The 144179-nt window shown below is 43.9% G+C and overlaps 4 protein-coding genes and 1 long non-coding RNA gene across 11 annotated transcripts; 2 read left to right on the top strand and 3 right to left on the bottom strand.

Moving 5' to 3' along the window:
* Positions 1–55013: 55013 nt before the first annotated feature.
* Positions 55014–91942, bottom strand: LOC123729661 (uncharacterized). Its single transcript, XR_006761317.1, has 3 exons — positions 91645–91942; positions 57741–57843; positions 55014–56286 (listed from the first exon to the last, which is right to left on the bottom strand). It is a non-coding gene; the product is annotated as an uncharacterized lncRNA (long non-coding RNA).
* On the top strand, positions 90901–101125 carry LOC106583326 (tribbles homolog 2). Of its 2 annotated transcripts, none has more exons than XM_014167385.2 (4): positions 90901–91161; positions 92875–93171; positions 97464–97756; positions 98478–101125. In XM_014167385.2, the coding sequence occupies exons 2-4, from the start codon at positions 92875–92877 to the stop codon at positions 98941–98943; spliced, it is 1056 nt and encodes a 351-aa protein (XP_014022860.1). In that variant the 5' UTR covers positions 90901–91161; the 3' UTR covers positions 98944–101125. The 2 variants fall into 2 exon arrangements, with proteins under 2 accessions (XP_014022860.1, XP_014022859.1); XM_014167384.2 differs by having other exon boundaries at positions 90901–91692.
* Positions 101126–101497: 372 nt separating this feature from the next.
* On the bottom strand, positions 101498–107265 carry maf1a (MAF1 homolog, negative regulator of RNA polymerase III a). Of its 5 annotated transcripts, none has more exons than XM_014167386.2 (7): positions 107108–107265; positions 105969–106097; positions 105459–105627; positions 104935–105056; positions 104528–104647; positions 103629–103718; positions 101498–103460 (listed from the first exon to the last, which is right to left on the bottom strand). In XM_014167386.2, exons 1-7 carry the CDS (start codon positions 107248–107250, stop codon positions 103433–103435), a joined length of 801 nt encoding a protein of 266 aa, XP_014022861.1. In that variant the 5' UTR covers positions 107251–107265; the 3' UTR covers positions 101498–103432. The 5 variants fall into 5 exon arrangements, with proteins under 5 accessions (XP_014022861.1, XP_014022862.1, XP_014022863.1 ...); XM_014167387.2 differs by having other exon boundaries at positions 101498–103457; XM_014167388.2 differs by having other exon boundaries at positions 106304–107205.
* Positions 107266–109927: 2662 nt separating this feature from the next.
* Positions 109928–126793, top strand: LOC106583309 (ranBP-type and C3HC4-type zinc finger-containing protein 1). Its single transcript, XM_014167356.2, is given in 15 exon segments — positions 109928–109940; positions 110130–110274; positions 110532–110626; positions 110739–110807; positions 110810–110929; positions 118543–118649; positions 120832–120884; positions 120886–120997; positions 122427–122458; positions 122460–122541; positions 122857–123006; positions 123258–123409; positions 123411–123438; positions 123555–123653; positions 126758–126793. Coding segments are annotated over 15 exon segments (1293 nt in total).
* Positions 126794–133682: 6889 nt separating this feature from the next.
* Positions 133683–142362, bottom strand: LOC106583329 (TBC1 domain family member 20). 2 transcript variants are annotated; one of them, XM_014167393.2, is made up of 8 exons: positions 142107–142362; positions 141194–141426; positions 140986–141066; positions 137142–137328; positions 136691–136792; positions 136428–136569; positions 135771–135955; positions 133683–135264 (listed from the first exon to the last, which is right to left on the bottom strand). In XM_014167393.2, the coding sequence occupies exons 2-8, from the start codon at positions 141387–141389 to the stop codon at positions 134997–134999; spliced, it is 1161 nt and encodes a 386-aa protein (XP_014022868.1). In that variant the 5' UTR covers positions 141390–141426; positions 142107–142362; the 3' UTR covers positions 133683–134996. The 2 variants fall into 2 exon arrangements, with proteins under 2 accessions (XP_014022868.1, XP_014022867.1); XM_014167392.2 differs by having other exon boundaries at positions 141194–141379; positions 142107–142354.
* Between the last annotated feature and the right edge of the window lie 1817 nt (positions 142363–144179).

The raw sequence follows: 144179 nt of genomic DNA, 5'->3' as shown, positions 1-144179 counted from the left end.
TTTGCCAATCCCTCACAGACCCTGGTCCCACATAGATGTTGACTTCAACACAGACCTTCCTGAATCCTTTGGTAACACCACCATACTTGTCATAAGAGACTGTTTTTTTTCAAAAAATGTCTGGTTCCTCTTCCTCATCTACCTAACGCCATGGAATTGGCTGAGTGCATATTCCAGCAGGTGTTCCGTCTGTATGGGATTCCGGAGGACATCGTCTCTGACCTCAGGCCCCAGTTTGTCTCACGGGTATGGCGAGCGTTCTGTGACCGACTGGGTGTCGCCCTCAGCCTCTCCTCCGGGTACCATCCCCAGACCAACAGGCAGACGGAATGCCTGAACCAAGAAATAGGGAAGTACCTCCACCAACAATGTTCTGCCTCTCCACACGACTGGAGTCAGTATATGGCCTGGGCCGAATACGCTCAGAACTCACTCATGCATTCATCCCTCCGCCTTACTCCGTTTCAGTGTGTACTTGGTTACCAACCCCCCCATGTTTCCCTGGGAGGCAGAGCCTGGTACTGTCCTAGCTGTTGACGACTTGTTTCGGCGTAGTAAGTGGGTATGGGAGATGGCACACGGCATCTGCAGGAAGCCTCTTATACCCAGAAACGCTTTGCCGACAAACGCCGCCGACCTACGCCGCTCTTTCACCCGGACAGCGTGTGTGGCTCTCTACCAGAGAGCTCTCTACCCCTGCAAAAAGTTCTGTCCTCGCTTCATTGGTCCCTTCAAGATAATCCATCGCGTCAACCCTATCATGTACCGCCTCCAGTTACCCCATTAGTATAAAATCTCCTCGTCCTTCCATGTGTCTCTGTTAAAACCGGTCACCTACAGGCCTCTCCATCCTCCAGTCTCAACCCGCAGTGCCCCCCCACCGTTGGACGTCGGAGGGGAACCTGCCTACGCCATTCAGGCCATCCTTGATTCCAAACGCCTGAGAAGTCGCATCCACTATCTAGTGGACTGGGAAGGTTATGTGCATGAAGACCGGTCCTGGGTCCTCGACCATCCTCAACCCAGAGATGATTCAGACATTCCACCGTAACCGTAATATTGATTGGGTGGTCTAGTCTAATTTGACTGTACGAAGACAGATTAGACTAGATTTTACCAAGTCTTGTTGCCAGTTGTGTTATTATAAAATACATACATTATACAGTGTGATAATGTATTAATCCTGATACTCTGCTCTCCTGACCTTCTTGTAAGATTTTAGGTCAAATCATGCTATAGCTTCAATATGGCATGTTTGCCTATGAGCATAGAGACAAACACACAACCTATAGCAGAGACTTAGGGAGGCTTAAACCCTGCACATCATGATATTATGATTCGCCTCACGGATGGCAGACCGAGTCCACATCAATCAGAGAAATGCCACCCCGATAAGTTCGCCACCAAAAAGCGCTGCTGCAAATGGCCCCGGCAGAATTTCAATGGGGTTCCGCTCCGATTTCAGTAAATAACAATCTGAAGATATGCAGTAAGGCCTCCAAAGTGTGAATAAATAAGCATAAGAACATAAGCCTCTTATACTTGAGTCCAGGTCATAGTTTATAATGTACATTAGTCTGAGGGATTAAGGAGCTACAATATGTCGGTCTAGTTTAAGTCGGTGTGGCCATTACCACCACGATGACAGAGACTTTCTATAAGACTTTCTATATATTTTTTCAGTGTTTAACCCCTGGGACATGGCTGGGAAGGGAATTAATGTGAAGGTACAAACTGAGTGACTTCCATTTTACATCTGACTGAATGGAATACAATGTCCTGGTTTTTGTCTATAAATGCTCAAAGGTGTTGCATTCGTTATTAAAAATGAATGAAGTCAAGACAACCTGTGCCAAGTATATCGGCAGCGCTCGACAATAAATTGAGGCATGGTATAGTGCCACTGACAATAGCATGGTATACAGTAGTTCCAATAGCATGGTATATTTCCACTGACATACAGAAACGTTACATGAACCACATTTAGAATGGAAAGAGACAATTATTTTGTATTCATGACTTATCTGGTTCACATCAAATGTCTGTAAACGTCAGCTAATTTGTTGTGACATAACACACATCTTATTCTACTATACACAGTCTCTTATTACCACAGTGCTGAAGATACAGAGAGACAGTCTCTTATTACCACGCTTTAATACTGCTGTAATAAGAGACTGTGTCTCTCTGTATCTTTAGCACTGCTGTAATAAGTCTCTAAATTACTGCAGTCATACTGAAAGACCAACTGATATTTATAACTTTATTTTTTATTTTACCTTTAGTTAAGTCACCAGTGAGACCAGGGTCTCTTTCACAACTCATACTGCGAAAGAAATGCATGTGATTCCATACGAATGCATGTATTCCAAATACATTTATAAGTAAATGTATGTCATGCATTAAAATGCATTAAAAAATAAATTATTTGGATAGAAACAATTATATTTCACATATTCACATTTTTTTCAGTGTGGGAAGGGAACCCTGCAGAAACAATTTCATAAGACAAAATCTAAAACGCAATACAATATAAACAAGTAAAATATAGCACAACAAATATTAAAGAAAAACAATTACATTCATCAATAAGGTCCCCAATCAATATTTTAAATAAAAATATATACACTGCTCCAAAAAATAAAGGGAACACTTAAACAACACAATGTAACTCCAAGTCAATCACACTTCTGTGAAATCAAACTGTCCACTTAGGAAGCAACACTGATTGACAATAAATTTCACATGCTGTTGTGCAAATGGAATAGACAACAGGTGGAAATGATAGGCAATTAGCAAGACACCCCCAATTAAGGAGTGGTTCTGCAGGTGGTGACCACAGACCACTTCTCAGTTCCTATGCTTCCTGGCTGATGTTTTGGTCACTTTTGAATACTGGCGGTGCTTTCACTCTAGTGGTAGCATGAGACGGAGTCTACAACCCACACAAGTGGCTCAGGTAGTGCAGATCATCCAGGATGGCACATCAATGCGAGCTGTGGCCAGAAGGTTTGCTGTGTCTGTCAGCGTAGTGTCCAGAGCATGGAGGCACTACCAGGAGACAGGCCAGTACATCAGGAGACGTGGAGGAGGCCGTAGGAGGGCAACAACCCAGCAGCAGGACCGCTACCTCCGCCTTTGTGCAAGGAGGAGCAGGAGAAGCACTGCCAGAGCCCTGCAAAATGACCTCCAGCAGGCCACAAATGTGCATGTGTCTGCTCAAACGGTCAGAAACAGACTCCATGAGGGTGGTATGAGGGCCCGACGTCCACAGGTGAGGGTTGTGCTTACAGCCCAACACCGTGCAGGACGTTTGGCATTTGCCAGAGAACACCAAGATTGGCAAATTCGCCACTGGCGCCCTGTGCTCTTCACAGATGAAAGCAGGTTCACACTGAGCATGTGACAGACGTGACAGAGTCTGGAGACGCCGTGGAGAACGTTCTGCTGCCTGCAACATCCTCCAGCATGACCGGTTTGGCGGTGGGTCAGTCATGGTGTGGGGTGGCATTTCTTTGGGGGTGCCACACAGCCCTCCATGTGCTCGCCAGAGGTAGCCTGACTGCCATTTGGTACCGAGATGAGATCCTCAGACCACTTGTGAGACCATATGCTGGTGCGGTTGGCCCTGGGTTCCTCCTAATGCAAGACGATGCTAGACCTCATGTGGCTGGAGTGTGTCAGCAGTTCCTGCAAGAGGAAGGCATTGATGCTATGGACTGGCCCGCCTGTTCCCCAGACCTGAATCCAATTGAGCACATCTGGGGCATCATGTCTCGCTCCATCCACCAACGCCACATTGCACCACAGACTGTCCAGGAGTTGGCGGATGCTTTAGTCCAGGTCTGGGAGGAGATCCCTCAGGAGACTATCCGCCACCTCATCAGGAGCATGTCCAGGCGTTGTAGGAAGGTCATACAGGCATGTGGAGGCCACGCACACTACTGAGCCTCATTTTGACTTGTTTTAAGGACATTACATCAAAGTTGGATCAGCCTGTAGTGTGGTTTTCCACTTTAATTTTGAGTGTGACTCCAAATCCAGACCTCCATGGGTTGATAAATTGGATTTCCATTGATTATTTTTGTGTGATTTTGTTGTCAGCACATTCAACTATGTAAAGAAAAAAGTATTTAATAAGATTATTTCTTTCATTCAGATCTAGGATGTGTTGTTTAAGTGTTCCCTTTATTTTTTTGAGCAGTATATATTAGCATATACGTAATCCTTCAAACCTGATTCAGCTCATAGCACTACTCAACCTATAGGAAAACAGAGGTGGTTATGCATGGCATGAGCTGATTGGACTTGATTTACCCATATTGCAACACCACAACATTGATACTTTGTAATTAAACTTCCAACACCATTTTTGCAGAGCAAGCAAAATGGAATTGAAGATGGGATCATTCCAGTTCATGTTTTCTGAACTAATTTCATGCACAATTTCCTCTGTGGTAGATAGGAGCCGGTGTGTGTGAGGTTGCTAAAGCTGTCCTACACATGTAGAAAGTTAAAGGCATACTGTACAGGGGTGAGGGGAGTACGCTATGGAGTAACATCATCGGCTCTTGACATGCAAATCCACAACTGATGGATAAATGTGATGAATATCAATTATCTATAACGTGATCATGTTAACTGAATATGGTGATAAAATAAAATACAGTTATGACAGTCACCCTAGCCATTTTCATCCAATAAAATAAAGAACATGCATAATCTTACATATTGCTCCTTCATACTTCCTACGTAATGGTACATGAACCATAGGAAATATTTGACAGTGTTATTTTGTATTTGTGGAGACCAAACTGACAATTATTTTACTATTTCAGAATGGTAAGAATAAACCAGTTTTAGAGTGGCACAACAAACCCCCTCTCCTGGTTCCAACCTTCACTGCCAGACATTGTAATGTAAACACGTGCTCCTGCATTGGTTTTCTGTCCTAAACTCAGTAAAGCATAGAGACAGGCCACGACGGACATGTTCATGAACACCCATGTGGTGGTTATACAGGGTTTTTGTTTGTGTGTTGTATATTTGTTAGTGTCAGGCAGCTGTCCGTCATGCTAAATGCTGGGGAGGATAAAAGACAGACAGACAGACAGACAGACAGACAGACAGACAGACAGACAGACAGACAGACAGACAGACAGACAGACAGACAGACAGACAGACAGACAGACAGACAGACAGACAGACAGACAGACAGACAGAGGCTCAAACACACTCACACACACACACACCTCGCTGCTCCACTGATGAGACAGTCTGGGCCAAACACTCCACACACAGCAGCTGAACCCACACAGCAGGGAGCCCACCGATACAAACACACATATACACACACACTTTCAACACCATAGATCCCCCCCAATCTATCCCTTAGCTCATCACTAAGCTCAGGGCAAGAATCCAAGATGGCGTAGCAGTCAGATGTCTTTGTCTTGTCGTGTCCCATGTATCTTTTTATATATTTTTTCTTCGCATATATATTTAAAAAATATATATTTTTTTCTTAACCTCAACTTCAACACACTCTCCTGCAATCCGACTCACCCAATGTGGTATGGATCTGCTATTTTCTTTACTTTAGAATCTGGAACCCCCAACAGAAGCTAGCCAGCTAACGAGCTAGTAGTCAGCTAGCCACTGCTAGTGGTCATCAGCTAACCTTTAGCCCGGACAACTCTTGCCAGTCTGCACAGCGCGATTCAAACCAGAGCATAACGGACGTATTTTTCTCCATATCTCCGGATTCCTACCACAAGCTCTGAACCTTTTCACCTGGATAGCAGCTAGCTAGCTAGCTGCTATCCGAGTGGCCACTCCTGGCTAAAGTCTCTGTACCGAAGCAAGCACCAATTAGCCTATACCTATTTTGCCAATTGGACTGGACCCCTTTTACTGCCGATACGGAGCCCCGCCGATCCATCACAACTGGACTACCGACGTAATCTGCCCGAGGGGTTTTTCAACTGGCTCCTCCTTCGCAACGTCCCCTGAATGCCCGCCTGCTAGCCGCAGCCCGCTAGCTGTCTAGAGCATATCGGACTGTTAGCTGAAGAGGCCCATCGGTCAATTTCTTTGGCCACTATACTTATTTTGCAAATTGGCCTGAACCCTTTTACTACACGAGCCCTGCTGATCCATCAAGACTGGCCTGCCGACATAACCGCACGAGGGGGCTACAATAGACTTCTTCCGTCGCGACGTCCCTCTAAGGCTCTTCTGCTAGCCTGCTAGCCCCAGCCCGTTAGCTGTCTGAATCGCCGTGTTTCCAGCCCGCCTAGCTACTCACTGGACCCCTATGATCACTCGGCTACGCATGCCTCTCCCTAATGTCAATATGCCTTGTCCATTGCTGTTTTGGTTAGTGATTATTGCCTTATTTCACTGTAGAGCCTCTAGCCCTGCTCAATCAACCTTGACTAGCCCTTTAGTTCCACCTCCCACACATGTGGTGACCTCACCTGGATTAAATTATGTTTCTAGAGACAATATCTCTCTCATCGACACTCAATGCATAGGTTCACCTCCACTGTACTTACATTCTACCATACCTTTGTCAGTACATTATGCCTTGAATCTATTCTACCGTGCTCGGGAAACCTGCTCCTTTTACTCTCTGTTCCGAACGTACTAGGCGACCAGTTCTTATAGCCTTTAGCCGTACCCTTATCCTACTCCTCCTCTGTGCCTCTGGTGATGTAGAGGTTAATCCAGGCCCTGCAGTGCCTAGCTCCACTCCCATTCCCCAGGCACTCTCATTTGTTGACTTCTGTAACCGTAAAAGCCTTGGTTTCATGCATGTTAACATTAGAAGCGTCCTTCCTAAGTTTGTTTTATTCACTGCTTTACCACACTCTGCCAATCCGGATGTCCGAGCCATGTCTGAATCCTGGCTTAGGAAGACAACTAAAAACCCTGAAGTGTCCATCCCTAACTATAACATTTTCCGACAAGATAGAACTGCCAAAGGGGGCGGAGTTGCAATCTATTGCAGAGATAGCCTGCAGAGTTCTGTCTTACTATCCAGGTCTGTGCCCAAACAATTTGAGATTCAACTTTTAAAAATCCACCTTTCCAGAAACAAGTCTCTCACCGTTGCCGCTTGCTATAGACCACATTCTGCACCCAGCTGTGCCCTGGACACCATATGTAAATTGATTGCCGCCCATCTATCTTCAGAGCTTGTGCTGTTAGGTGACCTAAACTGAGATATGCTTAACACCCCGGCCATCCTACAATCTAAGCTTGATGCCCTCAAACTCACACAAATTATCAATGAACCTACCAGATACAACCCCAAATCCGTAAACACGGGCACCCTCACAGATATCATCCTGACCAACTTGCCCTCTAAATACACCTCTGCTGCCTTCAACCAGGATCTCAGCGATCACTGCCTTATTGCCTGCATCCATAATGGGTCTGCAGTCAAACGACCACCCCTCATCACTGTCAAACGCTCCCTAAAACACTTCAGCCAGCAGGCCTTTCTAATCGACCTCGCATGGGTATCCTGGAAGGATATTGACCTCATTCCGTCAGTAGAGGATGCCTGGTTATTCTTTAAAAGTGCTTTCCTCACCATCTTAAATAAGCATGCCCCATTCAAAGACCTGACTCCAGACCTGACTGCCGTTGACCAGCAAAAAAACATCCTGTGGGGTACTGCATTAGCATCGAATAGCCCCCGCGAAATGCAACTTTTCAGGCAAGTTAGGAATCAATATACACAGGCAGTTAGGAAAGCAAAGGCTAGCTTTTTCAAACAGAAATTTGCATCCTGGAGCACATCCTCCCAACTGCCCACTGCACTGAGGCTAGGAAACACTGTCAACACCGATAAATCCACGATAATTGAGAATTTCAACAAGCATTTTTCTACGACTGGCCATGCTTTCCACCTGGCTACCCCTACCCCGGTCAACAGCTCTGTACCCCACACAGCAACTTGCCCAAGCCTCCCCCATTTCTCCACACCCAAATACAGATAGCTGATGTTCTGAAAGAGCTGCAAAATCTGGACCCCTACAAATCAGCTGGGCTAGACAATCTGGACCCTCTCTTTCTAAAATTATCCGCCGAAATTCTTGCAACCCCTGTTACTAACCTGTTCAACCTCTTTCGTATCGTCTGAGATCCCCAAAGATTGGAAAGCTGCCGCGGTCATCCCCCTCTTCAAAGGGGGAGACACTCTAGACCCACACTGCTACAGACCTATATCTATCCTACCCTGCCTTTCTAAGGTCTTTGAAAGCCAAGTTAACAAACAGATCACCGACCATTTCGAATCCCACCATACCTTCTCCGCTATGCAATCTGGTTTCCGAGCTGGTCATGGGTGCACCTCAGCCATGCTCAAGGTCCTAAACGAAATCATAACCGCCATCGATAAGAGACAATAGTGTGCAGCTGTATTCATTGACCTGGCCAAGGCTTTCGACTCTGTCAATCACAACATTCTTATCGGCAGACTCAACAGCCTTGGTTTCTCAAATGACTGCCTCGCCTGGTTCACCAACTACTTCTCAGACAGAGTTCAGTGTGTCAAATCGGAGGGCCTGTTGTCCAGACCTCTGGCAGTCTCTATGGGGGGGGCACAGGGTTCAATTCTCAGGCCGACTCTCTTCTCTGTATACATCAATGATGTGATTCTCTGATCCACCTCTACGCAGACGACACCATTCTGTATATCAAATCAAATCAAATCAAATGTATTTATATAGCCCTTCGTACATCAGCTGATATCTCAAAGTGCTGTACAGAAACCCAGCCTAAAACCCCAAACAGCAAGCAATGCATGTGAAAGAAGCACGGTGGCTAGGAAAAATTCCCTAGGAAAAACTCCCTAGAAAGGCCAAAAACCTAGGAAGAAACCTAGAGAGGAACCAGGCTATGAGGGGTGGCCAGTCCTCTTCTGGCTGTGCAGGGTGGATATTATAACAGAACATGGTCAAGATGTTAAAATGTTCATAAATGACCAGCATGGTCAAATAATAATAATCATAGTAGTTGTCGAGGGTGCAACAAGCACGTCCGGTGAACAGGTCAGGGTTCCATAGCCGCAGGCAGAACAGTTGAAACTGGAGCAGCAGCACGGCCAGGTGGACTGGGGACAGCAAGGAGTCATCATGCCAGGTAGTCCTGAGGCATGGTTCTAGGGCTCAGGTCCTCCGAGAGAAAGACAGAAAGAGAGAAAGAATGTATACTGAAGTTATGAGAAAGAATGTATACTTCTGGCCCTTCTTTGGACACTGTGTTAACTAACTTCCAGACGAGCTTCAATGCCATACAACTCTCTTTCCGTGGCCTCCAACTACTCTAAATGCAAGTAAAACTAAATGCATGCTCTTCAACCGATCGCTGCCCACACCTGCCCGCCCGTCCAGCATCACTACTCTGGACGGTTCTGACTTAGAATATGTGGACAACTACAAATACCTAGGTGTCTGGTTAGTCTATAAACTCTCCTTCCAGACTCACATTAAGAAATGTATGTGGATATATTGAAGCAACATCTCAAGACATCAGTCAGGAATTTTTTTTTGTTTTGGCTTATATCTTTTGATTTTCCCATGATGTCAAGCAAAGAGGCACTGAGTTTGAAGGTAGGCCTTGAAATACATCCACAGGTACACCTCCAATTGACTCAAATGATGTCAATTAGCCTATCAGAAGCTTCTAAAGCCATTACATATTTTTCTGGAATTTTCCAAGCTGTTGAAAGGCACAGTCAACTTAGTGTATGTAAACTTCTGACTCACTGGAATTGTGATACATTGAATTATAAGTGAAATAATCTGTCTGTAAACAATTGCTGGAAATATTACCTGTGTCATGCACAGAGTACATGTCCTAACCGACTTGCCAAAACTATAGTTTGTTAACAAGAAATTTGTGGACTGGTTGAAAAACAAGTTTTAATGAATCCAACCTAAGTGTATGTAAACTTCCAACTTCAACTGTAGCTACCTTTAATCAATTGGTTGATTTTTAAAAATGTAACCTTGATTTAACTAGGCAAATCAGTGAAGAACAAATTGTATATAACTCAGCAAAAAAAGAAACGTCCCTTTTTCAGGACCCTTTTCTTTCAAAGATAATTCGTAAAAATTCAAATAACTTCACAGATCTTCATTGTAAAGGGTTTAAACACTATTTCAAATGTTTGTTCAATGAACCATAAACAATTAATGAACATGCACCTGTGGAACGGTCATTAAGTCACTAACAGCTTTCAGACGGTAGGCAATTAAGGTCACAGTTATGAAAACTTAGGACACTGAAGAGGCCTTTCTACTGACTCTGAAAAAAACCAAAAGAAAGATGCCCAAGGTCCCTGCCCATCTGCGTGAACGTGCCTTAGGCATGCTGCAAGGAGGCATGAGGACTGCAGATGTGGCCAGGGCAATAAATTGCAATGTCTGTACTGTGAGACTCCTAAGACAGCGCTACAGGGAGACAGGACGGACAGCTGATCATCCTCGCAGTGGCAGACCACGTGTTACAATACCTGCACAGGATCGGTACATCCAAACATCACACCTGCGGGACAGGTACAGGATGGCAAGAACAACTGCCCGAGTTACACTAGGAACGCACAATCCCTCCATCAGTGCTCAGACTGTTCGCAATAGGCTGAGAGAGGCTGGACTGAGGGCTTGTAGGCCTGTTGTAAGGCAGGTCATCACCAGACATCATCGGCAACAACGTCGCCTATGGGCACAAACCAACCATTGCTGGACCAGACAGGACTGGCAAAAAGTGCTCTTCTCTGACGAGTCGCGGTGTTGTCTCACCAGGAGTGATGGTCGGATTCGCGTTTATCGTCGAAGGAATGAGCGTTACACCGAGGCCTGTACTCTGGAGCGGGATCGATTTGGAGGTGGAGGGTCCGTCATGGTCTGTGGTGGTATGTCACAGCATCATCAGACTGAGCTTGTGGTCATTGCAGGCAATCTCAACGCTGTGCGTTACAGGGAAGACATCCTCCTCCCTCATGTGGTACCCTTCCTGCAGGCTCATCCTGACATGACCCTCCAGTATGACAATGCCACCAGCCATGCTGCTCATTCTGTGCGTGATTTCCTGCAAGACAGGAATGTCAGTGTTCTGCCATGGCCAGTGAAGAGCCCGGATCTCAATCCCATTGAGCACGTCTGGGACCTGTTGGATCGCAGGGTGAGGGCTAGGGTCATTCCCCCCAGAAATGTCTGGGAACTTGCAGGTGCCTTGGTGGAAGAGTGGGGTAACATCTCACAGCAAGAACTGGCAAATCTGGTGCCGTCCATGAGGAGGAGATGCACTGCCGTACTTAATGCAGCTGGTGGCCACACCAGATACTGACTGTTACTTTGTTCAGGGACAGATTATTCCATTTCTGTTAGTCACATGTCTGTTGAACTTGTTCAATTTATGTCTCAGTTGTTGAATCTTGTTATGTTCATATAAATATTTACACATGTTAAGTTTGCTGAAAATAAATGCAGTTGACAGTGAGAGGACGTTTCTTTTTTTGCAAAGTTTATTTATATATATATATATTGTGGCAAAGAAGGGGGTCGAGTGATAAATGGCAGATATGTGAGGGCAGAACTAATAAACGGGCTCTGCCCGATCACTAAAATGGCCACTCCGATCAGAACTACAGATCACAAAATGTCCGACTGCCAAAACTACAATTCCCAGAAGCAAGGGGAACCCTCAGAAGGTGGAGCCGACCCACAGATAAAGGGTCAAGAAAAACCAGGAAGAGAGAGAGAGGGCGGGAAGGATCTATGAACCATAGAGAAAGAGACAATCTACATTGGCTGGATTTACCGTGTACGAGCTGGACTGTTTTGGATTTACCTGTTGGCGTTTAGACCTGGACCTACCGAGAACCAGATTTGTGTACCGAACCCTGCTATCCTTGACCTTACCTGCGGCCTGCGTGGACCAGGACAGAGAAAAAAACACACAGGTACTGTCAGGTTCGAAAGAACTTTAATTCTGGGCTGACTTTGGTGACAGTTTCCCACTTAATTTGTGACAAACGCTCCTAGCATTGAAGAGGTTTGCCACAAATATATATATATATATATATATATATATATATATATATATATATATATATATATATGCTCGTTGTCATATTGCTTGTTCTCATATTTCAGATAATTTTTTTTACTTTTTGGATTATGACTATTGTTTAGTATTGCTAGGTATTACTGCACTGTTGGAGCAACCGTCACAAGGTTTAACTGTGAACTTCTCTAACATCATAGTATCTCTCCACACAATCAGTTCTTCATTCTATTCTACAGAGTCGTTCAACACCACAGCACTGTACAGATCTGTCCTCCACCGTTGCACATCCCTCTGTGCCAGCAGCAGTGAAGGTGAGAACGTTTTAAAGGGCACTACAGTCCCAGGTCATACCAAATGGAGCTGGCCCACAGGGGGCTGGCGAACGTGCCCCACACACATCCTACAAGACAAGCCGCGCAATTAAGGCAGACGGGAGCGGGTGCCAAACTGTTCCCCTTGAAATACCCCTCCACTCCATCATGCAGGGTCTTTGGTATGTTACTCCCCAGAGTCAGGCCTGCTACTGTGTGATGGCAGGTAATGAACTACAACAAGATCCCCCTTCAGAAAGCGGCCCTAACCCTGTCACGTGAGTGGCCATCTTGATCCATGAACTTGTTATGGAGGCCCCCGGGGGCAAAGAGCTAAAATGGCTGCCTCAAGTTACATTGAGGGGAGTCGCTGAGTCTGAGTGGGTTTTATGGCACGTTACTACATTTCCGCAGTAACACAGCAGCATTGGCCCACATTTAACAATAGATCTACTGTTATCAATGTTCTTTTTAATGTTGTTTGACAGTAAAAAATAATTGTAAAAACATTGAGAAATAGGATTTGGGGCCTAAATGAGGATGACAAACATATGTAGACAATTTAGAGCCCAAATCGACGCCAACATTAAGTCATTGCATTCATGCTGCATGACAGTGCTGGATTCGGAGCAGATAAATTCAGATTTGCCAATTAATTTTAATTTGTCCTGTTTAATCCTCTTTTTTGAACAGAAAGGCTCTACAATAATACATCCTGGAGGAAGATCCCGCAGAGAAAATAAATGGGGCACATTATCCTCCTCTTCTCCTCCTCCCAGCCAGTCACGTAACTACTGGCTGAATTGAAGTGTGAATGACACTTAAGGCGGGGAGGAGAAAATATTGGAAGGAAGGGGAAGTTGGATCAATTAATGTGGTGGCGGTGATGAATTTGGGTTGTGGTGGTGATCTACTTAATGTGGGCCTCAAATCTGTAAAGTAATTTTCTTTTCACAGTCACACCTGAGTGTGTCAGGAACAAAACCAGCTCGCTGTAGCTGGATAAATATGCACTCACTCATCCCCTCACTCTCTCTCGCCCCTGTAACCGTTATCGCTGGGACTCATTGTGTGTTTGCGTGTGTGCGTGCGTGCGTACGAGAGATAGAGAGAGAAAGGGGGAACATAATAAGGGAGAGAGGAAATATCAGAGTTTGGGAGCGTAAAATGAACCAGTCACCCATGTTTCAAGTTTTTCATGTCAAATGCACAAGTACAATGAAATGCCTTTCTTGCTAAATCAAAAACCCACAATACAATAATCAATAACAATGTAAAACTAGAAAAAACCCACAAGAAATAAGAAATATGAACACAATAAGTAAGTAAGCATACTGTATACAGGGTCAGTTCCAATACCATATTTACAATGTGCAGGGATATTGGAGTGATGGAGGTAGATATGTATAGGGGTAAGGTGACTAGGCATCAGGATATACAATAAACAGGGTAGCAGCAGCTTGTATGTGAGAGGTTGTGCGTGTGTAGAGTTAGTATAAATGTATGTGCAATATATGTGTGCGTGAGCAGATGGAGTGAGTGTGTGAGTGAGTGTGTAGGGCCCTGTGAGTGTGCATAGAGAAAAATACAAATAAAAGGTCAATAAAGATACAAGATTAACTCAGATAGTCCATGTAGCTATTTTGTTAGCTATTTATGTCGTATTGCTTGGGGATTTAAGCTGTTCAAGAGCCTGTTGGTGCCAGACTTGATGCACTAGTACCGCTTGCCATGCAAACTATCTTCATCTGTGGTTAAAAATATTGAAAAAATGCTTCTCTGACATCAGTGTAGGATTGATGGAAAAAAATGTGATTTTCAAAACCTGCAATGAGTCTTTAGGCCAAGGGAGAGTATATTCTTCATAGTGTTCGAAAATCACTGTTTTTAATATAGCTAGCTAACGCTAAGTGTACTTTGAGTGGATGCTTGAAGGGGAAAACGTAGTCGGCCAGCGAATTTATACAGTTTAAAAGTTTTGTGGTTTTTAAGCAATTTCCGGACTATATAACTAATTTGACATAATTTTAGGAAATTTCATTTCAGTACGTCGCCCAAAAACCAGGAGTCATTTCATATATAGTGTTTACTTGATAGCTACCTACACAAATAGCTAGCTAGAACAAAGTGTTATTAAGATAAAATAATAATCAATTGGCTACCCAGACTATTTGCATTGCCCCCCACACCTCTTTTACACTGCTGCTACTCTGGTATTATCTATGCATAGTCACTTTAATAACTCTACCTACATGTACATATTACCTCAATTACCTCGACTAACCACGTGCCTCCGCACAGTGACTCTGTATACCCCCTTTTATATAGCCTCGCTATTGTTATTTTACTGCTGGTATTTTTTTCAATTTTTAACTGCATTGTTGGTTAGGGCTTATAAGTAAGCATTTCACTGTTAGGTCAACACCTGTTGTAATTGGCACATGTGACAAATACAATTTGATTTGATTTCACCAATGGATTTAGAGTGAATAAAAAGAGAGGGAGAGGAGGAATTTGAGGGACGTGTGTAGAGGGAGAGGCTGTCACATTCATACATCCCCTCTCATCCCTCTGCCAATGGCAACATCATCCGCTAAAGGTAAGAACAGATACTTAAAACCAATTGGAGAGGAAGAGACCATGTCTCAGAGATATTCAAACAAATCATCAAGTCATCACATTACAGTACAGTAATCTGTCAACTCCAAACGTATTTACCAGTTTTATATTTCTAATGATTTGTGATTTGATTAAACATTGCCATAATTGTAAAGCTTTACAAATGATTAATGAACAAAATATTCACAGTTGACTATAAACCTTCATAAACCCTTTCTTTATAGAAGGTACCTCAAAGTGTGATATACTCATTATGACTGGTGTGTATGGAGAACATATTCACTCTAAAACCCTGAGTAGGTTTGTAATCACAGCATAAAGCAGATCCAAGCACAGAAGGGAGATGGGAGGAAGAAAATGAGAGGAGAAAATGAGAGGAAGCTTGAAAACAGGGGTTTGACTCTATCTTATCAGACTCTTGGACTGGCTTCATCACAGCCTGGAACTGATAGCAGCTAGATGGTGATTAAAGACAGGAAGTAATATTATACATGGCATGGCACACTGAATCTCAGGGGCTATGTCAGAAATGGAACCATATTCCCTATATAGTGTACTTTGACCATGGGCCCAAAAGTCGTGCACTATGTAGGGAATAGGTGGCCATCTGGGATGCATGGAGAGTATTCTTGTAATGTGTATACTAGGAGTCGGGAAGCAAGAACAGGGAGTGAATAATTTCATAAATAAACCAACATGGAACAAAAACAAGAAACACGAAAAGCATACAAACATAAACAGAGTCAATAACACCTAGGGAAAGAACCAAAGGGAGTGACATATATAGAGAAGGTATTCAGGCAGGTGATTGAGTCCAGGTGAGTCTGATGAGGAGCTGATGCATGTAACGATAGTGGCAGGTGTGCGTAATAATGAGCAGCCTGACGACCTCAAGTGCCGGAGAGGGAGTATACATGTAAGTACCCCCTCCCTGATGCGCTGCACCAGCCACAGGACGCCGACCAGAGGGACGATCCCGAGGACCAGGAACGAGCCGGGAGCCCAACGAGCCGGCCGAGGCGCGGGAGCCCGACGAGCTAGCTGAGGCATCCTTGGTAGACTCGGCAATGGACACTTGACGGGGCAACCGGGTCTTGTAAACCTGATGAGCCAGCTGAGGCATCCCAGACGTTATCTACACTCACACAAAAAAATTCACTACCTGATGCTCTTCTTTGGTGAGCCGTTATTCTGTAACGTGTACGCTGGGAAGCAAGTACGGGGAGTGAATAATTTAATAAATAAACAAACATGGAACAAAACAAGAAACATGAAAAGCGTACAGACATGAAACAACGGAACAGAAACAATAACGCCTTGGGAAAGAACCAAAGGGAGTGACATATATAAGGAAGGTAATCAGGCAGGTGATTGAGTCCAGGTGAGTCTGATGAGACACTGATACGTGTAACGATGGTGACAGGTGTGCATAATAATGAGCAGCCTGACGACCTCGAGCTGCTCATAAATACGTGACAATTCTAAGACACTTTAACGCTACAGTAAGCTGAATACAATCTCATTTTGGAAATAAAGGCTGTTGAAAATGTTTATAGGTTGGCAAAAAAATCTGATGTAAATAGGAATATGAGCATACAATATACCCTACTGATAGGTATCTCCAGAATGATAGCGTCATAATAATGTTAGCATTACTTCATTTGAATGACTCAATAACACTTTTTTTTTTGGTAGAAACTATGCATAAAATGATATTAAATATATAATGACAACGAAAAGCTAAATCTAACCAATAAATTGATAATCAGAGCTGTATATACAATGGCTCTGTAACTAAAACTTGAAAACAAATCTTGTTGAATAAACGCCTAAACCCAATTCCCCATCGTGGGTGTGATATTTCATCATACCATAACAATATTTGTGTGGGTGAACCCTCATAAGTATTTACACGGGTCGGTCAAAGGTTAATGTGAAATGGGTTGACTAATTAACTTCCAGCTTGACTCCCATCATCTTCTCCCTTTGTTCAAGCTTTAGGAGATCTTCCAATCGCTATGACTATACCTCTCAGTTCAGTGCCATGGCAATTTCCTCCCCACACCTCCAGTGAGCCCCCTAATAGGTTCTCTTATGTGAAACAGATTGCTCAGTTCTGGTAACGTTGGCACTGCATCTGCTGCCATAATGGACATGGATCTGGAGTGCTTCCTTTTTGATGGTTTTATAATTGCCGGACGGGGCCCAATGAGATGTATGACACCTTCACAGAGTCTTAGAGGCATTGTTTAAGGTCACATTGACGAATGGCTATGTCACCTACTGCTGGCACAGAAATGGCTTTGGCGTCCCGTGGTGTGTATAAATGACGTTCTCTGCTATGTGTGTTTGTCCTATGTGTAGGTGAGGCTAATCCGTCATCTGCTGTGTTGGATAGGCTTTATCTGCTGCTATTGGAATACTGAAACAATGTACTGAATCTACTGATGAATGAGCCAGAACAAAGCACCCTGAAGGTGGGAATATTGCATTTTCGGTTTGGACTCCTGTATGGCTAGCTGCTGATCTAATCCTGGAGTATTTGTATTCAAATAACAGATTATAGCAACAGATATGAATAGATGGATGTACAAACTAACAAACAAATAGAGACCTAGAAGAGGACATGATGTTGCTCATTACATCTGTAGTGGGAGACAGTAGAGGAGGATGTTAACCCTAAGACTGGGTTTTAACCAATACATGTATAATCATCAGAATTATACACCCACATAATTCACTTGTACAGCACTGGGCAATTCATTGAATGAGTTCTCTTTATCTAGACTCTTGGAATCCCACAACAAAAACACTTATCTACCAAACCATAACTATGAGTTTAACTCAGTACTTGCTATTGCTAATTCAGTCATAGCAACAGATGGTTTAATAGAATTAGCAGCCAGACTGTGTGTACAGTCATGGCCAAAAGTTTTGAGAATGACACAAATATACATTTTCACAAAGTTTGCTACTTCAGTGTCTTTAGATATTTTTGTCAGATGTTACTATTGAATACTGAAGTATAATTACAAGCATTTCATAAGTGTCAAAGGCTTTTATTGACAATTACAAAGAGTCAATATTTTTTGTGTTGACCCTTCTTTTTCAAGAACTCTGCAATCTGCCCTGGCATGCTGTCAATTAACTTCTGGGCCACATCCTGACTGATGGCAGCCCATTCTTGCATAATCAATGCTTGGAGTTTGTCAGAATTTGTTGGTTTTTGTTTGTCCACCCGCCTCTTGAGGATTGACCACAAGTTCTCAATGGGATTAAGGTCTGGGGAGTTTCCTGGCCATGGACCCAAAATATCGATGTTTTGTTCCCCGAGCCACTTAGTTTTATCCCTTTTGCCTTATGGCAAGGTGCTCCATCATGCTGGAAAAGGCATTGTTCGTCACAAAACTGTTCCTGGATGGTTGGGAGAAGTTGCTCTCGGAGGATGTGTTGGTACCATTCTTTATTCATGGCTGTGTTCTTAGGCAAAATTGTGAGTGAGCCCACTCCCTTGGCTGAGAAGCAACCCCACACATGAATGGTCTCAGGATGCTTTACTGTTAGCATGACACAGGACTGATGGTAGCACTCACCTTGTCTTCTCCGGACAAGCTTTTTTCCGGATGCCCCAAACAATCGGAAAGGGGAATCATCAGAGAAAATGACTTTACCGCAGTCCTCAGCAGTCCAATCCCTGTACCTTTTGCAGAATATCAGTCTGTCCCTGATGTTTTTCCTGTAGAGAAGTGGCTTCTTTGCTGCCCTTCTTGAAACCAGGCCACCCTCCAAAAGTCTTTGCCTCACTGTGCGTGCAGATGCACTCACACCTGCCTGCTGCCATTCCTGAGGAAGCTCTGTACTGGTGGTGCCCCGATCCCGCAACTGAATCAACTTTAGGAGACGGTCCTGGTGCTTGCTGGACTTTCTTGGGCGCCCTGAAGCCTTCTTCACAACAATTGAACCGCTCTCCTTGAAGTTTTTGATGATCCGATAAATGGTTAATTTAGGTGCAATCTTACTGGCAGCAATATCTTTGCCTGTGAAGCCCTTTTTGTGCAAAGCAATGATGACGGCACGTGTTTCCTTGCAGGTAACCATGATTGACAGAGGAAGAACAATGATTCCAAGCACCACCCTCCTTTTGAAGCTTCCAGTCTTTTATGCGAACTCAATCAGCATGGTAGAGTGATCTCCAGCCTTGTCCTCGTCAACACTCACACCTGTGTTAACGAGAGAATCACTGACATGATGTCAGCTGGTCCTTTTGTGGCAGGGCTGAAATGCAGTGGAAATGTTTTCTGGGGGATTCAGTTCATTTGCATGGCAAAGAGGGACTTTGCAATCAATTGCAATTCATCTGATCACATTCTGGAGTATATGCAAATTGCCATCATACAAACTGAGGCAGCAGACTTTGTGAAAATTAATATTTGTGTCATTCTCAAAACTTTTGGCCACGACTGTAGACTGAGAAGTAGCCTATAGCTTTAACACTGCGGTTGTGTCCCAAATGGAAACCTATTCCCTATATAGTGGGGTCATTCCACGAAAATAGTGCCTTTTGAGTCCCTTTGATATTTTAAGTCTAAATTGTGCACAAGGATGGAATTTTAAAAGCTTGTTATATTAAATGAAGTGCCCTTTAATATAGACCACATGGAGAATTCAATAAATACTTTTTTATATACAGTGCATTCGGGATATAGACCCCTTGACTTTTTCCGCCTTTGTTTGCGTCACAGCCTTATTCTAAAATGGATTAAATTGTTTTTTCCCCTCATCAATCTACACACAATTTCCCGTAATGACAAAACAAAAACAGGTTTTTAGAAATGTTTGCAAATTGATTCAAAATAAATACTGAAATATCACATTTGCATAAGTATTCAGACCCTTTACTCAGTACTTTGTTGAAGCACCTTTGGCAGCGATTAGAGCCTCAAGTCTTCTTGGGTATAACACTACAAGCTTGGCACACCTGTAGTTAGGGAGTTTCTCCCATTTTTCTCTGCAGATCCTCTCAAGCTCTGTCAGGTTGGATGGGGAGTGTCGCTCCACAGCTATTTTCAGGTCCGGGCTCTGGCTGGGCCACTCAAGGACATTCAGAGACTTGTCCTGAATCCACTCCTGCATTGTTTTGGCTGTGTGCTTAGGGTCGTTGTCCTGTTGGAAGGTGAACTTTTGCCCCAGTCTGAGGTCCTGAGCACTCTGGAGCAGGTTTTCATTAAGGATCTCTCTGTACTTTGCTCCGTTTACGGCAACAGTGAGAGACTTATTTCTGGAAAGGTGAATTTTTTTAAGTAGAAGCTCGATCTAGAGAGAGGCATAAAGAAATCACAGGTGTTTATCAGGAGAGCTAAGACAACAACTGGTAAATGGTGATGAATGGGCAGAGCGGGTCAGATAGGTACATACAGGACCTGAGTTCGAGGCTGGGGCCGACAGGTAAACAAAATTAGGGGCCGTGTTATTGAAACAGTCCAGGGGGCATCAGCTGTGTAGCCGAGTGATCATAGGGTCAAAAGAGCAGCAATAGGTGAGTCAGGGTGCTGTTTGGTAGTCACTACTACGCTAGGCGAGCAGGGGACACAGCGTTCAGAAAAGCTAGCGGGAACTGTTTGGCCATAATGACCATCGTTATGTTTTGAGGAAAAAGGGGGAGGATTGCAAGCCGAAGAACGCCATCCCAACCGTGAATCACGGGGGTGGCAGCATCATGTTGTGGGGGTGCTTTGCTGCAGGAGGGACTGGTGCACTTCACAAAATAGATGGCATCATGAGGTAGGAAAATTATGTGGATATATTGAAGCAACATCTCAAGACATCAGTCAGGAAGTTAAAGCTTGGTCGCAAATGGGTCTTCCAAATGGACAATGACCCCAAGCATACTTCCAAAGTTGTGGCAAAATGGCTTAAGGACAACAAAGTCAAGGTATTGGAGTGGCCATCACAAAGTCCTGACCTCAGTCCTATAGAAAATGTGTGGGCAGAACTGAAAAAGAATGTGTGAGCAAGGAGGCCTACAAACCTGACTCAGTTACACCAGCTCTGTCAGGAGGAATGGGACAAAATTCACCCAACTTATTGTGGGAAGCTTGTGCAAGACTACCCAAAACATTTTACCCAAGTTAAACAATTTAAAGGCAATGCTACCAAATACTAATTGAGTGTATGTAAAGAAAGTGATGAATGAAATAAAAGCTGAAATAAATCATTCTCTCTACTATTATTATGACATTTCACATTCTTAAAATAAAGTGGTGATCCTAACTGACCTAAGACAGGGAATTTTTACTCGGATTAAATGTCAAGGAATTGTGAAAAACTGAGTTTAAATGTATTTGGCTGTGTATGTAAACTTCCGACTTCAACTATATGTTGGGACCTTGTGATTTCATTATTGTAGATACTATGTGTAGGCTGCGTAGACTCGCTATGTGTAACTAAGGGAATGACATCAACGATACACAATTTGAGCCAGCCATACACAACAAGGCATACATTGAAGAAACACAGAAAATCAACGATCAATTCGATTACATAACTGTACCAGCTTACTGCTCAAGTAGGCAAATTTGTCCAAATAAGGTTCCCTGATTGTGAGCAATTAGCTAGCTCACGTGCAAATGGGTGCTAATTAACGCTAGGCTAACATCGGAGCGGTAGTTGGTCATATAAAAATATACCATTGCACTGGTATAATGTGAATATTACAAAGTACATTATGCATAATGACAGTCTCACTTACTTCCATGGTTTATATTTTTATCCATGTCGGTTAGGTTTGATTAAGATTCGCTTTCGTTGATACCTTCGACGTTTACCTCAACTTGGGTGAAGGAAGAGGCGGAGACGGGAAGGGTTAAACGCGTTTGACTCCGCCCACATTGAGCCCAGCCCCGATGTTTGACTACACCCACAATGAGCCCGGCCCCGAACTGCACACTGCAGTCAGGGGCTTCTCGTGGTGGTAAATCGACAGCTATGAAAAATATACAGTGCCTTCAGAAAGTATTCATACCCCTTGACTTGTTCCACATTTTTTTGTGTTAGTTTGAATAAATATATGTATTTTCTCACCCATATACACACACAATACCCCATAATTACAAAGTGAAAACATGTTTTTATACATTTTAGCAAATTTATTGAAAATAAATGCAGATATATTTCATTCATATAAGTAGTCACACCCCTGAGTCAATACCTTTGGTGCTGATTACAGCTTTGAGTCGACTTGGGTATGTCTGTGTTAGCTTTGCTCTTCTGGATTTGTGGATTTTTTCCCATTCTTCCTTGAAGATTTTCTCAAGCTCTGTTAAGTTAAATCTTTCCAAAGATTTTCAATGGGATTTAAGTCTGGGCTTTGGCTGGGTCACTCAAGGACATTCACATTACTGTTCTGAAGCCATTCCAGCATGCTTTGGTTGTATACTTGGTATCATTGTCCTGTCTGAACGTAAATCTTCGCCCCCCAGTCTAAGGTCATTTGCACTCTGAAGCAGGTTTTGATCAAGGATTTGCCTGTATTTGCTTCCATTCATTGTTTCCTCTATTCTTATAAGTCTCCCAGTCCCTTCCGCTGAATAGCATCCCAATAGCATGATGCTGCCACCACCATGCTTAACGGTAAGGATAGTGTTAGACAGGTGATGGGATGTGCTTGCTTTTCTCCAGACATAGTGCTTTGCATTCAGGCCAAATAGTAATATTTTTGTCTCATCAGACCACAGAATGTTTTGCCTTATGCTCTCAGAGTCTTTCACATGCCTTTTTACAAACTCAAGGCATGCTGTCAAGTGCCTTTTTCTCAGGAATGGCTTCCATCTGGCCACTATCCCATAATGCCCAGGTTGGTGAAGTGCTGTAGAGGCTGTTGTCCTTCTGGAAGGTTCTCCCATCTCTGCCAAGAAACTCTGTAGTTCTATCAGAGTGGGGTTCTTGGTCACATCCCTGACCAAGGTCCTTCTTGCCCGGTTTCTCAGTTTGATCGGATAGCCAGCTCTAGGTAGAGTCTGAGTAGTTCCATATTTTTTCAATTTCCCAATGATGGAGACCACTGTGCTCTTGAAAATGTTCAACACTCTAGAAATTGTTTTATACCCTTTCTAAGATTTATGCCTCATCACAATTCTATCTCTGAGTTCCTTGAAATTCATGGTATAGTTTCTGCTCTGACATGCACTGTTGTCATGTCCTGGCCAGTATAAGGGTTAATGGTTATTGTAGTTTGGTCAGGACGTGGCAGAGGGTATTTGTTTTATGTGGTTCGGGGTGGTGTGTTTGTTGAAGGGCGTTTGATTTATTATTTCCGGGTTTTGGTTTATGTTCTATGTTTAGGTATTTCTATGTTTAGTCGAGTGAGTGTATTTCTATGTTAGGTTAATGGGGGGGTTGGGACTCTCAATTGGAGGCAGGTGCTTCCTCGTTGCCTCTGATTGAGAGTCCTATATATGGGTAATTGTTTGGTGTAGGTTTTGTGAGAGATTGTTTCTTGTCTAGCGTGTGTGAGCCTGAGAAGACTGTTTCGTTGATCGTGAGTTCGTTTTGTTATTTTGGTGTTTGTTTTGAGTTAATAAAAGTTCAAGATGAGCAACCACATACCTGCTGCATTTTGGTCCTCCTTTCCCAACGACAACCGTGACAGAATCTCCCACCACAAACGGACCAAGCAGCAGAGGAAGGAGCAACAGGTGGATTATAAGGAGCAGAGGGAATTTGAGTTGGACTATGGTGAGAGATGGACTTGGGAGGAGATCTTGGGGGGAAAAGGCTCCTAGACTTGGGAGGAGATCCAAGCAGGAAAGGATCGCCTTCCATGGGGACAGGTGGTAAGAGAGAGGGAGGAAAGGCGAAAGGCTGGTAAGGACCGGGAACGTTACCGAGGAACACGACTGGCGTTGAAGCACGAGAGGCACCCCCAATACATTTTTTTGGGGGGGCTCACGGGTAGTTTGGCTAGGCCAGGGAAGAGCCAGAAGCCAGCTACCCGTGATTATATGGAGGAGTGTATGGAGTGGAGGGCGCCGTGTTTTGCGGAAGAGCGCACAATCTTGCCCATATGCACGCACAGTCCGGTGCGAGTTATTCCAGCCCCTCGCAGGTGCCGTGCTAGAGTGGGCATCCAGCCTGGTAGGAGGATGCCTGCGCAGCGCATCTGGTCGCCAGTACGCCTCCTAGGACCAGGCTGCCCAACTCCCGCTCTATGCACGACAACCATCAGGCCCCTGCACAGCCCAGTCCGCCCTGAACGAGCACCCCGCTCGTGCAGGGCTACTAGTTCCATCCAGCCAGGACGGGTTGTGCAGGAGGTAAGATCAAGACCGCCTGTGTGCCTCCATAGCCCGGTGTTTCCAGTTCCTGTCTCTCGTGCGGACCCGGAAGTGCGTCAGCCCAGTCCGACTCGTCCTGTTCCCGCTCCCCGCACAAGCCTGGAGGTGCGTGTTCCCAGTCTGGCACGTCCAGTACCAGCACCACGCACCAGGCTTCCAGTGCGTCAGCCCAGTCCGACTCGTCCTGTTCCCGCACTAGCCTAGAGGTGCGTGTTCCCAGTCTGGCACGTCCAGTACCAGCACCACGCAGCAGGCTTCAAGTGCGTCAGCTCAGTCCGACTCGTTCTGTTCCCGCTCCCTGCACTAGCCTGGAGGTGCGTGTTCACAGGCTGATAACCCCAGTACCAGCACCACGCATCAGGCTTTCAGTGTGTCGGTCCAGTCAGGAGTTGCCAGAGCTGCCCGTCAGTCAGGAGTCGCCAGAGCTGCCCGTCAGTCAGGAGTCGCCAGAGCTGCCCGTCAGTCAGGAGTCGCCAGAGCTGCCCGTCAGTCAGGAGTCGCCAGAGCTGCCCGTCAGTCAGGAGTCGCCAGAGCTGCCCGTCAGTCAGGAGCCGCCAGAGCTGCCGGTCAGTCAGGAGCCGCCAGAGCTGCCCGTCAGTCAGGAGCCGCCAGAGCTGCCCGTCAGTCAGGAGCCGCCAGAGCTGCCCGTCAGTCTGAAGCCGCCAGAGCTGCCCGTCTGCCCGGAGCCGCCAGAGCTGCCCGTCTGCCCGAAGATGCCAGAGCGGCCCGACTGCCCGGAGATGCCAGAGCGGCCCGACTGCCCGGAGATGCCAGAGCGGCCCGACTGCCCGGACATGCCAGAGCGGCCCGACTGCCCGGAGATACCAGAGCGGCCCGACTGCCCGGAGAAGCCAGAGCGGCCCGACTGCCCGGAGATGCCAGAGCGGCCAGACTGCCCGGATCAGCCAGAGCGGCCCGACTGTCCTGATCAGCCAGAGCGGCCCGACTGCCAGGATCAGCCAGAGCGGCCCATCAGCCAGGATCAGCCAGAGTGGCCCATCTGCCAGGATCAGCCAGAGTGGCCCATCTGCCCAGAGTCTGCCCGATGACCAAAAACCAAGGGAGTCTAGCAGCAACCATGAACTGAGTAAGCCTGACAATTCAGAACTTAAAATGATTAACTGTTTAATTAATGAGTCTGCCTACAGGGTGGAGAGGAAGAGGTCTGCCCATGATCCGGAGCAGGGGGAGTCTGCCTACGGTCCGAGGCTGATCGGGTCGGTCGGCACTCTGGAGGACAATAGGCCGGAGCCTGAACCACCACCTGCATAGGTGGGTTGGGGAGGGGGGGTGTAGCACAAGTGCTGTCGGTGACGGCAGCCACCCTCCCTTCCCTCCCTTTAGTTTAGGGGGATTTTTTGTTGTGGTTTGGGGTTTTCGTTATTCTTGAGGTACTTCCGGGGTTAGCACCTTTAGGGGGGGGGGGGGGTACTGTCACGTCCTGGCCAGTATAAGGGTTAATGGTTATTGTAGTTTGGTCAGGACGTGGCAGAGGGTATTTGTTTTATGTGGTTCGGGGTGGTGTGTTTGTTGAAGGGCGTTTGATTTATTATTTCCGGGTTTTGGTTTATGTTCTATGTTTAGGTATTTCTATGTTTAGTCGAGTGAGTGTATTTCTATGTTAGGTTAATGGGGGGGTTGGGACTCTCAATTGGAGGCAGGTGCTTCCTTGTTGCCTCTGATTGAGAGTCCTATATATGGGTAATTGTTTGGTGTAGGTTTTGTGAGAGATTGTTTCTTGTGTAGCGTGTGTGAGCCTGAGAAGACTGTTTCGTTGATCGTGAGTTCGTTTTGTTATTTTGGTGTTTGTTTTGAGTTAATAAAAGTTCAAGATGAGCAACCACATACCTGCTGCATTTTGGTCCTCCTTTCCCAACGACAACCGTGACAGAATCTCCCACCACAAACGGACCAAGCAGCAGAGGAAGGAGCAACAGGTGGATTATAAGGAGCAGAGGGAATTTGAGTTGGACTATGGTGAGAGATGGACTTGGGAGGAGATCTTGGGGGGAAAAGGCTCCTACACTTGGGAGGAGATCCAAGCAGGAAAGGATCGCCTTCCATGGGGACAGGTAGTAAGAGAGAGGGAGGAAAGGCAAAAGGCTGGTAAGGACCGGGAACGTTACCGAGGAACACGACTGGCGTTGAAGCACGAGAGGCACCCCCAATACATTTTTTGGGGGGGGCTCACGGGTAGTTTGGCTAGGCCAGGGAAGAGCCAGAAGCCAGCTACCCGTGATTATATGGAGGAGTGTATGGAGTGGAGGGCGCCGTGTTTTGCGGAAGAGCGCACAATCTCGCCCATACGCACGCACAGTCCGGTGCGAGTTATTCCAGCCCCTCGCAGGTGCCGTGCTAGAGTGGGCATCCAGCCTGGTAGGAGGATGCCTGCGCAGCGCATCTGGTCGCCAGTACGCCTCCTAGGACCAGGCTGCCCAACTCCCGCTCTATGCACGACAACCATCAGGCCCCTGCACAGCCCAGTCCGCCCTGAACGAGCACCCCGCTCGTGCAGGGCTATTAGTTCCATCCAGCCAGGACGGGTTGTGCAGGAGGTAAGATCAAGACCGCCTGTGTGCGTGTTCCCAGTCTGGCACGTCCAGTACCAGCCCCACGCAGCAGGCTTCAAGTGCGTCAGCTCAGTCCGACTCGTCCTGTTCCCGCTCCCTGCACTAGCCTGGAGGTGCGTGTTCCCAGGCTGATAACCCCAGTACCAGCACCACGCATCAGGCTTTCAGTGTGTCGGTCCAGTCAGGAGTTGCCAGAGCTGCCTGTCAGTCAGGAGTCGCCAGAGCTGCCCGTCAGTCAGGAGTCGCCAGAGCTGCCCGTCAGTCAGGAGTCGCCAGAGCTGCCCGATAGTAAGGAGTCGCCAGAGCTGCCCGTCAGTCAGGAGTCGCCAGAGCTGCCCGTCAGTCAGGAGCCGCCAGAGCTGCCCGTCAGTCAGGAGCCGCCAGAGCTGCCCGTCAGCCCGGAGCCGCCAGAGCTGCCCGTCTGCCCGGAGATGCCAGAGCGGCCCGACTGCCCGGAGATGCCAGAGCGGCCCGATTGCCCGGAGATGCCAGAGCGGCCCGACTGCCCGGACATGCCAGAGCGGCCCGACTGCCCGGAGATGCCAGAGCGGCCCGACTGCCCGGAGATGCCAGAGCGGCCCGACTGCCCGGAGATGCCAGAGCGGCCAGACTGCCCGGATCAGCCAGAGCGGCCCGACTGTCCGGATCAGCCAGAGCGGCCCGACTGCCAGGATCAGCCAGAGCGGCCCATCAGCCAGGATCAGCCAGAGTGGCCCATCGGCCAGGATCAGCCAGAGTGGCCCATCTGCCCAGAGTCTGCCAATGACCAAAAACCAAGGGAGTCTAGCAGCAACCATGAACTGAGTAAGCCTGACAATTCAGAACTTAAAATGATTAACTGTTTAATTAATGAGTCTGCCTACAGGGTGGAGAGGAAGAGGTCTGCCCATGATCCGGAGCAGGGGGAGTCTGCCTACGGTCCGAGGCTGATCGGGTCGGTCGGCACTCTGGAGGACAATAGGCCGGAGCCTGAACCACCACCTGCATAGGTGGGTTGGGGAGGGGGGGTGTAGCACAAGTGCTGTCGGTGACGGCAGCCACCCTCCCTTCCCTCCCTTTAGTTTAGGGGGATTTTTTGTTGTGGTTTGGGGTTTTCGGTATTCTTGAGGTACTTCCGGGGTTAGCACCTTTAGTGGGGGGGGGTACTGTCACGTCCTGGCCAGTATAAGAGTTAATGGTTATTGTAGTTTGGTCAGGACGTGGCAGAGGGTATTTGTTTTATGTGGTTCGGGGTGGTGTGTTTGTTGAAGGGCGTTTGATTTATTATTTCCGGGTTTTGGTTTATGTTCTATGTTTAGGTATTTCTATGTTTAGTCAAGTGAGTGTATTTCTATGTTAGGTTAATGGGGGGGTTGGGACTCTCAATTGGAGGCAGGTGCGTCCTCGTTGCCTCTGATTGAGAGTCCTATATATGGGTAATTGTTTGGTGTAGGTTTTGTGAGAGATTGTTTCTTGTCTAGCGTGTGTGAGCCTGAGAAGACTGTTTCGTTGATCGTGAGTTCGTTTTGTTATTTTGGTGTTCGTTTTGAGTTAATAAAAGTTCAAGATGAGCAACCACATACCTGCTGCATTTTGGTCCTCCTTTCCCAACGACAACCATGACAGAATCTCCCACCACAAACGGACCAAGCAGCAGAGGAAGGAGCAACAGGTGGATTATAAGGAGCAGAGGGAATTTGCCAACGACAACCATGACAACTGTCAACTATATAGACAGGTGTGCTTCTTTCTAAATCATGTCCAAACAATTAAATAGTCCACAAGTTGTAGTGACATCTCAAGGATGATCAAAGGAATTATATGCACCAGAGCTCAATTTGTAGTGTCATAGGAAAGGTGTGTGAATACTTATGTAAATTAGATATTTCATTTCAATACATAAGTGAACATTTATAAAAACATGTTTCACTTTGTCCTTATGGGATATTCTGTGTAGATGGGTGAGAAACAAAATCAATTGAATCCACACTCTTAGAAAAATGGGTTCCAAAAGGGTTCTTCGGCTGTCCCCATAGGAGAACCCTTTTTGGTTCCACCTTTAACCCTTTTCCACGTAGAACCCTACATGGGTTCTACCTGGAACCAAAAAGGGTTCTTCAAAGGGTTCTCCTATGGGGACAGGCGAAGAACCCTTTTTTTCTAAGAGTACACTTTGAATTCAGGCTGTAACACAACAAAATGTGGAATAAGTCAAGGGGTATGAATACTTTCTCAAGGCACAGTAGATGAAAACTCTCTTGGTAAATACTATGGTCTGCAGCTTATTATGTGGTATTTTATCTCAGGCGAGCAAAACCTTGAGTTTTTTAAATCAAATGAAATCAAACATTTTTTTTAACAAGTTACACTTCTCAAAAGGCACTGAATTGGTGGAAAGACCCAGTGCACTACTTTTGACCAGAGCCCTATGGGCCCTGTGTCACGTCCTGACCAACAGAGGGCGTAATTGTGTTAGTTTGGTCAGGATGTGGCAGGGTTTTTGTATGTGTGTCTATGTTCTGTCTAGGTTGGGTTGTTCTATGTATGGTTAATTGGGGTGGACTCCCAATTGAAGGCAGGTGTGTTGTGTTGCCTTTGATTGGGAGTCCTATATTAGTAGGGTGTTTTTGTCTGTGTGTTTGTGGGTAATTGTTTGTGAGCACTGCGTTTATTGAGCCTGCTACACTGTCCAGTCGTGAGTACTGTTTATTGTTTTGTTTTTCCTGTGGATGCTTTTCGTTTTTTCCATTAAAAGAATGAGTATCCACATACCCGCTGCATTTTTGTCTTCCCTTCAACACGGCGCCTTTTGTGACACCCTGGTCCAAAGTAGTGCACTATAAAGGGATTACGGTGCCATTTGGGACACAGACTGAATCTTGAGACTGAACAGCCCAGTGAACTCCCTGCAGAATGGGGACAGGGTGACTCACCACTGACTGTATACACTAAGAAATAAACGCTGCACTGGGCCTTAGTCAGTTGGCATAGTGATGGCTTCTGTCAGTTGGCATAGTGATGGCTTCTTACAGATGGTACACTCCATATAGCCTGGGTGCTATTATGTATCTGCCAAACCTTTTTTTGAAACGTTGTAATTTATTATTTCGACATTGGTTTAGGGTTCATTTGAACCAAGGTTCGACATTGGTTTAAGGTTTATTTGATGGCCAGCATACAGTACAATGTTGCTCCACAGTTGCCTATGGGCTAAAAATGAAGGTTACAATTAGGCTTACTTCTAATTCTAATTAATAGCTTACACCAGTAACCACCACTAAAACACTGAATTATAATAATAGCTTGCACCAGCAACCACTACAAAACAAATGTCTCTGAATTAATATATGTATGGCTTCCTAAGTAATGATTGCAGCCGTGGTTATGATAGGACTAATCCTGTGTGCAGTGTCGCTTTCTTCCTATGGTCGGTCCTGACCTGAAGCTGACAGCAGCGAGACGTCTGCTCTCCTCTGGGTCTTATCTTATGTCACCAGTGATCAGACGCACTCTACCGTTTCGCTTTCGTTTTCACCCCCCTCTCTCTCTCTACTGCCCCCCCAACTCTCTCTCATCCCTCTCTCTCTCTCTCTCTCTCTCTCTCTCTCTCTGTGTCTCAGGGCTACGATCACAGCCTGATTCTCTTTGATTAGGCATTGACCTCATCCCCCCCGAATGTGTAGTCTGACAGAAGTAATTGGTCAAGGTCACTAGGGGTTGCCATAACAACCAGACAAGTGAGCAGCGAGGCTTCCAGGCAAGGCTTCATGTTCCTGCCTGCGTGGCCTCACCAGGCTTAGGCTGCAATCTGTGTGCATGACTGGCTGAGGATGGGTGGGTGGGGGGCGAGGAGGAGGAGGTAGTCTGGGAAGATGTGGAGGCAGGGATGGGGACATGTTAAATTTATGGAGATGGTTGGTGAGGAAAATTGGAAATGTTTGTACACGGAATAGCCTATTACAGTCATTTCTCTTTAAACAGAGAATGATACGATATAAGAGTACTTTAAAGGGTTAAATCTATATGGTTTGTGGTATTTGTGATTTCAGTGACATTGATAATAATGATTTGTCTTTGAATTATTATACATCCAAGTTTACATTCGAGGAAAACCATTCTCCAGTTTCTGCCTGCTATAGCCGCCCCTGATCCAGATACTGAAGGCCTTGGCATCCTACAGTACAAGATCACGTCCCTGACTTACACTTGCCTTCCATAACTGACTAGGTATCCCCTTTTCCCTTTCCCATAGTGTTTCCACTCTGGTGCCCATCTGTCTGTGGTGCTCCATATTTACCCCCCATCAGGACACCATGTCTCATTGAAGCCTCTCCACTGTACATAACAAATATCTAACAACAGATACTACTACTCGCTGCTCTTGCTGTTGTTACTACACAGGATGTGTCCCAAATGGCGCCCTATTCCCTATATAGTGCTCTACATTTGACCAGAGCTCTACTAACAAGCTGAACAAGAGGATCCCAGAGAAACCATGTCAACTGCGAGTCACCACAATGTTGCATGTTAGCTATCTTTATTCATTCTCCTTCCTCCTGTCTTTGTTATTACTTTATTTTATTATTTTATGATGTGAATTTGTTACTTGTATTGAAAAGCGCTATACAAATTATTATTATTATTGTCTAGACTTTTAATAGCAAAAAAGGACGACTTATAATGGCATACCTCCTAGCATAGCTCCTGGCCTAAAACTTCTACTCCTTCTCTCTGTAACTCACTCAGCTCAGTGTTGTTATGAAGGACTGTTTGAGCTTCTTGAGAGTGCGTGCACGCGTACCCTACTGATCAAAAGTGTTTTTCTTTATTTTTACTATTTTCTACATTGTAGAATAATAGTGAATACATCAAAACTATGAAATAACACATATGGAATCATGTAGTAAGCAAAAAAGTGTTAAACAAATAAAAATATGTTTTATATTTGAGATTCTTAAAAAAGCCACCCTTTGCCGTGACGCTTTGCACACTCTTGGCATTCTCTCAACCAGCTTCACCTGGAATGCTTTTACAACAGTCTTGAAGGAGTTCCCACACATGCTGAGAACTTGTTGGCTGCTTTTCCTTCAATCTGCAGTCCGACTCATCCCAAACCATCTCAATTTGGTTGAGATCGGGGGATTGTGGAGGCCAGGTCATCTGATGCAGCACTCCATCACTCTCCTTCTTGGTCAAATAGCCCTTACACAACCTGGAGGTGTGTTGGGTTATTGTCCTGTTGAAAAACAAATGATAGTCCCACTAAGTGCAAACCAGATGAGATGACGTATCGCTGCAGAATGCTGTGGTAGCTATGCTGGTTAAGTGTACCTTGAATTCTAAATAAATCAGAGTGTCACAAGCAAAGCACCCCCATACCATAACACCTCCTCCTCCATGCTTTACAGTGGGAAATACACATGCGGAGGTCATCCGTTCAACCACACCACATCTCACAAAGACACAGCATTTGGAACCAAAAATCTCCAATTTGGACTCCAGACCAAAGGACAAATTTCCACTGGTCTAATGTCCATTGCTCGTGTTTTTTGGCCAAAGCAAGTCTCTTTTTCTTATTGGTGTCCTTTAGTGGTGGTTTCTTTGCAGCAATTCACACAGTCTCCTCTGAACAGATGATGTTGAGATGTGTCTGTTACTTGAACTCTGCGAAGCATTTACTTGGGCTGCAATTTCTGAGGCTGGTAACTCTAATGAACTTATCCTCTGCCACAGAGGTAACTCTGGGTCTTCCTTTCCTGTGGCGGTCCTCGTGAGAGCCAGTTTCATCATAGCGCTTAATGGTTTTTGCAACTGCACCTGAAGAAACTTTCAAAGATCTTGAAATGTTCCTGATTGACTGACATTCATGTCTTAAAATAATGATGGACTGTCGATTCTCTCTGCTTATTTGAGCTGTTCTTGCCATAATATGGACTTGGTCTTTTACCAAATAGGGCTAACTTCTGTATACCCCCGGTGGGTCATAATATCAGAGGTGATGACAGACATGGAAATAGAATTGTTGCAGTTCTATATTCCATGTTCGGTTTGGTTTGTGTGGCTGATCCAACACCAGTACTGCACTGAGCGGTGTGGTGGTACATGTAAGCTAGTGTAATAAAGGAAATAGGCCTTCTAGCTATAAATTATAGAGGTACATTTTTATCTGTTGGAGTTGCTCCTCCACCAACCTCAAACTACAATGTTATCTTTAGCCTGCATCAGAAATCAAAGAACCATGTCAAAACATCAGTGTTGTTAGTTGTAAGTTGCTCTGTTATTAAATCATTTCTAATGGGGTTGTAGCCTACAAAAAAACATTCTTGAGACCAAGATCAATAAAAATAACTCTAATTTGTATGATTCTGGAATCTGGTGAACCTTTTTGTGGCGTGGGGGCTCATTTCAAGGCATTTGCTCCCAGAGAGCCTACAGGAGATGAGATGTGGAAGAGTCTGTTTGATTCCTCTGACACATTTTTGATACCCTGGTGGAAATCCCCATTTGGTTGAAGCTTTAATGAGCCAGGGAGCTGAAAAGCTTTCTTTGGATCTCCATGTGAAAAACATTATACATTATTTAAAGGTATTACTTCACGTCTGAAGCACTCTCCTAAATGAGTACTGCTTGGGGTGCTGGTGAGAGCCTGGGACTGAACAAAATATGCTATTAAAAATTGTGTGTGTGTGTGTGTGTGTGTGTGTATGTGTATGTGTATGTGTGTGTGTGTGTGTGTGTGTGTGTGTGTGTGTGTGTGTGTGTGTGTGTGTGTGTGTGTGTGTGTGTGTGTGTGTGTGTGTGTGTGTGTGTGTGTGTGTGTGTGTGTGTGTGTGTGTGTGTATGTCTGCTGCCAGGCTTCCAACTCAAACACATCACTAACACAGGACAGACGTTAATTGTACAAAGACCATTATCGTGGTACTGACATTATACTAGAACATTTGCGTACACACATTATTATACAGAACATAAGTAGGCATCATAAACAGTCAAAATGTGTAACGCACCACAATAACAATACGTGATGTGAATAAGAAGAGATCAGTCTAATCTGGATTGTATCTCTAAGGGTGTTTGAAGAGAGCTTGTTCGACCTCGTCCTAAAATCACCTTATTAGACCACGACTAGCTTAACATGGAGAGAGTGTGGTACTGATTTAACTTCATGTAGAGCTTTAGAAATTCAGGTTGGTATTGCAAAGGAAATATACTGCTCAAAAAAATAAAGGGAACACTTAAACAACACATCCTAGATCTGAATGAAAGAAATAATCTTATTAAATACTTTTTTCTTTACATAGTTGAATGTGCTGACAACAAAATCACACAAAAATAATCAATGGAAATCCAATTTATCAACCCATGGAGGTCTGGATTTGGAGTCACACTCAGAATTAAAGTGGAAAACCACACTACAGGCTGATCCAACTTTGATGTAATGTCCTTAAAACAAGTCAAAATTAGGCTCAGTAGTGTGTGTGTGGCCTCCATGTGCCTGTATGACCTCCCTACAACGCCTGGGCATGCTCCTGATGAGGTGGCAGATGGTCTCCTGAGGGATCTCCTCCCAGACCTGGACTAAAGCATCCGCCAACTCCTGGACAGTCTGTGGTGCAACGTGGCGTTGGTGGATGGAGCGAGACTTGTTGTCCCAGATGTGCTCAATTGGATTCAGGTCTGGGGAACGGGCGGGCCAGTCCATAGCATCAATGCCTTCCTCTTGCAGGAACTGCTGACACACTCCAGCCACATGAGGTCTAGCATTGTCTTGCATTAGGAGGAACCCAGGGCCAACCGCACCAGCATATGGTCTCACAAGGGGTCTGAGGATCTCATCTCGGTACCTAATGGCAGTCAGGCTACCTCTGGCGAGCACATGGAGGGCTGTGCGGCACCCCAAAGAAATGTCACCCCACACCATGACTGACCCACCGCCAAACCGGTCTTGCTGGAGGATGTTGCAGGCAGCAGAACATTCTCCACGGCGTCTCCAGACTCTGTCACGTCTGTCACGTGCTCAGTGTGAACTTGCTTTCATCTGTGAAGAGCACAGGGCGCCAGTGGCGAATTTGCCAATCTTGGTGTTCTCTGGCAAATGCCAAACGTCCTGCACGTCGGGCCCTCATACCACCCTCATGGAGTCTGTTTCTGACCGTTTGAGCAGACACATTGTCACGTCCTGGCCAGTATAAGGGTTCATTGTTATTGTAGTTTGGTCAGGACGTGGCAGAGGGTATTTGTTTTATGTGGTTCAGGGTGGTGTTTTTGTAGTAAGGGCATTTGATTTAGTATTCCGGGGTTTTTTGGACAATGTTTGAGATTCATGTATTCTATGTTTAGTCTAGGTAGTCTGTTTCTATGTTGAGTTAATTGGGGTGGACTTCCAATTGAAGGCAGCTGTGTGGTGTTGCCTTTGATTGGAAGTCCTATATTAGTTGGGTGTGTTTGTCTGTGTGTTTGTGGGAGATTGTTCGGAGTTTAGCCTTGTGCCTTGCCAGACTGTTTGTTGATCGTTCGTTCTCTTTTTTTTGTTATTTTGGTGTTCATTTTGGAATTTATTAAAAGTCAAGATGAGCATACATATACCTGCGGCATTTTGGTCCTCCTTAACCAACGACAACCGTGACAGAATCTCCCACCAAACCAGGACCAAGCAGCAGAGGAAAAGGGATTTCGAGTTGGACTGGTGGGAGAGATGGACCTGGGAGGAAGTTCTGGACGGGGCTGGACCTTGGCACCAGGCTGGGGAGTACCGTCGCCCACGGGAGGAAATTGAGGCAGCCAAGGCAGAGAGGCGGAGGTACGAGGCCTTGGACGCGCTGAGGGAGAAGCACGAGAGGCACCCCCAATAATTTTTTTGGGGGGGGCACATGGGTAGTTTGGCTAGGCCTAGGAAGAGCCGGAAGCCAGCTACCCGTGGTTATATGGAGGAGCGTATGAGGTGGAGGGCGCCATGTTTCGCATGGTAGGAGGATGCCTGCGCAGCGCATCTGGTCGCCGGTACGCCTCCGAGGACCAAGCTACCCAACTCCCGCTCTACGCACAGCTACCATCAGGCCCCTGCACAGCCCAGTCCGCCCTGTACAAGCACCCCGCTCGTACAGGGCTACTAGTTCCATCCAGCCAGGACGGGTTGTGCAGGAGGTAAGATCAAGACCGCCTGTGCGCCTCCATAGCCCTGGGTTTCCAGTTCCTGTCTCTCGTGCGGACCCGGAAGTGCGTCAGCCCAGTCCAACTCGTCCTGTTCCCGCTCCCCGCACTAGCCTGGAGGTGCGTGTTCCCAGTCTGGTACGTCCAGTACCAGCACCACGCACCAGGCTTCAAGTGCGTCATCCCAGTCCGACGTTGCTAGAGCTGCCCGTCAGTCAAGAGTCGCCAGAACTGCCCGTCAGTCAAGAGTCGCCAGAACTGCCCGTCAGTCAAGAGTCGCCAGAACTGCCCGTCAGTCAAGAGTCGCCAGAACTGCCCGTCAGTCAAGAGTCGCCGGAACTGCCCGTCAGTCAAGAGTCGCCAGAACTGCCCGTCAGTCAAGAGTCGCCAGAACTGCCCGTCAGTCAAGAGTCGCCAGAACTGCCCGTCAGTCAGGAGTCGCCAGAACTGCCCGTCAGTCAGGAGTCGCCAGAGCCGCCCGTCAGTCAGGAGTCGCCAGAGCTGCCCGTCAGTGAGGAGTCGCCAGAGCCGCCCGTCAGTGAGGAGTCGCCAGAGCCGCCCGTCAGTGAGGAGTCGCCAGAGCCGCCCTTCAGTGAGGAGTCGCCAGAGCCGCCCGTCAGTGAGGAGTCGCCAGAGCCACCCACTAGTCAGGAGCTGCCAGAGTGGCCAGACTGCCCGGAGATGCCAGAGTGGCCAGACTGCCCGGAGATGCCAGAGTGGCCAGACTGCCCGGCGATGCCAGAGTGGCCAGACTGCCCGGCGATGCCAGAGTGGCCAGACTGCCCGGCGATGCCAGAGTGGCCAGACTGCCCGGCGATGCCAGAGTGGCCAGACTGCCCGGCGATGCCAGAGTGGCCAGACTGCCTTCCGGGTCTGCCAGAGTGGCCCGACTGTCTTCCGGGTCTGCCAGAGTGACCCGACTGTCTTCCGGGTCTGCCAGAGTGGCCCGACTGTCTTCCGGGTCTGCCAGAGTGGCCCGACTGTCTTCCGGGTCTGCCAGAGTGGCCCGACTGTCCTCCGGGTCTGCCAGAGTGGCCCGACTGTCCTCCGGGTCTGCCAGAGTGGCCCGACTGTCTTCCGGATCTGCCAGAGTGGCCCGACTGTCCTCCGGCCCAGCCCGAGTGGCCCTTCTACCCGGAGCTGCCGGGGTGGGTCGTCTGCCCGGAACTGCCAGAACCAGAGCCACCTCCAGATATAGGTGGGTTGGGGAGGGGGGGTGTAGCACAGTGCCGTCGTTGACGGCAGCCACCCTCCCTTCCCTCCCTTTAGTTAGGGGGATTTTGTGTTGTTGTTTGGGGTTTTTGTTATTTTTGAGGTGCTTCCGAGGTTAGCACCTTTGGGGGGGGGGGGGGTACTGTCACGTCCTGGCCAGTATAAGGGTTAATTGTTATTGTAGTTTGGTCAGGACGTGGCAGAGGGTATTTGTTTTATGTGGTTCAGGGTGGTGTTTTTGTAGTAACGGCATTTGATTTAGTATTCCGGGGTTTTTTGGGCACTGTTTGAGATTCATGTATTCTATGTTTAGTCTAGGTAGTCTGTTTCTATGTTGAGTTAATTGGGGTGGACTTCCAATTGAAGGCTGCTGTGTCGTGTTGCCTTTGATTGGAAGTCCTATATTAGTTGGGTGTGTTTATCTGTGTGTTTGTGGGAGATTGTTCTGAGTTTAGCCTTGTGCCTTGCCAGACTCGTTCTCTTTTTTTGTTATTTTGGTGTTCATTTTGGAATTTATTAAAAGTCAAGATGAGCATACATATACCTGCGGCATTTTGGTCCTCCTTAACCAACGACAACCGTGACACACATGCACATTTGTGCATTTTGCAGGGCTCTGACAGTGCTTCTCCTGCTCCTCCTTGCACAAAGGCGGAGGTAGCGGTCCTGCTGCTGGGTTGTTGCCCTCCTACGGCCTCCTCCATGTCTCCTGATGTACTGGCCTGTCTCCTGGTAGCGCCTCCATGCTCTGGACACTACGCTGACAGACACAGCAAACCTTCTTGCCACAGCTCGCATTGATGTGTCATCCTGGATGAGCAGCACTACCTGAGCCACTTGTGTGGGTTGTAGACTCCGTCTCATGCTACCACTAGAGTGAAAGCACCGCCAGCATTCAAAAGTGACCAAAACATCAGCCAGGAAGCATAGGAACTGAGAAGTGGTCTGTGGTCCCCACCTGCCGAACCACTCCTTTATTGGGGGTGTCTTGCTAATTGCCTATAATTTCCACCTGTTGTCTATTCCATTTGCACAACAGCATGTGAAATGTATTGTCAATCAGTGTTGCTTCTTAAGTGGACAGTTTGATTTCACAGAAGTGTGATTGACTTGGAGTTACATTGTGTTGTTTAAGTGTTCCCTTTATTTTTTTGAGCAGTGTATATTCTCAGGTAAAATAAACCTTAAAAAAATAGATTTAAAAAAAACACATCTATAACACAACTGAATGAACTGATTATGCAAACATATGTTGAACAACACCACTGAGTGATCTCAGACCTTGGATGCGTCCCAAATGGCAGCCTATTCCCTTTAAAGTGCACTAGTTGTGACCAGGATCCTCTGGAATAGGGTGCCATTTGGCAGGCTGATGTTGACTCAACTCAGTGTTGCAGTTGCTCAATGAGATCTCCTGTAAGTGTGAGTGGGGATGACATCACTATGATGAATAGTGAGAAGGCCTTCCTGACAGACATGCTGGAAGGAAATCTGACACTGCAGCAGGAAGCTAGCAGCTTCTATTGACAAGAATCATTATCCCACTCCATGAGAGAGAGAAAGCCTTGGGTTATGTGTCAATACAAGCCTTTTTAACACCACAGGAAGTAAGGTGAGAAACCCCACCTAGTACAGTATGCGTGCACATAGACAGGTTTTCTCATCAGACATTAAAAAAAAGCTTTTGGTGGGAAAATATCTGAATGTGAAAAGAAATTCTTCACAGGCACACGTCTTACTATAAGATCATGGAAAAAAAATCTATCATCACGGATGTGCCATACAACCAAACTTAAAATGATGATGATTGGTCTTAAATGCTACCGTCTACTATATGTGCCAAGTTAGCTCCCTAAAATGCCTCTACTGTTTGTTTACATAATTGTTATAAATGGTCTGTGGATAAGGTACAGGATAGTGATACTCAACCAGGGGGTTGTGACCCCTAGGGGGCCTCAGTGAGCATAATAATTAACTTTCTGTAGTTGCATTATTTCACCACGGCATGGTAGCATAGGTCAGTTTATGGATCAGGATGCAGTAACTCTAGTCTAGTGACAGTGCTGATGGAGATACAGTCCTGATTCAGTCGTGACCCTTTCCTCACCACCAGTGCTACTGCTGCCAGACCTTTTCTAGTTTCCACAGATAAATCAACCGGCAGAATCTCAAACACTCTCCTAATCTACGCTGCCTTAATCTACTGCTGAGCTCTCCCTATGCCCAATCCCAGTAAATAAAAAAGGCACATTCTTGTTATTATCCTTTTCTATCCTAAAAATAACACATTACTGTATAACACAGAACTGCAGGAAATTAGCTTTAAAACTACAACATTTTATCTTAGCCTCATGGCAAAATGTGTAGAAAAATCAATTAATCAATTATAAAGCCCTTTTTAGATCAGCCGATGTCACAAAGTGCTATACAGAAACCCAGCCTAAAACCCCAAACAGCAAGCAATGCAGGTGTAGAAGCACGGTGACTAGGAAAAACTCCCTAGAAAGGCAGGAACCTAGGAAGAAACCTAGAGACGATACTAGCTCTAGTATTATAAAACTGCACACTTTTCTCTCTCTGTACCATGGCAAAATGTGTTGAAATGCAATTCTGTAATGAGTCGGTGACAGATGAGATGAGTGTAGACTAGAAGAGGCCGAGCAAGCGGGCGGTTGCATTAGCATGGTTAGCAGGAAAAGGGAAATAAAGTGATTAATTGTCAGGTCAGTATTGAGCTGAACTGTGAAAACCAATTCCCCGGACAGACTTCCCATGTGAATGCTAAGCCCATATCCCCTCATCTCCTCCCACCTCCTTCCCCCTTTCCTCCTCTTACCCTCTCACATCCGCACTTCCTGGTCTGTAGAGCCCCTCTCATGAAAATAAATCATGCTAGTGATTCGAGGAAATCCATTGGATAAAGATGGATATCTAAGATGAGCCTCTGTCATGATCAGGGGAATTTGAATGGGGGTTGAATTTAAGTTGAGTTGCCAGCCTTGATTTACAGGAAGTGGATACATTTTAGGAAGCAATGCATTTGATTTGTGGGCTTCATCATGTCATGCTTATTGAAACTGAGGCGGCAGATGCCGCCACAATTTGATATATTTAAAAATATATATATAGCCTTCAACGTATACACAGAAGCTATGCAAAGATATTGAATAAGGCCATCAGTGCCCAATATAAAAAGTAAATGTTTTTAAGATAATAATATAGCCCACAATGTATACACAGAATTAATTAAAAGATATTGAATTAGGCCACCAGTGCCCACTCAGAAAAAGTGGGTGCATGATGCCATTGACTGATTCAATTGCTGCCAGTCAGTCATCTGGTGTGAATTGTATGAATACAGTACTTTCATCAAGGGAAAGTCACGGAGCGACTAGCGATGATACACCAAATGTTTGCACTGTAGCAGATGGTCATGGGTTGAGTGGGTGGAAGCCAAAAACAATCTTGGTAATGCATTTGCAATGATGTACAAATATTTTCCCAGACATAAAGTGTACCTTATTGCCTGGGAGTGGTCATGAGCACACCGGTCATGTGAGATATGCCTTGGGCGTAGGCGCTATGCATTTAAATGAGCACACTTGGGGACAAACACTGGAAATTAGCGCAAGATAAAGTGTGACAACGGTGCAATGAATCTGTTTAATGTTAATTCAATGTGCGCAGAAATCTGCTCTAAAGCAGTATCCACATCCATCGGATGTACTGTAGTGATCATAATATAATAGCCATATCTAGTAAAACCAAAGTTCCAAAGGCTCGGTCTAATATAGTGTATAAGAGATCATACAAGAGGTTTTATAATGATTCCTATGTTGAAGATGTAAGTAATATTTGCTGGTCTGTGGTGTGTAATGAGGAGCACCCAGACGCTGCACTTCACGCAATTTTTAAATGGCTTATTCCAGTTAGTAATAAGCATGCACCCATTAAGAAAATTACTGTAAAAATGGTTAGATCCCCGTGGATTGATGAGGAATTAAAAAATTGTATGATTGAGAGGGATGAGGAAAAGGGAATGGCAAATAAGTCTGGCTGCACAGCCAATTGGCAAGCATACTGTAAATTGAGAAATCATGTGACTAAACTAAGCAAAAAAGAAGAAGAAACTGTACTATGAAACAAAGATAAATTATATAAAGGATTATATTAAAAAGCTCCGGAGCACCTTAAATGAAATTTAGGACAAAAAGGCGAACTCAGCTCCATCATTCATTGAATCAGATGGCTCATTCATCAAAAAACTCACTGACATTGCCAACTTTTGAAATTATATTTTCATTGGCAAGATTAGCAAATTTATGCACGACATGCCAACAACAAATTCTAAACCTACACATCCTTTATATCCATGCATAACTGACCAAATTATGAAAGACAAGCATTGTAATTTTGAATTCCGTAAAGTGAGTGTGGAAGAGCTGACAAAATTATTGTAGTCTAATGTCTATCAACAATGACAAGCCACCTGTGTCTTACAACTTGGATGGAAAATTACTGAGGATGATAGCAGACTATATTGACACTCCTATTTGCCATCTCTTCAATCTAAGCCTACAGGAAAGTGTGTCCCATCAGGCCTGGAGGGAAGCAAAAGTCATTCCACTACCCAAGAATAGCAAAGCACCCTATACTGGATCAAACGGCCAACCAATCAGCCTGTTACCAACCCTTAGTAAACTTTTGGAAAGAATCTTGTTTGACCAGATACAATGTTATTTCACAGTAAACAAATTAACAACAGACTTTCAGCACACTTATGGGGAAGGGCAATCAACAACACTTACACATATTACTGATGATTGGCTGAGAGAAATTGGTAATAAGAAGATTATGGGAGCTGATTTGTTAGACTTCAGTGCAGCTTTTGACATTAACGATCATAATCTGCTGCTGGAAAAACATATGTGTTATGACTTCACATCCCCTGCTATATTGTGGATCGAGCGTTACCTGTCTAACAGAACACAGAGGGTGTTTTCTTTCTGTAAGTCTCTCCAACATAATCCAGGTCGAGTCAGGCATTCCCCAGGGGAGCTTTCTAGGCCCCTTACTTTTTTCAATCTTTACTAATGACCTGCCACTGGGACTGAGTAAACCCTGTGTGTCTATGTGTGCTGATGACTAAACGCTATACAAGTCAGCTACCACAGCAAGTGAAATCACTGCAACATTTAGCTGGAGTCTGTTTTAGAAAGGATGGCAAAAAATATGCTAGTCATATAATATTTCTAAAACTAAAATCATTGTATTTTGGACAAATCATTCACTAAACCCTAAAACTCAACTAAATCTTGTAATCAATCATGTGGAAATTGAGCAAGATGAGGAGACTAAACTGCTTGGTGTAATTCTGGATTGTAAACTGTCAAGGTCAAAACATATTGATAAAACTGTAGCTAAGATGGGGAGAGGTCTGCCGTAATAAAGCGCTGCTCTGCTTTCTTGACATCGTTATCAACAAAACAAGTCCTACAGGCCCTAGATTTATCGCACCTGCTGCCCAGTCATATGGTCAAGTGCTGCAAAGAGGGACATAGGCAAATTACGGTTGGCCCAGAACAGAGCAGCACGGCTGGCCCATAAATGTAAACGGAGAGATAACGTCAACAACATACATGTCAATCTCTCCTGGCTCAAAGTAGAGGAGAGATTGACTGCATCACTACTTGTCTTTGTGAGAGGCATTGACATGCTGAAAACACCAAGCTGTCTGTTTAAACGACTATCTGTAACGGCCGTCGTATGTAGTAGACCAAGGCGCAGCGGGTTGAGTGCTCATTTTAACTTTTATTGAACACTTAAATAACAAAACAAGAAAACAAACGGACGCACAGTATTGCAGGCTAAACACAGCAGTGCAAAAACAACTTCCCACAAAACCCATTACAAAAACACCCCTCTATATAGGACCTTCAATCAGAGGCAACAAAGAACAGCTGCCTCCAATTGAAGGTCAAACCAATAACCCTAAACATAGAACTAGAAAGACTAGACCAGAACATAGAAATATACTAACACAGAACATAACCAAAAACCCTGGAACACTCTAAACAAACACCCCTCTACATAAACACACAGCCCAACAAACCCCGAAACATTCTAAACAAATACCCCCTGCCACGTCCTGACCAAACTATAATAACAAATAACCCCTTTACTGGTCAGGACATGACACTATCACAGAGTTCAGACACCCATGCATACCCCACAAGACATGCCACCAGAGGATTGTTCACGGTCCCCAAGTTCAGAACAGACTTTGGGAATCGCACAGTACTACATAGAGCCATAACTAAATGGAACTCTATTCCACATCAATTAACTCATGAAAGCAGTAAAATCAGATTCAAAAACCCGATAAAACTACACCTTATGGAACAGCATGGACTGTGAAGAGACACACACACCGGCACACACACAAGCACACACACATGCTAATACACACACTCTACACACACGTTCATTGTTATATTGTTGTATAATGGATTCTCTATTGTATGTGTTGTGGTACAGTAGTGTGCAATATTGTGTTGTGTGATGTAGTTTTATTTGTATATAATTGCCTTAATCTTATTTGGACCCCAGAAAGAATAGCTGCTGCCTTGGTAGCAGCTTAATTACTTCTGTCCCTACTCAAATAAACAATTAAATTAATAAAAGGATATACAAAACTCACACACCCACATGTGAATAAACATTACAGTATGGATGCACTACATCACTAAATCCATAGACACACATTTACCAGAATGCATACTCTGCAACACAGAATATGTGGTCTTTCACACACACTAACCCCTACACTCTCATCCCTATTATTTCACGCTGGCTCAGAGGACTTTGAGAAAGGCAGGAAAGGAGGGAATGAGTGGGCCAGAGGGGAAGAAGCGAGGGAAGGAAGCAGGGAGTCATTTGCACTGTCTGCAGGCTCCAAGACTGCACATCCTGTGTGTCGCTGCCTCTCACTCTCTTTTCACATGACCCAGGAGGGAGGATGTTGAGCAACGGGCACAGGCCTAAGCGGCCGGTCAGACAGATAGGAGTCAGGTTGCATCTCGATTCTCCATCTTTTTCCTGAAGTGTGCACTTCCACACTTTCTCGCATGAATTTAACGACGGTACAAGTGTACAGCCTAAGAATAGAATTCAGTCAAGTATGACAGAAATGAAAATAAGACCAGGAAGTACACTTGGTAAGCCAACCATTCCAATCTTCCATTTCCATTCACTGAGAGTTCCATCTGGCTTCTAGTGCAGTTCTACCTTCAGAATCTGGAGATGTAAGGCTCTGGGTGTAGTGGGTGCGAAGTCAGGCGCAGGAAGCAGAGAGTACAGGGTAGTGCTTTAATGTTACACAACGGCGAACACAAGCCACCCCACGGAGATACAGGGCTCACACAAAAACAAAGTGCCCCAAACACTGGGGACTGAAACAGTCCGAGGAAACCTACGTTCAAGCACCTCAAACACGAGTGTGCACAGAAGCAAAATACACAAAACAATCCCGCACACAGAGCAGGCGGGCCTACTGGCTAAAATAACCCAGATAATCAGCCCAACACAAAACAGGTGCAAACAATAAACAGAAAGGGGGAAAAGGGAATCAGTGGCAGCTAGTAGGCCGGTGACGACGACCGCCGAGCACCACCCGAGCAGAAAGGGGAGCTACCTTCGGTAGGAGTCATGACAGGAGACCTATGATATCACTCTAATTCTTCTCCATCTAGCTCTAGGTCTGCTAGTGTGTCAGCCTGTGACTGTGCAGGTTATCCAGGCATTCTGGCCTCTGAGAGACAATGGTCCATTAACAGCAGACCTGGCCCTCCTCCAGGCCCCGGTCATCCCATCCGGCCTTTCTCTCTCTGGGCAATAGGAGGAGGAGGAGGAGGACCTGGAACAACCCTAAAGCCTCTTTAATGAGAGGAATCAGACACTGCTCTGCACAACACTGACCAACTACTGTAGTATCATACAGCAGCAGGATGAGGCCTCAGAGGATGCAGGACATGCAGCCGAGCCATAAAGTGCATAGTGGTGTTTAGTGTAATCACTTGTTTTACTATAAAAAGGTGGGAGGGGTTGGATAATACGACAAATAAAAAATTGGCTCCAAACAGTCCATTCTCTCTGACAGGGAATATGGTTTGAATTCCCTGCCTACCAGGTCTGGCATGATGCCATAACATGATGACGTTACTGTGTTTCTGTGTGTGTGTGTGTGTGTGTGTGTGTGTGTGTGTGTGTGTGTGTGTGTGTGTGTGTGTGCGTGCGTGCGTTTTTCTGTGAGTGTGCATGCAGCTGGAGAAGCACAATGCTAGTGCATGGCCCACACTGAGGTGTCATTTACAAACAATGACATCATCCTTTGAGAATCTCTCTACTCCCAGTCTAACTAACGTAACCCAGGCTTCTGTTGTGCTTAGATGTGGAGATATTAATATGTAGTCCTTCAAATAAAAAGCAGCAGGTCTACTTGGCCTGGGGGATATGAAACCCAGTCTAGTGTGTCTGGAAACATAGCCAGCGCTGAGAGAGTGTGTATTGCTTTAACATCATTCTGATGCCTGAAACTACTCTACGGTGGTTCCTTATTGTTGAGCTGTTGATCATGTGTAATTTCTATGTACAGTCAACACTGGATAAGTGCATGTTTGTTCATTACTCTGGATACGCATGCTCCGGTTTACACTGGAAATAGTCCCAAGCCTTGGCATTTATCAGTAATGAGAAGTTGAGTTAATTTGTATGGAAGAGAACAAAATGTACCAGTTGTCTTTCAACATCAGAACATCAGAACCTAGCTGACATCTAGCTAGGTTCTATGCTAGTACCAGAATAAGGACAGAAACCCAAACCGGTTCAAACTTGCTAGAGGCTATGTTATCCCACTGGGCACACAGTGGTTGAATCAACATTGTTTCCAAGTAATTTCAATGAAATTACGTCAAACCAACATCAAATAGATGTTGAATTGATGTCGGTGTCCAGTGGGAAGTGTCTTGTCCGAGCACACTACACTACCACAGGGCTGGAACAGGGAAATGTGACACTATGTTTTTCAGACAGGCTCTTTTTTTTCTGGCTTTTTCAGGCTCTCTCTTTGTATGACCCTAACTATCGGGGATAAGACCCAAATGGAAGGAATATATCTTAGGCGAGCGCTAACCAATAGCATGTGACAAAGATGCTTTTATGACAATGAAGAAGCCTCATTGTGTGTCATTGGGAGGATGTTGGAGGCTCTGTGGTGTGGCCTACAGGGAATGGGATTGTCCTCATGTTACAAAGCAGAAGGATAGAGACCCCCCCCCCCCACACACCCCCCACTCCACCCACCCCCCACCCTCTCATCATGGACTATTCTCCTTTTTCTGAATGAAGGGGGAAATGAAACAACCAATGTCAATAACACCAAAACATTACCTCAAGCCCACATAGCATAGTAGGCCTCTCAGAGCATCTCTGTTGTTGTTTGTTGTTATGTGAGCTCAGGGATTGATAGTTACGGGATCACAGACCTAGCTAGAATAACATGTTGACCCCAGCTCATCCGGGAAGTCTTTGACATGCTCTGCTCTGGGAACGGCTTCACTTGGAAGTCAGATGTGTCAGGAGGTGAGAGGTCAACACGCCATAAAGTGACACACACACTCTCTCACTAGAATGTGTGTAATAACATGCGCACACACACAATAACACACACAAACACTGCTGGGACACAGCTCTCTCCTCCTTGGGAAACACAAAGTCCCAGGCCAAGAATGTGTAAACACTGGCTTCCTCAGTACAGACGGGAGTAAAAATGTACGTCCATCCACATGTCACACTGTAGGGTTCAGTGAGAAGTCCCACAGATGGCTATGAAATTAGAGGTATCAAACACTGTCTCTCAATCTGTAAGGCTGAGTCCCAAATGGCACCCTATTTCCTATACAGTGCATTACATTTGACCAGGGCCCATAGCGTCAAAAGTAGTGGAAGGGTGCCATTTGGGACACAGTCTATAAGGCTTTACACTGAGTATCACACTTATAATTGACTTAGTAACACAGTCTCTGGATCTGTATGAACACACAGGCCGTCAAACTGAGCACCACTCTCATTCTACATGAGTAGGCCTATAGGGTGTCATGCCAATTCACGCTGCATGGCTATGGGGTATCACATTCAACAATGTCTCTCTCCCTCTCCGCTCTGACTGGAAATCAGTGAGACCACTCTCAACTGAGCATTCAGGAAGAGCTGAAAGGGTAACTGGATACATAGCATGACTGCAGGCCTCAGAAATCCTTTCCCATGAATGGGCTGAGAGATGAATTGTATTCAGAATCACATCTCTATTGTAGTAACACATGTTTTATAAATAGGTAGCTATACATTCATGTACAGTAATTAATATGAATAAATCAACTAGAGGTTTTAATAAAAAATATAGTCTCTTACCTTTGATTGTATATAAACGGTTTCACTCTGTGAAGAAAAGGATGGCACCACTTGGGTCTAAATGAATCTGAGTATTTGCTACATGCATGGAGAGTTCTAGAAATAGAAAACAACCAAAAACCTCAGTTTAATGTGTCTCAAGTGCATCCACAGCTTCTCCAATAGGAACAGAAAGAAAGAGAGCAGATAGAATATGCACACACACACACACACACACACGATTTCTCTGCAACAGAGATAATTCCTCTGCAACATTGTTAGAAGCAACACTATTGTGGGTGAACAATATTATCTAGTAAACTTGTGACTGGAGTTGTGACTGGAACTTAACGTTGAGGACATGGCTGTGTAAAATTCAACACAACCACGGGCCTCTACTGCCAGCTTTACACCGTAGTTATGACTACAGCCAGGTCCCCCCACAGTATGACTCACACGTATCCTGTAAAATATGCACACACACACACACGCAAGCAAACACACACACACACACACACACACACATACGTGCACACGCACACACACATGCATGCATACACGCACACACACACACACACACACACACACATGCACAACCATCTTAAGAATCAGCCACAGAAGAGCACAACCACTCGAACAAAGGCTTGGAGTCAAAACAAGAGCAACAAAAGTTACATGATGTTGTTGACATTGAAATCTGGATGCAGATAGCAATTATAGTATATGATGACTTTATGCAAAGAGAAGATTGAAATGTTTCTTAAAGTACACCAATATCATGTATTCTCTCTACGTATTAATGAAACCGTTTTTTGTTAAAGGTCAGCAAAATACATGGAAATGTCCTGAAGAGGGACAAAAGCTGGGTAATCTGTTCACCCAATATGACATTGTGTTTCTGGGAAAGAGTAGCTAATGCTTTCTGATCCGCCCTCAGCCGTTCGTACGCCCCCTTTCCCAGCCTGTCACTTTTTCCAGCAAGAGGAACTTGCAAAGCCATTTCCCTTCCACAATTAGCTCTGTCAGAGTGTGTGTTTGTGTATTGTGTACATTTGTGTGTGTGTGTGTGTGTAGGGGAATACCGATGTTATCAGACACTCTCTTTACAGAAAGAGCAGAGAAACCCAGATTTGCCTCTCAGCATTTCCTTTTCATGGAAACCACAAAGTCACCAACGAGGCACTTCCCTTTCGCTTGGGGTGACATTTTTGGAGGGTTGTTGTTTAGTTTATTTTTCTTCCTGTGAGTTTTACTGTATGGTTGACACCCAATCAAACCTGTCCAACTTCAGAGTTTACATACAGTTGAAGTCGGAAGTTTACATACACTTAGGTTGGAGTCATTAAAACTCATTTTTCAACCACTCCACAATTTCTTGTTAATTAACAAACTATAGTTTTGGCAAGTCGGTTAGGACATCTACTTTGCGCATGACACAAGTAATTTTTCCAACAATTGTTTACAGACAGATTATTTCACTCATAATTCACTGTATCACGATTCCAGTGGGTCAGAAGTTTACATACACTAAGTTGACTGTGCCTTTAAACAGCTTGGAAAATTCCAGAAAAGGATTTCATGGCTTTAGAAGCTTCTGATAGGCTAATTGACATAATTTGAGTCAATTGGAGATGTACCTGTGTATGTATTTCAAGGCCTACCTTCAAACTCAGTGCCTCTTTGCTTGACATCATGGGAAAATCAAAAGAAATCAGCCAAGACCTCAGAAAAAAATGTAGACCTCCACAAGTCTGGTTCATCCTTGGGAGCAATTTCCAAACGCCTGAAGGTACCACGTTCATTAATACAAACAATAGTACGCAAGTATAAACACCATGGGACCACACAGCCGTCATTCCGCTCAGGAAGGAGACACGTTCCGTCTCCTAGAGATGAATATATTTTGGTGCAAAAAGTGAAAATCAACCCCAGAACAGCAGCAAAGGACCTTGTGAAAATGCTGGAGGAAACAGGTACAAAAGTATCTATATCCACAGTAAAACGAGTCCTATATCGACATAACCTGAAAGGCCACTCAGCAAGGAAGAAGCCACTGCTCCAAAACCGCCATAAAAAAGCCAGACTACAGTTTGCAACTGCACATGGGGACAAAGATTGTGCTTTTTGGAGAAATGGCCTCTGGTCTGATGAAACAAAAATAGAACTGTTTGGCCATAATGACCATCGTTATGTTTGGAGGAAAAAGGGGGAAGCTTGCAAGCTGAAGAACACCATCCCAACCATGAAGCACGCGGGTGGCAGCATCATGTTGTGGGGGTGCTTTGCTGCAAGAGGGACTGGTGCACTTCACAAAATAGATGGCATCATGAGGTAGGAAAATTATGTGGATATATTGAAGCAACATCTCAAGACATCAGTCAGGAAGTTAAAGCTTGCTCGCAAATGGGTCTTCCAAATGAACAATGACCCCAAGCATACTTCCAAAGTTGTGGCAAAATGGCTTAAGGATAACAAAGTCAAGCTATTGGAGTGGCCATCACAAAGTCCTGACCTCAGTCCTATAGAAAATGTGTGGGCAGAACTGAAAAAGAATGTGTGAGCAAGGAGGCCTACAAACCTGACTCAGTTACACCAGCTCTGTCAGCAGGAATGGGACAAAATTCACCCAACTTATTGTGGGAAGCTTGTGCAAGGCTACCTGAAACATTTGACCGGAGTTAAACAATTTAAAGGCAATGCTACCAAATACTAATTGAGTGTATGTAAACTTCTGACCCACAGGGAATGTGATGAAAGAAATAAAAGCTGAAATAAATCATAATCTCTACTATTATTCTGACATTTCACATTCTTAAAATAAAGTGGTGATCCTAACTGGCCTAAGACAGGGAATCTTTACTAGGATTAAATGTCAGGAATTGAAAAAAAACGGAGTTTAAATGTATTTGGCTAAGGTGTATGTAAACTTCTGACTTCAACTGTATATGTCGCAAGTAAAAGCCTTGGGTAGTGAGTTGATACAATTCCAAGTCTGGAAGGTTAAAATCACCCTCAGACTTAAGAAGATGTAAAACTTTCCTTTTTACTATATGAATTGTATTTGCCCATATAAAGTATGTTATGACAGAGTATAATTTTATGTCTTCGGTGAGGTAATAGGTATTACCAAAAATAAATACAAAAACTTTGGCAGCCATGCCATACTAAAGAAGTTTATTCTACCTGTAAGATTAATGGGAAGATTATTCCATTTAATTAGATCTGCTTTCATATTTTTCAGTAATGGAATAAAGTAATCCTTATATATTTGGTGTTTGTTTTCACTTATTAAGCATCCTAAGTATTTCATATTCTTTGTGGTTCACTTAAAGGATTGCTGTAGATGGTTTTTGTTTTTCTTTATCCTTATTGCCTTTAATTTGTTTTTTCCACTTTAATTTACATATTCTGCAGATATTTTTAGCTAAAGTGGGAATGAGTTTTCAATAATGGTCAGGTACATATATCAGAAGATCATCAAATAAGTTTAGTTTCTATTCATTTTTAACAATACTGATACCTGTTACATTTGGGTCCTGTCTAATTCTCTCTACAAGCGGTTCAATTGCCAGTGCAAACAGGAAGGAGGAGAGGGGACATCCCAGTCTTATGCCCCTTTCTAAAGTAATTTAATCAAATAATGTATTATTTGTGTATATTTTTGCTTTAGGACATTGATACACTGCTCAAAAAAATAAAGGGAACACTAAAATAACACATCCTAGATCTGAATGAAAGAAATAATCTTATTAAATACTTTTTTCTTTACATAGTTGAATGTGCTGACAACAAAATCACACAATAATAATCAATGGAAATCCAATTTATCAACCAATGGAGGTCTGGATTTGGAGTCACACTCAAAATGAAAGTGAAAAACCACACTACAGGCTGATCCAACTTTGATGTAATGTCCTTAAAACAAGTCAACATGAGGCTCAGTAGTGTGTGTGGCCTCCACGTGCCTGTATGACCTCCCTACAACGCCTGGGCATGCTCCTGATGAGGTGGCGGATGGTCTCCTGAGGGATCTCCTCCCAGACCTGGACTAAAGCATCCGCCAACTCCTGGACAGTCTCTGGTGCAACGTGGCGTTGGTGGATGGAGCGAGACATGATGTCCCAGATGTGCTCAATTGGATTCAGGTCTGGGGAACGGGCGGGCCAGTCCATAGCATCAATGCCTTCCTCTTGCAGGAACTGCTGACACACTCCAGCCACATGAGCTCTAGCATTGTCTTGCATTAGGAGGAACCCAGGGCCAACCGCACCAGCATATGGTCTCACAAGGGGTCTGAGGATCTCATCTCGGTACCTAATGGCAGTCAGGCTACCTCTGGCGAGCACATGGAGGGCTGTGCGGCCCCCCAAAGAAATGCCACCCCACACCATGACTGACCCACCGCCAAACCGGTCATGCTGGAGGATGTTGCAGGCAGCAGAACGTTCTCCACGGCGTCTCCAGACTCTGTCACGTCTGTCACGTGCTCAGTGTGAACTTGCTTTCATCTGTGAAGAGCACAGGGCGCCAGTGGCGAATTTGCCAATCTTGGTGTTCTCTGGCAAATGCCAAACGTCCTGCACGGTGTTGGGCTGTAAGCACAACCCCCACCTGTGGACGTCGGGCCCTCATACCACCCTCATGGAGTCTGTTTCTGACCGTTTGAGCAGACACATGCACATTTGTGGCCTGCTGGAGGTCATTTTGCAGGGCTCTGGCAGTGCTTCTCCTGCTCCTCCTTGCACAAAGGCGGAGGTAGCGGTCCTGCTGCTGGGTTGTTGCCCTCCTACGGCCTCCTCCACGTCTCCTGATGTACTGGCCTGTCTCCTGGTAGCGCCTCCATGCTCTGGACACTACGCTGACAGACACAGCAAACCTTCTTGCCACAGCTCGCATTGATGTGCCATCCTGGATGAGCTGCACTACCTGAGCACTATCTGACCTATTTATTGTCAATCAGTGTTGCTTTCTAAGTGGACAGTTTGATTTCACTGAAGTGTGATTGACTTGGAGTTAGATTGTGTTGTTTAAGTGTTCCCTTTATTTTTTTGAGCAGTATATAACATTTTTATTAAATGTATTATTTCAGCTGGAGAGTTCCAAAGTTTTGAATAGAAAAGGCCATGCAAGACGGTCGAAAGCCTTTTCAGCATTAACTGCCATTATTGATAAACCTAGATCTTGTTTTTTTTACAAATTGTATAATACTGAGTGGTTTATAATCAACAGGGGACTCTCCAGATTTTCCTGGTTTTAATATAACTGAAATAACTGTTTGATACATGGAACTAGGAAGTACTGAATTGAGTGACATGTGTGTTGTCATTTGTGTTAATAGGATTTCATTGTCTGTCATGTCAACAACCACAGGTTAACAATGACAGGACATCCCCACAGATGGATGCAGAACTACTGTATTCATTTATGTAGCATATATTAATATATTACACGTAGTTAATAAAAAGCTTATACATTTTAGCCATCTTGACACAATGAAAAAAGCATCACATTTCCAGTCAGTCCTCTTCCTCTTCAGCACCTGGCACTCTGAAAAGGCATATGATCCAACAGGCACACTCGCATCCTGCAACTCTCATGCAATCTCTGAATAGAGCTACATATTCCATTGCTGTGGAATCCTGTGGTGCTGCTTGGAACACGCAAGCAGACTGAGCTATTTGTGCGGAGAGGTGATGCCTAATGTCAACCAGATGCATCAAACTCATTCATTGTCAATGGAGCAGTCCGCAACGCTATGTTGGGGGTGCCACAGTAGGCTACAGTGCGTTCTGTGTACCGCATGCGTTCCAATATTTTCATCTCGTGTGTTGCTTAAAACCTGTTAGGGACAGACGTTCCGCTAGCGGAACGCCTCACCAATATCCAATGGTATAGCGTGGCGCGAATTACAAATACCTCAAAAATGCAAAAACTTCAATTTTTCAAACATATGACTATTTTACACCATTTTAAAGACAAGACTCTCCTTTATCTAACCACATTGTCCGATTTCAAAAAGGCTTTACAACGAAAGCAAAACATTAGATTATGTCAGGAGAGTACCCAGCCAAAAATAATCACACACCCATTTTTCAAGCTAGCATATATGTCACAAAAACCAAAACCACAGCTAAATGCAGCACTAACCTTTGATGATCTTCATCAGATGACACTCCTAGGACATTATGTTATACAATACATGCATGTTTTGTTCAATCAAGTTCATATTTATATCAAAAAACAGTTTTTTACATTAGCATGTTTTGTTCAGAACTAGCATACCCACCGAAAACTTCCGGTGAATTTACTCAATTACTCACGATAAACGTTCACAAAAAACATAACAATTATTTTAAGAATTATAGATACAGAACTCCTTTATGCAATCGCGGTGTCCGATTTTAAAATAGCTTTTCGGTGAAAGCACATTTTGCAATATTCTGAATAGATAGCCCGGCCATCACAGGCTAGCTATTTTGACACCCACCAAGTTTGGCACTCACCAAACTCAGATTTACTATAAGAAAAATTGGATTACCTTTGCTGTTCTTCGTCAGAATGCACTCCCAGGACTTCTACTTCAACACCCAATGTTGTTTTGGTTCCAAATAATCCATAGTTATATCCAAATAGCTGCGTTTTGTTCTTGCGTTCAAGACACTATCCGAAGGGTGACGCGCCGGCGCATATCGTGACAAAAAAAATTCAAAATATTCCATTACAGTACTTCGAAGCATGTCAAACGCTGTTTAAAATCAATTTTTATACGATTTTTCTCGTAAAATAGCGATAATATTCCAATATTCCAACCGTTCAAACACTGAAAGTAGAAAATGGAGTCGTCTCATGCACGCGCGCACCAGTGTCATTGTTCTCAGAAGGAGCACTCTCCAAAAGCCCTACTGTTTTTAGCCCAGGGACTGCAGTTATCATTCCACGTTCTAGCGCCTTCTGCTGCATTTTTTCTGGCGCCTTCTGCAGGATCTCTACTGTAATGTGACATTTTCTAAGGCTCCCATAGGCTCTCCTATGGGAGCCTTAGAAAATGTCACATTACAGCAGAGATCCTGTATTTTCGATAAAGAGGCTACAGAAGGCCAAGAAATGGTCAGACAGGGCACTTCCCATATAGAATCTTCTCAGGTTTTGGCCTGCCATATGAGTTCTGTTATACTCACAGACACCATTCAAACAGTTTTAGAAACTTTAGGGTGTTTTCTATCCAAATCTAGTAATTATATGCATATTCTAGTTTCTGGGCAGGAGTAATAACCAGATTAAATCGGGTACGTTTTTTATCCGGCCGTGAAAATACTGCCCCCTATCCATAACAGGTTAACCGCGCGGTGGGACAAATGGAAGTACACACACAGACTCCAACTAGCTAGCGTTTAGCTAGTTGAAAAGCGAAGCACATGTGCGTCATGTACGGAAAATACGGGCTAGACATCCGGCAAAACAAAACGCATATGCATCTGCTGGACATCGGGCATAAGTGTTGGTCATCGTTTCACACTGATTGCAACTCGCTAAAGCATGATAGCATTCAGTCTCGCTCGGCTCCATCTGTTGCAATGGGAAACACTGTTATTGCCTGGCATTACATTTGATGGTGTACACTGTAAAGTATGTAGACAGCCCTGTCTGGGCTGTTGTGTCATACCCAGGATCTTATACACACACACAAGCATTAACCGTGGCAAGGTCGTAAAACAGACTCTCACACGGAGGTAAGGCGAAAGAGAAATCCTGAGTGAAAAAAACTCAGCGCCAGTACGGGGATCAGTATTACTAGAGGTGCCTGGTGTGTAGTAGTAGTAGTAGTCTGAACAATGTGGCTGGTTTCTCTCTCTCACGTCTCTTTTCATCACTTTCTCTGCCTTCCATTCTCTTTCTCAGTGAGTATTTTTCCCTCACTTTCTGTGCCTACCCTTCTCTCTCCCTCAACCTGTTGCTTGTCTACTTCTCATTGTTTTTACTTTCTCTCTCTTGGCTCTCTGATTTCTGTCGGTCAATCATGCTTCTCACCAATTTCTCAGCCTCTACTCTCTCTTACTTTTTCATTGTTTTATTATGTCCCTAGCTGCTTCTCAGTCACACACTGTCTGCTTCACTGGCTGTCAATCTCTTGCTTTCTCTTTCACTGCTTATTTTTACTCTTCCTCCCTATACCTTCTATCTTCACCTTTGTCTCTGCCTCTTATTTTGTATTCTCTCTCTCTCTCACTCTCTCTCTCTCTCTCTGTCTTCCCCTGACCCTCCCTCTGTCTCTCTGTCTACCTTTCTCCCTCTCTCGGTCTACCTCTCTCCCCTATGTGAGCTTGTCTGCCACTGTACAGCAGGCATTGGGTCTTGCGCAACCTCCCCTGTGCTGTGCTGCCTGTCTGTGTAGCCAGTGGGGCTGGAGCAGTATTTGCATGGCATTACCTCAGTCCCACTCCTCTGATACGTATCACATTCCTAGAAGAGGATTGACTTTCAGCCACACCGACAGACTCACTCGCTTGCACCTGAAAGTGAAGGGGGGCAGCTTACGCAATGGCCCGGGGGATTGCTCAACCTCTCCCTCACCGCCAACAGGAACTGTGTCGACACATCGGGAGAGAAAACAAAAGCCAGAGCAAATAAGTCACTATAGTAACTATCAACACATGCAACCAGCAATTCAATATTTAAATGGGGCCCTCCTCCCTCTCTTCCCAAAACTAATAATTGAGAGTTTGCTGCACTAGCAGACTAGCCCGAGGCATGTTACTGTAGTTAATAATATACAGGTTTCACTGTCTGTGCTGGCTTGTGGTGCATCTGTATGGACAATCTGAGTGTGTCTGGTGTGATAAATACTCATCATCACCATCATCCTCTTACAACCATCCTGATCTCACAGACATTTCAGGAAAGTCATACTGAGTTACAAGAACGCATCACGACAGTGGTCTGTGTGGGCCCCTTGAGGACACCCAAACCCATCTGATCCTACTCTGTTGTTACTTGTCTGGAAGTGTTCTACACAAGGAGGCTTGAACAAAGAAGAAGACCATCCAGGAGATAAAGTGAATACCACGTCAGTGACATTAACACAATTACACCCTGCCTATTTGTTCAAACCCAGAAGTTCAGTGAAACTATGTTGTGAGGTAATAGCAGGTTGCTGAGTTTTTCCTCATAACAGGATGTTTCCTCATAATAGGGATGTTCCACAGAATTGACTTCTACCTCTGATTGCTAAAACTTCGATTTAATTCATCAGGAAAAATAAAGGCTCAAATTATCACAGGCTTCAACTCATGACAGAACCATCACCTTTCAGAATCCTACTTCTCCACAGTTCGCTAAACACTCTACTGTCGTTTTCATTAAGTGTATGTGATTATGTTGGAGTTACATCATGCGGCGCTTTACTAACTCTCCCCAGTGGGAGTTCCCAACAAGAAAATTAAGAGACTTTTATTTAACTGTCAAAAGCGAACAAGGCCTGCAATTTGAATCAAACAGAGTGCCGATGGTAGAGGAAGATTATTTTTGACCCTGGTGTATGACCCTCTATTGAATTGACATACTGCATTACTGAGTGTTTCATCAGAGTTCCATTCCCAAGCCTGCGTGTACTGAAATGGCTGCCACTAACATAGTAGTCATCTGGACAAGGGGAGTTAATTATTGTATAAGGAATGAGGGTGATATAAGCCTGAAGTAATACGAAGAATGGGGTTGGGGGACGAGAGGAGGCGGTGTGCAAAAAGTGGACATGTATTTTTCCCTTTGTGAGACTTTATAAGTAAATTCTTGTATATGGGAACTACAGTAACAGTACAGCTCTATTTTATCAACTGTAACCTCTGAAGTATATCATAACCTATTCATATCAGTGCATTCATTAGTATCTAGTGGATATGAAATCCCTTCCATCAATCAGTCTTTAATTCTCAACTGGGAATTAATACTGTACAACCAAGCTGACTAGTCTTTATTAAAGTTGTACACTGGATGAACTCCTTCAGTTCCAGGACATTTCTCATGTATCTGTCCATACCCACCCAGCTATGCGGACAAAGTGTTTTCTTCCTTTTCCTTCCTGGTTTGCGACCCGGCTGCATGGGAAACAGGGAGTCCGATGCTGTGGCAACCGAGGGGAAGGAGCTAGGAGGAAGGAAGAGACGAGGAAATGAATCAAAGCTCAGATAAAGCACAGATAGTTCTATGGATTTCCTGCTCCTAGCAGGATGAAGCTACCAGCACTGAGATGAGATGACTGATAGTTATTTTCTAATGAACGGCATTAATGGTGGGGCTTGCGAATACTTCCGACTTCTCGTTATTCAGCCCCCATTGATTTTGGTACAATGTTTGACCCAGTTAGCATAAGAACACGGCATAAGCCATGGCAAAATGTGTAGAATCCCAGAAAATTTGCTTTAAACCTGATTTTTTTTCTCTCAGACCCATGACAAAATGTGTAGAATTGTAGGTTACTAGCTATTATCTGTACAGTCCCTCAGTCGAGCTGTGAATTTTAAACAAAGAAGGGCACCTATACATAGATGAAAATAAGAAAAAAAAGCAGACATTGAATATCCCTTTGTGCATGATGAAGTTGTTAGTTACATTTTGGATGTTCTATCAATACACCCAGCCACTACAAGTTCCAGTAACCTAAAACACAAGGCCAAATCTACACTGGAGTTGCTTACCGAAAAGACAGTGAATGTTTCATTTCCCATCCTTTGTGGGCTCTGCCTGTCAAGCAGCAGAAGTGCGCATTTGCCGATATACTATTAGCTGACCATGTTTACTTTGCACGCTTCAGAGGGGTTTAGTTAAATGCAGAAGGCATATTTCAGTTGAAGGCATTCAGTTGTACAACTGACTAGGTATCCCCCCTTTTCCTTTCCCTTACTGGTAGAAACTTTGTACAGTTGGCTAAACACAGTGGTAAATTGACCTAATGTACTTTTTTCTCCAACCAAACTAGGCCTACCTAGCAAAGTTAGCTAACATTATTCATTTTTCAACATTGCTTTTAAGAGTGTTTAATCACGGCTACATTGATTAATGGATCACATCAAATTCGCTAGCTAGCTAATAACAGATCACGTCAATATGGCTAGTTAACAAGCTATCTTTCAGGGGATGAACTAGATGGCTATATTTGTTTGCCATCTACAGTGGTGATGACAGTAGTCCGACTGACAACTTTGCCAATGTCAAGCTCTTTCCAAAAGCCTAATCTCTGATGAAGCAAGCTAAAGGACACGTTGTTTGCTTAGCTAGCTGGCTACATGCCAAATGGATAGGCTACCCTCACCTATATGAAAATACATGATCAATTGATGTTTACTGATCATGAAAAGCATGCAGTTATTTGCTGTATAACTCTGATAGAGCTGATAGAGCTAAATATATGTAGTTCTGACTATGTGTTTAAGAGGTGATGATATTAAAACCAAATACACTGAACAAAAATATAAAAGGCAACATGTTAAGTGTTGGTCCCATGTTTCATGAGCTGAAATAAAAGCTCCATGCACAAATTTGTTTACATCCCTGTTAGTGAACATTTCTCCTTCACCAAGATAATCCTTCCACCTGACAGGTGTGGCATATCAAGAAGAACCTGATTAAACAGCATGATCATAACACAGGTGCACCTTGTGCTGGGGACAATAAAAGGGCACTCTAAAATGTGCAGTTTTGTCTCACAACACAATGCCACAGATGTCTCAAGTTTTGGGGGAACGTGCAATTGGCATGCTGACTGCAGGAATGTCCACCAGAGTTGTTGCCAGAGAATGCAATGTTCATTTCTCTACCATAAGCCACCTCCAACATAATTTTAGAGAATTTGGCAGTACATCCAACCGGCCTCAAAACCGCAGACCCTGTGTTTGGCGCTGTGTGGGCGAGCTGTTTGTTGTGAACAGTGTGAACAGAATGCCCCATGGTGGTGGTGGGGTTATGGTATGGGCGGGCATAAGCTACGGACAACGAACACAATTGCATTTTATCGATGGCAATTTGAATGCATAGAGATATTGAAAATATTCTGAGGCCCATTGTTGTGCCATTCATCCGCCGCCATCACCTCATGTTTCAGCATGATAATGCACGGCCCCATGTCGCAAGGATCTGTACACAATTCCTGGAAGCTGAAAATGTCCCGGTTCTTCCATGGCCTGCATACTTACCAGACATGTCACACATTGAACATGTTTGGGATGCTTTGGATCGTGTTCAGGTTCCCGCCAATATCCAGCAACTTCTCACAGCCATTGAAGAGGTGTGGGAAAACATTCCACAGGCCACAATCAACAGCCTGATTAACCCTATGCGAAGGAGATGTGTCGCAATGCATGAGGCAAATGGTGGTCACACCAGATACTGTCTGGTTTTCTGACCACACCCTACCTTTTTTTAAAAGGTATCTGTGACCAACAGATGCATATCTGTATTCCCAGTCAGGTTAAATTTACAGATTAGAGCTTAATTTATTTATTTCAATTGACTGTAACTCACTAAAATCTTTGAAATTGTTGCATGTTGCATTTATGTTTTTGTTCAGTATAGTCATAACTTTTATTTAACAATTTCTTGAAAATGGCACGTAGTTGTCAATGGTTTTAGCGGAGCTGGGTCTCCTTGTCAAGCACTCTGCACCGTATTGTGGAATTTTATTGATAAGGAAACCGGAAATAGGAAACACTGTCTCCACCGATAAATCCACAATAATTGAGAATTTCAATAAGCATTTTTCTACGGCTGGCCATGCTTTCCACCTGGCTACCCCTACCCCGGTCAACTGCCCTACACCCCCCACAGCAACTCGCCCAAGCCTCCCCCATTTCTCCTTCACCCAAGTCCAGATAGCTGATGTTCTGAAAGAGCTGCAAAATGTGGGCCCCTACAAATCAGCCGGGCTAGACAATCTGGACCCTCTCTTTCTAAAATGATCTGTCGAAATTTTTGCAACCCCTATTACTAGCCTGTTCAATCTCTCTTTCATATCATCTGAGATCCCCAAAGATTGGAAAGCTGCTGCGGTCATCCCCCTCTTCAAACGGGGAGACACTCTAGACCCACACTGCTACAGACCTATATCTATCCTACCCTGCCTTTCTAAGGTCTTCGAAAGCCAAGTTAACAAACAAATCACTGACCATTTCGAATCCCACCGTACCTTCTCCGCTATGCAATCTGGCAGAGTTTAGAGTGACAAAAATGTGCCTGTCTGTAAAGAGAAGGGCGGTGGATACATTGATCCTGCTGCTTTGATTGGATAGGTGTCTCCGTTCACTCGCTTCACCAGGTCACTTCTCCTTGTATGTTTTGGTCTGATCATTTAGATTGCTGCTGCCTCCTGGAGCCTGCTACTGTGATACATCAATAGGCGAGGACATTTTCTAGCAAGCTATCAATGTCCATAATATCTAACAAGTGAAGCGAGAGTAGGGAAAAAAGAAGAAACGAGTGACAGCAAACTTGTCTGCCTGCTGCAAATTTTGAGGGCAGGACACACAGATACAGTCACACACACACGCACACGCCTCTGCGTGCTGCTCCTAATCTGCTGCTTTTTTGGTCTATAAACCTGCAGGGAGTTCTTTGCCAACATCTACTTAGGCATAATAATACATGAGTATCAACTGTCAATTTACGGATACGATTATGAGTATAGCCAGGTTGTCACACCCCCGAACAACATCACTTTAGATTAATCTGATATGTAGGCTAAATGGGGAAAACTTCGTTCAGGGTTGTTTTTTTGCATGTGATAACTTCTTTGTTTTCACATGCAACAACTGTAGTTTAGACATTTTAATTTGAATAAGAGTTGTGTAGCCTATTCAGTTCAGTCAGCATCAGTGATTAATATTTTCTTGCAACTTTCTGAAATGGCACAGGAATGCCCGTTTGTGTGTGGTGTGGTGTGGTGTGGTGTGGTGTGTGCGTGCGTGCGTGCGTGCGTGTTCTTAAACTTTGTGTAGCAGTTAGCAATGATGCTTATGATAACCTTCCTCTGGTAGAGATGGAAAGGCTTTCCCAAAAACCTTCTCAAGCCTATGCTTACCTGAAAGAATGATATCATGATTATTTGCATCAATCCAATGGCCATTTGTTTGCAAACAATCACATGAGCACAACAGAAACATCGCTCTCTTGCATTAAAGGGTAACCTACACCTAAAAATCTAAATGTATTTTATTTTTCCCAGACCTAAAAAAAAAGGTCTCTTGATGTGGTTTAAGCATTCTTGTAGACTTAGAACATCCAATTTGGTTTTTTATTTATTTAAAAGGTGTGATTTTGAGAGCAATTTTTTACTTACAAACTGAAACCTGGAAAAACTAAACAGAGAAAACTGAATCAGGTGTGTATGTATGCTATGCTCAGTTAACTTATGTGTCCCCCCCCCCCCCCCGGGGGGCAGAGGTGCTCAGAAGGAAGGGGTAACGCCTTTCCGGCCAGTGGGTCCCTCTTCCCACTGATCCCCCTCCAGCCCAGAGAGGACTACATGAACATCCCGCTGTCATCCAAATATGTTGTAATATGTATTTTATTTAATGCCTCATTGTCTTCTGTGCTCTATTATGACAGTTGGCATATGCTGTGGTATTTTGGTAGGAGAGTGTATAAAGGTGTAGTGGTCCGAGTGTAGCTATTTCTGATTAAATGTGTGATCTAACTGCCCCACAATCCAAAGTAATAAGGTTGATATAGTAGTATATCAAAGTAATTAGAACAGTTATTTTACTTGACTATATGTAACTGCTTTGCTTTAAATAGTAAAATAAAACTTTTTAAACTTTTTACACTACCACAAAACGAATTTTAAAGACCAAAAGAAAGCCCCACTATGTTACTTCATGTAAAGTTACCATCTAAGTTAGTTATTATACAACATTTGAATGACCTTGTCATGAGATATCAAATGGACTTTTGACTGATCTGAAAGTGCTAGACTTATATCAATCTGTCAAATGGGTCAAAGTGCTAGTCAAGTAAAGTGTCTCTGAACAGTCTTTCTTACTTTTGCTTTTGTTTTCGACATGGATTGTACAGCCCTCATTGCGTAGTACTCGTACTCCACATGCAGTTCTGGGGCCTGTTCTATCTGCCGCTGCTTGATCTCGGTGGCCTGGTTACTCACAGGCAATCATATGAGCAGGGAGTGGAAACGCTGGCTAAACCACAGACCTCAGCCCCACCACTCCACTCCAGTAGCCCTCCTTTCCTGCAGGCAGGGCCTTGTGGTTGCCAGTGGGACTGTGAGGTGGGCTGAGAAGGGAAATCCTCACAGAGATTCAGATGGGAAGTGTCCCAGATAATTGCATCCTGATTCCTGACTATTGTCCCTGCCCTATTGTCTCCAGGGTCCTTAGTGACATCCCCTGACCACAGACAACCTGTGGGGGAGAATCAATCATGCTGAGCCACTTTAAATCTACATCTAGATACCCACTAATGTCAGCTTAGCTGAATCACAGAGAACAATTAAGTCAAAATAGTCATCCCTCTCCTAAATTCAGCTTGGAAAGCACCCAATTAGCAACTAACTCTTGTTAACTGTTAGCAATATGAGTATGACAGACAGTGGGAAAGGTGCCAGGTGTAAAGGTATCTGTAAAACCACAGAACTGTATACTTTAAAGCAGCATCCTCATTGGGGAATCCCACAGGCTGTGACACGCCTACCCAGCGAGAGGACCCACACCTATTGCTGAGCTCATCTAAAAGACATATATAGTCAATATGGAGTCAACATCAAACCCTACTACCCACACTAGAGACCTTTTAATCTGTACCGCAGTTACAGAAAGACTTTACACCCAGTGGCCAGTTTATTAGGTACACCAACCTTTTCACGAAAATGGTATCTCAGAACGCACAACTCGTTAACCCTTGTCATGGATGGGCTATTGCAGCAGACGACCACACTGGGTTTCACTACTATCAGCTAAAAACAAGAAGTGGCTCCATTGGGCACGCGATCACCAACACTGGACAATTGAGGAGTGGAAAGACATTGCCTGGTCCGTCGAATCCCGGTTTCTGTTGCGTCATGCTGATGGCAGAGTCAGGATTTGGCGTAAGCAGCATGAGTCCAAGGCCCCATCCTGCCTGGTGTCAACGTGTACCTAATAAATTGACCACTGAGTGTATATCGTTACATCATTCCACACACTGACACCTTTCTGTAGTCTTCGACAGCCACTGACCAACATCTGTTAAGTCAGAGTAGCTCAATACTAGCCAGTAAATGTAAACTCCTTCAAATCAAATAAAAGGAAACCCCAGTTTTAAAGACTATTGGATCTGAGAATCTATTGAATTCAATAGTTAGATTTGGTGAACTATACTGATTTGACCACAAGCCTAGGGATTCTGTCAGAAAGAATGAGTGAGAGAGAAAGGCCTGTAAAATCCCCCAAATACCTGTTTTAATGATCAGACCTTCATCTTGTATGGTAAAACAGAGCTAAACAACAAGCAAAAGCATCCTGCTGTTTTGGTCCATGCTGTATGTATGAGTGGTGAGTGTATCCAGACCAAGCTGTGCTCTGTCTCTTGGTATAGCCCAGCATTAATGGCAGACCACCGTTGAGTCAGAAAACTTGGCCCCTGATTTCATCACATTTTGTTATGAAAGGCATGTGATTCAGAGAGAAACGCAGCCGACTCAAGGCCACCTTCGTGCCTAGGTGTGGAAATGCATTTGAAATGTCGCTCTCGATATAGAGATAGCGCCGTTGCACCAGCCAGCCGATATGAAATAGTAGCTTGGGGGCCGTTTATAATGCACATCTATTGAGTCCCAAATGGCACCCTATTCTCTATATTATGCACTACTTTTGATCGGACCCCTATGGGCCCTGGTCAAAAATACTGCACTATATAGGGAATAGGATGCCATTTGGGACACAGCCATAGTGGGTGAACTCTAGCTTGGACTGAAGGCTAGTGAGCCACGGCAACACATACATTTCATTTGGTTATCCCCAATCCTGCCTTGTACTACAGTACCAGTGAAAATGCCATGGTAATTTTGTGTTGTTGAAAATAGGAAATTGCTGATGTGTCATGTGTAAATCTTGTGTACTTGTTTGTGGTTTGCTGTAATGGTAGAAACACAAATTGAGCAGACTAGAGGGAAATGATTGAGCTCAATGTGTGGCCTTATCAGCCAGAACCAAAATACCTTTCTCAGTATTTCACTGGGCCTTAGTGTCACAGGGTGTAGACCAAAACGCAGCAGGAAAATGTATACTCATCTTCTTTTTATTAGTGAAGAAGGAAAAACACAAACAACGTGTACAAAAAAACAAACAAACAAACTAGACAGTCTCGTCAGGCATACAGCAAAACAAGAAACAATCTCCCACAAAATCCCATGACAAACACATTCCTATTTATAGGACCTTCAATCAGAGGACCTTCAACTGAAGGCCCCAACACCAATTAGCTAAACATAGAAATACAAACGACTAGACTGAACATAGAAATAAACTAACATAGAACAATAACCAAACCCTGGACTAATAAATCAAATATCCCTCTACATACACAACCACCCCGAACCATATAAACCAAATACCCCCTCTACTTGAACACATACACAAACACACCCAGAACCACATTAAACAAATACCCCCTGCCACGTCCTGACCAAACTATAAGAACAAATAACCCCTTACTGGTCAGGACGTGACACTTAGTTAATTCTCCATTGACCTGGGCATCCACTGGCTCTCTTCTAGTACACCCAGGCTCCTTGGCTTCCATGCCAGTTTAGTATGATTTCATTTAGCCCACGTTATGATTTTATTACAGTCATAAGGCTCTCAGTGAGATTGTATCTGTTGCCCTCGACTACAGGCTCTGCTCGCTTGCGAAAGGTCATTTCAGTTTCAGAGGCCTCATGCTATGTTTACACAAGACTCGAAGACATGTGTTTGACATGACTCACATAACCACGTAGGCAGGAGTTCTTTGTGAAGACAGGGTTTTATTGTTTTGATAGAAAAGGGCAAAAGACAATACTAGGGTATCAAAGACAGATTGTCTGTACCTTTCCATTGGCTAAAGTTAGGCAATAGCCTACAGTAGGATAATTAAAAGGTTCAAGCAGTTGTTCAAAGTTCATAGACTTTTCTTCTTTCTTTTGATGGTACCAAAAAAAAAGTTACATGAGAAAAAAAAGTCTAATAATATATAAAATAAATGTGTATTTTTCACACGCTTCGTAAACAACATGTGTAGACTAACAGTGAAACGCTTACAGTACTTACGGGCCCTTCCCAACAATGCAGTGAGAAAAAAAGAGAAATAATAAAAACATGAATAATAATAAATACACAATGAGTAACGACAACTTGGCTATATACACGTGGTACCAGTACCGAGTCGATGTGCAGGGGTACAAGGTAATTGAGGTAGATATGCACATATAGGTTGGGATAAAGTGACTAGGCAACATTTTTACATTTTAAGTCATTTAGCAGACGCTCTTATCCAGAGCGTCTGCTAAGTGAGTGCATACATTTTCATACATTTTGTTTTTCTTCCATACTGGCCCCCCGTGGGAACAGAATAGATAATGAACAGTAACAGCAGCGTATGTGGTGCATCAAAAGAGTTAGTGCAAAAAGATTCAATGCAGATAGTCCTGGTAGCTATTGGTTAACTATTTAGCTAACTATTTAGCAGCCTTATGGCTTGGGGGTAGAAGCTGTTCAGGGTCCTGTTGGTTCCAAACTTCAGTACAGCTTTCCATGCAGTACCAGAAAGAACAGTCTTGGGTGGCTGGAGACCATTTTTAGGGCCTTCCTCTGACACTGCCTGGTATAGAGGTCCTTGATGTCAGGGAGCTCGGCCCCAGTGATATATTTGGCCGTACACACTACCCGGTCAGATGCCAAGCAGTTGCCATACCAAGCGGTGATGCAGCCAGTCAAGATGCTCTCAATGGTGCAGCTGTAAAACCTTTTGAGGATCTGAGGCCCCTGGTCGATTCTTTTCAGCCTCCAGAGAGGGAAGAGGCGTTGTTTTGCCCTCTTCGCAACTGTGATGGTGTGTGTGGACCATGATAATTCTTATGTGATGTGGAAAACGAGGAGCTCTCGACCTTCTCCAGTACAGCCCCGTCGATTTGGATGGTGGCGTGCTCTGCCCTCCATTTCCTGTAGTCCACGATCAGCTCCTTTGTCTTGCTGACGTTGAGGGAGAGGTTGTTGTCCTGGCACCACACTGCCATGTCTCAGTCCTCCTCCTTGAAGGTGGTCTCATCGTCATCTGTGATCAGGCCATCACAGTCGTGTGAAATTTCACCCTTGGGGAATCTGGGCATGTTATCATCATGTCTGAGGCATCAACACAAATTTGACGATGGAGCATCTATTAGCTACATGGAGACATTACCATACATGTTTCAACCGGAATATAGCAAATCGGATTCAAAACAAAGAGTTAGAGTTAGCTAACGTTAGAAGCTCAGCTAAAGTCGATGCCAGCACCAAGAGGGCAGATTACAAATACGGTGCCTAGTTAAGTAAGTTATTTTTCCTGCAAGCCACCTAGCTAACTAACTTTATTTAATCTACTGAAACCCATATTTTGTATTTCTGGCTAACATACAGTGTTACAGTGGGGGGTAATCAAATTATTTTTCTGTTTGCTAACTTAGCTAGCTATGTAGCTAGCTAGGTAACTAGCTAGCTAGCTACACCAGCTAAGTTAGCTAGCTAAACAACTACCGGTAGCCATATCTATGACTAAAAATAGAAGAGGTTTACAATCGGAAATCTTTTGTATCTTGATTGTAAAACCTCTTCACTTTTTAGTCATAGATATGGCTAGCTATTAAACAAAAAGCTACCATGTTACAACCAGCCACCTAATGCTAGGTTTGCCAGCAAACGTTAGCACATGACTGGAGTTGACTAGCTAGTTAGCCTGACGCCTGCTAACATCAGCAACTGTAAATAATGTTACTAGCTAGCATTGACAAGGGTTGACATTGGTTATGATGACGACCTTGGATTAAGGTGACCAGATTTCTGAAATGAAAACCGGGGACATTTCCAGTTCAGCGGTCAATATATCATTAAAATATCCAATGTTATTATCTATGAAATAAAAAAGTGGGACAATTCCGGTTTCATGTATTTAGACGGAGAAAACAACTATATTACAGAAACACTAAAGACAAGACAGAACTGTCCGATCTGAACAGCCATTCAGTGGTCCTGGTAGACTGGGTAGAATAAGAGCAGAAGAGAACATGAACAAAATTGAAAAAACAGAGACAATAGTAAATGTGAAATACTTAACATAATAAAGAAATAAGATGATGATGAAATCGGTAACTACATAATATACATATACCAACCTAATCTGTATATTTCTCAGAAGAATTTATTTTCTTCAGGATTGCTCTCTTTAGCCAGCTTCTCCATGAACTTCTGGCAGGGGAGGTTGAAGTTTGTCTTCACAATAAGCATGGCCTTGATGGTAGGAACAGTGAACCTATTTCTTGCTGCTGTCCATATATCATTGGGGTGGCAGGTAGCCTAGTAGTTAGAGCGTTGGACTTGTAACTGAAAGGTTGCAAGATCGAATCCCCGAGCTCACAAGGTAAAAATCTGTTGTTCTGCCCCTGAACAAGGCAGTTAACCCACTGTTCCTTGGACGTCATTGAAAATAAGAATTTGTTCTTAACTGACTTGCCTAGTTAAATAAAGGTTAAATTTTTTTTTAAATGGGATGGTTTGAGAAAGCTCTCTTTAGACATTGCTCCATTTTCCTCTAGCTCTCTCAGAAGTCCTCTGACCAAACCGGAATGAAGTTGTCATCACGTCTTGCAGTCAATTTTGCCTGAACCTTTCTCAGAATTGCAGCTGACTTCACAGCACAGCGGTCCTGGCCTTCAAGCATCTTGATCGTGTCACTGAATACGGTCAGTGGATCTTCAAACATTGTTCACAGGACAACAGGGCATTTGACTTCAGAAAGAAAAAAGAATTTCAATGGCACATATATTTTCAGCACTCTTTCTAGAGCAGGGAGCATGGACAGCCAGCAAACATTGCTGTGTAATAAAATGTTATGGTACTCCTGGCCAACAAACTCACAAAAGCTCTTCAGTCTTTCTACTCTGACGGTGAAAATATAAAAATATCCAAATATCTTTCTGAGCAGGTACTCAACATCAAGGGGAATCATATCCAAAGCTGTTCTGGCTGTGTTATGAATGATGTGGGCAGGACAACCTAAGCCAATCATCTCCCGCTGCAGAGCATTTTTAACTTTGGTATGGACATTGACCCTCCCCAGCCTATTCAGTCCTCCAAAGTTGGTATTTGTGTTGTCGGGAGAGAATGCCACGACTTTGTTTTCCAGGTAAAATGTTGGGATGACCACCAGGACCTCAGCTACAATTTCCTCTGCTGTTTCCCCTTTCAATTCAATACATTCAAGCAGTTTTGTTTCCCCAGATGTACTGCCATCATATATCTTACAATATTGGCAGCAACTTTACATGTCCATGATTGGACGCATCAATGGACAGGGACACAAATTCAACCTGGTCTAGGTCCTGTGTTACCAAAGTAGTTGCCCATGGTGTTAACACATTACTCACTATGGGGTCACATTTTGTCCTAGCACATGTGAACTTCGGCTCATAAAGCTTCCGTGTCAGTTGTGCTGTGCAGTCCATAGATCTGTAACTATGATTGTGTTGCATAGTGTGGTATGCAAAGACACCCTCCTGCACAGCTAAATCATATTCTTCTTGGGAAGGCTCTATCTTCTTGAAGAATGTGGAGACAGAGGGCATAACAACACGGGCAATCAGAGGCATTATGCTTTTTCGTCTGTTGATGTTCTACCACTGCCATTCTTCCCCCGCTGCCATTTGAAAAAGTGGAATTACAAAGGGTGCAGTGAACCATTCTATCGTCTTCACCTGAGCGTACAAATGGAAATTCTCTCATCGTGTTGTCATTAAAATGGCATTTCCGTTTCTTGGAAAGAGCCATTGTACCTCCTATGTCTGCTCTTCTTCACTCTCATTGTCACTCCTCTTACTCTCTTAACTTTTTCTTCTCCTCCAATCTTTCTCCTCCTCATTTCTTCACTCGTCTTCCATCTCTTTCTTCCTTGCCTTTTTTACCTTTCCACCTCATTCTCTTCTACACTCTCCTCGGTTCACTCTTTTTACTCCCTTAATTTTTCCTTCTCACTCTCTTCTCCTTCCTCTCCAATCTTTAATAAAAAATAAACTCAGCAAAAAAGGAGACGTCCTCTCACTGTCAACTGCATTTATTTTCAGCAAACTTAACATGTGTACATATTTGTATGAACATAACAAGATTCAACAATTGAGACATAAACTGAACAAGTTCCACAGACATGTGACTAACAGAAATGAAATAATGTGTGGCCACCAGCTGCATTAAGTACGGCAGTGCATCTCCTCCTTATGGACTGCACCAGATTTGCCAGTTCTTGCTGTGAGATGTTACCCCACTCTTCCACCAAGGCACCTGCAAGTTCCCAGACATTTCTGGGGGGAATGGCCCTAGTCCTCACCCTCCGATCCAACAGGTTCCAAACGTGCTCAATGGGATTGAGGTCCGGGCTCTTCGTTGGCCATGGCAGAACCTTGACATTCTTGTCTTGCAGGAAATCACGCACAGAACGAGCAGTATGGCTGGTGGCATTGTCATGCTGGAGGGTCATGTCAGGATGAGCCTGCGGGAAGGGTACCACATGGTCAAGGAGGATGTCTTGCCTGTAATGCACAGCATTGAGATTCCTGCAATGACAACAAGCTCAGTCCGATGATGCTGTGACACACCGCCCCAGACCATGACGGTCCCTCCACCTCCAAATCGATCCCGCTCCCGAGTAAAGGCCTCGGTATAACGCTCATTCCTTCGATGATAAATGCGAATCCTACCATCACCCCTGGTGAGACAAAACCGCGACTCGTCAGTGAAGAGCACTTTTTGCCAGTCCTGTCTGGTCCAGCGATGGTGGGTTTGTGCCCATAGCCGACGTTGTTGCCGGTGATGTCTGGTGAGGACCTGCCTTACAATAGGCCCTCAGTCCAGCCTCTCTCAGCCTATTGCGGACAGTCTGAGCACTGATGGAGGGATTGTGCATTCCTGGTGTAACTCAGGCAGTTGTTGATGCCATCCTGTACCTATCCCACAGGTGTGAAATGTATTATTTCACTTTGCGGTCTGTTTTTAACGCACAGTTAAAAACTGGGACATTTCCCGGGGACAGCTCCAGCCGGGGACAGGCCACCAAAAACGGAGACTGTCCCCGGAAAACGAGGACATCTGGTCACCCTAACTTGGATGCATTTCAATCTCACAAAATTATAGGCAAGACGCAAGATAGGATTCGAAACAGATGTAAATAACAAGTATTTGCATAGTCAGCAAGCTAGCTAGCTAAGTTTACTACCAAACAGTGAGGAGAAACAATAATACAACAATTTACTGTTGTAAATCTCTAAATCTGAAGCTGGTTTTACTATAAAACATATTTGCCTAAGCATGCCTGATAGACATGGCTGTAGGTAGATACTGTCTGCCTAACTACCTAGTCTCATTCGTACGGTCTGGTCACTGTGCAAAGGTTGAGAATTATGCCATATTTCTTTCTATTAGGCCAGATATTGTTGTAAATGTGAGCTCTGTTCCTGTGCACATGTATACATGTTCTACATGATCAACTAGTCAACCCTTATGTTGATGTTATGCTGGCACGGTTCAACAGTTGTTCAAACTGTACAATAGTGTATAATTATTTTTGTTTTTTGTCTTACAGACAATACTGTGTAGTGCCTGGGCTTCTTCCTGGAGTGGATACAGAAACAGAATTCCTTTGACCTGCGTGTGTCATTGTAGCAGAACTGTATCCCATGAACTATATCCCTCTCGAGGGCTTAGACATTATGCAAGATTTCAAGGAGATGACTCATGAGGAGCTGAATGGCAGTTTGATCATGACAACACTCCTCCCACAGCTTTACAAGAATTCCCTGAACATACTGTATATTTCTTTGGAATGGCAATTTCATCATGAACACCTCTACTATCATCTGCTGATCACCAATTCTCTTAGCTACAGATTGTTATACCAAATAATGTGATTTAAACAAAGATTTTTGGTATCCATTACTGGGAGTTACAGGATAGGTACTGTTTGGTGTAGCACAGAGAATTTTCAACCAACCTTAGCAATGCCATCTTCGTCCTCGATTCTGGGAAACAGGAGTCTCATTAAATATCTGTGTCCAGTTGCAGGGGATCAGTTTGAATTTAGAAAATGCTCCATTATTCAAATAAATACTTTTTTTGGTCTATAAAGTAATCCAACAATATGTGCGCCGCCATCGTGTCTATTTCAAGTCTTCTCCATCATTGATCGAGACAGGTCTCTGTCTGTCACGCCCTGACCAGGTGAACTCTTCTATTTTGGTCAGGGTGTGGCATTTCTATAGTTTATTTTCTATGTTTTTGGTATAGCCTTGCTTTGGGGTGTATTTCTATGTTGGGTTCTGTCGATTCCCAATCAGAGACAGCTGTCACTAGTTGCCTCTGATTGGGGAATCATATTTAAGTTCCTTTTCCCCCCACGATGTTTGTGGGTTGTTGTCTCTTTGTTTGAGCACGTAACGTATCTGCATTCTTCTTGATTTTTGTGTACATGTTTAATTCCAGTGTGTTGAATAAACATGTGTTCGCTCCCAGCTGCGTTTTGGTCCGCTTCCTCGTCACCAGGCGACGAACGTTACAGAACACCCCACCAAACCAGGACCAAGCAGCGGGAGGAAAAGGAGCGCGAGAGATGGGCTCGCGAGGGAAAGGTGTTCTGGACCTGGGAGGAGATCATGTCGGGGAAAGGACCCTGGCGGAAGGATTCCCAGGTCGAGGAGGTGATGCCAGCCGGTGGAAGGAGTCGCAGGCGGCGGTCGAGGAGGCCCGGAAGACACCCCCAAGAATTTTTTTGGGGGGGGCTAATGGGGTGGTCCGGAAGGGCAGAGGAAGAGCCCAGACCACTGCTCTCGTGGGGGATAACGGCGAAGGAGGAGGCAGAGATGTGGCAGGTCCTGGAGGACCTGCATAGGGACAGCGTGGAGGAAGAGCCTTGGGTGGCAGAGGTGCGCACGGAATCGCCAGTGCGCCTGCACAGCCCAGTGCGCTCTGTGCCAGCGCCCCACATTTGCCGGGCTAGGGGGAGTGTTCAGCGAGGACGTGTTGTGCCGGCTCAGCGCTCCTGGCCTCCGGTGCCCCTTCTCGGTCCGATGTATCCTGCGCCGAGGACGCGCACTGTGTCTCCGGTACGGCTACACAGCCCAGTGCGTTCTGTGCCAGCGCTCCACACTTGCCAGGCTAAGGTGGGTGTTGAGCCAGAACGGGTGATGTCAGCTGTGCACTCCAGACCTCCAGTGCGCCTCCTCGGTACAGGATATCCGGCGCCGCTTATGCGCACTGTGTCGCCGGTGTGCGGCCCCAGTCCAGTCCGGCCCGTCCCTGCTCCCCGCACCAAGCCAGTGGTGTGTGCCCCCAGTCCAGTCCGGCCCGTCCCTGCTCCCCGCACCAGGTTAGTGGTGCGTGTCCCCAGTCCTGTCCGGCCCGTCCCTGCTCCCCGCACCAGGTTAGTGGTGCGTGTCCCCAGTCCTGTCCGGCCCGTCCCTGCTCCCCGCACCAGGTTAGTGGTGCGCGTCCCCAGTCCAGTCCGGCCCGTCCCTGCTCCCCGCACCAAGCCAGTGGTGTGTGCCCCCAGTCCAGTCCGGCCCGTCCCTGCTCCCCGCACCAGGTTAGTGGTGCGTGTCCCCAGTCTTGTCCGGCCCGTCCCTGCTCCCCGCACCAGGTTAGTGGTGCGTGTCCACAGTCCTGTCCGGCCCATCCCGGCTCCCCGCACCAAGCCGGTGGTGCGTGTCCCCAGTCCAGTCCGGCCCGTCCCTGCTCCCCGCACCAGGTTAGTGGTGCGCGTCCCCAGTCCAGTCCGGCCCGTCCCTGCTCCCCGCACCAAGCCAGTGGTGTGTGCCCCCAGTCCAGTCCGGCCCGCCCCTGCTCCCCGCACCAGGTTAGTGGTGCGTGTCCCCAGTCCTGTCCGGCCCGTCCCTGCTCCCCGCACCAAGCCAGTGGTGCGTGTCCCCAGTCCTGTCCGGCCCATCCCTGCTCCCCGCACCAGGTTAGTGGTGCGCGTCCCCAGTCCAGTCCGGCCCGTCCCTGCTCCCCGCACCAGGTTGGTGGTGCGTGTCCCCGGTCCTGTCCGGCCCGTCCCTGTTCCCCGCACCAGGCCCACGGCGCGTGTCCACAGTCCGGCACGGCCTGTGTCCGGTCCACCGGTGACCAGTCCTGTTCCGGTCGGCGGCTCCGCTCTGGAGCCTGAGCATGCCACTCCACCGTGGTCCAGTCCGGGCCAGAGGGGTAGGGCTAGGGTGGAGGCAGGGGGAGAAACACGCCCAGGGCCAGAGCCTCCACCGAGGGTGAGGCGCCCACCCGGGTCCCCCCCCCTAATAGACTTTAGGTTGGTGCGCCGGGAGTACGCACCGTTGGAGGGGGGGTACTGTCACGCCCTGACCAGGTGAACTCTTCTATTTTGGTCAGGGTGTGGCATTTCTATAGTTTATTTTCTATGTTTTTGGTATAGCCTTGCTTTGGGGCGTATTTCTATGTTGGGTTCTGTCGATTCCCAATCAGAGACAGTTGTCACTAGTTGCCTCTGATTGGGGAATCATATTTAAGTTCCTTTTCCCCCCACGATGTTTGTGGGTTGTTGTCTCTTTGTTTGAGCACGTAACGTATCTGCATTCTTCTTGATTTTTGTGTACATGTTTAATTCCAGTGTGTTGAATAAACATGTGTTCGCTCCCAGCTGCGTTTTGGTCCGCTTCCTCGTCACCAGGCGACGAACGTTACACTGTCATAATGACATGCAGCAATGAGAGAAGAATTGAAATAGACAAAAGTCTTTGGGTAAATCACATTATCTGGTGTAACAATCTACAGTTTTCTGCACTTGTGTGTCTCTACACCTGAAACATACTCTGACACTGTTTGATGCTATAGAGCTCTGTACAGCTTATATAAATATCTCCTGTGAATTTGGAAATTTCAACCCTGTTCCTGGAGAGCTACCATCCTGTAGGTTCACACGAACTCTAATCTAGCACACCTGATTCTAATAATAATCTGCGTTTACAAAGGCAGGCCAATTCTGATATTTTTTCCACTAACTGCTTAATCACATCAGATCTTTTTCAGAACTGATCTGATTGGTCAAAAGACCAATTTCTGAAAAGATTTCAGAATTGGGCTGCTTGTGTAAACACAGCCATATCCAGCTTCGGTACATTGGCAGTGGTGGGCTGAGGAAGCTGAGACTCTTTGTGATTATGGCGATGGGCTTGCCTTGTCTGCGGTGAATGGCCAGTGGGATTAGACTCTGCCGAATGTGGTGTAGGGCTTCTTAACCATCAATTGTTTGGTCTTCTTGCAGAAGATTTGCTGGTACTGCACTTCTCCTGGAAAGACATGGTTGTGGTCTTAGCATTCTACACTTTTTGTGTCCCGTAGGGCAATAAGCCGTTGTTGCTAAAGATATCAACTGAATGGGACCAGCTTGCGTATTGTTTAGGGACAACGAGGGGAAAGATCAGTCAACAAAGTACACAACAATACATTTACTGTCTAAGCACAACCCTGCACAACCAAAAACCCCTTTCCCATCTCAAAGTACTGTCCATGAACCTCCCCAGCCCATTGACTTTGAGAGATCATTCTTGTCAATACTAGCCCTTTGCAGTGGAATTGTAGACGTCTTTGTATTGTGTTTTGAGAATCTGCTGAGAGAATAATGAGGTGCTTGTGTCATTACTGTTGTAGTCTTGATTTTATATCTTTCAGTGTCCCTTGATGGTTTCTGTCCCACAATATTGTTGTGCTCCATAAGCACAAGGTGTGTCCACTCCCTCATGCTTGTGTGCCCAAAATCACCCCACCTTGGGGTATTTTTCAACAGGGCACTGTGGAATGACTCAACAACAAAAAGGTTCAAAAAAAGAAGAAAAGGAGTAGACTCTCCCGTCTGTGGTTCTTTTCAGAGAGACATCAGACACCGGGTTTCCGGTTTCCTGTTTCCGGTCACAACTTGCAGACTTGTTTACGCTGCTGTGCGTTTTGTTGCCGATCTTACTTTGCTACCTGACGGTTTTTTACTTTTTCATTACCGTATATTTTTACTTTTTCCCTCACTCAACTTTTTTCATTCAACTTTTTCACCCCGGAGGTTTTATCTGGACATGGTTCGTCAGGACTTCAAACAGCCGAAGCTAAGTAACATTAACATGATGCCTTCTAATTGCAGTCGTTGTACTTATAATATACAGGAGAACGATCGCCTTACGGCAAGGATAGCTGTGCTGCAAGCCCAGCTTCAGACGCAATCGTTAGGCAAGGGTAATTTCAGTGTAGGAAAGGATGAAACAGCGTCTGTGCCACCAGTAAGTACAGATAGTAACGTTAGTATAAACCCCCTCGCACGGTCCCCGCAGCCAGACAACTTTCTCATGGCTTCTGGAGGGAAACGCTGTAGGAATGCTCAACCGGTGTCGCTTATTCAGCCGACAGAAACTTTCAACCGGTTCTCCCCATTAAGCGAGTCGGAGTCGGAGGCCGAGACTTCTCTGGTCTCTACTCCTCCCGTTGTGGGGTCTGAGACGCCGACGGCTCCCACCATTAGCTCTGACAAATTGAAAACCCTAGTCATTGGCGACTCCATTACCCGCAGTATTAGACTTAAAACTAATCATCCAGCGATCATACACTGTTTACCAGGGGGCAGGGCTACCGACGTTAAGGCTAATCTAAAGACGGTGCTGGCTAAAGCTAAAACTGGCGAGTGTAGAGAGTATAGAGATATTGTTATCCACGTCGGCACCAACGATGTTAGGATGAAACAGTCAGAGGTCACCAAGCGCAACATAGCTTCAGCGTGTAAATCAGCTAGAAAGATGTGTCGGCATCGATTAATTGTCTCTGGCCCCCTCCCAGTTAGGGGGAGTGATGAGCTCTACAGCAGAGTCTCACAACTCAATCGCTGGTTGAAAACTGTTTTCTGCCCCTCCCAAAAGATAGAATTTGTAGATAATTGGCCCTCTTTCTGGGACTCACCCACAAACAGGACCAAGCCTGGCCTGTTGAGGAGTGACGGACTCCATCCTAGCTGGAGGGGTGCTCTCATCTTATCTACGAACATAGACAGGGCTCTAACTCCTCTAGCTCCACAATGAAATAGGGTGCAGGCCAGGCAGCAGGCTGTTAGCCAGCCTGCCAGCTTAGTGGAGTCTGCCACTAGCACAGTCAGCGTAGTCAGCTCAGCTTTCCCCATTGAGACCGTGTCTGTGCCTCGATCTAGGTTGGGCAAAATTAAAAATGGCGGTGTTCGCTTTAGCAATCTCACTAGTATAAAGACCTCCTCCATTCCTGCCATTATTGAAAGAGATTGTGATACCTCACATCTCAAAATTGGGTTACTTAATGTTAGATCCCTCACTTCCAAGGCAGTTATAGTCAATGAACTAATCACTGATCATAATCTTGATGTGATTGGCCTGACTGAAACATGGCTTAAGCCTGATGAATTTACTGTGTTAAATGAGGCCTCACCCCCTGGTTACACTAGTGACCATACCCCCGTGCATCCGGCAAAGGCGGAGGTGTTGCTAACATTTACGATAGCAAATTTCAATTTACAAAAAAAAACAATGACGTTTTCGTCTTTTGAGCTTCTAGTCATGAAATCTATGCAGCCTACTCACTCACTTTTTATAGCTACTGTTTACAGGCCTCCTGGGCCATATGCAGTGTTCCTCACTGAGTTCCCTGAATTCCTATCGGATCTTGTAGTCATAACAGATAATATTCTAATTTTTGGTGACTTTAACATTCACATGGAAAAGTCCACAGACCCACTCCAAAAGGCTTTCGGAGCCATCATCGACTCAGTGGGTTTTGTCCAACATGTCTCTGGACCTATTCACTGCCACAGTCATACTCTGGACCTAGTTTTGTCCCATGGAATAAATGTTGTGGATCTTAATGTTTTTCCTCATAATCCTGGACTATCGGACCACCATTTTATTACGTTTGCAATCGCAACAAATAATCTGCTCAGACCCCAACCAAGGAGCATTAAAAGTCGTGCTATAAATTCTCAGACAACCCAAAGATTCCTGGATGCCCTTCCAGACTGCCTCTGTCTACCCAAGGACGTCAGAGGACAAAAATCAGTTAACCACCTAACCGAGGAACTCAATTTAACCTTGCGCAATACCCTAGATGCAGTTGCACCCCTAAAAACTAAAAACATCTGTCATAAGAAACTAGCTCCCTGGTATACAGAAAATACACGAGCTCTGAAGCAAGCTTCCAGAAAATTGGAACGGAAATGGCGCCACACCAAACTGGAAGTCTTCCGACTAGCTTGGAAAGACAGTACCGTGCAGTATCGAAAAGCCCTCACTGCTGCTCGATCATCCTATTTTTCCAACTTAATTGAGGAAAATAAGAACAATCCGAAATTTCTTTTTGATACTGTCGCAAAGCTAACTAAAAAGCAGCCTTCGCAAATGGAGGATGGCTTTCACTTCAGCAGTAATACATTTATGAACTTCTTTGAGGAAAAGATCATGATCATTAGAAAGCAAATTACAGACTCCTCTTTAAATCTGGGTATTCCTCCAAAGCTCCATTGTCCTGAGTCTACACAACTCTGCCAGGACCTAGGATCAAGGGAGATACTAAAGTGTTTTAGTACTATATCTCTTGACACAATGATGAAAATAATCATGGCCTCCAAACCCTCAAGCTGCATACTGGACCCTATTCCAACTAAACTACTGAAAGAGCTCCTTCCTGTGCTTGGCCCTCCTATGTTGAACATAATAAACGGCTCTCTATCCACCGGATGTGTACCAAGCTCACTAAAAGTGGCAGTAACATAGCCTCTCTTGAAAAAGCCGAATCTTGATCGAGAAATAATAAAAAACTATCGGCCTATATCGAATCTTCCATTCCTCTCAAAAAAAATTGAAAAAGCTGTTGCACAGCAACTCACTGCCTTCCTGAAGACAAACAATGTATACGAAACGCTTCAGTCTGGTTTTAGACCCCATCATAGCACTGAGACTGCACTTGTGAAGGTGGTAAATGACCTTTTAATGACGTCAGACCGAGGCTCTGCATCTGTCCTCGTGCTCCTAGATCTTAGTGCCGCTTTTGATACCATCGATCACCACATTCTTTTGGAGAGATTGGAAACCCAAATTGGTCTACATGGACAAGTTCTGGCCTGGTTTAGATCTTATCTGTCGGAAAGATATCAGTTTGTCTCTGTGAATGGTTTGTCCTCTGACAAATCAATTGTAAATTTCGGTGTTCCTCAAGGTTCCGTTTTAGGACCACTATTGTTTTCACTATATATTTTACCTCTTGGGGATGTCATTCGAAAACATAATGTTAAATTTCACTGCTATGCGGACGACACACAGCTGTACATTTCAATGAAACATGGTGAAGCCCCAAAATTGCCCTCGCTAGAAGCCTGTGTTTCAGACATAAAGAAGTGGATGGCTGCAAACTTTCTACTTTTAAACTCGGACAAAACAGAGATGCTTGTTCTAGGTCCCAAGAAACAAAGAGATCTTCTGTTGAATCTGACAATTAATCTGGATGGTTGTACAGTCGTCTCAAATAAAACTGTGAAGGACCTCGGCGTTACTCTGGACCCTGATCTCTCTTTTGAAGAACATATCAAGACTGTTTCAAGGACAGCTTTTTTCCATCTACGTAACATTGCAAAAATCAGAAACTTTCTGTCCAAAAATGACGCAGAAAAATTAATCCATGCTTTTGTTACTTCTAGGCTGGACTACTGCAATGCTCTACTTTCCGGCTACCCGGATAAAGCACTAAACAAACTTCAGTTAGTGCTAAATACGGCTGCTAGAATCCTGACTAGAACCAAAAAAAATGATCATATTACTCCAGTGCTAGCCTCCCTACACAGGCTTCCTGTTAAGGCAAGGGCTGATTTCAAGGTTTTACTGCTAACCTACAAAGCATTACATGGGCTTGCTCCTACCCATCTTTCCGATTTGGTCCTGCCGTACATACCTACACGTACGCTACGGTCACAAGACGCAGGCCTCCTAATTGTCCCTAGAATTTCTAAGCAAACGTCTGGAGGTAGGGCTTTCTCCTATAGAGCTCCATTTTTATGGAATGGTCTGCCTACCAATGTGAGAGACGCAGACTCAGTCTCAACCTTTAAGTCTTTACTGAAGACTTATCTCTTCAGTAGGTCCTATGATTAAGTATAGTCTGGTCCAGGAGTGTGAAGGTGAACGGAAAGGCTGGAGCAACGAACCGCCCTTGCTGTCTGCCTTGCCGGTTCCCCTCTTTCCACTGGGATTCTCTGCCTCTAACCCTTTTACAGGGGCTGAGTCACTGGCTTACTGGTGTTCTTCCATGCCGTCCATGGGAGGGGTGCGTCACTTGAGTGGGTTGAGTCACTGATGTGGTCTTCCTGTCTGGGTTGGCGCCCCCCCTTGGGTTGTGCCATGGCGGAGATCGTTGTGGGCTATACTCGGCCTTGTCTTAGGACGGTAAGTTGGTGGTTGGAGACATCCCTCTAGTGGTGTGGGGGCTGTGCTTTGGCAAAGTGGGTGGGGTTATATCCTGCCTGTTTGGCCCTGTCCGGGGTATCATCGGATGGGGCCACAGTGTCTTCTGATCCCTCCTGTCTCAGCCTCCAGTATTTATGCTGCAGTAGTTTATGTGTCGGGGGCTAGGGTCAGTCTGTTACATCTGGAGTATTTCTCTTGTCTTATCCGGTGTCCTGTGTGAATTTAAATATGCTCTCTCTAATTCTCTCTTTCTGTCTTTCTCTCGGAGGACCTGAGCCCTAGGACCATGCCTCAGGACTACCTGGTATGATGACTCCTTGCTGTCCCCAGTCCACCTGGCCGTGCTGCTGCTCCAGTTTCAACTGTTCTGCCTGCGGCTATGGAACCCTGACCTGATTACCGGACGTGCTTGTTGCACCCTCGACAACTACTATGATTATTATTATTTGACCATGCTGGTCATTTATGAACATTTTAACATCTTGACCATGTTCTGTTATAATATCCACCCTGCACAGCCAGAAGAGGACTGGCCACCCCTCATAGCCTGGTTCCTCTCTAGGTTTCTTCCTAGGTTTTTGGCCTTTCTAGGGAGTTTTTCCTAGGGAGTTTTTCCTAGCCACCGTGCTTCTTTCACATGCATTGCTTGCTGTTTGGGGTTTTAGGCTGGGTTTCTGTACAGCACTTTGAGATATCAGCTGATGTACGAAGGGCTATATAAATAAATGTGATTTGATTTGATTTGATTTGACTAAATTGATTAAATAATCTGGAAGGTACTCTATGGACATCAGGCTACCTCCAATCACCTGTAACCCCATAACACAAACACTACCCAATTAATGTTTATACCCTGCTTACTGTAAATTGAGCTTTTAGCCGTCAGTTTGTACAATTTTTGTCCAGAGCTAGGTGTTGGAAGCGCATGTTGGTGGAACCAGATTCTGTACCACCTACAACAAAATACACAACGATACACCATTTAACCACCCCACTAATTGTATTGACCTCTATTAGAATGGCTAGCTAAGCATACCTAACGTGGACATTTCAATATTGTCAGCTTGCTGTTAGCTAACTAGTGTCAGAAAGATGGCTAGCCAGCAGAGAATGGATGAGAACTAACTAACCAACCATAGATGATTCATACACATGCATCATGAAACCAACACACAGAGTGAGTTAGCTTTATAGACAATTCTCTTTTTAGTAAAAAAGTATTTTCCAGACAAGGGTGGAATAGATGGCTACCAAATTGAGATATTCTTTATTTGGTAACATTAGCTAGCTTACGTTAGGTAACGTCAGTCAAAGATAGAACGAACAAACAAACATGTTTACTCTACTGCCATGGTAGTCTAGTAGTGACTACCATGGCAAAGGCGAAATTGACTGACAGTGTGTATACCAAAAGATAGCTATATGATTTAGCTGATGGCTTTCAGAGTTCAATACAGGACTGTAATGTTAGCTTGCTAGCTAACTTACCCACCTAGGCTAGCAAGCTAGCTTATGTTAGGTTACCTCTTATTGAATATCTTCCGTTTTGTTGTGAAGGGAAAAAAATTGCTGGTATCGCGTCACTTCTCAGCTGTCATTGAAATGGATTCCCCATCAGTTCAGCCTGAAAATCCCTCTGATAATCTTTGGTCCCACATCATTCTTTATAGCCGGAAGCCACTGGCAGAATAGGGGTGAATCTCTGGTAGGATGGTAAAAGATAACTCATTTTTGCGCTTATTTGTAATTAGCACAGCCAGGCACTGAACACCACATGGTGTTCACCACACTTGCCAGAGCATGCTCTGAGTACGCACCCTGTTAATCCATCTGGCTTTGCGGCCTTGTGAATGTTAACCTGTCTTACTCACATCGGCTATGGCGCGCGTGATCACACAGTCATCTGGAACAGCTGGTGCTCTCATGCATGGTTAAGTGTTGCTAGCCTCGAAGCGAGCATAGTAGGTATTTAGCTCGTCTGGTAGGCTTCCGTCTCTGGACAGCTCGCGGCTGGGTATCCCTTTGTTATTCGTGATAGTTTGCGCATGCACTGCCACATCCAACGAGCGTCAGAGCCGGTGTAGTAGAATTCGATCTTGGTCCTGTATTGACGCTTTGCCTGTTGTATGGTTCGTTGGAGGCCGTAGTGGGATTTCTTATAACTGTCCGGAATTAGTGTTCCGCTCATTGAAAGTGGCAGTCCTAGCTTTTAGCGCAGAGCGGATGTTGCCGCTTCATCAGACCACTTCGGTATTGAGCATGTCACTGGTACTTCCGTTTGAGTTTTGTAAGCAGTAATCAGGATGATAGAGTTATGGTCAGATTTGCCAAATGGAGGGAGAGGGAGTGCTTTGTATGCATCCCGGTGTGTGGAGTAAAGATGATCTAGAGTTTTTTTTCGCCTCTAGTTGCACAGGTGACATGCTGATAAAAATTTGATTAAACGGATTTCAGTTTTCCTGCATTTAAGTCACCGGCCACCAGGAGTGTCACCTCTGTATTTTCTTGTTTACTTATGGCCCTATACAGCTCGTTGAGTGCAATCTTAGCACCAGCCTCGGTTTGTGGTGGTAAATAGAAAGCTACAAATAATTATAGATGAAAAGTCTCTTGGTAAATAGAATGGTCTACAGCTTATCATTAAAGTCACCGGCCACCAGGAGAGTCGCCTCTGTATTTTCTTGTTTACTTATGGCCCTATACAGCTCGTTGAGTACAGTCTTAGCACCAGCCTCGGTTTGTGGTGGTAAATAGAATGGTCTACAGCTCATCATGAGGTATTCTAACTCAAGCGAGCAGAACCTGTTATTAACAAAGAGACACACACACACCCTCCCCTGAGCTTCCCGACACCACTGCTCTGTCCTGCCGATGTATAGAAAAACAGCTAGATTTATATTTACCAGGTCCTTGTTCAGCCACGACTCTGAGAAACATAGGACATTACAGTTCTTCAGATCACGTTGATAGGATGGTCTCGAAAGGAGCTTATCCCGGAGCTCATCCAGTTTATTCTCCAGTGATTGCACGTACGCCAATAGAATGGAGGGTAGAGGTGGATTATCCGTCTCCTCCTCCTTTGAGTGTCGGGATTTGGGCCTGGTACGAGATAATATGTCATTCACTTCTGACTCATTGAAGTTGAAGTCCTCGTCCAAATCGAGGTTAGTGATAGCTTTTCTGATGTCCAGAAGCACTTTTCGGTCACAGATGGCAGAAACTTTATGTACAAAAAAAGTTCAGCACAAAAACAAATACACAAAATACCACAATTGGGCTGGAGCCCGTAAAACAGGCGTTATTCCCTCCAGTGCCATTCTCAGCAAATGAGTCATTATTAACCAAGAAATACCCAGCTAAAATACCCAGCAAAGCCAAGAAACTTGCCAATAGCTTGGAGAGACTGAAGCAAACCTTACTGACTTTCAGTTTCCTTCATGGTCATCACTTCAGAATATTTATTGCATTGTTAGGGACGTGACTTCTTATTGAGAAATCTTTCACAAGAACCGCTCAACTCAGCATTTTCCACTTTGTTTATGAGTTAAGTAATCCCTCACATTTCCTCTGAAATAAACAAATAAGGGGAAGGAATAGGGAAGTCCCTGTAATAGGTAATTGGGTGTCATGCTATGCTACCAATGTGAGCGATTGAGTTGAACTCACTTGGGTTTTTCTTCAATATTTCATTATGTAGTACACACTCTATGGAGTGCTTTCGCAATCCTTTAAGTTAAGCTATGCTACACCACCTGTAGCTAAAATCATTAAAACTGTGAAAACTTCTCCCCTTGACCATCTTCTGTTTCCCCCATAGTGACATCCACAGGCTACACAGAGGCAGAATATTGAGTGTTGAGGCAGGTTTCTAGGATTTGCAGTAAATTCCAGAAGACACTGGAGGGAGAGAGAATCTAAGCAACTGGGCCAGTAGGCACTGGGAAGCCCTGGTCGATAAAGGGGTCCAATTCCCTTTACACACACACACACACACACACACACACACACACACACACACACACACACACACACACACACACACACACACACACACACACACACACACACACACACACACACGACACACGACACACACACAGCATCCGACTACGCCACATGTCAACTCGCCAACCAACCTGATCCTTTCAGAGGATTGCTCCACAGAGTAGAGTGCACACCAACTGTGCAACGGTCTTAGCAGTCTGGGACGCTTCCAGGGCCACAGATGAGACAGGATCCTGTGTAACATGGTAACCTCTGAGTGGCCTTGAGATTGGGTTTACTATTGTATTGGTTGTGTGCACTAGCATTGCATGATGTTAACCTTTTCAAAAAGAACAGGTCAAGAGAAGCATGACCATTCCTAGTGAAACACAGTCCATACAATGGATGGCTGTTAGCGGAGGCTCTGGTTGCTAGCACTGACTGGTGTTTGACATTGATGTGAATGACCTAGTAGCTCCACAGGCAGCAGCACACTACAATATATAATGGATTGTGGATTAGCCAGAGGTGGCAGTGCCCTTAAGCCTTCCTCCTTCCTTCAAGTGTTAGCAGACACTAAGCTCCCACCAGACAGAAGCATTCAATTCTGTCAATACCCCGGAACAGCTATTAGCCAAAACTAAAACTAGGTTTAAAATGATCAAATGTCTCTGACGATTTGTTTAGGGGACAATATATAAAGATGGGTTGTGTAAGGTTCATGAAATCTATTTAAAACGGTATAGGCTCTGACTTGAGACTGTTGTTTACACGACAGCATTTAAGATTGTGTCACTCTTTAGAAATGGTTTGAACTGCCATTAAATGTAATGTGCAGGTAATACAGTAGGCACAAAGGACTGAAATCACAACTCTCTCGTCACTGAGCTAGAATAAAGAAATCAATAGGGACCGGTGATGGGGGAAGGCCTTGGGGATTTACCGCTTCCTCAAAGGGCAGGGCCCCTCCTTCCTGATTAGACATTAATGACCCATTAGAAACAAACTGAAATACACAAACTGTGCCTCCCTACGCAATATACAAACACCCACGGCCCTGCTATGTGTTGTGGAGCTGCTCCACTGTACCACAGCCAGCAGTAAGAAGTGTTAAAGGACATTCATAATGTAACCCAACACCTACGACTTCTGATCTGTAAAGAGATTAGATCTCAAAGCAAATCAAATTTTATTGGTCACATACACATGGTTAGCAGATGTTAATGCGAGTGTAGCGAAATGCTTGTGCTTCTAGTTCTGACAGTGCAGTAATATCTAATAGGTAATCTAACAATTGCCCAACAACTACCTAATACACACAAATCTAAAGGGGTGAATGAGAATATGTACATTTAAATATATGGATGAGCGATGGCCGATCGGCAAGGTGCAATAGATGGTATAAAATACCACATATATGATATGAGTAATGTAAGATGTGCAAACATTATTAAAGTGCCATTATTTTTGCAGATGTTATTGTGGGTGTAGTGAAATGCTTGTGGTGGCGTCTTGGAGCAGCCTCGGTGATAAGTTCAATTGCCCTGGGGGGTGTGAACAAAGGATCGAATTCGGGAAAGTCATATTCCTGTTCGTAATGCTGGTGAGTTCCACCACTCTGATATCCAAAAGTTATTTCCGGCTGTAATAACACAAAAAAACGTTCTGGGCTAATATTGTAAGAAATAACACACAAAAAAATCTAAAATGCTGCAAAGTTGCTTAGGAGCTAGAAGCTGAGCTTCCATGTCTGTCGGTGCCATCTTTCCCAGCTCATTAGATCTCAGTGTCAAATGAGGTGGAGGTCTGTTAAAGCACGGGTAGTTACAGTCAACAGGGCTGAATGGGTCATGATAGATCCCAATACAAAAAAGGCCTGGATAAAGAGATCACAGAGATCACTCAGAGAGGTGGGGGGGCAGCCTCAGGAAAGACCATAAGGGACAGCAGCAGCAGAGTGTAGCCTCTTATAAACTGAGTGGTTCGAGTCCTGAATGCTGATTGGCTGACGGCCATGGTATATCAGACCATATACCATGGGTATGACAAAACATTTATTTTTTCTGCTATAATTACGTTGGTAGCCAGTTTATAATAACAATTAGGCACCTCAGGGGGTTGTGATATATGGCCAATATACCACGGCTAAGGGCTGTGTCCATAAGAACAGCCCTTAGCCGTGGTATATTAGACATATACCACACCTCCTCAGGCCCTTTTGCTTAATTATAATTAAATCTAGAAAGAGGCATATACAGTGGGGAGAACAAGTATTTCATACACTGCCGATTTTGCAGGTTTTCCTACTTACAAAGCATGTAGAAGTCTGTAATTTTTATCATAGGTACACTTCAACTGTGAGAGATGGAATCTAAAACAAAAATCCAGAAAATCACATTGTAGGATTTTTAAGTAATTAATTTGCATTTTATTGCATGACATAAGTATTTGATCACCTACCAACCAGTAAGAATTCCGGCTCTCACAGACCTGTTAGTTTTTCTTTAAGAAGCCCTCCTGTTCTCCACTCATTACCTGTATTAACTGCACCTGTTTGAACTCATTACCTGTATAAAAGACACCTGTCCACACACTCAATCAAACAGACTCCAACCTCTCCACAATGGCCAAGACCAGAGAGCTGTGTAAGGACATCAGGGATAAAATTGTAGACCGGCACAAGGCTGGGATGGGCTACAGGACAATAGGCAAGCAGCTTGGTGAGAAGGCAACAACTGTTGGCGCAATTATTAGAAAATGGAAGAAGTTCAAGATGACGGTCAATCACCCTTGGTCTGGGGCTCCATGCATGATCTCACCTCATGGGGCATCAATGATCATGAGGAAGGTGAGGGATCAGCCCAGAACTACACGGCAGGACCTGGTCAATGACCTGAAGAGAGCTGGGACCACAGTATCAAAGAAAACCATTAGTAACACACTACGCCGTCATGGATTAAAATCCTGCAGAGCACGCAAGGTCCCCCTACTCAAGTCAGCGCATGTCCAGGCCCGTCTGAAGTTTGCCAATGACCATCTGGATGATCCATAGGAGGAATGGGAGAAGGTCATGTGGTCTGATGAGACAAAAATAGAGCTTTTTGGTCTAAACTCCACTCGCCGTGTTTGGAGGAAGAAGAAGGATGAGCACAACCCCAAGAACACCATCCCAACCGTGAAGCATGGAGGTGGAAACATCATTCTTTGGGGATGCTTTTCTGCAAAGGGGACAGGACGACTGCACCGTATTGAGGGGAGGATGGATGTATCGCGAGATCTTGGCCAACAACCTCCTTCCCTCAGTAAGAGCATTGAAGATGGGTCGTGGCTGGGTCTTCCAGCATGACAACGACCCGAAACACACAGCCAGGGCAACTAAGGAGTGGCTCCGTAAGAAGCATCTCAGGGTCCTGGAGTGGCCTAGCCAGTCTCCAGACCTGAACCCAATAGAAAATCTTTGGAGGGAGCTGAAAGTCCGTATTGCCCAGCGACAGCCCCGAAACCTGAAGGATCTGGAGAAGGACTGTATGGAGGAGTGGGCCAAAATCCCTGCTGCAGTGTGTGCAAACCTGGTCAAGAACTACAGGAAACGTATGATCTCTGTAATTGCAAACAAAGGTTTCTGTACCAAATATTAAGTTCTGCTTTACTGATGTATCAAATACTTATGTCATGCAATAAAATGCAAATTATTTACTTAAAAATCATACAATGTGATTTTCTGGATTTTTGTTTTAGATTCCGTCTCTCACAGTTGAAGTGTACCTATGATAAAAAATTACAGACCTCTACATGCTTTGTAAGTAGGAAAACCTGCAAAATCGGCAGTGTATCAAATACTTGTTCTCCCCACTGTATTTATTTATTTCACCTTTATTTAACCAGGTAGGCAAGTTGAGAACAAGTTCTCATTTACAATTGCAACCTGGCCAAGATAAAGCAAAGCAGTTCGACAACATACAAAAACACAGAGTTACACATGGAGTAAAACAAACATACAGTCAATAATACAGTAGAAAAATAAGTCTATATACAATGTGAGCAAATGAGGTGAGATAAGGGAGGTAAAGGGTATGAGGCATTTATTAACAGAACCCAGCTAACTGAATCTCCTCTTCATTGAAAGGCTAGAGGAAGGTGACAGGTACTTTGTTGCTCCTACTTCAAGGGACAAATCTTTAACGTGATTAATAAAAGAGCAAACCAGATGGCATCTTCAGGTTAAGTGAATCAAAGTATGAAGCTTTATTTGAACTGTTCTGTTCATTTAAATTAGGCTTTTCTTTTTTCTTTGGCTCTTCCTGTTTTTTTTATCTGTCTGTACATCTATTTAATTGTCTTTAAGATAAATGGGCTATAACTAAAGTAGAAGCTTTGTCAACTGTCCTTGGGTAGCCTGAAAACAGGAGCACAGTCAGAGCAGCAGGTACCGCCTGCCAGAGAAGAACACCACTGTCTAACTTGTTTATGCAAAAAGGACCTGTCGCTACAATGGAATTTCTGCTTTCGTAATCTCCTGCAATGCTCTGGCCGTGCCAGAGCGAGGCCAGGCCAAGTATGGTTGGCTCTGCTGTTATTTATTTTCCTGGCCGCAGTTATGAAGTCCTGCCGATGTTTTCCCTAACAGAGAACCATCCACCACAAAAGCTGCGTGATGATGAAATACCTCAAACTTGCCCTTTTCTTTCCACTGACTGAATCACGATTACAGTAGTGGGAACAGACCTGATTTCTGGAAGCGTCTGTCTGTTGTGAATGCCAGGAACTTCACTGTACTGCTCTCTGTGGTCTGATAGTTGAAGGGCCAAACTCCAAAGGAGCCATTGAACCCCCTAGAAGCACTGCTAATCCAATTACCCACAGACATATAAACTATAGCCTCTTTGTAAACTAGGCTAATTCTGAGCTAGCCCCCTCACGTATGCGACTGACATGGATGGACAGCAAGTGACCTCCAAACCCAGTAGTGGTGGCACCCTATCAGTTATGATAGCAATCTCTAGAAAATACATGGCTGGAGCGAATACCCACTTGACAGGCAGCCCCATTGCCTCCAGTCGCCAGGACATTTTGTATCATAGGTTACCAAGACAGCCATGTCTACATGACTCCAACATCAGGCCACGCCACTGCACTATTCAAAAACTGCTATTTATTGGACTAAGACAGTTATTGGTTTATCATTGCACTATTCACAGACTGCTATGTTCACAACCCAAATGATGGTGTTTCATAATCCTTCCATGTCAGTGTTGATACAGAGGGTGATTCATTCAACATCAAACTGTGACTCGCAGAGGACAGAGTTAATGTAGGGAGATTGAGGCAGCAGGCAGGCAGGCAGGGGGAGAAATGCTCCCAGAGAATATTTAGGGGTATTTAGTGCTGTCAAGTTACATTGCGAAGAGTGACAATTTCACGGCTGTAGCCTCAGGCAATGTCTCTAGCAGTAATGCAGCACTGTGTGTGCGGCTGAAATGTTTCCATTTTAAGGCAAAAATGATCTCTGACTCCCACTCATATGGCTGTCTAGAAGTCACCATGGCACAGGCACAGGAAGCTGCCCTCACCCACACGCTTACACACACTTACGCACATACGCACACACACAAACACCATCTGACTCAGCTCAGAACCACACCAGTACTGAAACAGTACATCCTCTCTTTGGTCACACAAAGACATGACTTTGAAGGGAACATTTATCAATTATTTTTCACATGTGCAACTCAAGCACAAACTTAGGCCATTAAAAGCTGTCTGTGCAGAACTAATGAACATTGACATAGATAATATGAAATGCTCCTCTGTGTGTGTGTGTTAGTGACACATGCGTGTGTGTAAGTGATGCATATGGGGAAGTTATATCAATAGTTGGACAAAAGGCCTTGCCCACTTAATTTCCATCCCTTTGGAGCTTTGTCATCAATGTTAGGCAATCTTTTCCTGATACTTGCAATGTGTTGAACACAGATAGCTAACGATAATGCTCTTCTATTTTTCAAATGCATTTCTCTCCTTTTCCATGGTTGCAACATCAAACAGAAATGTTATAAACCATAATAACCCATCCCATGTGCATGCCATCCAGAGAGCATGCATTGTGAGAAATGGTGCAATACCATTACTGCTATTGAGTCATAGGAGGGGTGTGGCAAACCCTGTCCAACATATAGTTGGGTTTATAGTGACATGTTTTCTGTTATTAAATAACATTCCCAATGTCCTTTTGGACAAATTAAATTACATGTACCAACTCTGGCATGTAGGCACAATTGTTTAGAAAACATGTGGTCAGAGCAAATTTGGATTTTATCACAGAATTACTATATAGCCAATGACATGCAACACACCTTGTTGTACGATTATTTTGTTCCATATGTAAACTGCCCGAGTGACTATTGCGAGGTTCACCCGCCGATGTCGTCAAACCAGGGGGTGGAGCTACGATGTTGCAATCATGCTCAGTTGCGCATTATCAACTTCACTGCTATAACAGAAAGGATATTTGAAGCCACTGCGCTCTCGGGTCTATTCTCAATCAGACGGGCAGTCGGTGGGGGCACGTCTGATTAGAAATCTACTTTTTAGGGACTCAATTGACACATTAAAGGATTACTATGCAAGTGACCAAATAAGGGAACGTGTAGCCTACTCTTCCCTATGACCAATAATTATTTATTATACGAGGTTCCATACTTTGGACGAGTATGCTAATTTTTTTTTCTTCATTATTGTGCAAGAGCCTTTAAACAACTTTAAAGGTTTGTGTTTTCTCTGTTTATAAAAAAGTTTCTAAGGTTTTCTAATAGCCTCCGATTTTGAAAACCTGTCATCGCAAGGAAAAACGTTCGATACACAAGTCGCTGCCACAGCGGGAATAAGGACAAAAGCATCTGTACCAACAACACAGGCGGTGTTGCCGCCACACTTCAATGCGAAATAACCTGTTAAATGTCTCAATGACTTTCATATATATTCTGCTTTGGCTAAGTGAACAGACATCCTGAGCAAGAACCAACGAAAACTAATTTGAACTCTTATGCATACATAGCTAATTTGTAACTGTTTAAGTTAAAGACTCCCTTGAACCACTAGGCTATTTATTTTATAAAGGAATAATAACTTTTGTCTGAAGCTCTCCGACCTCTGGTTCCTCTACACCGCATGTGTTTTTGAAGAGCTTACTGCACATTTCGTGTTTCTTGACAAGCAAAGCACTGCACACGAAGCTGGAGTTACCATACCATTGTTCTGTTTTGAAGAGCGGACCCCCTTTGTCTTCCACGGCCAAGGTAACAGTTGTTCATATTTTTCGCCCAACCTCAAAGTATCCATGTTTTTATCATTAGGCTACAGTTGAAGGGGTTGCTTGTAGTCCCGACTCGTATTGAGAATTCATTGATTTTTAACGTGTAGGCTGGCCTATGTTGTGAAACAACAAGGTTAAACTTTAGAAAGTGATGGTGCAACTCTTCCTAAGAGTCACGACCTACCACTCCTCGCAGCCGGTGTATGTCTATCGCAACATTGTATCCCCCTCGCGCACAGTTTCTCGGAACTGCTCACTGTTCTGACCATTTTCACCCGGTTCAACAAATATTTATTTTGACTAATAACATGACCCCCCATGTGACCTCTCGTGTTTTTAATGCCAATTTATCATGGTTATAATGGCAATTTATCACTTTTTACCTGAACTTCTGGCGTTATTTGGTGCTTGCAAAACAACTGAACTCGGAAAAAACTAGGCCAACTCAAGACCTCTGATCTTCAGAAAGTCGGTGCTCTAGAAAGATGCCCCAGATTCCGACATGGAATTCTGAGTTGGATGAATATTCAAAAGATTTTCCCTATCGCGAGGTCGTTATTTTCGAGTTCCCAGTTGTCTAGAACGCTCGGAAGTCGGATATTTCCGCGTTCCCAGTTGGTTTGAACGCGGCATTAGAGCAATCTAATGGAAACCTGACGTCACTTTCATGACGTTCGCCCATGATCTTATTTGGGTGGCTGTGAATGACTCACTGAGTCACAGCCACATTTCGAAAGAGACAGACAGTAATTTGAGTAATGCATAGCCTATTACAGGCAACACTGCTCATCAGTCGAGACTCCATGGCGTCATCCAAGCTCTTTTTAACCTATTATTTGGCACTGTTTAATGGTGGATATGATTCGCATGTCTGCTATTCAAGTTCCCCTTGTCACAGGTGTGTGTGTGTGTGTGTGTGTGTGTGTGTGTGTGTGTGTGTGTGTGTGTGTGTGTGTGTGTGTGTGTGTGTGTGTGTGTGTGTGTGTGTGTGTGTGTGTGCTAAAAAGGGGATTTGCAGACACCAAGTTCTTCTAGCTAGTTCTGTCACTGCATTTGAAATGTTGTATTTATGTAACATGCATTTTCAGTGTATCCAATCTGTGGTTTAGTCACATCCTAGGCATAGCTCAATGAAACCTACTAAAACAACTTATGTGACTTTTAGATGAGTGTGAACATCGCCTCGCCCGCCCCGGCGCCTACGCGTCCCCTGCGGCTGAAGCGGCTGGAGCTGGACGACCCTCAGGATGACATGGAAGCCCTGAAATGCAAGCGTCCCCGGCTGAGCCTTCCACCCTCGTCCCCTGGCCTGGCCCCCTGCCTGAGGCCCCTGAGCCACAGCCCAGACTCCGACCAGCACTGTGTGTCCTGCATTGGGCCCTACGTCCTGCTAGAACCCACAGAGGGGACAGAGACCTACAGGGCCTTCCACAGAGTTACGGAGCAGGAGTACACCTGTAAGGTATGTATTATAGCCTGCCCCATCACAGTATGGCTCCCGAGTGGCGCAGCGGTCTAAGGCACTGCATCTCAGTGCAAGAGGCGTCACTATAGTCCCTGATTCGAATCCAGGCTGTATCACATCCAACCGTGATTGGGAGTCCCATAGGGCAGTGCATAATTGGGCCAGTGTCGTCCGGGTTTGGCTGTGGTAGGCCATCATTGTAAATAAGAATTTGTTAACTGACTTGCCTAGTTAAAGATTAAATATAAAAAAAATTGAGTGCAGTGGTGTACCGCAGTTTCACGGGGCCCCTGCAAGGTCTGCGCAAGGGCCCCCAATCCCCACTATACACTGAGTGTAAAAAAACATGAGGAACTCTTTCCATGACAGCCTGACCAGGTAAAAGCTATGAAATCGTACTGTCACCTGTTAAATCCACTTCAATCAGTGTAGTTGAAGGGGAGGAGACAGGTTAAAGAAAGATTTTTAAACCTTGAGACATGGATTGTGTATGTGTGCCATTCAGAGGGTGCCTTTGAACGGGGTATGGTAGTAGGTGCCAGACGCGCAGGTTTGAGTGTGCCAAGAACTGCAATGCTGCTGGGTTTTTCACGCTCAACAGTTTCCCATGTGTATAAAGAATGGCCCACCACCCAAATGACATCCAGCCAATTGACACAACTGTAGGCCAGCATCCCTGTAGAATGCTTTCGATCCCTTGTAGAGTCCATGCCCCAACGAATTGATGCTGTTTTGAGGGCAAAGGTGGTGCAACTATATATTAGGAAGGTGTTCCTAATGTTTTGTACTGTGTGTGTGTGTGTGTGTGTGTGTGTGTGTGTGTGTGTGTGTGTGTGTGTGTGTGTGTGTGTGTGTGTGTGTGTGTGTGTGCTAAACAAAACAAAATAAACACTATGTAAAGTGTTTCATAAGCTGAATTAAAGATCCCAGAAATGTTCCATGTGCACAAAAAGCTTCTTTCTCTAAAATCTTTTGCACAAATTTGTTTACAGCTGTTAGTGAGCATTTCTTTGCCAAGATAATCCATCCACCTGACAGGTGTGGTATATCAAGAAGCAGATTAAACAGCATGATCATTACAGGTTCACTGGGGACTATACTGGGGACTATAAAAGGCCACTCTAAAATGTGCAGTTTTGTCACACAACACAATTCCACAGATGTCTCAAGTTTTGAGGGATGCTGACTGCAGGAATGTCCACCAGAGCTGTTGGCAGAGAATTGAATGTTAATTTCTCTACCATAAGCCGCCTCCCACGTCCTTTTGGGAGAATTTGGCAGTACGTCCAACCGGCCTCACAACCGCAGTCCGCGTGTAACCACGCCAGCCCAGGACCTCCACATCCGGCTTCTTCACCTGCGGGATTGTCTGAGACCAGCCACCCGGACAGCTGATGAAACCGAGGAGTATTTCTGTCTGTAATAGAGCCCTTTTGTGGTGAAAAACTCATTCTGATTGGCTGGGCCTGGCTCCCTAGTGGGTGGGCCTGGCTCCCAAGTGGGTTGGCCTATGCCCACCCATGGTTGCGCCCCTGCCCAGTATTGTGAAATCCATAGATTAGGGCCTAATTCATTTATTTCCTTATATGAACTGTAACTCAGTAAAATAATTGAAATTGTTGCATTTATATATTTTTGTTCAGTGTATACACTGTCGACATGCCTTCAAATTAAAGGATTCAGCTATTTCAGCCACATCCGTTGCTGACAAGTGTATAAAATCAATCACACAGCCATGCGATCTCCATAGACAAACATTGGCAGTAGAATGGCCCCAACTGAAGAGCTCAGTGACTTTCAATGTGGCACCGTCATAGCATGCCACCTTTCCAACAAGTCAGTTCAGCAAATTTCTACTCTGCTAGAGCTGCCCGGCCAACTGTAAGTGCTATTATTGTGAAGTAGACATGTCTAGGAGCAACAACGGCTCAGCCGCAAAGTGGAAGACCACACAAGCTCACAGAACGGGAGTGCTGAAGCATGTAGCGTGTAAAATATATTTTTTTAAATAAATATTGTCTGTCCTTGGTTGCAACACACACTACCGATTTTCCAAACTTCCTCTGGAAGCTACATCAGCACAAGAACTGTTTGTCAGGAGCGTCATAAAATAGGTTCCCATGGCCAAGCAGCGGCACACAAGCCTAAGATCACCATGTGCAATGCCAAGCATCGGCTGGAGTAGTGTAAAGGTCACCGCTATTGGACTCTGGAGCAGTGGAAATGCATTCTCTGCAGTGTTGAATCACGCTTCACCATCTGGCAGTCCGACGGAGAAATCTGGGTTGGGCGACTAGCAGGAGAACACTACCTGCCTGTAAAGTTTGGAGGAGGCGGAATAATGGTCTGGGGCTGTTTTTCATAGTTCAGGCTAGGCCCCTTAGTTCCAGTGAAGGGAAATATAAACGGTACAGCATACAATGACCTTCTAAATTCTGTGCTTCCAACTTTGTGGCAACAGTTTGGGGAAGGCCCTTTCCTGTTTCAGCATGACAAACCCCCCATGCACAAAGCAAGGTCCATACAGAAATGGTTTGTGGAAGAACTTAACCGGCCTGTACAGAGCCCTGACCTCAACCCTATTGAATCCCTGGGATGAATTGGAATGCCGACTGCGAGCCAGGCCTAATCACCCAGCATCACTGCCCAACCTCACTAATGCTCTTGTGGCTGAATAGAAGCAAGTCCATGCAGCAATGTTCCAACATCTAGTGGAAAGAATGGATGCCGTTATAGCAGCAAAAGGGGACCAACTCCATATTAATGGCCATGATTTTGGAATGGGAGAACCTTCCAGAAGGACAACCATCTCTGCAGCACTCCACCAATCAGGCCTTTTATGGTAGCCACTCCTCAGTAAAAGGCACATGACAGCCCTCTTGGAGTTCGCCAAGAGGCACGATTCTCTGGCCTGATAAAACCAAGATTGAACTCTGGCCTGAATGCCAAGTGTCACATCTGGAGGAAACCTGGCAACATCCCTACGGTGAAGCATGGTGGTGGCAGCATCATACTGTGGGGATGTTTTTCAGCGGCAGGGACTGGGAGACTAGTCAGGATCGAGGGAAAGATGGACATCGCAAAGTACAGAGAGATCCTTGATGAAAACTTTCTCCAGGACCTCAGACTGGGGCGAGGGTTCACCTTCAAACAGTACAATAACCCTAAGCACACAGCCAAGACAAGGCAGGAGTGGCTTCGGGACAAGACTCTGAATGTCCTTGAGTGGCCCAGCCAGAGCCCGGACTTGAACCCGATCAAACATCTCTGGAGAGACTTAAAAATAGCTGTGCAGCAATGCTCCACATCCAACCTGACAGCTTGAGAGCATCTGCAGAGAAGAATGGGAGAAACTCCCCAAATACAGGTGTGCCAAGCTTATAGCACAATACCCAAGAAGACTCGAGGCTGCAATCACTGCCAAAGGTGCTTCAACAAAGTACTCAGTAAAGGGTCTGAATACTTATGTAAATGTGAATTCAGTTTTATATTTTAAATACATTTGCAAAAATGTCTAAACCTGTTTTTGCTTTGTCATTATGGAGTATTCTGTGTAAATTGATGAGGGGGAAAAACCAATGTGATCAATTTTAGAATAAGGCTATAATGTAACAAAATGTGGAAAAAGTCAAGGGGTCTGAATACTTATCGAATGCACCATATATCTATGTAAAGTTTTTTGGGGGTGTGTCACAGCCAACTTCTTGCAATTCTACACATTTTGCTATGGACATACAGAAACATATGCAATTGTATAGCTAATCTAATAATATTCTACACATTTTGCCATGAGGCTGAGGAGAAAATGGAGCAGCAGTTTTACAATGAATTTCCTGTATGTATTTTTTTGCCATGGCTTATGTGTTCATATGCAACAAAAAAAAATGGGGGTTGGCAGGCCTGCCTTGTGGGTGTGTGTGGTTCCAGTGATGGAGAGGTGTGCGCAATGAGCATGCTGTGTTGGCTTAGTCAAGTCATTTAATTGTCACTACTGGCTTATAGCAAGGTTTCCCAAACTTGGTCCTGGGGTCTCCCTGGGTGCACATTTTTGGCTTTTGCCAAAAACCAAAACGTGCACCCAGGTGGGGCCCCAGGACAAAGTTTGGGAAACCTTGGCTTACAGTGAAGTTGACCTATGCACATATCCTTTTGGTGTGACTTTATTTGACAACGAGTTCACTCAAGTGGGTACATTACCCTCAGGAGGAGACATTCATAGAGTTTGTAATTTGACCATGACCTTATGAACTATGACCTCTAACCTAACTCTACCCCATCTCCACTACCAGGTGTTCTCTATGAGGCGGTACCAGGAGTTCATCGCCCCCTACGTCCGCCTGCTGCCCCACGACAACATCTGCCGCATCGCCGAGGTGATAACAGGCGAGCACAGCGTCTTTGTCTTCTTTCAGCGCAACTACGGCGACATGCACTCGTACGTGCGCACGTGCAAGCGGCTCCAGGAGGAGGAGGCGGTGCTTCTCTTCAGCCAGATGGCGGTGGCGGTGGCACACTGTCATGAGCATGGGGTGGTCCTGCGCGACCTCAAGCTACGCAAGTTTGTCTTCGTAGACCAGCAGAGGTTAGTAGTTTATGCTCTTCTTTTAAAGTGGCAATCAGCAGTTGAAACGATAACAAAGCTCCTCCCCACCCATTTCAGTAAAAAGCTGAGGGATTAATAAATGTAACGACTGACCATATATTGTAGAAATATTCTAGTTTTAACCATATTTTGAGGCTATACAGTGTTTGTTTATTTTGACTTTGTTTACTAACATTGGAGTAAAACAGGCTATTATTTTGGGTTCTGATGGGATAAGTTATATTCTTCAAGAATCAATGAATCTGGTTGCCCCTTAACTTAATTAACTTAACCTAATTTTAGCTGAGGAACATGGTCATTGGATGTTCTGTTTGCAGGTTGGATTGACTTACAGTAGTGACTGAGACGTGGCCCAAATTCATCATCTAAATGTTTACTTGAGACACATCACTCAGGCATATGTGGAGTTCAGTTGCATTATGTCACTGCTAAAGAAGGCCATTTAGTTAAGCAACTGTCAAAATGGCACTAAAGCTCCTCATGATGCCTTTATCACACCAGCATAACAGCTATGTCATATGACTAGGGCTATATTTCTCCCACCCCGTAAACACAGGTGTCATTCCAGACAGAGTTATGTAAGGTGTATTATGCATATGACCCAGTGCACCATCGATGAATCACACAAAGCAGAAAACATGTCACACCATGAGGGTATGATGATGACTCAATATCTCTCTCTGGTTCTCTTTCCTTTCAGGACCAAGCTTGTTCTTCAGAACCTGGAAGACTCCTGTCTGCTCCACGGGGACGACGACTCTCTTACGGACAAGCACGGCTGCCCGGCCTACGTGGGCCCCGAGATCCTCAACTCGCACCACTCGTACTCAGGGAAGGCTGCTGATGTCTGGAGCCTGGGCGTGGTGCTGTACACCATGCTGGTGGGTCGCTACCCGTTCCAGGATGTGGAACCTGCCGCTCTCTTTAGTAAGATCCGCCGGGGGACCTTCACAGTGCCAGAGTCGCTCTCGGTGCGGGCTAAGTCGCTGGTGTGCTGCATGCTGCGTAAAGCACCCTTGGAGAGACTGGAGGCCTCAGAATTGCTGCTCCACCCGTGGCTGAACTGTTCCAATAACACAACACCTCCCAACATGCACCTCAACCCCAGGAACTGCACTGACCAAGTGGTCCCCAACTACACAGAAGATACAAAGGACATAGGCTGATTCTAGAATAAAAATGTAAATGTCCTCTGTCCCAGTGATGCAAGTAGAGCAGTATCATCTCCATAGAGGGACTACTGGTAATGCAGGGTTATTTCCTACCTACCTGACACTTAAAAAACATAACATAGTCATATGACATTACATATTTCCAAAGTAAACCTCTTATGCTAATGTCTAACTGCAGTTTGGTATCAAAGCAGTCAAAGCTTTGTTAATCTGTTGTTAGACATTAGCATGTATAGATGTTGAAGTTGTGCTTTTGAAGAAGTTGAGAAGGTGTTATGCAGGGCCCTTAATCCAAATTATTACCAAATGTATTATATAGTTCGGAGTCATGAAGCAGTAACTACTAACTACTGGATCTCCTGGTCACGTGAAACAGACGCCTCCTTCGAGTTAGATGTATATCTGCTTGTCAAGGGTCCAATGCAGTTATTTCCACACTGCAGTGTAACCTCAAGAAAAGCGCTTTTCAAAAGCTACCCAACTATTGTGCTTTAACCAATGGAAATTGTTTTGTTGACTCAATGGGAATAACAGGTGAAAACAGTCCTCGAGATCCCTCGCCCCATATAGAAGCTGTCTAGCAGTATTCCCTGTTGCTGGAAGCAGTAATTTGACCCGTTTTTGATTGTGAGCAACTCCGTTGGGAACACTAAATTGAATCTGTATACTGAACAAAAAATGTAAACGCAACAATTTAAAAGATTTTACTGAGTTACAGTTCATAGAAGGAAATCAGTCAACTGAAATAAATTAATTTGGCCTTAATCTATGGATTTCACATGACTGGGTAGGGGCGCAGGAGGAGCCCACTGCGGAGCCAGGCCCAGCCAATCAGAATTAGGTTTTCCCCACAAAAGAGCGTAATTACAGACAGAAATACTCCTCAGCACCCCTCCCCCCTCAGACGATTCCGCAGGTGAAGAAGCCGGATGTGGAGGTCCTGGACTGGCGTGGTTACATGAGGTCTGCGGTTCTGAGGTTGGTTAGACGTACTGCCAAATTTTCTCAAATGACGTTGGAGGCAGCTTATGATAGAGAAATGAAAATTAAATCTCTGGCAACAGCTCTGTTGGACATTCCTGCAGTCAGCATGCCAATTGTACATCTGTAGTGTTGTGTGACAAAACTGCATTTTATTGTCCTCAGCAGCAGGTGCACCTGTGTTATCATCATGCTGTTTAATCAGGGATGTAAAGAAACTTGTACACAAGATTTGAGAAAAGCTTTTTGTCTTATGGAAAATGTCTGGGATATTTTACTTCAGCTCATGAACTGTAACCTTTATTTAACTAGGCAAGTCAGTTAAGAACAAATTGTTATTTACAATGACAGCCAAACCCGGACGATGCTGGGCCAATTGTGCACATGAAACATGTGATCTTCTTTACGTGTTGCGTTTTTATTTTTTGTTCAGTATATATCTGACAGGACTGATACCTGATGCCTCTGAACTTGACAAAATCCTAAAATACTTGAAGCACGTTTTGTGCCTTTGTTTGTGTGTACTGTTGTTTACATATTTGAGTGACAAATCTGGATCCTTTCAACCATTAAAGTGCCTTGTTTTCATAACCAGTTTGTTGTAGACCCCCTCCCCTCTCTTATATCCCTATCAGAAGTTCACCACGCTTTTCTTTACCAAAGAATTAAGATACCCTCAGTTGTTATGTATGGTGTGATGATCCGATGATCCAGGTTTAGTGAGATGGGATTCAGTGATAGTTCAGCGTGGTGTCCTAGATCCCTAGACAAGTGTAGTCGTCATGACCTCAAGCGTGAGTTAATGTCTATAGTGTATAGTGCAGTGGGTTAGATCCTGAAGGATACAGTGCTGTAGTGTACTTTAAACACCCATATAATGGTGAGACTGTTTAGTATCTGTTGACCTGAACAAAGGCATCACATACATTACACAGTAATGTGTAGTGTTAATCGTGATGCCTGCATGCAGTTCGCTAACCCTAAATAGATCTCAGATCCTACTTCACTATGCCATACATCTTGTGAGACTTTAAATACTTTTATATATATATATATTTATGATGCAAAGGAAAGTACACTACATTTTTTCTTAGGTTGGAGGGTTGGTGGATGTACTTATGTAAAAGTATTGTCATTTTCCAGTAAAAATAAATCCTTCAAACTGTTTGCCAATAAAGATTTTTTTGTGATAAGACCAAACTTTGTCGTTGGAGATTGGGTAATGAACAAGTGTGTTTACAAGCTCTATTTTTGTTTTCGGGGTCAGATAAATATTATTTAAAACTACAAACCCACAGAGCTTGATTCAGCTTTGATTAATACTAGGATGTACAGGGGACCTGAATATTATCAAGAGTAGCGTACAAGGACAGAGGTTATGACCAAATCATATTAAAGATATGATTATTGCTACAATTCACAATATAGTACTGATCTACTAGCTAGTCCCAAAACCTGTACTGGTTGGATTACACCAATTCTGAAAGGAAAACAAATCTCACCCAAGTTTGTCAAAAGAATTACACATCTACATTATTTAATCAGTAATAAAAACAGGGAAGCGAGGCAGTTTTAGTCAAGACCTTTATTGTACATGGTGAGTTGGTGACAAATCAAATGGATACAAGTTTAGTGAAATAAAACCACAAGTATGAGGTCTTGTAAGCTGCCAGTCATTAGCACAAGACTAAAATAAATGTGCCAATGATGCAAGAGTTAGCCGACTTCCGCAACAATATCTCGCTTCTTAGTATTTAATTGGACCATATCATCCGGAAGTCGGAGGCAATAAGCCTGCATGTCCTTGCCATGACAACCACCTTATTTTCACACATGGGCCACATTGAACACAAATCAGTGTTAAAAGTCTAAAACAGCTGCTCTGTAGACAAAGATAATCAACAAGAACATTTGTACTGTAGACATGTCTACCTGCACAAAGTATGTTTATCAAAAGTCAATATACTGATAACTTAGGATGTTGTTGACATTTGAAATCAAATTCAGGAATAGGTTTGAGGTTTCAACGTCACTAGAGGCAGATAGATATACATCACATAGAAGGGATAAGATGAAACTTTACAATACCTACTGTATCGTTCTACCATTTTGTACCTAATGTACGAAGGATATGAGTATTTCACATTTTACTTATACAAAAACGGGCAAGAGCAAGACGTATGCCACATAGACTAACACTGTCCAGCTGGTAGTCAATAGGACAACCAAAATACTGATATAGGAGCTGTGACCATTGAAATACGACTAACCAACCACTCACTACTGAGCCTAAATAGGTAGCCTTGCTCTTCAGTCCACCCATTAGTCACAAATGCATTATTGTATATTCAGTACATGCTTAATTTGATCAGGAAAGTTGGACCATAGGCATCACTGATCTCTACAGGGAGTTTTTGCAGTGGAAATTATAAATCAGACTTTAGATTTGTCTTGAGACGAAGTCTAAAATGACATTTCAAAATGCCACACACAGGGGGCACTGCTCTAAATAAACACACAAAAAAATGCTTCAACTAAAGCAATACCTAAAAAAGGCTTTTTAAGTTATATTAAAATACAAGGTATGTAAATTCAAACAGTATACTCTACAAGCAGAGTTTGTATTACATATGATAAGTCACATGTTACACAAGTCCTTAAAACACACCATGGAATTGAGAATCAAGACTAGATTCTGGAGTGATTTTGGAACAGAGATGCAGCAGAATCGTATTTGCTGGCTTGACCCATAAAACTATAGACTGTACTTGTCCCTAAATAAAAACAAATAAACAATTCTAGGTTTGAGTAGCATTGGTATGGAAGGTAGAACATCCCCAAGAGGCAGACTGATTCAAGCTGTTATATGACTTTTCCATCAGCTGAGATTGAAGTGACAGTATTGGTCGGCCATCGGCAAACAGCAGTTTTATGGATGTAGCTACAGTGGAGGATACCTAAATTGAGTCTGCCCCCTGGTGTCCAAACATGCGCTCAAACATGCAGTCTGAGAATGGTCCTATACCTAAACCTTGAGTGCCAATTTGGTATGAGAACAGCTCACACTTTGGAATGGTATAGCTTGAAAAACATAATAAAAATCTAAAACTTTGCTTAATTAATGCATTATCAAAACCAGCATAGAGAATGTGAAATATGTTGCAAATGAATGAGTGCCAGGACATGCTCTAATACCAGGTCAAACACACCAAAGAAAGTTTTTGCTTCTGATAAACAAGGTAAGGAGAACATAGCGATGGAAAATTAAAAATGATAAACACAAATAAATGGGAATAATCCTCATCTGAACATGAGTAACAGATCTCCAAGCTCATAGTCTGATTTCCGCAGTAAAATACAGTGAGGTTCACCACACAAAGTCAGAGAAAAAACAGAAGGAAAATCCCAACACGAAATATGATGAGTTTAAGATGAGTTGTAAAAGAAATGGTAGTGACGTGGGTACAGACAGACATCCAGTATACTGTCTGGTCATGGTACTTCACTGGGCACACAGGGCACCATACCTGCTGATCGGAAAAATATATGGTTTAGATTAAAAGATTAGACAGACCCAAATGATGCATCCATGAACAGTACTAATTCAACATACAAAATAACTTTGACACTTGAAACTGTTTTACTTTATCATATTTTAGGGTTTTCTATGAAGAATGCAGGCTGGGTGCCCTCCTTACCTATCTTCATCCATGTTCTCATAAAAATCTTCATCCAGCTCCAGGTCCAGTTCGTTGCCAATGCCAGAGTCCCGTGGTGCCATGAATAAACTAACACACGGGGACAAAAGCAAGTGTTGCTCACTATAGACCACTTCAATGTATAAGCAATTATTTCAGGGATGGCATATAAGTATTTTGGACATTGGCCAGTAAACATTCAGATGTCACTGGTCTGGTGAGTTAGTCTGGCTCATTTTCTACTAGCCCCGAGTGAAAAGTACTAGCACGGGGCTAGCTTAATTTCTATCCCTTCCCTGGTTCTTTGGCTATTTTGAATGACTGCTTAGGACACTTATACATGTATCCATTTAGCTTTGAGCAAAGTATTTATTGCTCCCGAGTGATGCGGCGGTCTAAGGCACTGCATCTCAGTGCTAAAGGCGTCACTACAGACCCTGGTTTGATTCCAGGCTGTATCACAACCGGTCGTGATTGGAAGTCTCATAGGGCGGCGCACAATTGGCCCAGCATCGTCCAGGTTAGGGTTTGGCCGGGGTAGGCCGTCATTGTAAATAAGAATTTGTTCTTAACTGACTTGCCTAGTTAAATAAAGGTACAATTAAATAAAAAAGTATTGTCAGTATGCAGTTATATTGTCTATGACCAACCATGTACAGATTATAAACAGATGACTTCCACTCAGATAAAACAATACCATACCCAGATAACTGACACGTCAAAAGGACATTAGAAGTTAAAAAGGTATAATTCACTCAAAAACATTTTATTTTTTATTTTGTTCATATGTCAACTGTTAATACAATCCCAAATAATTGTGTAGTCAGCAGTCAACTTTTCAAGGTGGAGCACTTTCAGTACAAAGGAAAAAACGGTGGTAATGTATTTTTCAGTCTTACCTGACCGAGCGGCACGTGAAGAAGACGATCCTCTTCAGCCTCGTGTTGTAGAAGAAGTAGTTGAAGGACCACATGTTGCCCTCCTCTCCGTACGGGTCAGAGTCCAGGTCTGGGTTGTAGCTGCAACAGCCAAAACAATATGGCCTTTACATTCTGGTTTACAAATGGCATGTATGCCTCCCCTCAAGGGAAAACAAAATAACACAGAAAATGTATTATTGCTCTGTGAAAACAGTACCACTCCCCAAGACACTTGTCATATATCTGAAAGGATTGGATGGGTGTAAGCAATATGGTAGTGGCTCCACCTAGCACTCTGATGCTTGTGCCAGACTTTCTAGTAATAGTTCTGCCAAATCCCGACCACACATACCCTCTCTACCTTTAAGAAAAAGTGGGTTGCTCACCTGTAGATGTCACACTCGGACAGGCAGATCTCAGCATCGATGGCCTCCCACAGCTGGGGCTGAAGCAGACTATAATCCTCCCCGGCCGCCGCCGACAGACTACTGTTTACCGCGTTGAACACCTGAGGTCACACACCATGTTAATAATGGCATACAAACACATCACTTCCGTGTACATCCAGCCAGGTAAGAATTCAGCCAAGACTGTCCATGACTAGACATCTAGTTTCAAGTACTGCGTGCTATACTTTACATTTTTTAGTTAATATGTTAGTCCCCTTCCGTAGCCTTTTGACCTCAGGGTAACGGATTACAGTCTCATTCCATATAAGACCAGACAGGCTTTGGGTTGTGTACAAGCTGCCTCGGCACATCAAGCCCAATCAACTCATGCTGCTGTGTAGTGAAAGCCATGATACAAAACCAGCAGAATATGCTGGTTCGGGTGTAAGCAATTCATAACAGCAACGCGAGGCATGTACAGGTACTGTTGTGTAGGTAGGAGATGTTAAGTAGATCCTCACCCAGTTAACGCTGGGCTCTCTGCTAAAGTCGTGGCTCTTGGTGCGGCTGAAGTCATAGTCGGGGCGGAAGGATTCGTTGAGGGTGGCGATCAGGTAAAAGAGGGTCTTCCTGCTGCACTTGTCAGAGAGAGGCCCTTCCCCCTCGTCTCCACTCTGACTCTGGCTCAACCTGCAACCACAGCACAAAACCACAGACACACACTTGTTAGTGTTATAAACATGCTCAGTCCAAACTTGTTCATACTTGTAGTGCATTCTTGTCATTTGAACTGTGCTTGACAGGAACTACAGGATTCTTCTAAGTCTTCATGTGACCAGGCCATGGGCATTACATAATACTGATAGAAGTGTAATGACTAGAACATATTCAATCACTATATTATGCATCTACTTTAGTGTGTGCTCTACATGCATTAGCTACAGTTATCTACAAAACACTGACCATTTATCCCCAGTACTGAATAGACCTCTGTTCCTATGGTGGTGGTGTAGTGTGGACTGAAGTCTTACTTGTTGGGGCTGATTCCTGAGGACTGTGGAGGGGACAGCGCTTCCAGGACATGAGGCAGTCCCTCCTGACAGAACTGCTTGAACATCTGCTTGTCCTCGCCTGCCATCTTGCAAGAGTAGCTCTCGATCCTGAGAAAAGACAAAGCATGGTTCATCACATCATGCATACAAATTATGTGGTTGCTGAAAATCTATTTCCTGTGTAACACAGTTCAGTAACGTTAGGTCTTCATAGCGAGGCATTGAAGTGTTGGCCAGTTCTGTGCAAATGTTGTCCATTTGTAAGGCTACATAGCAAATGGGCTATTGGCACTATCGACATGTTGATAACTTACCTTCCTATTATCTGACAGTCCCCCGTTTCAATGGTGAGTCTGGTGTTTATGGCTTCAAAACTAGAATTCTCCAGGAGTTTCATCTTGACAGTTTATTTATTTTTATTATGCAAAATATTAAGTGTTTAAAATGCATATACTCATCTCCTATCTAGCCCCTAGGCTTAAAGACGACTGTAAAAGGCTACAATCTGCCACCACCAGGAGGTCAGGTCGCCAATTCGGATAAACAAAATTACACTTGTCTTTTTCGCAATCCTCTGTCTTACACGTTAGTTAGATATTCAACAATGGTCGTACGAATTTAACTAACTTAACAATTAACTATGCACTGGCCCACATCAAATAAACTCGGTCAAATGTGTCGTTCAAAAAACAGCGAACGCACAAACTTTTCAGGCCTTACTGTATCCAGCTGGAAATATTTCGTGCAATAACAATGATTGCCTTTCATTTAAATACCTCCGACCACAGAGCTAACTGGCCGTGGAGATCCTCAGCTCGTGCGCACAAAACTGTTTGTTGTATCTAGCGCTCACTCAATGCAATACCAAAGTAATAAATTTCAATCACAAACTTTAAATTCAATATTGCATGATTAATTTACGGATGATGTAAAGATCTTTGTCGATGGCTTATGGCACTTATATGTCTGATAAAAATGTCTTCCTTTTTACTGTGAAATTTCCAATACCTGCCATTAAATAAACTGAAATTAGATAGACAGTTCTTCATCCCAGCTTTTGTATCAGAATTTGAAGAGAAATCCCAGGCTTCTCGAAGCCTTTCGCCTTCGCTATGCACCTGAATTTGTCTGTAAAAACGGCAACCCAGTTTTGATGTTTTGATCCTTCCTCAATGTAACTGCACTTCCTTCTTCTCTTCAAGGCCAGTTCCTCTTTTACCGGATTTTTCCTCGAGAGGGCGCCATGGGGACCGATAAACATGCAATGACGTAGCTAGTGATTATAACACCCCCTTGCTCATCGTCCAGCTACAGTAGACTTTCACTTGCGTTAGTTAGTTAGTTAGTTAAAACACACACACAAATATATATAAATTATTAAAATACGTATTGGTCTATATGGATATCATTAAACGGCAGTATGTCGTCACTATATATGTACAGTACTAATATGTCATAAATTGGAATGTGCAAATGGCTCCTTTAAAACGTATTTCCTGAATAAAGCCACGTTTCGTTTCGCTTTTCATTTAGACTTCTGATCAGTGGCGTGTATCCATGGGTGCCAAGGGAAGGCTTCCCCCCCAAAAATGGACAAATACTAAAATAAAATAATGTATATTTCGTCTGTCTGTGTTTCATAATTTGCCTTCAATTCGCAAGAGGCTGAATGTATCTCATACGAGAAAGCATCCGGCGAGCAAAACAGCGCCCCTCTGTCTCTCTACGTGTAAGCCATCTATCTGATGCTGTCTGGTCCAAACGAGTATGACATTGTTGCCGCCCGAAGCATTGAAGCCCACGGAAGCCAGCGAGCATCCGGTCTGCCTTGACAAAAAAAGTATACAAAAATGAGCCAATCAGCGTTGAGCTAAACTGAAGCGAGCACAAATGTGAATGGTCCTGGCGTAGCAAAAAAAAAAGATGTCAAAGGAAGCCAGCTTGGATTTGGCCTCACTCCTATCATACCTCATTGATTGAAAAAATTGAATTGTTGCTTCTCGTTGTGTTGTTGTCCTCCAGTGGCTGGCTAGCCAGCTAGCTAAAATTGTCCCTTTCCTAAATTAGCCATGGATGGAGATAGGGATTTGGACTTGTGGTTTTACGTAATTCCCCATACTGGCCAATGACTATAATGCGATTTTGATCCAACCATTAATTCATACATTGTTGTGCCCGTGGCCTGAGAGGATGGAAGTGCAATATGTAGCTAGATGTAGAAGGCTAATGTTAACTAGCTAAAGTTGCCCATTCATGGAAGTTAGGTTAGAGGGCAAGCATTTTAGCTAGGACAACAAAAAAATAGAAGTGTTTTACAGTATGACAGAGTGATATACCGTTTCATCAACATCAAAGAGAGGAGGATGGCATTGGCGTTTCTCTACAAGTAGGGTGAGTCAACATGTTTTCTACTTGCACAAATGCGCACACGCACACAGAAATCAGAATCATGGACAGCCACATCATATTTAGCTTACGTTGATTGGACTAATTTGCTGGTATCTTTTAACTGTCACTGTATTAGACTAAGCAGAGGTGATTTGATGACGTTGAAACGTTTAAACGTGAAATGGTGCTGGAATAGTGGAGTGTCACGAGAATTTTCAATCCCAATGATAATAACTAACAATCAATAAGCTTTTACCAATCTCCGAGGTTTGTAAGACCCTGGGTTTAATAATAATTAGGCAAAGACTCAGCTTATGCAAAAGGTTCGTACAGTTTATTCACGAGAACGTTCTGAAATCAAAAATGCAAACACAGTCTTTATAACACACACACAAACAAGTTCAAATCTTAAACTATGCCTTGCTCAGACAGTTTGTGTTTTTCCACTGCACAGATAGATTGTTTCTTTAATCTGCAACATGTTTCATAATCTTCTGCAAGCCTAACAGTTTCTCCACTCCACGGGTGGAGACAGAATGTCCTGTAAGGAACACAGTAGTACAACTTGTCTGTCGATAGCTCCTCTTATCATTTGTTTCACACTTGCACCCTGCTTACATACTAAAAAGGAGCAAAAGGTCCTAGTTCTAATTCTGACTAAAACTACACACATCATCAGATTATAAATTCATGATTCTAATACATTTCATACAATTATATGGTTTCAGGGTGGAATTCTTTAGGAATTACTTTAAACATATAAATTCCATTATCATGGAGGCACCTCCTGTCTTCTTTACGACTTGCGGTAACTTTCTGTGGTTCTAAATCAATAGTTGTTTAGTAATCCGAAAATGTCAGAAACATTAACTTGCTTGACCATGATGTAGGTCATGTAACTGTCTGTTACTGTACAGTACATGCAATATGCTTTGTGGACTTCACTGGACAGAGGTTGGCTTCACCAGTGATTTTACCCACTCACCACTATTGCTTCTGATCTTGATAATAGCTACACACGTAAAGAGAAGGTTCAAGTTCTATAATTACATTAAAATTTTGAGGCGAAGGAAAGGTAGGTTTATTGTCAACAGATGTGGAAACTGTATGAAGAAGTCTCATAGCCATATTACGTAACTGAATGCTGATCGGCTGAGAATCCCCTTTGCACTTTTACCAATTTGAAGCTCAGTGCTGTAGTGAGTGTGTGACCCTGACCCATTCTAGGGAAATTTCACTCAATTTTGGTAGCCTCTGGATACTTATAGTTAAAGTATACTTATGGCTAAAATATCACGTTATTTAGTTTACAATACAATATAAATATTGTCCTTAGTGTGCTGTCAAAGTGAAAGGGTGCTGTCAAAGTGAACATTTCCATTTCGCATAATGTTGTTTTTCACTTGGTGTTATTCTTCTGTATCATGACTTTCTTTTGGTTGTAATTTCATAAAATAGGTCAAACTATGTCTTCTCATGAGGTGACGTTCACAAGAAATGTAAAATTAAAAGGAGGGGAAGAATACAGGTTATTCATAATAAAGTTAGGCATGGTCTATGTCTGTGTGGTTCTCATTTCTGATTTCCTGATCATGTCTAAATAGGCAGGTCAATAAAGGGCCAAAGAGCAATGATAGTGACACATAATATAACATATTATGTGAAAATCAGCACATGCACTATCTGGTCTCTGACCAAGTTTTAATTAGCATTGTTCTATGCATTGATGAAAATATTATTTTTCTACTGCAGTGGAGGAGCTAGCCCAGTTGTTGAGTGAGGCCATCAGCTGTGGTGACAAAGAGGAAGCCAAGAGGTGTTTGGAGCAGCTGGCAGAGTTGTGTGTACCAATGTCTGTCAGGATCTCCCACAAGGCTTACTCCCAGGACTCTATTCGGTATGTGGAATCATTTAGTAGTGTTCTGTTGGTCATACTTAACATTACATAGGATTGGCCTATACTGTATATGAGAGCAAACGCAAGTGGAATAATCGACATGTAAGCACGAGGTACAAGGGATTGTGGATTACTTACTTTACACTTTAGCTCCCACCTTTCTCTTGAAAAACTGAATGAATAGTAAAACCTTTGTAAATGTGTTTTAGTGCAGAGTAATTCAGATCCAGTTACCTTTTCTGGTTGCTTTGCTGCAGGTTGAAGTTGGGAGTCGGGGATGCACATTCAGATAACTATGTTCCTGTTGCCTCGTTGGTAACACTCGACATGACCATTTCAGATCTGAAAGATATATTTTAAATATGTCATATTTTTTCTCTGATATTTATTCAGTGTCTTTAATACACATATTTGTATGAAAACAAGTGGAGACCGAGCTCCCATGTATTCTTGAATCTCTCTACAGATCAATACTAACTATGAATTTAATCCATCTCTGCAGAGCTGGGTGATCGGGAAGCATCTGGCCCAGGACTAACACTCAGCCATTGGTTGAGGAAGAATGAAGACCAGGCCTACTTGTACATCAAGTCTGCCCATGCTGTCAATCTCAGCTGGGATCAACTGAACCAGGAGGAGCACCATCGGCTAGACCGTAAGGACACTCCACCCTACAGCACCATTTGGTCTTCCAAAAATAACCTATTATTCTGAGCAAGGCCCACAGGTTGTCAGTATATCAGCTTGTGACACACAAATGCACACTTAAAGGATAGGTAGCCTAAATGTAACCACATGTAATATATGGATTTGCATTAGTATACGGATCAAAAGTCCCAATGAAAGGTTACACCTTCCTTTGGCATCTTTTGAGTTATTAAATAAAACCGATCATAATTCCGAAGAATGCCGAAGTCAGATTTTTTTTTTTGCGGGATGTGACATAATATGGAGGACCCGGCAAGCCAGCATATTCCCTATAATGTAAACTCCAACAGAAATAACTTCAAATGTATAACTTAAAATAAAACAAAAACAAATAGTTTACACAAAGGTTATTGTAGTTTTATTATAGTTTTTAGATTTATATTTGAAATTCAGTTTAGTTTCAGTTAGATTTCAGACTTGATTTACTAGTTTTTATTGATTTTGCGTTTATACAATTATTTATATTTTGTGATTATATTATCAAGTTTCAGTTTTAGTGTAGCCTTATGCGTGGGAGGCTAGGATCCATTTGTATGTTGTAGGCCTATAGTTATGTCACGCCTACTCCCGCTCTCTCACACAAGGTCTACTAACCACCGGTCCAGGCAACCCACATTATGCACAGCTGGCAGCCATCATTGCGCACACCTTCTACCCTTTGTTACGCACACCTGGACTTCATTATCACCCTGATTACTCTCACTTTATTTAGCCCTCAGTAGCCTCAATCTTCAGGCAGTATTGGTTTTGTTTACGTTACTCCTGTTTTGATTATCTTCATGTTTCTTATTATTAAACTCACCTTCTGCACCTGCTTCCTGACTCCCTGCGAATACGTTACAAGTTAGTGTTTTTGGGGGATATCGCTTCTTGTCACTGGGGGGGCAGTAATACATAAGGTGATGTGTCAGGTTATAGGTTTGGTTAGGTTTAAATTATAAATCAGTCTTAATGTGATTTGGATATTAAAGGATAATAGTCAGTGTCTGACTTGGATTCATACATTTCTGCCACGCCATTCGAAGCTATGGCCAGCTGTGGTTGTTGTTGATAACAGGTTTTCTCTTGCCTGTTCTGTAATGGCTTGTGATAGCCTTGACTATGTTCGTCCCGTTCTCAGTTACGACACGTACGATCTTCTCCTCTGGTATGTCCCATGTGTCCAATGTACTGTCAAACCTCTACGGTGTGTGGATGCTAAATCCGATGGATGTTGAGCAACGCATTTTTTAAATTTTATTTTCACCTTTATTTAACCAGGTAAGCCAGTTGAGAACAAGTTCTCATTTACAACTGCGACCTGGCCAAGATAAAGCAAAGCAGTGTGTCACGTCCTGACCAGCAGAGGGAGTAGTTGTTTAGTATTTTGGTCAGGACGTGGCAGAGGGATGTTTGTTTTGTATGATGGGGGTTTTGTGTGTGTTAGAGAGGGGTGTTTGATTTATGTGTTCCTGGGTTTTGGGTGTATGTTTTAGGTTAGTTGTTCTAGGTTGTATTTCTGCATGTTGTCTAGTTTAGGTTTTCTATGTTTAGGTTTGGGTGCTGGACTCTCAATTGGAGGCAGGTGTTTCTCGTTGCCTCTGATTGAGAGTCCTATATATGGGTAATTATTTGGTTTAGTGTTTGTGGGAGATTGTTTCTTGTTTTGCCTGTGTGAGCATTACAAGACTGTTTTGTTGTTCATGAGTTTGTTGTTTTGTTATTTTGGTGTTCACTTTGATTTCAAATAAATATCAAGATGAGCATCCACATTCCTGCTACGTTTTGGTCCTCCATTCCAGATGACAACCGTGACAGAATCTCCCACCACAAACGGACCAAGCAGCGGAGGAAGGAGCAACAGGTGGACTTTGAGGAGCAAGGGGAATTTAAGTTGGACCAACGGGAGAAATGGACATGGGAACAGATTATGGCTGGAGAGGGCCCATGGAGAAAATGGAGCGAAGACCGGGAACGCTACCGAGGAACACGACTGGAGTTTAAGCCCGAGAGGCAGCCCCAATAAATTATTTTGGGGGGGGCATATGGGTAGTTTGGCTGGGCGAGGTTTGAGCCCCAGGCCAAATCCCCGTACCTTTTCTGGGCAACCAGTGAATGGACAGGTCCCGTGCTTCTGGGTAATGGGTACTGTGGCGAGGCCAAGTATTTTTAGGCCGGTACGCGCTATACCAGCGCCCCGCATTTGCCAGGGGGTAGTGGGCATCAAGCCCGTAAAAGCGATACCAGTTCTGCGCTCGAGACCGCCAGTAAGGCTCTACGGTCCAGTGCATCAACCCAGTCCGATTCGGCCTGTTCCCGCTCCCCGCACTAGCCCTGAGGTGCGTGTTCCCAGGCTGATACCTCCAGTACCAGCACCACGCATCAGGCTTCCAGTGCGTCAGCCCAGTCCGACTCGTCCTGTTGCCGCTCCCCGCACTAGCCCTGAGGTGCGTGTTCCCAGGCTGATACCTCCAGTACCAGCACCACGCATCAGGCTTCCAGTGCGTCAGCCCAGTCTGACTCGGCCTGTTCCCGCTCCCCGCACTAGCCCTGAGGTGCGTGTCCCCAGGCTGATACCTCCAGTACCAGCACCACGCATCAGGCTTCCAGTGCGTCAGCGCAGCCTCGAGAGTTCGGCAATAGTGTGCGGTCCAGAGTATCCGGCAACAGTGTGCGGTCCAGAGTATCCGGCAACAGTGTGCGGTCCAGAGTATCCGGCAACAGTGTGCGGTCCAGAGTATCCGGCAACAGTGTGCGGTCCAGAGTATCCGGCAACAGTGTGCGGTCCAGAGTATCCGGCACCAGTGTCTAGTCCGGAACCGAGGGAGACTGCCTGCGATCCGGAACCGAGGGTCGTCTGCCTGCGACCCGGAACCGAGGGTCGTCTGCCTGTGACCCGGAACCGAAGGGGTCTGCCTGTGACCCAGAACCATGGGAGTCTATCAGCAACCCGGAACTGAGTAAGTCTATTGACGATCCAGAACTAAATATAAGTAACTGTGTTTCAAATGAGTCTGCCTACAGTGTGGAACAGAAGAGGTCTGCCTACGATCCGGAACGAGGGGAGTCTGCCTACGGCCCGAAACTGAGCAAGTCTGTCTGCATTCTGGAGGACAGTAGGCCGGAGCCTGAACCATCACCTGTATAGGTGGGTTGGGGAGGGGGGGTGTAGCACAAGTGCCGTCAGTGACGGCAGCCACCCTCCCTTCCCTCCCTTTAGTTTAGGGGGATTTTTTTGTTGTTGTTTTGTTTTTTTTGTTTAGTTATGAGGTGCATCCGGGTTCTGCACCTTTAGGGGGGGGGGTACTGTCACGTCCTGACCAGCAGAGGGAGTAGTTGTTTAGTATTTTGGTCAGGACGTGGCAGAGGGATGTTTGTTTTGTATGGTGGGGGTTTTGTGTGTGTGTGTGTGTGTGTTAGAGAGGGGTGTTTGATTTATGTGTTCCTGGGTGTTGGGTGTATGTTCTAGGTTAGTTGTTCTAGGTTGTATTTCTGCATGTTGTCTAGTTTAGGTTTTCTATGTTTAGGTTTGGGTGCTGAACTCTCAATTGGAGGCAGGTGTTTCTCGTTGCCTCTGATTGAGAGTCCTATATATGGGTAATTGTTTGGTTTAGTGTTTGTGGGAGATTGTTTCTGTTTTGCCTGTGTGAGCCTTACAAGACTGTTTTGTTGTTTGTGAGTTCGTTGTTTTGTTATTTTGGTGTTCACTTTGATTTCAAATAAATATCAAGATGAGCATCCACATTCCTGCTGCGTTTTGGTCCTCCATTCCAGACGACAACCGTGACACAGTGTGACACAAACAACAACAGAGTTACACATGGAATAAATAAACGCTCAGTCAATAACACAATAGAAAAGTCTATATACAGTGTGTGCAAATTAAGTAAGATTAGGGAGGTAAGGCAATAAATAGGCTGTAGTGGTGAAAGGATTACAATTTTGCAAATAAACACTGGAGTGATAGATGTGCAGAAGATGAATGTGCAAGTACAGGTATTGGGGTGCAAAGGAGCAAAAATAATAATATATATAAATAACAATATGGGGATGACGTAGTTGGATTGGCTATTTACAGGTGGGCTATGTACAGGTGCAATGAGCTGTAAGCTGCTCTGATAGCTGATGCTTAAAGTTAGTGAGGGAGATATGAGTCTCCAACTTCAGTGATTTTTTATTTTTTTTATTTTTGCAATTCGTTCCAGTCATTGGCAGCAGAGAACTGGAAGGAAAGGCGGCCAAAGAGGAATTGGCTTTGGGGGTGACCAGTGAAATATACCTGCTGGAGCGCGTGCTACGGGTGGGTGCTGCTATGGTGACCAGTGAGCTGAGATAAGGCAGGGCTTTACCTAGCAAGGACTTATAGATGACCTGGAGCCAGTGGGTTTGGCGATGAATATGAAGCGAGGGCCAACCAACAAGAGCATACAGGTCGCAGTGGTGGATAGCATATGGGGCTTTGGTGACAAAAAACAGATGGCACTGTGGTAGACTGCATCCAATTTTCTGAGTAGAGTGTTGGAGGCTATTTTGTAAATGGCATCGCCGAAGTCAAGGATCGGAAGGATAGTCAGTTTTACGAGGTTATGTTTGGCAGCATGAGTGAAGGATGCTTTGTTGTTAAATAGGAAGCCGATTCTAGATTTAATTTTGGATTGGAGATGCTTAATATGAGTCTGGAAGGAGAGTTTACAGTCTAACCAGACACCTAGGTATTTGTAGTTGTCCACATATTCTAAGTCAGAACCGTCCAGAGTAGTGATGCTGGACGGGCGGGTAGGTGCAGGCAGCGATCGGTTGAAGAGCATGCATTTACGTTTACTTGCATTTAAGAGCATTTGGAGGCCACGGAAGGAGAGTTATATGGCATTGAAGCTCGTCTGGAGGTTAGTTAACATAGTGTCCAAAGAAGGGCCAGAAGTATACAGAATGATGTCGTCTGCGTAGAGGTGGATCAGAGAATCACCAGCCGCAAGAGTGACATCATTGATGTATACAGAGAAAAGAGTCGGCCCAAGAATTGAACCCTGTGGCACCCCCATTGAGACTGCCAGAGGTCCGGACAACAGGCCCTCTGATTTGACACACTGAACTCTGTCTGAGAAGTAGTTGGTGAACCAGGCGAGGCAGACATTTGAGAAACCAAGGCTGTTGAGTCTGCCGATAAGAATGCGGTGATTGACAGAGTCGAAAGCCTTGGCGAGGTCGATCAATACGGCTGCACAGTATTGTCTTTTGTCGATGGCGATTATGATATCGTTTAGGACCTTGAGTGTGGCTGAGGTGCACCCATGACCAGCTCGGAAACCAGATTGCATAGAGGAGAAGGTACGGTGAGATTCGAAATGGTCGGTAATCTGTTGTGCCTTGCCTATGCTGTGCCTTGTTGGAGGAGGAGTGATAGAAGCAGACTGATATGCACATAAAAGAAGCAGTCAGTCCTTTCTTGCTCCATCCGTAAACACACAGGGTTGTTTTTCATGCCTCTTTCAGAATCTCCTTAACTTTAAGGGTTGCTGTGTCCATTTGCAAAGCAATCAACCCGTGCCAGGACTTTTGCATTTGGGATCAAGTGTTTGGTTGAATTTTCTGAATGTTGTCTCATCGCACAGTCTTGCCAGACTAGAGGAATAAATTAACCATTGCTTTTATTTTTGTAAACTCATTTGAATGAGGTTGCCATGTTTCTGCTCTTTTCATGCCAACTGTTCAAGTTGATTGTCCTGATGTGCAGCTACTGATTGCCGTTGACGTGCAGCTACGAATAGCTGTTGGCTGTCTCACCTTGTCTTTATTCTGAAACTGTTTGTATGATTCTTTGTGGGCGCTGTATAGATGAACTTTGAGGTAGGTTGGGTTTTCCCTTTTATCGCTGTTCCACACACGCTACCATCTTCTGACACTACAATACATTTTCTTTTGTCCTTTCCAGCAATGTACTCAAAACAATCCCATACAGGGCTTTACCTTTTGCTGCCGCTGTTGTTCACACCTATGGTTCACTCTCTGCGCTTGCCCACAGATTTCTTCCCTTAGCTACTGATAGCTAGTGATAGTGATGAACAGGCCTATTTGAAACATCGCCATCGACTGGCAAGATTTACCCACCAGATTCAGAAGCTCGAAAACCCCATTAGAAAAAAAGCTTGCAAACCCCATTACATTTTCGCCACAAAGTAAAAAAAAAAAAATGTTTTAAATAAACATAATTTAGGATGGTTTTTATTTTAGTTCCTTTTGCAGTCAAAGATAACAGTTTCAGTATAGTTTTAGTTTTTCAAATGTTTTTTATTCTTATTTAATTTTTGTTAAGTAAATAGTTGTTTTCATTTTTTTGTTTACTAAAATAACTGTGGTTTGCACTCATGACTACTGGTTTCAATTACATTTTCAGCCAATTTACAAGCAAATACTTTGTTAATTTATTGTTACAAATCAACTTGCCAGGTTGCTAGCCAACTAGCCTGCTAACATTAGCCCTACTAGCCTTCTAACATTAGCCCTACCAGCCTGCTAATGTTACATTAGCACTCCATGAGTCAGCCAGTTGCTATCAACTCCTAGCTTACAGCTACAGGAAAGTTAACCACATTTTGGAAATATATAACACCATCTAACCAGTTATCAAATAATGTTACCGGTGTATGCAGTTGTCTTAGCCAGCAAGCCAGCCAGCTAAAGTTAGTTTAGCCTGCTAGCTAGCCTAGCCAGCTAACTAGCCTAGCTAGCCAACCACCATGGTCGACATAGCTAATTAGTAAGCCAGAGAACAACACCACCTAGTCTAGCACAGGCAGGAACCCACAGAACACAAAAAAAGCCAGCAGTAATAAAGTAGAGAGAACGGAGACTTACCGATTGACGCATGCATTACCTACCAAAGAAGAGCGAAGGAGAGAGGCACTTCAGAGGGAGAGGCCCTTTCACCAGCCAAGGCAGAGTCAGCTAATCCAATAGCGATATAGTGAGGTAAATCCAAAGTAGATAGATTCCAGAGGCAATAATCCAGAGGCGGCATTGGGCACAGGAGAAGAGGAGAGGAGTCAACAATAAGATGGAGATCGGAGGAAGGCTCCAGGCAGATGGAAATGATCACAACAGCACAATCAGTCAGCTACTATAGTGCGCTAGTACTAAGCCAAGGTTGAAACACTCTGGTAGCCTACTGATTGGTTGTTTACATCACACCTCCTCGTGAATGGTGGATTGTAGCTGAAAACTGCCAACACTCTGTGTGCATGGCTAGTGGCTAACGTTAGCCAGCTCGAGCTAGCTAACGCAGAGTATATTCTCCATATGACGTTGAGAAATAGTGCATTGCGGGTAGTTTAGAAGATATATTGAAATAAGTTAATAAAATATATATTTTTTAAAAACAAAAATAAACTATGTTTGTAGTTATAGGTAACCAGATCGTATCTACAACTAAGTTACTAAGTCTTTGACCACACTGTGTTGCTACTTTGTTGAGAAAAAACTCATGCTTCCTACCCTGTGAACCAAGCTATAATATAACCTAAAATGTACTCCAATTTTTGGCAACCATATTTGTCATTTTGACTTGTTGCCATTGTGCCGTAGGTATCATTGAGTCATTAAATCCTCTTCTGGCCAGAGGAGCAACTGGACCAACTCCAACTCAAAGAAAGAAAAAAACAGTCGCTCCTGCTCCTCCGCCAAAGCCTCGGGTAAGATTATAATGCAAACTGTGCATTGACTTGTAACACACATATGTCAGTTGATGTCAGAAGTTTACATACACCTTAGCTAAATACATTTAAACTCAGTTTTTCACAATTCCTGACATTTAAACCTAGTAAAAATTCCCTGTCTTAGGTCAGTTAGGATAACCACTTTATTTTAAGAATGTGAAATGTCAGAATAATAGTAGAGAAAATGATTTATTTCAGCTTTTATTTCACACATGAGAAGTTTACATACACGCAATTAGTATTTGGTAGCATTGCCTTTAAATTGTTTAACTTGGGTCTAACATTTCAGTTAGCCTTCCACAAGCTTGGTTGAATGTTGGCCCATTTCTCCTGACAGAGCTGGTGTAACTGAGTCAGGTTTGTAGGTCTCCTTGCTCGCACACGTTTTTTCAGTTCTGCCCACAAATTTTCTATAGGATTGAAGTCAGGGCTTTGTGATGGCCACTCCAATACCTTGACTTTGTTGTCCTTAAGCCATTTTGACAGAACTTTGCAAGTATGCTTAGGATCATTGTCCATTTGGAAGACCCATTTGAGCCCAAGCTTTAACTTCCTGACTGATGTCTTGAGATGTTGCTTCAATATATCCACATAATTGTCCTTCCTCATAATGCCATCTATTTTGTGAAGTGCGCCAGTCCCTCCTGCAGCAAAGCCCCCCCACAACATGATGCTGCCACCCCTGTGCTTCATGGTTGGGATGGTGTTCTTCGGCTTGCAAGCCTCCCCCTTTTTCCTCCAAACATGACAATGGTCATTATGGCCAAACAGTTCTATTTTTGTTTCATCAGACCAGAGGACATTTCTCCAAAAAGTACGATGTTTGTCCCCATGTGCAGTTGAAAACCGTAGTCTGGCTTTTTTATGGCGGTTTTGGAGCAGTGGCTTCTTCCTTGCTGAGCGGCCATTCAGGTTATGTCGATATAGGACTCGTTTTACTGTGGATATAGATACTTTTGTACCTGTTTCCTCCAGCATCTTCACAAGGTCCTTTGCTGTTGTTCTCAGATTGATTTGCACTTTTCGCACCAAAGTACGTTCATCTCTAGGAGACAGAACGCGTCTCCTTCCTGAGCGGTATGACAGCTGTGTGGTCCCATGGTGTTTATACTTGCATACTATTGTTTGTACAGATGAATGTTGTACCTTCAGGCATTTGGAAATTGCTCCCAAAGATGAACCAGACTTGTGGAGGTCTACAATTTGTTTTTCTGAGGGCTTACATTTCCATTTACATTTAAGTCATTTAGCAGACGCTCTTATCCAGAGCGACTTACAAATTGGCTTGACTGATTTCTTTTTATTTTCCCATGATGTGCCTCGTTGATGTCAATGAGGCACTGAGTTTGAAGGTAGGCCTTGAAATACATCCACAGGTACACCTCCAATTGACTCAAATGATGTAAATTAGCCTATCAGAAGCCTATCAGAAGCTCCTAAAGCCATGACATCATTTTCTGGAATTTTCTAAGCTGTTGAAAGGCACAGTCAACTTAGTGTATGTAAACTTCTGACCCACTGGAATTGTGATACAGTGATAAGTGAAATAATCTGTCTGTAAACAATTGTTGGAAAAATGACTTGTGTCATGCACAAAGTAGATGTCCTAACTGACTTGCCAAAACTATAGTTTGTTAACAAGAAATTTGCGGAGTGGTTCAAAAACAAGTTTTTATGACTCCAACCTAAGTGTATGTAAACTTCCGACTTCAACTGTATATTGTAACATTTGGTAACAGAATGACGGCACAAACAGCACAAACCGTCATGCTGTTATCAAACTTTATATCTGCACTGTTCTTAAATATGTTAATGTGACATTTTCGGTGGAAATTGTTATAAGTAGTCCTTGTGCATAGAGTTGTATGGTTTATTTAACTTTGCAATCATTAGTTTTTGTTTGGCATTTTATAGCGAAAAATCGCATCACTCTGTTACTGTGGAATTGCCCTGAACAAAATATATGTCTCTGAGCAATTGTATTAGTTTATAATAATATAATTTCCCCAAAATGTTGAGCATCTTTTTTTTCTCATCTTCATCAAGGGTGCCAATAATTATGGACCCCACTGTATATACAATAACCATTTCTTTCTACATTAATGTTTGTGCGTGTGTGTGTGGGTGCTTCCTTGCATGCCTGTGTGTGGACAACCAGGTGGGCTGGTCATGCCCTGTGTACACCTATGCTAACAAGCCAACGCGGCCGGGCGTGTGGGTCTGAGAGACCAGCAGGTTATAAAGTACCCAAGGTTTACCAGCCTGATAAGCAGGAGGTCCAGAGACTCCAGCTAGAGGAGATGGCCACTTTACAGTACCAGCAGGTGAATGCTTTTTACTGTACATGGATGCAAGATATAAGATCATGCCATCATTAAATATAGCTAAAAAGAGACTTGTGTGGGTTTTTCTTATTCCACTACTATACTGAGCAATAATATGCAACATGCAACATGCAACAATTTCAAAGATTTTACTGAGTTAAAGTTAATGTAAGGACATCAGTCAATTGAAATAAATAAATTAGGCCCGGATCTATGAATTTCACATGACTGGGCAGGGGTGCAGCCACGGGTGGGCTTGGGAGGGCATAGCGACTGGAACGAGCTGCAAAAACCACTCAAACTGGATCATTTTATCGCCATCTCTTCATTCAAAGACTCAGTCGTGACGCTTACTGACAGTTGTAGCTGCTTCACGTGATGTATTGTTGTCTCTACCTTCTTGCCCTTTGTGCTACTGTCTGTGCCCAATAATGTTTGTACCATGTTTTGTGCTGCCACCATGTTGTGCTGCTGCCATGTTGTGTTGCTACCATGTTGTTGTCATGTTGTGTTTTGATGTGTTGCTGCCATGCTATGTTGTTGTCTTACTGTAGGTATCTCTTTATGTAGTGGTGTGGTGTCTCTCTTGTCGTGATGTGTGTTTTGTCCTATATTTGTATTTTATTTTTTATATTTAATCCCATCCCCCGTCCCCGCAGGAGGCCTTTTGCCTTTTGGTAGGCCGTCATTGTAAATAAGAATTTGTTCTTAACTGACTTGCCTTGTTAACTAAAGGTTAAATAAAAAAACCACTTGGCACTGGTGAACCAGGCCCAGCCAATCAGAATGAGTTTTCCCCCATAAAAGGGCTTTATTATAGACAGAAACACTCCTCAGCACCCCCACCCACCCTCAGACAATCACACAGGTGAAGAAGCCAGATGTGGAGGTCCTGGGCTGGTGTGGTTACATGAGGTCTGCGGTTGTGAGGCCGGTTGGATGTACTGCTAAATTCTCTAAAATTACGTTGGAGGCAGCTTATGGTAGAGAAATTAACAATATATTCTCTGGAAACAGTTCTGGTGGACATTCCTGCAGTCAGCATGCCAATTGCACGCTCCCTCAAAGCTTGAGACATCTGTGGCTTTGTGTTGTGTGACAAACTGCACATTTTAAAGTGGCCTTTTATTGTCCCCCAGCACAAGGTGCACCTATGTAATGATCATGCTGTTTAATCAGCTTCTTGATATGCCACACCTGTCAGGTGGATGGATTATCTTGGCAAAGGAGAAAGGCTCATTAACAGGGATATAAACACATTTGCTGTGGTGGAAAAAGTACCCATACTTGAGTAAAAGTAAAGATACCTTAATAGAAAATGTAAAATACTATTTTAGTAAAAGTCTAAAAGTATTTGGTTTAAAATGTACTTAAGTCTCAAAAGTAAATGTAATCGCTAAAATATACTTAAGTAAGTGGGATGATAAAGGGATTGGAGGAAGAGCGGGAGAGGAATGTCCTGGGTGGTGGAAATGGACGCCCACAGCCTCGTCTCCAACACATAGGAGCTGGACTGTTCTATCTGCTACTGCTCCATTCCGCCAGTTTCATGCAGATATGACACATCTTGACTAGTGGCTTCCATTGTCTCGTGCACAAAGAAATAAAGCTACAACTATTGAGACAAAGCCCTGGCTGGTATTCTCTTAAGTAGATCACTGTCGCTCCACTGCTATTAATAATATAGACATGAAATACTAATTTATGTTTCATCTGAAATAAATGGAAATCTAATAGGATTGCTGTCTTACTCACCTTGTATCAGTATTAAAGATGTTTCTGTGAATGTTTAATCTGTAATAAATAAAAAACTAACAACACTGCCATCTAAATAATAAAGTAATTAGATATGTGTACAGGTTAAATACCTTCTTATTTGAGTATGTCCTCTGAACTGGGAGTGTCTTATAGGAACCATAGTGAACAGTATGGATGCAGAGGTGACCTGCCCTTATGAGGATGAAAACTACAGCTGTGATAGCAAGCTGCATGACAGGGAGATCAAATCTGTGAGTCCTGCTGGTGCTCTCACTCTTAGCCTGGCAGCCAGTCTGTTTATGCTTTGTTGGCTAAAGAAAAAACAGACCTGTACCCAGGGTATCTCACGATGGTTATCTGTATCTGTACATTACCTTGTATAATTTATGAAGGGTGCTTTAAAAGACCCAAATATGCTTTTGTGAAAGATACACATCACCATAACACATATTTAATCGATTCTGTTGTACTTTACACAGTGACCTGTTCTTTGTCTCTTTAGCTTCTCTCTCAGGAGGAGCACCGGAAGTTTCTAGAGCTGAGGCTCAGTAGCACTGAGATGTGGAGTGAGAACAGCTACCAGTGCAAAACTCCTGACTGCGCTGGCTGGGGCATCTTTGAGGACCAAGTCAACGAGTTTATGTGTGAGCTCTGCAGAGACCAACTGTCTCCTCTGCTGCAAGGTGTGTCAACTTTCTCTCTCACTCCTCCTCCCTGGTCCCCCCTTGAATGCTAAAATAAATTATGAAGATAAAGATGGGTGCCTGGACAACAACCTTTTTGTCTACCTCTTTTTAAGGCCATCCACAAAGACAGGAACTGCAAGGAGTTTCAAGACGATCTCCGGATCAGAGCTGAGAAAGACATGGCTGCAAAACAGACCACACAGATGCTGGAGGTAATGTGGCAACAGACAGATAGTTATTTCCCTCTAAGTGGTAGAGCCCTGTTTCTGCTCACCATTTCAATCAATCAGCTGATGTCACAAAGTGCTGTACAGAAACCCAGCCTAAAACCCCAAACAGCAAGCAATGCAGGTGTAGAAGCACAGTGGCTAGGAAAAACTCCCTAGAAAGGCCGGAACCTAAGAAGCAACCTAGAGAGGAACCAGGCTATGAGGGGTGGCCAGTCCTCTTCTGGCTGTGCCAGGTGGAGATTATAACAGAACATGGCCAAGATGTTCAAATGTTCATAGATGACCAGCAGGGTCAAATAATAATAATCACAGTGGTTGTAGAGGGTGCAACAGGTCGGCACCTCAGGAGTAAATGTCAGTTGGCTTTTCATAGACGATCATTCAGAGTATCCAGGTCAGGTTGCAGTTGGAAATGAGAACTCGTTCTCAACTGGCCTACCTGGTTAAATAAAGGTTAAATATATATATTCTTTAATCTCTACTGCTCCTGCTGTCTCTAGAGAGTTGAAAACAGCAGGTCTGGGACAAGGTAGCACGTCCGGTGAACAGGTCATGGTTCCATAGCCGCAGACAGAACAGTTGAAACTGGAGCAGCAGCACAACCAGGTGGACTGGGGACAGCAAGGAGTCATCAGGCCAGGTAATCCTGAGGCATGGTCCTACGGCTCAGGTAGAGGTAGAGAGGTAGAGAGGTAGAGAGGTAGAGAGAGAGAGAGATATTAAAGTCACATAGGACAAGACAGGAGAAATACTCCAGATATAACAGACTGACCCTAGCACCCCGACACATAAACTTTTGCAGCATAAATACTGGAGGCTGAGACAGGAGGGGTCGGGAGACAGTGTGGCTCTGTCCGACGATACCCCCGGACAGGGCCAAACAGGCAGGATATAACCCCACCCTCTTTGCCAAAGCACCACTAGAGGGATGTCTTCAACCACCAACTTACTATCCTGAGACAAGGCCGAGTATAGCCCACGAAGATGTCCCCCACGGCACAAACCCAAGGGGAGCGCTAACCCGGACAGGAAGATCACGTCAGTGATAGAAGAGCACCAGTAAGCCAGTGATTTAGCCCCTGTAATAGGGTTTGAGGCAGATAATCCCAGTGGATTCCCACCAAACCTGTTTTTGATTGAACAGGAGATACTATCGACCTATTACACTACTGAACTGAAATATGAAGCCTATAGGGAGTTTTGATGAAACATACTATCCGCCTATCACACTACTGAACTGTGATATGGAGTATATGGGTTTTGATTACACATACTATCGGCCTATTACACTACTGAACTATTACAGTTATTCTGACATTTACAGCTACTCCGAACATGAGACAATTACTCTTCAGTTACAGTTATTCTGACATTTACAGCTACTCCGAACATAAGACAATTTCTCTTCAGTTAGTTATTCTGACATTTACAGCTACTCTGAACATAAGACAATTACTCTTCAGTTACAATTACTCTTATAAATACACTTACTCCAAACTGTACTTTTACAGTTACAGCTACTCTGCCTCCCCACTCTAATACCTCACTATGCTAGACTATTCTTCTTAGACCTACCCTACGTCTCCATTTCAAACATATCACTATGGTTACCAAATTTGAGCTAAGATAAACTTACCATGCCCAGTTTGACTATACTCTTCATTAAGGCATTCAGATATCTTAGATCAGATAGAATCCATCTGATTTTTCATTTTATATCTAAGTAGGTAAACACTTCCCAGTGATAACCTAAAATACACTACATTACCAAAAGTATGTGGACACCTGCTCGTCAAACATCTCATTCCAAAATCATGGGCATTAATATGGAGTTGGTCCTCCTTTTGCTGCTATAACAGCCTCCATTCTTCTGGGAAGGCTTTTCACTAGATTGCTGCGGGGAATTGCTTCCATTTAGCTACAAGAGCATTAGTGAGGTCGAGCACTGATGTTGGGCAATTTGGCCTGGCTCGCAGTCAGCATTCCAATTCATCCCAAAGATGTTCGATGGAGTTGAGGTTAGGGCTCTGTGCAGGCCAGTCAAGTACTTTCACATCGAACTCGACAAACCATTTCTGTATGGACCTTACTTTGTACACGGGGGCATTGTCATGCTGAAACAGGAAATGTCCTTCCCCAAACTGTTGCTGCAAAGTTGGAAGCTTAGAATTGTCTAGAATGTCATTGTATGCTGTAGGGATAAGATTTCCATTAACTGGAACTAAGGGGGCAAGCTTGAACCATGAAAAACAGCCCAGATCATTATTCCTCCTCCACCAAACTTTACAGTTGGTACTATGCATTCAGGCAGGTAGCGTTCTCCTGGCATCCACCAAACCCAGATTCGTCCGTCGTACTGCCAGATGGTGAAGCGTGATATATCACTCCAGAGAACGCGTTTCCACTGCTCCAGAGTCAAATAGCAGCGAGCTTTACACCACTCCAGCTGACACTTGGCATTGTGAATGATGATCTTAGGCTTGTGTGCTGCTGCACCATGGAAACCCATTTCATGAAGATCACGACAAACAGTTATTGTGCTGACGTTGCTTCCAGAGGCAGTTTGGACCTCGGTAGTGAGTGTTGCAACCGACTTTTACGAGCTACGCGCTTCAGCACTAGGCATGCCCATTCTGTGAGATTGTGTGGCCTACCACTTCACGGCTGAGCCGTTGTTGCTCCTAGACGTTTCCACTTCCCAATAACATCAGGACTGAAAACTAGTATTTATTTCCAGACAGGTTTGGAACTCTCTCTTTCTTATTGGTCTACTGTATTAACCAATTTACTGCATGGTGATGTCACCATGGAAAGCCAAAACTCCCGCCCATGCAAACCTGCTGATTAAAAGGTCCTGTGTAGATTGTATTTTCAACCATGAACTATCAGGAAATAACACTGATAAAATGTTTTCACACTCTTACAGTATTAGTGTCATCAACTGTTGTACAATATAATATAAAACACCGGGAAAACTGAATTTTGACTGCACTGGGCCTTCAAAATGCATGTTACAGTACTCTAAGGCTTTGAATATCCTGTAGAACTGAGTCTATTACCCAAGTGTATCTGGTGCCTCTCTGCAGAGTTCTGGGGACAACTCAGGAAGCTGTGGATGTTGAGTCAATGGGGTGCGTTGCCACCCTAAATGACAGAACTGCCACTGAGGGGCCCCACTCCATCTCAACGTAGTGCTGGGTGGGTAGTCCATATGGGGACACACCGTAAAGAATCATAGAGGACTCGAGTGCCCAAAAGCCTGTTTTAGCATGAGCTGCGCCATTGAGGACTTTCATCATTTTGAAGTAGTCAACATGGTGGGACTTCTTATGGGTTAAGGAATGATCACATAATTCCATCCAGGTCATCAGGAGGGATCAGCCAATGAATTATGCTTGTGAGCAAACATTCCATAACTGCAGGTGGCAGTAAATTGCCAACCTTGGCTTTATACCTGTTCAAACAACGCACTCCAGGTGGCAGTATGGACCCTTTCAGTTTGTTTACCAACTCATAGAAGTAGTAGAATAATAAAATGGACCACTTCAAAATGGAGTTTGCCTCATTGGCGCTGCCCGTGTGCACACAGACACCATAATAGGACAGATACAAAGAAGAGTCCTCTATCATTCTCTATGGTACAAACTCAGACTCATTTTCAATCCTCAATTACAGGGCCGGACTGCCACATCTGGGACCCCGGGTCACCAACATCCAGGGCAGGAAAACAGCACATTTCCTACAATTCTACACATTTTGCCATGTTTTAGTCATTTACAACATTAACAATGTCTACACTGCATTTCTGATCAATTTGATGTTATTTTAATGGAAGAAAAATGTGTTTTTCTTTCAAAAACAAGGACATTTCTAAGTGACCCCAAACTTTTGAACAGTAGTGTAGCTTCAGCCGGCTGGTGTGTGACCGTGGCAAAGTTGGTTGGACATTAGATAGCCTATCTCTGGGGCTAGTTAGGAACTGTCAATAAATTACACAATATAAATGGAACAATATTTTCATGTTGCACATCTTTTAGTTGTCTAATTAAATGCTTTAAATATTTTATATGACATTCTACAATTTACAGTGCCTTGAGAAAGTATTCATACCCCTTGACTTATTTCACATTTGTTGTGTTACAGCTTGAATTCAAAATGGATTAAATTTTTAAAAATTCTCACCCATCTACACACAATACCCCATAATGACAGTGAAAACATGTTTTTTTTATGTTTGCAAATGTATTGAAAATGTAATACAGAAATATCTCATTTACATAAGTATTCACCCCTGAGTCAATAAATGTTAGAATCACCTTTGGCAGCAATTACAGCTGTGAGTTTTTCTGGGTAAGTCTTGTCGTGGAAAATTGTCTCAAAAATATAACACTCTTACAAGAACTTGTGAATTCAATATAGACTTTAATACAGAGTAGCAAAGCCGAGCCCTTCCATGGAAGGACCTTATTACACACGTAACAGAGCCGAGCCCTTCCATGAATAAGTCAAAATTCTCATATTACAGAGTCCTATCTTTATAGGATTCTGTCTTTGCATAACATATAGAGACCCCTCCCTGTATATGAAAATAGCTTTCCTTGAACTTTCTCCATTATTATCTTTCCATCTCAGTTCTTGCTTGTTAACGCCCAACAACGCTCATATCTGCTTCTGATTAGATTATAATAGTGGCCAGGGGCGGAAATCCCGGGGGGGACGGGGGGGACACGACCCCCCCATCCTGGGAAAAATCTGATTTGTCCCCCCCAATATATCACTGAAACATAACTATGTAATTTAAATAATATGAATAATACGCAATGAAAGCAATTGTGCTGATTATAGACACTTAATAGCGCGTTTTTAAGTTTCAAAAGATTGCGACCCCCCCCACCCTTTGCCTCACAATGGTTTGATCCACTGCCAGTTTTTAGTTGGCAAGGTAACAGAGGGGTCGTGTCTACTGTCTGAAAGGCACTCAATGAACGTAACTGACGTAAGGTTAATCCAGTCAATCGCGCACACACACTAGCTGAATATGCAGAGCTAGCGCGCAAATATTAACTATTAAGCTAGCTAGTACCTATTCCATTTATGTGGCGTCGTCAAAGATGGAATCTTTGCTATCGTCAATTTATTCCAAGATCAGCATGCAGATGATGTTAGTGCTTCAAAGTCCCTGTGATAAGGTTAGCGATAAACTGAAGTCCAAACTGAACAGAACTACACTCTCTTCTACCATTGTATTAAATATATTTAATGGTCTCGTTGCAAAAGCTTAATTGTCGCAAGGGAACTTTTATTTATTTATTTTATTTCATCTTTATTTAACCCGGGTAGCAAAGATTATAGCAAACACCACTGAAACTGAATTGGTGCTCGCTAGCTTTGCAAATTCAGCTATTGTTGGAAGCCAGCCAATATGAAACAAACTATTAAAATTACAAAAGGTTGCAAGCATATATTGTGTAAATGGTGAACTCATACAGCTGTCAACTCTTGTCATTTTAATCCGTTTCACATTTGCTAGCTACCTTTTAGATCGAAGCCCAAATAGAATGATAGAAGATGATAGAAGCCCATCTCCTACTGTAAATAACCTACACACTGTGTGTGTGTGTGTAGCCAGCCAGCCAGCCAGGTAGAAAAATGGCAGAAAAATAAAAGACGGACATCAGAGTATTTTTCAATACACCAAAACGCATAGTAAGAACCCTAGTAGCCTAATATCTCAAAGACTAGTTGATAAAATGTTCGAAAGAAAGAAATGAAATTCTAATGGAAATGTTTCACAATGATGTCATTAGGCAGAGCAGGCAGCAGATGGCACACAGACAGCAGAGTTGGGGACAGATATGCAGGGACAGACTGGCAGAGACAGGGAGTCTCAGGTAAGTTTGTTGAGTCTTTGTTTGGCAACATTATGAAAGGTTCTCCATTTTTTGACTTGTAAAATAGGAACATAATTGGAAAATGCCATGGATACCCCCACTCTCAACTTAAACTGGTGACTGAACTAAGATTTGTTAAAGGCAATGGTATTGCTGTTGTGATTAGTTGTGTAGTTTTGGGTACCGGTAGTTAGGAGTACGGCAAACACCTTATTTCTTTGGTTCCTCAATATACATTTACCATATTACAATGTAGGCTATGTGTTACAGCACTACTTTTGGTGTCCCCCTCAGGAATTGCTCTTGAGAAAATTTCATGTAATTGTCCCCTCCAAAGTTGATATCAGATTTTCGCCCCTGATAGTGGCGGGGACCTCTGTATGTCATACAAAAATAATGCATGCATTGCATGCTCATGTTTGGTCATTTTGCTACCATCCTCCTTCCTGTGCCCTTCTGACTTTGGTATGTCTGGCTGTCATAAATGTACTTATGGCCTTGGCTAATGTACTCGTTGCTCGTGTAATCTTAAGAGACTGATGATAATAAGGTTTCAGAAGAGGTAAATACAGAACTCAAGTCCAGTTGCCAGGTTACTGCACAACCCGCAGTGGCCTGTTATCTTATTTGGAAATAGCAATTGTACTGGGTGTCATCTTCTCTTCCTATGGCCAATGTACTTATGTCTTTGTTACTTCAGCATAGCTACTACACTTATTTATATTACTTAGCTCCCACAGTCTCTAAGAGCTTTGCACAGCTGGATTGTACAATAATTGCACATTATTATTAAAACAATTATTCAAGTCAAGTTGGTTGTTGATCATTGCTAGACAGCCATTTTTAAGTCTTGCCATAGATTTTCAAGCCGATTTAAGTCTAAACTGTAACGAGGCCACTCATGTCGTCTTGGTAAGCAACTCCAGTGTGTATTTGGCCTTGTGTTTTAGGTTATTGTCCTGCTTAAAGGTGAATTTGTCTCCCAGTGTTTGTTGGAAAACCAGGTTTTCCTAAAGGATTTTGCCTTTGCTTAGCTCTATTAGTTTATTTTTATCCTAAAAAACAAGCATACCCATAACATAATGCAGCCACCACCATGCTCGAAAATATGAAAAGTGGTCCTCAGTGATGTGTTGTGTTGGATTTGCCCCAAATATAATGTTTTGTATTCAGGACCAAAAGTTCATTTATTTGCCAAATTTTTTGCAGTTTCAAAAAAGTTGCTTTATTGCAAACAGGCATGTTTTAGAATATTTGTATTCAGCACAGGCTTCCTTCTCACTCTGTCATTTAGGTTAGTATTGTGGAGTAACTACAATGTTGTTGATCCATCCTCAGTTTTCTCCTATCACAACCATTAAACTCTGTAATGTTTTAGTGAAATCCCTGAGTGGTTTCCTTCCTCTCCGGCAAATGAGTTAGGAAGGACGCCTGTGTCTTTACAGTGATTGGGTGTATTGATACACCATCTAAAGTGTAATTAATAATGTCACCTTGCTGAAAGGGATATTCAATGTCTGCTTTTAAGTTTTTTACCCATCTACCTATAGGTGCGCTTCTTTGCGAGGCATTGGAACACCTCTCTGGTCTTTGTGGTTGAATATGTGTTTGAAATTCACTGCTCGACTGAGGGACCATACAGATAATTGTATGTGTGGGGTACAGAGGGAAAATTAAACACTTATTGCACACAGTGAGTCCATAAAACTTATTATGTGACTTGTTAAGCAAATTTTGACAACTGAACTTATTTAGGCTTGCCATAACAAAGTTATTATTTTATATATATTTTTGAATACTTATTGACTCAAGACATTTCAGCTTGTCATTTTTAATGAATTTGTAAACATTTCCAAAGACATAATTCCACTTTGACATTATTGGGCATTGTGTGTAGGCCATTGACACAAAATCTAAATTTACATTTAAATTTACATTTAATACATTTAAATTCAGGCTGTAACAAAAAAAAATTGAAAAAATCAAGGGGTGTGAACACTTTCTGAAGGAACTTTATAGTTGGTTTGAGGTTGTTAAGTCGTTGAAATTTGGAACTATTGACATTTAAAAAATATTGTCCCATGTATATTTTGTAATTTACTGATGGTCCCTAACTAGACACATAGGTATATCGAATGTCAAACCAAATTGACCATGGGTGTTACGATCGGGACCCGTGCAACTGCGCCCCGAATTGATGATTACTTGGGTGCTGCCAGCTGTTGGCAGCATTGAAATAAACCCAACCCAAGGAAAACTGTTAGGGTACCCTTCATTTCGTGACACCAATATTTACTAACATCTTACAAATTTCAGTTTTGGACAAGACTGACTTTATTACCAAAATTATTATATTTTACACTGTAGTCAATTTTGACACTAGAATAAATGTTTATGACTCATATCGATGCCACATAAGCAGTTTTCAAAACGAGAAGTGGCTTTTTAGGGGCTGTCGCTCTTTAAAGTTAATTTCCTGCAATTCTACACATTTTGCCATGGCTTATGACGTGTTCATATGCTATCTGGGGTTTCGCTGACCTCCAGGGGGCCCATAACCAACGAGTTCATATACTATCATTTAACATTTAAGTCATTTAGCAGACGCTCTTATCCAGAGCGACTTACAAATTGGATATACTATCTGGGTGGGCCTTGAAAACCAGGGGGCCCATAACCGACATGTTCATACGCTATCTAGGGGCGCCGACCTCCAGGGGGCTCCCAACTGGTAACAAAAAAAGAATTGATTCCTGTACTTCCTGTGGACTGTTGAACCTATCCCGACCTGTCTGGAACTTAACTCTGGAGTTTCACTCTCGTTCCTACAGGAATCCTGCGGGAGTGCTGTTCCTGTGTCAACCCAGGGCATGTGCCCTGCATGCCCATTTGGTCCTGCTCAGTAAGGGTTCAATCCTAACCTGGATTTTGAAAAACTCATGCACTGATGTCAAGGGGTGATTTGTGTAAAACCTTGAGTTGTGCACATAACTTGTTAGGATTTGGTTCAGTCCTTTCTGAAGACACTGGCTGGTCTTACTTCCAAAGGCACTTTATATTATTTTTCTGTTGGAACTTTGAACACCATTGAGTGTCTGATGATTCCAGATATGAGAATAGCATAACGGAATAACATTATCCTGGTGTTTAATTGATGGTTCAAAGGACATTGCTATATCACTAATTGTATTACCTAGTTGGGAGATTTGATATTATTTTGTACTGTACATGCAAAATAATTTGTAAATTGGCATATCATCACCTTTATCTGACAGGGGACACTCCATTTGAACAAAACAAGGTTGTGATATAAATTCAAGATGCTTGTTTTCTTTATGTTTTTGTTGAATGGCAAGAGTCTCTGGCCCTGGAAGAATATTGAATATTGTCTTTTATGTAGAAAATAAATGTCATAATGTTGGCTAATTGTTTAACTTAAGCAGTAAACTCAGAAGGGTCTCCATAAAGTGCTAGTCATGACCTTAATTCATCAATACTATACAATGTAAAAGATACATATTATAACGGGGATAACTATACACAGCAACAAGTCAAGCAGATTCATTTTCCTTTTGACGGAGCATGTACAACTGTAATGAAGGAGTATTTAACATTCATTTGTTGTTAGATTTTATAAGTTGTTATCAAAAGGTGGTAATGAACAATCAAATTTATTCTGTAGTATGGTTTGACCATTCCTCCAGCCTGATCTTGGAAGTGTTTGTTTGAACACTCCAAGCAGAAGCCATACATTTTTGTCATTGATGACTACAGCCAATCTGTTCAGCGTAGACAATTTCTTATTTTTAACACTGCAGTATAATGCAAGTCTTGTGTTCATGAGGTACTTTTTTTAAAAGGATAATACCATTGCAGAGCACAATGTCTACAATAAAATGTTTGACGGCTGTAAAGCATTATTTACTTTGGGAATAAAGAACAAAACTTTTCTTGATGAATGATCCAAAAAATAGATTTTCTACTTTTACTGATTGGAAGATTCATTTTTAGCCCTTAGCGTAAGCAGAGACTGTATAAACCGTAAATAGACTGCATTGACCCTAAAGAAATACTATATAAGGTAGCGATAAACACATAGGGAACTAAACAGATACAATTGTCCACTCAACCTAGGCAGTTTATTTGCATTGATCTTGTAAATGTTTTAATTGTTCTCATGACAAATATAACAGAAATCAACATAAAAGGCAGATAAAAAACATTTAGTGCAATGATACAGAATGAGGCTATTTCTGTGCAACAAAATCCATCTATTGCAAATAAGACTGATGGAGCTGTATTGTTTGATATCCAAAATAGGCACCGCTGAGTATCTGTGTCGCAATCAAGTCGACTACGCATGATTATACACATGTATGTCTGTTGAACAAATATGAGCAGGTCGAATGCATCACTTTTTTTTTTTTACTCTGTCAACAAGCTCAAGTGACATTGCTAAAAATGAAATGCGTAAAAACCTTGTCATTTCTTCAACCAAGCCATTTGGTGAGTATAATGAGTTCTGCTGAAATGTGACGACATGTGGAACTAACAAAATAGGATTTAATTATTGTGCAATAAAAGCATGGAATCCAGTCAGGGCTTATGGGATATCTGGCAGTGCCATTGGTGCTTTGTCCGAGATCACAAAGCTAACCTATTACTCATCTATTTTAGGCATGCTGTAGAAAATAACTTAAGCAAATTGTCATCCATGATAAATATGGGTGGTGTGTTTGTGCAAAAATTATATTTCCTATATGCTTTAGAAAATGATACAATTAAGTGCTAAACATACAAAGATGGGAGTTGTGTATTTGGTCTTGGTACAGTAATGAAAAGGACGTGTTTTTAGGGCAGGCAATTTGACTTGATCTGCCGGGGGGGGGGGGGGACCAGGCCAGGGGGGGCTTGCGAGAACTCTGTCCTTGTGCCAACATGGCCCATGTGAGGCTCAGAGGGTCATTTAACTCACCCCTGAACCAAATAGCACGCACACACAGCATCTGAAATGTCACCCTATACAGTGCACTACATTGGCACCCTATACAGTGCACTACATTGGCACCCTAGTCCCTTCTCGGACACAATCACACACGCTCTTCATGGCAGCAGTTTCGAGCCCAGTAACTACTCTTCAACTAGTCACTACTCTTCAACTAGTAACCCAAAGCCTTAATAGTTGCCGCTTGCCATCACATAAATAGCTTAATCCCTCTGTGCACAACATTTATCAGTATCCAGTTATTTTATTTACAAATATAAATTAAAGACAATGTTAACAGTCAAGTCTCTGTTCCATTCTCGTCCTTCATAATAGGAAACAGAACTCCATATTCTCTTTCCCTCTCGTGTAAGTCTTCTGCTGTAATAGCCGCCCTGTTTAAGTCTGTACGTTAGCCCCTACTTGTTCCCTCCAAGTCCCCCCTCGCTCTCAGGGGAAGAGATGCAAGTCCAGTTTGGGCACCCACTCCAGGGCTGTGTTGACCAGGGTGAGGGCGGCTGCCCCCAGGGCCACAGTGAGCCCCATGACGGCCAGTCGGACGAAGCGTCGGGCCACAGTGGGTTGTGCCGTCGCCACCATGGACCCTGCAGCCGCTCCTTCCAGCGCCTGCTTCTCCCTCAGCCGCCTTCGCAGCACTGAGTCAGGCCGCTGCTGCTCTGAGACCAGATCAAAGTCTTTAAAGGTGGAAGCTGCTGTCCTGAGAGACCAAGGAAAACATTAACACCAGCTATTGCTGGGACAACGCAGGGGAATTCACAGCTGTTTGGGGCAAACCTTGTTACTTCTACAACAAACTAGTTCTATAGTTCACCTATACTACTAGTGGTATAGGAGAACAAACATCAGAAGGAAGGACATGCGTTTTCCTAAATATACAGTACCTTAGCTTGGGGTATGTATAAGTTAAAATTCATGTGTTATTGTTTAAATATGCTGGGAATAAGTACATGATAGTAACAGTCGTACAGGCTAATGAGAAGGAGGGGACAGAATTCTCTTAGTGTCAGGTGATTAAAGCGACAGTTCACACCATCTCACCGAGCGTGTTGAGGGAATGTGACTCAACAGCAGGGAACAGTGGGAGGGGGTGAAAGAGAGCAAAAGACAGACAGGAGATATAGGAGGTAGAGGATCTGTGGGGGGGATCCATGGGAGACTACGTGGAAAAAAGAGATAAGCGAGAAAGGAGGTAGACAATCTTACTGTTGACTGTACTGTTGGGCAGCCTCCCTGGCCAGCTCGGAGGGGGGGAACTGGACAAAGAGGTCTCCTGCACGGCTGATGAGTGTCTCGTAGGGCAGGTCCTGGGGGATCTGGGACAGAAGGTGGTGCACCGACGCCATGTCACACTCACAGTCCAACACCTCATCCTCCCGGTACAGCACAATCTGGAATAGACACCGACCAAACAGTGCACACACAATACAACAACTCGTTAACAGCATGCAGTCTATGGCATATGCCAGGGTTTCCCAAACTCTGTATTGGGGCCCCCTCTGGGTGCACGTTTTGGTTTTTGCCCTACCACTACACAGCTGATTCAAATAACCAACTCATCAAGCTTTGATTATTTGAATCGGATGTTCAGTGCTAGGGCAAATAGTTTGGGAAACCCTGGTCTATGAATCTATTGAATTCAATACAATTTTATCAAACTCCTCAGGGGCATTTTAGAAGCTATTGTCCAAAGAGAAGAGCACAGCATAAGTGGTCAGCTAATCTCTGCTGCAAAAATACAAATGTTTTTCATGAGCAAACACTTGATTTGTGAGGCACATTTGAACTCTAAGAATGATCTAGCCCCTGACCAAAGGAAGAAGAGAGAGAGTTATGTTGGGCTCCACTTTAGAGGACACTCACCACAGCAGCAAAGTAGATTGGCATCAGAGGATGGCAGGCCAGGAAGAAGTCATACAACCGCACAACGTGGCGGAAATCTGATAGGACGTGGCCAAACCAGGTGATGAGCCAGCTAAGGGCAAAGATGGTGCCCACCTCTGCCCTGGAGACGCATTCAGTGGAACATAAGTAAAATGATTGGTATTGTATCTTCATTACTTGTGCTCATTAATTATTTGACTAATTAATTATTGTACTAACAGAACAAGAGAAGAGATGCTTACTGCTGCATGAAGTCATGCACCTCTGGGTTGATCCTCTCGATGATTGGCATCAGATAGTTAAGGATGTGTTTAGTGTTGTCCATGGTGGGGTCCATAAAGTCCCTGCAGTAAAGGAACAGCAGAGGACCACAACATGACAAATTGAACCAGGATTAGAGAATCAACATGACAGTTTGCCAATCATAAACATAGAAAGTAGCACTGTGTGTGTAATTCAAATGAAATGCTTCAAGATGACTCGTCTCCACTAGCAACTGTTTAGGATGACTCATCTGACCAATCGTGTGCAGTTTACAGTCATTTAAACCGGCACACACGACAAAAGCTAAAACAAACGGTTGTATTGCAACTGGCTACATTCTCTTTTCAAAATGGATTCCCCTTCTACTTAACCCCCATCTTAAAGCCAAGCTCCTGTGGGATTGGAACACCAAAACAGACAAAGACCCACCTGAGGTGGTGCGTAGAGAGTTTCTCTACCAGAGCGGTGGCCAGACGCTCGTCCAGCACAAGCAGGAAGGTGACCACAATGTCGTGGTAGCCCTGGTAGTAGTGCAACTGGGTGTTCCTTCCCAGCACCCGCAGGATGATGTCAATCAGCTCCTCCTGGAGGCCCTGACGCTGCTCGTCTGGCATGCCTACACAGGGAGAGGGGTCAAAGACACTTCTCTCTGTATATGTCAATGTCGCTCTTGCTGCGGGTGATTCTTTGATCCACCTCTACGCAGATGACACCATTCTGTATACATCTGGCCCTTCTTTGGACACTGTGTTAACTAAACTCCAGACGAGCTTCAACGCCATACAACACTCCTTCTGTGGCCTCCAACGGCTCTTAAAAATGCTAGTAAAACGAAATGCATGCTCTTCAACTGATCGCTGCCTGCACCCGTCCACCCGACTAGCATCACTACTCTGGACGGTTCTGACTTATAATATGTGGACAACTATAAATACTTAGGTGTCTGGCTAGACTGTAAACTCTCCTTCCAGAACTCATATTAAGCATCTCCAATCTAGAATCGGCTTCCTATTTCGCAACAAAGCCTCCTTTACTCATGCTGCCAAACATACCCTCGTAAAACTGACTATCCTACCAATCCTTGACTTCGGCGACATCATTTACAAAATAGCCTCCAACACTCTACTCAGCAAATTGAATGCAGTCTACTACAGTGCCATCCGTTTTGTCACCAAAGCCCCATAAACCACCCACCACTGCGACCTGTATGCTCTCGTTGGCTGGCCCTCGCTTCATATTCGTCGCCAAACCCACTGGCTCCAGGTCATCTATATGTCTTTGCTAGGTAAAGCTCCACCTTATCTCAGCTCACTGGTCACCATAGCAGCACCCACCCGCCGCACGCGCTCCAGCAAGTATATTTCACTGGTCATCCCCAAAGCCAACACCTATTTTGGCAGCCTTTCCTTCCAGTTCTCTGCAGCCAATGACTGGAACGAATTGCAAAAATCACTGAAGTTTGAGACTTATATCGCCCTCACTAACTTTAAGCATCAGCTGTCAGAGCAGCTTACCGATCGCTGCAGCTGTACACAGCCCATCTGTAAATAGCCCATCCAACCAACTACCTACCTCATCCCCATATTTGATTTTCTTCTCTTTTGCACACCAGTATTTCTACTTGCACATTCTCATCTGCACATATATCACTCAAGTGTAAACTGCTAAAATGTAATTACTTCGCCACCATTGGCCTATTTATTGCCTTACCTCCTTACTTCATTTGCACACACTATACAGATTTTTCTGTTGTGTTATTGACTGTACGTTTGTTTATCCCATGTGTAACTCTGTTGTTCTTGTCACACTGCTTTGCTTTATCTTGGCCGGGTCGCAGTTGTAAATGAGAACTTGTTCTCAACTGGCCTACCTGGTTAAATAAAGGTGAAATAAATAAAATGGGTCAAAAGGCCCAGCTGATTTCCTCAACTAGACAAAAGAATGTATAACTTGGCCTTTATGCACTGATGTCAACAGGAGACTGAGCTCCCACGGTAGGATTCTGTATTATACAACTATAGGTGCTTTTCTCCAGGGGTCCCTGTTCGGGTGCCAGTTCTATAGCGGTATTGTTAGAGGGGTAAAGATAATACCACTACCAGACACACACACATCAGCAGAAGAGACTGCCTAGAGTGTAGCCTGTTGGCCAGAAAGGATATCTGGCAAAGACACATCTAAAAACAAGTTACTGCACAGGGGTAACCCGACCAATAAAACCTCATACAAGAATAATGACAGGGCAATTCAATCGCAACTAAATAGAAACAACTGACAAGAAAGAACCCAGTCATAAACCTTAGAGAATTTGCAATATTCTGTATTACCTCCCAGTGGAGGAGTGAGGGGGGTATGAATGTGTGTGTGTGGATGTGTATGCGTGTGTGTGTGGATGTGTGTGTATGCGTGTGTGGATGTGTGTGGATGCGTGTGTGGATGTGTGTGTGGATGTATGTGGATGTGTGTGTGGATGTATGTGTGGATGTATGTGGATGTATGTGGATGTGTGTGTGTGTGGATGTGTGTGTGGATGTGTGTGTGGATGTGTGTGGATGTATGTGGATGTGTGTGTGGATGTATGTGGATGTGTGTGTGGATGTATGTGGATGTATGTGTGGATGTATGTGGATGTGTGTGTGGATGTATGTGGATGTGTTCAGAGACAAAACAGAAGGCCTTATAATGTCCAAAAAGCTTCTTGGTCAATAGTCCCACACAAAATCAACAGTTCAAACAATAAAACAAACTCATGCAACCTCCCTTTAACTAAAATTACAAAAAGTTCATTATTAGTTCACCAAAGGGATTGAAAATAAAAGGGAACGCATCACAAAGAGAGAAATTATTTCAGTGTAAAGAACTGAAGGAGATAGAAAGATGAGTTTAGCTGTTGCATCCAGGCTTGAACGTGCATTCGTCCATCTCACACAATCATTGGTTGGATATTTGGCAAAAGCTTGCAACAATGTTGCTAGTAATCCATGTGATCAGAGGCTTGAACGGTTCTAACTCATCAGGGGTAGCGCGATAAAGACGATCAAAAAGGTCAAAAAATATATATAATAATTATAAACTAAGCACGCTGAAACTACAATACTTCTGCAGAGTTGCACACACCGTCAAACTGACGCGCTAACCGATAGAAGAATCTGTGTAGGGCTTTCTTAATAATAATAATAATAATAATAATTAGTATCATTTGCCCATGTGCTTTATGCATATCCCATCTCCCCGAGACACCCTCAGAGGTGTCACGGACAGGTTCCGCCATTAGCAACAGCAACATTGCAGCAGTTAGGATTAAGTGCTATACTCAAGGGCACACCGGCAGATTTGCACCTTGTCGGCAAGGGATTCAAACTACCAACCTTTAGATTACTGGCCCAATGCTCCAACCGCTAGGATAGCTGCTGCTTTAATAAAGAAAGCAGTGACACAGAACACCCTCCAAAAGAAACAAATACAAAATGACAGGGTTGTGTAACCTGTAGATCTACATCACACAAGTCAAATTCAAGAGGGACAGCCAAAACAGAAAATGACAAAACACAACATACATAACATGATTTAGTGCTATTCTAAGAACACGATCTGAGATGTGCATTCATACCCCACAAGACATGCCACAGGAGGTCTCTTCACAATCCCCAAGTCCAGAACAGACTATGGGAGGCACACAGGACTACATAGAGCCATGACTACATGGAACTCTATTCCACATCAGGTAACTGATGCAAGCAGTAGAATCTGATAACAAAGAAAATATAAAAATACACCTTATGGAAACGCAGGGACTGAAGAGACACAGGTACAGACACACGCATACAGGCGATAGAAAATGCACTCTACACACACATTGTAATATTGTTGTATGGTGGTATCATACATTTTGTGTTGTAGATATGTAGTGGTGTAACAATGTTATATGATGTACTGTTTTATCTTTTGTTTTATGTGTAATGTGGGGCGGCAGGTAGCCTAGTGGTTAGAGCGTTGGGCCAGTAACCCGAAAAGTTGCTGGATCGAATCCCAGAGCTGACAAAGTAAAAAAATTACAAAATCTGTCGTTCTGCCCCTGAACAAGGCAGTTAACCCACTGTTCCCCGGTAGGCCGTTATTGTAAATAAGAATTTGTTCTTAATTAACTGACTTGCCTAGTTAAATAAAGGTTAAATAAAAAATGTGAGTGCCTTAATGTGTTTGGACCCCACGAAAAGTATCTGCTGCCTTGGCTAATGGGGAGCCCTAATAAATACAAATGTGTGTCACTCACCAGGAGGGAATCTTTTAAGGGAACGCTGGACATCCAACAGCACCTGGTTATAGTCCTTATTATTCTCCCTCTCTATTTCCTCTGGAGAAAAGACAATGAGAAACGGGTGAATATTTGCCCCTGCACTTAATTGTGGTCTAGTACTGTTTGTAGCCTCAGTGGCATCTATGGTCTGTCAGTAGCAGTGCCCACTGCCCAGGCAGCTTACCTGGTTTCTCAGGCAGGGTGTCGGTGGGCACGTTCAGCAGCCGGGGCCACACTTTACAGCGGATCTCGTCTGTGAGCAGCCCCCCCTCACTGATGGCCATCCTCCTTAGTGCCGCCACATCCACCGGCGTCACATTCAGGGCCTGAGAGATCTCTGCCACCTTCCTCTTCCTCCGGGAGTCCCCATCTGTCCACATGACAACGGTTCAGCTGAGGTCCCTCAACCCACAGCAGCTACAGTAACACAGTGGCCATTAGCCAGAACATCCTCCTGAGATAGCTATACTCGGAAGCGGAGAGGCTTTGGTCTCTCCAAGTACATCCCTCACAAAACTGAACTGCAGACTCCCAGCTCGCTGAAGTGAGAGTGCATTCTAGGGAGGCAGCACATTCTCTGAGTTGCCAGCCATCATGTAATGTAGTAGTGAGCCCAATTCATGACCTTATGCCTGGATTTGTAAGACAGTCCCCCTGCACTTTGCTTGATAGTGATGCCACACAATGGGAATAATTGTGTGTTTACAGTATGAAGAAATATGAGTTATTTAGATACCTAACATGGTCTTTCAAGGAAGCCAGTAAGTACTAGTAGTATTTATTGTTGTTCTTATGTTTGATGAAAGACTTAGGAGACCATGTCTCCAAATCAATGGGTAACCTTATCAGTCAATGATGTGTTTTTAGCTAACGTTAGCGAACGTTAATGCAATTAGCTAGCTACATTTTCCAGCTCCTGACATTTGCTAGTTAGCTAATCTAACACGAATTACGTGCAAACATGACAAATAGCTAACTAGTTAGCCACAGAGACACCTTCTCGACTAATTCAGGTAACTAGCTAGCTAGCTAACGTTAACTAAAAACATATATATAAAAACAAACGAGTGTCCATTACGCTATCTAGCAATACACACCTTGTTTTCCTATCCCATTCAAAGGTGAAGACGCACCAACACTTCTAGATCTTTTCATGGTTTCCACGCTAGTCCTATTGTCATCGTAGATCACTCGATCGATATAATTTTCTTCCTCCACCAAATTGATTATACATTACAAATGGTCACTCCTACTAGCTAGAGAGATAGCCAGTTGCCAAGCTGGTCCAGCGAAATAGGCCATATCCTTATTGCCTGCACAAGGTAGCTATCTGCTGCTGCTTTCTTCTTCTTTGGGATTGGGTTGTCGGATCGCAGCCAACATTTAAGGTGTTTACACCGCCACCTACTGTACTGGAGTGTGAGGAAGGTCACGGCCTTCCTACAGTACATGAAATTATCTTCATGTGTCCTGTTTCTCTAAGAAAGTGAACTAGAGCCCTAGACACCACTTCCCTCCACGTTTCTTCCCCCACTACACCACCCCAACCCTGCCCAGCCTCTCTAACCTTTTCACACAAATAAAGGTAAAATAAATAAAATCTCTCCTTATCTAAGTCATACAGTTCACAAAATATTAGGACCATGAGGACCGCCTCCGAGCGGTTGGGTAGGCTGTTTGGAGTGATTAGGATAAAAAATTAATCATAATAATAATGCCCCCCCCCCCCACTTCTAAAAACCAAAGTTGCGCCTCTGATTATTTTTATATGCACATTTTCATTGAACAGTTTCATTTCAATAATAAAGTATTAGTTTATAAAAAAGGTTGTAGTGTATACACCCTTGTGTTAAACTAGGGCTGACAGTGAGGACTTGTGAAGAGCAGAATCAACAGCCTCTGCATAATCAAAACAGTTTCTTTGAGAAGGTGTTAGCCATTGTTATGTAAATGATATCTGAAAAGTACCAGTGGCCTGGCTTTGGCCCCAAGTGAGAGCAGGTCCACAGGAGACATGGCCCAGTGAGACATGGGTGCCGGACCACGTAGATGGAAACAGAAAAGTCTGAGCCTTTTGGTTAAAACACTGGGGTAATTCGTGTATGGAAATGCGCTACAAGAGTAGAAGTGCTGATCTAGGGTCAGGTCCCACAAGTTAATATAATTTGATTCATTATGATCTAAAAGTAAAAACTGATCCTAGATCAGCACTCCTACTCTAAGAAGCTTTGTGAATATGGGTCCAGATAAAACAAGTTGACCCTAGCCCCCCAGCACATAAGCCATTGCAGAATAATTACTGGGGACATAGCTAGACCTATTGCTCTGTTACATTTTGTATACTTCTGGCCCTTCTTTGGACACTGTGTTAACTAACCACCAGACGAGCTTCAATGCCATACAACTCTCCTTCCGTGGCCTCCAACTGCTCTTAAATGCAAGTAAAACTAAATGCATGCTCTTCAACCGATCGCTGCCCGCATCTGCCCGCCCGTCCAGCATCACTACTCTGGACGGTTCTGACTTAGAATATGTGGACAACTACAAATACCAAGGAACAGTCACAAACTTTTACAGATGCACAATCGAGAGCATCCTGTCGGGCTGTATCACTGCCTGGTACGGCAACTGCACCGCCCTCAACCGCAAGGCTCTCCAGACGGTAGTGCGATCTGCATTACTGGGGGCAAACTACCTGCCCTCCAGGACACCTACAGCACCCGATGTCACAGGAAGGCCAAAAAGATCATCAAGGACAACAACCACCCGAGCCACTGCGTGTTCACCCCGCTATCATCCAGAAGGCGAGGTCAGTACAGGTGCATCAAAGCTGGGACTGAGAGACTAAAAACAGCTTCTATCTCAAGGCCATCAGACTGTTAAACAGCCATCACTAACACAGAGAGAACATACAGACTCAAATCTCTGGCCACTTTAATAAATGGATTTAATAAAGGTATCACTAGTCACTTTAAATGACGCCACTTTAATAATGTTTACATATCCTACATTACTCATATCATATGTATGTACTGTATTCTACACCATCTACTGCATCTTGCCTAGGCCGCACGGCCATTGCACATCCATATACACTGCTCAAAAAAATTAAGGGAACACTTAAACAACACAATGTAACTCCAAGTCAATCACACTTCTGTGAAATCAAA

Source organism: Salmo salar, chromosome ssa22, assembly GCF_905237065.1.
Source record: "Salmo salar chromosome ssa22, Ssal_v3.1, whole genome shotgun sequence".
Classification (NCBI taxonomy): domain Eukaryota; kingdom Metazoa; phylum Chordata; class Actinopteri; order Salmoniformes; family Salmonidae; genus Salmo; species Salmo salar.
This window is presented reverse-complemented; position numbering and strand designations above follow the sequence as displayed.

Excerpts from the sequence above, each read along its gene's own strand:
- maf1a (XM_014167386.2), bottom strand. The coding sequence starts at position 107,250 with ATGTTTATCGGTCCCCATGGCGCCCTCTCGAGGAAAAATCCGGTAAAA. Across the intron at positions 105,057-105,458 it reads GAGAGCCCAGCGTTAACTGG|GTGTTCAACGCGGTAAACAG; the intron begins GTGAGGATCTAC and ends GTGTGACCTCAG. Across the intron at positions 104,648-104,934 it reads TCCGAGTGTGACATCTACAG|CTACAACCCAGACCTGGACT; the intron begins GTGAGCAACCCA and ends TGGCTGTTGCAG.
- LOC106583329 (XM_014167392.2), bottom strand. The coding sequence starts at position 142,164 with ATGAAAAGATCTAGAAGTGTTGGTGCGTCTTCACCTTTGAATGGGATA. Across the intron at positions 135,956-136,427 it reads CAATCTACTTTGCTGCTGTG|ATTGTGCTGTACCGGGAGGA; the intron begins GTGAGTGTCCTC and ends TGTCTATTCCAG. Across the intron at positions 135,265-135,770 it reads GCCCAACAGTACAGTCAACA|GACAGCAGCTTCCACCTTTA; the intron begins GTAAGATTGTCT and ends TTGGTCTCTCAG.
- LOC106583326 (XM_014167385.2), top strand. The coding sequence starts at position 92,875 with ATGAGTGTGAACATCGCCTCGCCCGCCCCGGCGCCTACGCGTCCCCTG. Across the intron at positions 93,172-97,463 it reads AGCAGGAGTACACCTGTAAG|GTGTTCTCTATGAGGCGGTA; the intron begins GTATGTATTATA and ends CTCCACTACCAG. Across the intron at positions 97,757-98,477 it reads GTCTTCGTAGACCAGCAGAG|GACCAAGCTTGTTCTTCAGA; the intron begins GTTAGTAGTTTA and ends CTTTCCTTTCAG.